Below are 106,137 nucleotides of genomic sequence, written 5' to 3'. Positions count from 1 at the left end.
AAGTATGTATTTAGTTGATTTGTCATCTCTTGTTTCCATTATAACTTTCACTGTTTTTGACTGTAGGAGACCTGCATTTGTCTTCACTAATCCTTTTCTATTCACATACCTATGGAGGCTGTTATAATCAGTATGATCCCTGCAAGCTTACTCTATGTCTCCTCTCTTCATCCAATCCCTTTGTCCTTCTTTGCTTAAATCTAAGTTGCTCCCAATCTTCAGGTCTGTTGCCTCTTTTGTCTAATTTTATGCCTCTTCCTTGGCTATAACACTGCCCCTAATCTCCCTCATTCGCTACAGCTGCTAACATTTCCTATTTTACTTCTGTGTCAGACCAGGAATAAACAATTCTTGCAGATAGTCCCTGCCCTTTTTAAATATTTGCCATTTCCCCATACACCATCATCCCTTTAAGCAACGTTCCCAATTTATCATAGTCAGTTCATGTCTCATACCATCATAACTTTCTTTATTTAGTTTTTAGACTCCTGGCTCACAATCAACTGTCACTCTTCATCTTAATGAAGAATTCTGAAGATTACTGAACAATCTGAAGTGTGCCAAGAATTAAACTAATATTCAACTTACATTTATCAGTTGGGTTTACAATGTAGCCCACTTAAGCTTGCTAAAAGCCACATTTTTTTAATTTCAAAAATATACTTTATTCATAAAATAATTTGATGGTCTGTACAGTTGGTCATGCCATACATATGTAAACATTCACATACAGAGATCAGAATTTACCATTTTTATATACAGGTCTGTACACTTTTCAATCATATGCCCATATATTTAGCTAAGGCGATAGCAGAGCCCAAACGACTGCATGGGCCCCCTGTTCTTCTTAAGGCAGGCAGATGTTACACAGTGGTCTTTCCCCAACGTGCCTTGGCGGCAGCTGCCCCAAGCTTCAGCGCATCCCTCAACACGTAGTCCTGGACCTTGGAATATGCCAGTCTGCAACACTCAGTCGGGATCAACTCCTTCAGCTGGAAGATCAACAGGTTTTGGTCTGCCCAGAGAGCGTCCTTCACCGAGTTGATGTTCATCTCGGTGTGCGTCCCAGGGAACAGACTGTAGAGCACGGAGTCCTGCATCATAGCGCTGCTCAGGACGGACCTTGACAAACACCACTGCATTTCTCTCCAGACTTCTTCTGCGTAGGCACATTCCAGAAGGAGGTGTGTGACAGTCTCGTCCCCCCCGCAGCCGCTTCGAGGGCAGTGTGCGGTGTGGCTGAGAGTCCAGGCGTGCATAAAGGATCTCACAGGCAGAGCCCTTCTTACCACCAGCCAAGCCATGTCTTGGTGCTTGTTGGAAAGTTCTGGCGCTGAGGCATTCTGCCAAATGGCTTTGAGAGCCTGCTCAGGGAACCGCTCGATGGGATCTGCCCTCTCCTTTTCCCGAAGGGTCTCGAGGACACTATGTGCTGACCACTTCCTGATGGACTTATGGTCAAAGGTGTTTTCTTCATAAACCTTTCCACGAAGGACAGGTGATACGGAATGTTCCAACTACTTGGACTGTTCCGCGGCAGCGAGGCCAGGCCCATCCTTCGCAACACCGGTGACAGGTAGAACCTCAGTATGTAATGGCACTTGATGTTTGCGTACCGGGGATCCATGCACGGTTTGATGCAGCCACACACAAAGGTGGCCATCAGGGTGAGGGTGGCATTGGGTGTATTTTTTTCCCAACTTGCCCAGATCTTTGTAGCGTGTCCCTTCGGACCCAGTCCATCTTTGACCTCCATATAAACTGGAAGATAGCCCGGGTGACTGCAGTGGCGCAGGTTCTGGGAATAGGCCAGACCCGTGCCACGTATAATAGCAATGACAGTGCCTCACACCTGATGACCAGGTTTTTTTCCAGCGATGGAGAGAGACCGTAGCTTCCATCTGCCCAGTTTCTGCCTCACTTTGCTGATACTCTCCTCCCAAGACTTGGCGCATGCCCCAGCCCTGCCGAACCAAATACTCAGCACCTTCAGGTGGTTGGTCCTGATGGTGAAGGGGATCGAGGATTGGTCCCGAAGAGCATGGCCTCGCCCTTGCTTCGGTTTACCTTGGCCCCCGAGGCCCATTTGAACTGGTCACATATGCACGAGTCTGCGCACGGACAGTGGATCCGAGCAGAAAATGGTGTCGTCATCCATGTACAGAGAGGCCTAATCCTGCAGGCCCCCGCTACCAGGAGTAGCCACCCCTCTCAGGCTTGTATCCTTCCTGATGGATTCGGCAAATGGCTCTATGCAGCACACAAACAAGGCAGGAGAGAGAGGGCAGCCCTGCCTGACTCCAGATCTGACTGGGAAGCTATCTGATTCCCACGCATTGATTGAGACTGCATTGACAATGTTGGTGTAGAGCAGTCTGATTCAATTACAGATTCCCTCCCCAAAGCCCATTTTGGAGAGAACATCTCTCATATACCTGTGTGATATCCTGTCAAAGGCTTTCTCCTGGTCCATGCTGATGAGGCAGGTGTCCAACCCTCTGTCCTGCACATAGGCAATCATATCCCTGAGGAGTGTGAGACTGTCAGCGATCTTCCTACCCGGCACATCACAGGTTTGCTCAGGGTGGATCACCGCTCCCAGAGCAGACCTGACCCGGTTGGCTTTTACCTTTGACAGAATTTTGTAATCCGCATTCAGTGAGATTGGTCTCCAGTTTTTGAGTTCCTCCCTCTCCCCCCTTCGCTTGTAGATGAGGGTGATGATGGCTTTCCTCATGGATTCACTCATGGTACCTGCCCGAAGCATACTGACATACACCTCCAGCAGGTCCTGGCCAATCAAGTCCCACAGAGCGGAATAGAGCTCAACCGGTAAGCCGTTGCTTTCAGGAGTTTTATTCTTTTCGAAGGACTCGAGGGCCTTGCACTCTCTGCAATCACTTGTCTTTCTCTCAGTGTGAAATGCAACTGGAAAATGACTGGAACAACAACTAGGGTGGGTGGAGTCACTGTCAGTTTAATGGGTAAAAATACAAGATCCACATCTGCTTGATGATCATTGAGGGGACAAATACATGAAGCAGACATTTACAAACTTCAGCTCGTCCAGAGATAGCGGCTGGTCCAGCTTCTTGCATGTTCTGTTGTCTAAGACCTCCGTGATAGAGGACAGAAATGACTGGGAGGCTGCGCTGTCGGTCGGCTTCGCGTCATACAGATTGGCATAGAAGGATTTACTGATCCTCAAGCCACATATAATCCTACAAAAAGCTGGCAAAGGGTATTATTCAGGTATAACACCTTGAAAGGTGAGGGAATACTGCTCCCCATTACACATCTTAATCAATCACAGTCATTCTGTTTTATATTAATTTAACCAAAAATCTGCGATAACTGTTCCTGATGCCTTTCCAAAACAATGCCTCTACCAATTAAGACTACTTGCCAACCCGTCAACATCCTTTTTATTGAGTCATAGAGTTATACACCATGGTAACAGACCTTTCAGTCCAACCAATCCATGCTGTCAATAATCCTAATCTTTTTTCTTGTGCAATATAAATTGTATTTCCCTTTGAAATTTATAAGGATGTTCTTCTATCTACACATTTGAGAGGGACAGTGAGGACAGTTGGAGGCAAAGTTCAATATAATGGGGACATGGAGGCTTTGGGATGAGGAGGTAGGTTCCTGGAGACCAACCATTGGTGCTGATTGTGTCCACCATAAGTTGCACTCTCTGCAATCACTTGTCTTTCTCTCAGTGTGAAATGCAACTGGAAAATGACTGGAACAACAACCAGGGTGGATGGAGTCACTGTCAGTTTAATGGGTAAAAATACAAGATCCACATCTGCTTGATGATCAGACATTGGGGGGACAAATACATGAAGCAGACATTTACAAACTTCAGCTATGTTTCATTTGAAATTGTTTATCAGCCATTTGCAATGCATGGAAAGTCAATGTGCTTATTTGGATTGAAACACTAGGCAAGGGTGATTTGACATTGGGTCCTGATAAATTGAATGTTGATATCTCAATGATGGTGAAGTTAACAGCAAATACTCAAAAAGAGGTCAGTGGTTGCCAAATGGAAACAATTGTGCCGTGGGAAGCAAAGACCATCACTTCGTCTCAGTTTAATGGGAGTAATAAAAAGTTGAATGAGCATTGTGGGCCAGGGATGGGAAGTGGGTTGGAGCACAGGAGGCTCTCCCAGTTTAATGTAATGTGCTGGTCCCTCAACCGGGGTCAGGGGGAAGCACCTTCATCAAGTTGGTGCATGTGCTGAGGCTGAATCTGAATGAATGACATGTCCCTCATTAACTCGATGCAGCATGTCTCACTGTGTAGAGGAGGGTGCTCAGCTCTCATTTGCAGGCTATGCCACTACTGACTGTTCTGAGATTTGAGAATATCTTTCAATCCTTAAGTTCCCAACGCTGGTCATTTTTCACTAAGCGACCTGCGTCCAGCCACATGAGGCAAGTTGGTCACTATGGTTGCCTAGCTGGAAAATGTGTTGCTGGAGAAGCGCAGCAGGTCAGGCAGCATCCAAGGAGCAGGAGAATCGATGGTTCGGGTATAAGCCTGAAGATATTCCTGAAGAAGGGCTAATGCTTTTCCAGCAACACATTTTTCAGCTCTGATCTCCAGCATCTGCAGTCCTCACTTTCCACTATGGTTGCCTACACGAGGATGTATAGGGAATGATGGAGGACTAAGGTTGCCAGCAGTCTCAGAAGCAGCAGCATGACCCTGCAGAGGATAAGGAGCACTCAGCTCAGGGAGAGGTCACAGCAGCAAGATGTGTAAGGTACAGAGTTTTTCTGCCCAACTCCATTTCCTGGGGATAAGCAAGTCACAGGGCCAAGACAAGACTTTGTATGACACTGTGATGAAACTGGGACAGATGATGGAGCAGGACCTGAGGGCTGCAGGCAAGGTGACCATCCCTCTTGGTGCTTATGAAGGTGGTACCTGCTTTGAACTCCTATACCACTGGCTCCTTCCTGGGAGAAATGGTGAACTGTGCAGGCTTTGGCAGTCATGTACCTTAAAATGTATCAGGACAGTAACCGATGCTATTTGTGCAAGATCATGGCAGCTCATTTTGTTTCCCCATGAGGAGATTAGGGCTGCAGCCTGGACAGTAGGATTCAGGAACATTGCTGGGATTCCCCAGGTACAGGGTGCATCGATTGCACACATGTAGCACTAAGAGGTCTGTATCACAACACTGCAGAATTCATCAATTGAAAGGAACTCCATTCCATTAATGTTTGGGTGATCTGTGATTACTTCCTGGAGGTGTGTTCCCACTATCCTGGCAGCTGCCATGACTCCTACAACCTGGAGCACTATCATGAACCTGCTGCAAGGTCGAAAGTCTTACAAGGCTGGTTGCTGGGGTGCAAGGGCTACCCACTGCAACCATGACTCCTGAAACTGTTGTGTATCTCCCTAACTGACAAGGTGAACAAATACAATACTGCTCATGCTTTGACCAGGACTGTGGTGGAGCAGGCAAAAGAACTGCTTTGACCATATAAGGAAGGGGAGGGCCATCAGTAATAGCCTGAACAGTATGTGCATCCTCAAGTGATATGCTGTGCTTTGCATAATTGAAGCAGGCAAATGGGAGATGTGCTGGATGAGAAGAAACATGGGGAGCGGGAGGCAGTGTATTAACAGGAAGATGAGGACAGTGGGGAGATTAAGCTCTCCTTGTCCATGACCGCTCAGCTTTTTGTTTACATTCATCATGGCATACTGGCGTTGCTGGCTAGGGTAATATTTGTTGTCAATCCCTAGTTCCCCTTGAGGGGATAGTTGTGAGCGGCCTTCTGAAACTGTGTTGGGTGCTATAAACTTGAGAGAAACTGACTGACACCATGTTCCAGTAGATAGGAGCTGGGTGCAGCAGAGAATAGTGATTGGTCATGGTGCCAGAATTTGGGTTGTGTTATAGAGTAAACTGAAGCTTGTATTAGCTTTATTTGCATTTGTTTTTGGTGCCTGTAAATAAAATCCCACATTTGTAACAATTATTTGCCCGTATGTGATGTTTACCCACTGAACAATGACGAGAAGTGGGTTTCCACGGGATACTGGAAACAAAGAGGCAGTGGCCCAGAGGGTGTTTAGATAGGATGTAGCTAAGGATCATCAAACTGTGCGGTCTAATGGTTAAATAGCATAAAGGCAAGGGAATGTAGACCACGGGTGAGAGAGTGTCAGACACACCAGCAATGTATCTGGAACAGTGTGGCTTTATGGTTGCTGTGCCAATACACTGCTGGTGAGGGGCAATACCCGAATTGTCTGTCAGGGTGTACAGTGGCCTTAGGTATGAGAGTACAAGCACAAGTAAATGCCAGATATCCAGTGAATGGTAATTTCTTCTGGGAATGGCACATAGTAAGGTAGGGATAGGATTGGATGTTAGGGTAGCATACTGCAAGTTTGGTGTTAATGAGCCACATTTGGTAAGATACATCACGAAAACTTTCTAGGTTTTGTGGTGAGAATTGCTCCAAAAAACTCGACACAACTCACATTTCACCAAAAATCGTAAGACTCAGCCTTACGTCTCTTTTCCAACAATACTCACGTTTTTGCTATTAACAATCTCTAACAGCTTACCAAAGTGAAACAAAGAACCACGGTTGCTGGAAATCTGAAACTAAAGCAGAAATTGCTAGAGAAACTCAGCTGGTCTAGCAGCATCTGTAGAGAGAAGACAGAGTTAATGTTTCAAGTCCACTGACCTTTGTTCAGAATGGAACTCTGGACTCAAAGCATTATCTCCATGTTCCACAAATGTAGCCAAACCTGCTGAGCTTCTTCAGTAATTTGTTTTTCTTTCTGAAATCTTACACCTAGTTATGAAGGTAGCATTAAATGGTTATTAGGTCATAACTACTGTTGAATAAAATTATTTTATATTAATGGAATGTCTGATCTCTAAATTATGATAAAAGCTATAAGATTTTCATTTAATAAAAGTTTTTTTTAAATGTTACTTTTATTTCTGCTGCTGATATAGATGTCTCAATTTTCATAAAATTTATCATAAGTGAATGTTAATCAGCACAATTACTTCCTGGTTTGTTGTCTTTAAAATTTCTTCAATGCAGGTGCAGACTTACCTTACTTGATGTCTTCACTGTTCCTGGATGTCTAGAGATTTTATTGGTTTAGCATTAGGGAATCTATGCTATCGTGATTGCTACATCCTGGAGGCAGCTTTCCTTGAGGTGAATAGCAAGAGCTTGTTGTTTATCTGCTGGCTTCAAAATATGTGAATTTGACATTCTGTGTTGGACAATAATCCTAGCACTCACTTCACCACACTACACTGCTCTCTGGCCATTATCTCTGTATCAGGCTTGCTGCAGTGCTCCAACAAGCTCAGCATAAACTGGAAGATCAACCCTCATTTTCTACTTGGGGACCCTGCAGCCTTCTGGACTCTATATCGAGTTCAATAACCTTACAGCTTAAACTGTCCTATGTCCGAGCCCTCACACCCACACACTAAGCCTTGTTATCAAACAATCTGCTTTTACACACAATCCATTGTTAGCCACTAACAGTCACCATTTACAGTAATTCAGCCTCCTAGCCAGAGTGTGATCCACTCCTTTGTCTGTCTAACTGGGCTCTCTCTGGGCTCTATCCGCACCTATCGTTTACTCTTTACCCACTTCCCCCACCCTATTGCCTGCATAAAAAGTGACATTTTCCTAGCTACCATCAGTTCTGAGGAAAGGTCACCAGACCCGAAACTTTAACTCTGATTTCTCTTCACAAATGCTGTCAGACAGACCTTTTCCAGTAATGTTTGGTTTTTTTTTCTGATTTACAGCATCCGCAGTTCTTTCAGTTTTTAGTAATCTTAGCCCTGTTTTGGAACAATCTTGGGTTAGGTTTTATGTAGATTCTTCAGGTTGACAACAACAGATCCAAAAGATGCTAAATGGATCTGAAATACTGATGTATCTCTGCCCAAGGAAAAGTATCCTGTCTCTGGTAGAGACAGGTGTTAACTCCACAGAAGTGTCAAATTTTGGGCAGACATTGATGGTATGGGCCCCCTCTCTGAGGCAGTCCATATCTGAATATATAAGTGCTCAGATCTGCTTCTAACAATCATGGTATCATTCAAACTTGTAAACAAAATAGTGATTGAGGCAGGCCTGATCTGGGTCCATTCTGCCTGGGGTTTGCCAGAATCTTCTGAAGAAATTAAGTAGAATTGAGATTTGGTTCTTCCTTTAAGGCTGAGATTTGAACAACTTACATTTTGGAATGTGAGGAGAGAGAGGGAAAACTGATATCAGTTCTTCTTTCAATGCTACCTGAGGATTGGGATGTTATAGCAATACAATCTGAGACCTTTGAATGATGGGTCAGATGTAACCGGTTAGCAGTCTCTCTCTCTCTCTCTCTTTTCTCCTGTACTTATTCCAAAAGGTTGAGCCATGGACTTCCAATGGATTGGTCCATGTTTATGGACAAAGTACTGCAATGGTTTGCCACTGCCATCTACAGGATGCCTGACCAGGAATTTCTCCCAATTTTACTGCCTGCCACAGGGTGTGATAAAAGGATTAATGCGCTGATAAGCAACATGTTCTGGACACATTATGAATGCACCTTCTCTCGCCAACCACTCATGATATGGAACTCAAACTTGGAGCTTCTGCCCAGAAGTACAGTTGCTACCACTGAAGCACAAAATCTCTCTTCTCACTGTAAAGTAATGCACTATGCATTTCCTAAGAAATGCTTCTACTTTTATAAAACGTTATATCTAACTATCAATCAATAAGAGAAACCTGTATGCTAAAAAAAACTGCAAAGTCAGATAATAAACATGAGCTATAAATTATTTGATTTGGAGATCAACCAGAAAGACAGAGTGCCAAAAGTTGTGAGTAGATTTATTGTACAGTGAAACAATTGTCACAGTGCAGGCAGTTTTAGATTCTGATTTTTCTAAAATCTAAACTGAAAACATATCCACCAACATTTATGAATTCCTAATTGATACAAACCCAGAAATATGCTGGAGGTGAACAGAATGGAAAAAGTTGGTTGTTAATTTAACAAGTCTAAAACAAAAGTTAAACAAATATTGATAAGTTGTCAACAATTCATATTTCAGTTTGTTGCAGTCTTGCCTTTGAGTTGAAGACAAATTGCAGAACTGAGCCACAGTAGTATTGAGGAATTCTTGTGTTGTCAGAATTGTTGTCAGACATTGACATTACCTCAGGTCAGTCATAGCAAATTTGGCCACTCAAAACTAGGTCTTAGACCTCACCTTCGGGGTGAACTGACAGCATCAGTGACAGCAGAACTGGTAGCTTACACCATTAACACAGGAAACATTGAAACATAAAATATGAACAAGGATAAGCCACTCAGCCCTTTAAGCCTGCTCCACCATTCAATATAATCATGGCTGATCATCCAATTCAGTACCGTTTCCTGCTTTTTCATCATATCCCTTGATCCCTATAGCTCTCAGAATGACATTTACCTCTTGAAAACATTCAATGTTTTGGCCTCAATCAGTTTCTGTGGCAGAGAATTCCACAGATTCACTACTGTCTGGTAAAGAAATGTCTTCTCATCTCAGACTTAAATGGCCTACCCCATATCCTTAAACGGTGATCCCTGGTTCTAGTCTTCAAGAACTTCCTTCTTATGTTTATGCTGTATAGTCCTGTTAGAATTATATATTAGACATTCACATTTTGATTGCCTGCAGTTGTAGAATATGGCATTTATTCCACTCATTGGGAACATGTGTTATAGAGTGATCATGCAATATTCATCAGGCCTTCACTAATATATTTCAGAGGTCTAACATCTGTTTCAGGCATCTACCCAAGTTGATCCTCACACATTCAACAGAAAGATCAAGCCTATATAAACTGGGGACATACAGTACCACTGCTAAACAGTTATGTCCTATACGTATTTTGTACTTGGAAACAAATATATCTTCATTGTCTTTCAAAACATGATATTGCAATAAGGTTCTGTCTACTTGCTCAAGCAGATATGGCACTATTGGAAGACTTGGGAGTCCTCCTGTTAAACATTCCTGGATCAAATTATGCCATAAGAAATAGGTTACCTGTTCATTAATTCAGTTGTTATTATATACAGATCGGATGTGGTATTTGCCTACATAATACCACTGATTGAATTTCAAAAATAATGAATTGATTCAATGTTGAACAGGATAAAATCTATATGATGCACATGAAATGCAAAAGTCGTGTATAGTTCAACATTTGAAACAATTGCTCACTTAACCATTTTCCTGGTTTACAAAGGGTTTATTTTGACCTTTGTATTCCATGCCAGGATAATTGTACAGGAATTTTTAGTTTTTGCACTTGTAGGTCAAAATGTCTGCAAGATTGCTATATATGGAAGGTAGTCTGTCAAGGCTGCTTCATGAGGATGTGAAGATAACTGAATATTGTGCATTTTTTATTTTTCGATATTTGAATACTGAGAGTAATGACATTAAAACCTTCTTCAGGACTCTAATAGGCAAATTACAGCTCATGAGAGGTGACTGGTACAGCATGTGGCCAGGTGTGACTTCCACACTTTACAATATATCCAGGGAACTTCTGGAAATGGTAGAGACTCAGTGTCAACTTTCTAGAAGTCCTGCATATCTTCCATTAGAGTTCTGGTGGAGGAACCTCTACAGCAGCAGGACCCTTGCTTTTTACTGAATTTTAGTTTTGGAGCTCCAAATTATCTCCACACGGTATAAGACTGTCGTTAAATGGCTACTACACGATAACAATTATTTCTTTATGCATCTGGTGTAAGTCAATCAACAAACTCTTCATGGTCCATTTTGCATTCCTCTCAAGAGTTTCAGGCTGATATATCTAAACACATTGCACATGTTCCTGCCATGTATAGCTGAATGTAAGACACCTGCTATCACTAAAATAAACCAAATGCATGAGATATAAACAGGACACTTCCAGTTACTACCTAAAATGGTAAAATTATATTTAGAACATTCCAAATCTATTCTGAAGTAACAAGAAGAGAAATGGGAGATTGAGCATCAAAAGCACTTTGTGTATTCTCATCTATTAATGATGAGAAACCATATACCTATTCAAAGACTTGAGATGGGGAATTGAGAATCTGCCTGGTTCTTGCAACAATTGAATTCCCAGGTTTGAAAGAAGAAAACAGGTTGAATACAACTCTATGTTACATCTCTATGTTACAACTATGTTTGGAAGTTAATTTCAGCATTGTTTTGAAGCAATTGTTTATAAAAGCTGATACTTTGAAGGAAACAAATAAAAAATGGCACAAATAAATCATAAAAGTTCTGCTCTTGAACTGATGTTCACAGATAATATGATCATTTGATTTATATGATGGATAATTATCGAATCAGATCTTGTCAAATATCCCACCTATATGTCCTGAGGCATATGCATGAGCAGTGGCCTCCATGGTCCTTGAAGATTCCTGGTATTCATCGCGCTACAGCACAGCTTGAATCACTGACTTCAGGAGAGAAGACCAGATGGAGAACAAGCACACTGCAATTGAATTACTTCCCCAAAATAAAGGTCTCCAATGAGGATTCATGCTGCTCCTACATTGAGCCTAGATACAAATAGATAATGTGGGAATATTGTGTCTATTCTCCCTATCAGAATGGAAAGTTGTGCTGGGAATTGCATTATCAGTAAGATATCTATGAGCAAAGACTGGTAGATCAGGTAGGATCCAATCTGGGATGTTGATCAAAGTCAGGAAAATTTGGCGATTAATGTACTAAAACACTGAATATCTCCTGACAGGAAATCTGTGTTTCCTTTCCAAAGAAATGTTGGCCTCTAACTTTAGCAATAATTAATGTGTCTGACCAAAATTATTTTATTGTTTTGAAATTTATTGCAAATTTATTCTTTCATACTGCTGGAGGTTTGTTATGCTGTCCACCAATCTGGATTGATACTATTCACTTAATGATCAGCATATGATGGGAGATTTCTCCAACCTTGTACACAGTAGTAAGATATTGCCCAGAGTCTCGTTGTTGTTTTGAGTGTTTCAGTGGTGGGACTGTATAAGTGCAGGACTTCTGCTTGAGGCAGAGCATCTGGCTACATGCAATTATGGGGTGACGATTCAATTTGATATTTGCAGACGAGGTGTGCAGCCAATTAACTGGCAGAGGAAGGCAGAAAGTTGAAGACCTTTGTTGTTCCTCTGTGGGGCTGAATGGCTAGGTGCCATCTTAAAGAGCAACTGAACAGGTATTCATGTCCTTGAGGTAAAAACAATGACTGCAGATGCTGGAAACCAGATTCTGGATTAGTGGTGCTGGAAGAGCACAGCAGTTCAGGCAGCATCCAAAGTGTAGCGAAATCGACGTTTTGGGCAAAAGCCCTTCATTGTCTTTGAGCCCACAGCTACTGATAGAAACTTCTGATCACTCTACCACTCCCCTGCCTTCTGAATAACATCAACTGTTCTCAACAAGCATTCTAGACTGATATCTTAGAGAAACCAATAAGTGGCCCCATGGTTTAGTGAATTAGTGATACAGGTGGCTTCCCCAATAGAAAATGGACATCTTGTTTCCATGTAATAGCAGTGAAGGGGTCACCTCTGACCTGAGAATATTTGTCCAATGGAGAACTCTATTCTTTGCACTGGCTACACCCATGTCTGTACCAACTCCACTGTGGAAATCTCCACCTTCAACCTGTGCCCTTAAGACTTCTTTGATTCATCACTGGTATTTCCCTGACTCCGTGCATTTGGAACTTTGGTGTAAGCATGTTGATTCTGGGATAGTTCACCTTTGAAAGACTCCAAAATGTTTTAGAAAATTCAATCACACAGATGACAAAGAAAAGATAGGCTCACTATTAGCATCAGATACAGGAGAGAAACAGCCTGTGATAGAAGAAGCAGCAAATAATGCAAAGGAAAGTACAGGCAGCAAAACAGGCTGCCAGGCTGGAAGGAATGAGGCTGGTGAAGCTGGTGTGGTTGGGTGGAATGAAGCTGCTGGGACAAGGAAAGGGAAAATGATAATAGTTAATTGGAACAAATAATTGACATCTGAACGGCTGATGCTTAATAAATAAAAATGAAAGTGCCAATAGCCATTTATGAGTAAATATTTTACTGTGCATTCTTGGATACAAGACAGAAAATTATTTTTGACATACCTTATTGAAGTTTATAATTCAGCGCTTTTAGTTACCAAAAGTTCAAGACAACTAATAGCTGGATGTAAAATTCAGGAGACAATTGTAAACATTAAACAATTTATTAAAATATTTTATAATGCAAGAATGTGGCATGCTAAACACTGCAGAGTTGAAAGCGCTCAGCAAACATATTCACTCTCTATTTTCAAAGCAGTGGAAATAGCCCACCTGGATTACCTGCAGAAACACACAAATGAATATCCAAAAATCAATAAATATTCTCAGGTCTGAATGAAAGTAAAATTACATTTTTGATGTTGAATCCAAAACATCTAATGTATCTCAAACCTGGCAATATTCACTGGGTAGTGGCAGCATCAAACATCTTCTTTCTGCCCTCCATGCCAGACTTGGCTTCCACATTCTTACGCCAGTCACTCACCTCAACATTACGCTCCTGTTGTGAGTTTGAAAATGGAACAGATTCAGAATAAAGACAGATATTTACAATTAGGCTAACAAGAAATGTTTAATCTGAATAAAAAACCTTATAGGCAGAAATTCATCCCATATGATATTGTGTCCTGCCTTACAGTTAGAATGACAGTATTGCCTTAAGAGACATGGCCATACACGACAGGTTTATTCATCTTACAACTGGTGGACATGTCAGCAGTTAGTGTGGAAATACAACTCCTCAAGCTGCCTTTTTATCGTAACTGTCCACATTTCTTCTGGCCATTGTAATTATCCTGCTACCTCTTAAAAGTAATGAAGAAGGACTTCACATTGTTCTCTTCAAATTTAGGAATGTATTTAGCATAGTTAAGGGCTTTAAAGCTTGGTTCTGGAGTATCAAAATTTGGATTTTCCTTGGTGCACAGGCATCTTCCTGAGAAGCTTTCACCTGTCTAAGTTCATTTTCATCCTGTAACACTCTATTCCTGATTCTTGGAGGAGCAAAGCCCTTTCCTTTCCCTCTTTCTCTTTCATAACTGAGTGTAGATATTGTGATGTAGAAGAATCCAAGAGCCATTGCAATGGACTATTGTATACAAACATTATACAGCCTGGACACGTAAATATCAGGGCTAATATTAAGCCATTATACTGCAATATGTTTCCAAAAGAATTTCGTACTTTGAGCGATCTGAGGTAAGATGGAGGATGAGATCTTTATAGTCTCAGGTCATGTGATTTGATACATTGATGATATTAAGATCATGTCTCTTAAAAGGTGTACTGATGAACACACCATGAAAGATAACAGTATGATGGTGTTAGTCAGCATGATGTTGACCACCCGGTATGTTTGTCACTTGATACAAGACTGAATTCTAATACCAAAGCAGCTAAGATAAAATAGGGCATCTAAAACTTTTGACTAAAGTACTGCAAGAATGAAGTTATTTTTTCCAAAAAACAAATCAATAATTAACTGAATCCAGTCTGTTGGTTTTATGCTTTGGAAATCTAGCAAAGAAAACTTGTTAAAACTTGTTTAAGGCTTTCCCTATTCAGAGATGACAAAACTGCAATAGGAGTTAATCCTATAACTAATCATTCTTCTGTTTATATGTCTATCTCCTTCAGAAAGACCATACAGTACCTTGCCAATATACGTATGACATTATTTAACAACGCATAAAATTTAACAATTTTTTTGTCTAATGATTATCTAAGAATAAGGAATTTAAACATCTCTATTTACATCACAAACGTGAACAATACAGTTGAAGCAGATCTCAAATATAACTAAATCCTAAGAAATAGCTGAGTTGGAATGACAGAAAAGAATATGTTAATATTACCTTTTCTGTATCATCCTTTTTGACTGACTTCAAGTTGGCTCTCAAATCCATAGAGACTTTATGTTTAGATCCCAATAAGGCACGCAACATAGCATCAGCAGAAACACGGACCCTACGCAAAGTGGGTCGCTTAAACTTCCCTCTCAGGTCAAGAATTTTCAAGGAAAGATCATGAATCTGTGGGCACAAAAATGTGTTAACTATTAAAGCTGATGATTCTGTATTATAATTGCTGAAGAATGCAGAGATTGAATTCTGCCAACTTTGTCAATTACCTCATAGTTGTTCTTCCCAGCTTTAAACTCAAAGTCATACCTTTCTTCATCAACAATCTCAATTTTTTGGTGAAGCTCTTTGCACAAATTCTGCAACAAGAACAGTTTAGTCCCGGTCAGTATTTGTACATGTGTCAGCTAGTCTAATCCCACTTTTGTTGATACATCCTGTACCCTTGTTAACAAATTGTCCAATTCCCTTTTAAAATATTCACTAATAATGCATAACTCAGAATGGACTTGCCTCAGGCAAAAATAGCTTGGGGGGAATGTGTTCTCTGCTACAAACCAATGTTAAAGTAAATAATTCTACTTTCTAACCATTTCTGCTGTAAAGGACCATTTGTCCCTTTCATGGACTCACCTCTGTCAAAAAATACCATGGAATAAATTTTAATTTTCTCCACGTAGAGGAATTGAAATTAAAATTATCTGCCCATTTCCCATTGCCTACAGCCATTTTAACATAGCCATCTTGAATGGTTAAGGAGTTCAATCAATTTGGGCAAGAATCTCATCAACATTCATAAATTAAGGCCACTTGACATCTTTAGGAAGCTGATATAATTTTGTTTGTTCAAGCAAAGTGTCCAACATGTATTCTCTATTCACTAAAACATGGTAATATTCAATTAGCAAAGTTTACAACCTCTCTAAGTTCAGTATGGAGGTACAGAATCCCACAAAGAAAGCTTTGGCTGTTTCTGCCCAGGCACTCCCTCCCCTCAATGATCTATGAACCCTCCAAAATCTACCCTCTGCTGATTTAGGAACTGTTGCATCAATGAATTATTAAAGACCCAAAGACACCAAGATGTCTTTGGGCTCCCAATTTGATTGGACAGCTTATCAGTAGCATGTTAATAAGTCCTAGTTGTTAAAAAACTGGGGCGTCCAACTGCTACTCCCAAGGAGACAATCTGAATGTCCCACTGCTTTCTGACTGGGAATCAAAACTCCTCCTATAGCATCCAAGCTGAGATGATTGCACTGTTGATGGTCCAGGCTAAACGCACAGGGTCTACCAATATTAAGAAAAATTAAATAATGCTGCAAATAAGTTTCTGCTATAAATGAAAACACAAAACAAATTAGTCTTACTTGCAAGTCAGTAAGTGAAAGGCCACTGAAGTTGAGTGGAGGTACACGCTCTGCAAGGAATTTTTCCTTCTCTATATTTCGTTCAGCTATTTCTCGTTCTAGGTCTTCTTTGGCTTTGCCCAGCATTAGAATCTGCACAAATATTATTATTATTCATTCAAAATGTTATAATAGCATAACAACAAAATTTTTTTAAAATATTGTCTGAATAGTAGACTGGGAAACACAAATTTATCGCACCTTGAGATGGAGCTTGCGTGATGCTGAGATCTTACAACTTCTCTGTTATTGACAACAAAAGCAAGTAAGACCTCGTTATTTATCAGTAAGTGGTGCTATGTCTTTACAATATTAAGGACATGTGACAATACATTTTCAACAATGAGCTATACTCGAAGAAATTACAATTAAAAATAAAAACTACAAAACTTTAGAACCAATCTTTCAAACATACACTCCTTGCATATCCCACCACCATATCCTCCAAACCCCCACCTCCTCTAAATCCTTCACAGTTTAGGGTTCAGACCTATCTGGTCCTCTAGATTTTTCTTCTACTTCATGGGATGTGGGCATCTCTTGCAAACCCAGCATTCCTTTTCCATTCCTAATTGTGTTTGAGAAAACAGTGGTGAATGATCAACATTTCTCTCCTGTCTGGAAACTAAGCCTGTCATTGGGCTTACGTATGGCTGGAGAACCTGTGAGTAAATCACACACCTGCAATGGAGTGAAGACCCAACACCATGTCAGGGAACACTCTTGCATTTTAATATGTTCCCCAAATTTTGTTGCCTGGAAGTCAGCTTGCTTTAGAGAAAGGCACTCAGACATTCTGTAAACCAAAGCCATTATAAATAAAGAAAAATATTTTTAAAAAATATAGGTCTTTTCTAACTCAAAATCTAGTCTGGTCTGACAATTCCACATGGGTTGAATCCTGGATAATAAACTTCAATCACTGTATTGTGGTCCTGTACCATTGGATAGCAGAAAACTACAGCACATTTGCAACAAGACTGACTAGAGCAGGGTGATTTCTTAAATGTCTTTAACATAATAAGTGGGAAAATGTTCAGTTTATGCCATCTTAATGTTCTAAGTAGAACTTTTCTGAATAAATATGAAACATAGGCTCCTACATAACAGGTGCACGTACTCATTGATTCCTTTCAACACTGCATAATAAAAGTTGGGTTAAAATAGATTGTGCTTGGAAATAATATAGTTAACTTAGCAAGGGAAAGCATATGGAAGCTGACAGCATACTTTAGCATTCTGAGTCGTTTGGATTCTTGAAGAAGGAGTAACTCGAGGAGGAGGTGCAGGTTTTGGTGGTTCTGGTTCTGGTTCAGGCTCAGGCTCAGGCTCAGGCTCAATTACTTCTTCAGTCTCTTCAGTTTCCTCAATAACTTCTTCTTCATACTGTTAAAGTATTAAGAATGAATTATAGTGTCATAGATTCATACAGCATGGAAACAGACCCCTTGGTTCAATTCATCAATCCTGACCATGTTCCAAGCTAAACTAGTCCCATCTCTCTGCATTTGGCCCATATCCTTCTAAGCCTTTCCTACTCACATACTTATCCAAATTAAACTTTGTAAGTGTATCTGCATCCACCACTTCCCCTGCAGTTCATTCCACACATGAACCCACTCTATGTAAAAATGTTCTTTTCAAATTTTTCTCCTCTCACCTTAAAAGTATTCCCTTTAGTTTTTAACTCTCCCACCCCAGGAAAAGGTCATTTGCTATTCACATTATCTATGCCCCTCATGATTTTATAAATCTCTATAAGATCACTCCTGAACCTCCTGCTCTCCAGTGAAGAGTCCCATCCTATCCAGCTGATTTTTATAACCCAAATCCTCCATTCCTAGTAACATCTTGGTAAATCTTTTCTGAACTCTCTCCAGTTTAATAACATCCCTCCTATAACATGGTGACCAGAAATGCACACAGTACTGCAGAATAGGCCTCACCAATTTCTTAAACAATCTCAACATGATGTCCTAACTCTTATACTCAAAGTTCTGAGCTATGAAGGCAAGCATGCTAAATGTGTTCTCAATCACCCTCTGACACTAATTTCAAAGAATTATGTACCCGAACGCCTAGGTCTCTCTGTTCTACAATACTACCCACAGCCCTACCATCAACTATAAATACTGTCCTTGTTTGTTTTATCAAAATGCAATACCTCACATATATCCAAATTAAATTCCATCTGCAACTCCTCAGCCCATTGACACAATTGATCAAGATCTCTTTGTAATCTTCTTCACTGTCCGTTATACAACCAATTTTGGTGTCAACTGCAAATGTATTAACCATGCATCCTATATTCTTATGTAAATGACAAACAAAAGTGGACCCAGTTTTGATTACTGTCCAATACTGCTGGTCACAGTCCTCCAGTCCGAAAAACAACCCTCCACCACCACACTCTGTTTCCTACCATGAAGCTAATTTTGTATCCAATTGGCAAGCTCACTATGAATCCCATGTAATACTTTATGTATTACCCTATCATGTAGAACCTTATCAAAGATTTTATTAAAGTCCAAGTAAACATCTACTGCTCTGCCCGCATCAAACATTTTGATTGTTAGTGAACTTGTTCAGACACAAATTTTAAATCAATAGCAACAAAATATGAACAATCAGAAATACAACTGTTTTAGAGACATAACATCAGGTCTATTAAAATGCTTACCTCTTCCCTAAAAGAGAAAGAGACAAATAGTATCAGATAAATAATCATAACAATTAGAAAATAGTGGCATTCCATAAATATTTTAAATTTAAAAGCAATCATATTCTCCTATATTTCTGTCGATAACTATTTATTGCTTGTCAGCATTGTAATTTGGACATTGATGGAGTAATCAATTGCTACACAGTTTTAAATGTAACTTTTTAAGGTAAGAGAAATCAATGCATTTATAGTAGGTTGGAATAACCTAGTAATATTCACTTATTGTCTCTTTTTAAAAAAAGTTGTGAATTTCTTATCTTTGTTCAAATACAGACCCACGTTGGCTACTTGAGTTCATTTTTTCTTATATTAAGTCAAAGGCTTAAAAAGGCACCACTCTCAAGAAACAGTAGATCGTGGTGCTTCAGACAAAGTCACCAGTATGTCTCATATATTCTGTACATGACCCATATGCTTAGGGGGCATATAATGCATCATAAGAACAAGGGAATTGAGGCCCAGTTTCAATGGACAGTACAATAGGAAAAGAATACTCATTTAGAATGACCTCCAGTAATGGCTGAGTTAAAAGAAGAGATTTTTCTTTGTGTCAACTGTTTCTTATAATAGTTGATGCACCTCTTTCTTTTGGCCTTTAAAGAACAACTTGTGAACATTGTTCTGCCCAAAGACATTTACTTTTTAAAAAGAAAGTGCTAGTAAACAAAGTGCAATGTGCAACTCTTAAGCAGTTGCTGTTTTCTGACAACTTGACCTTGACTCTCAACACATCAACAGGGGTGGTGGTGGGTGAGGTTGGGGGTGGGGGGATGAGTGTGAACCACAGAAATATTTTAATATTCTTTCCATGAATTATCTGATGTAATCAGTTCAGTGAAATGCATGAACACTAGGTTCTGGGGCTATATTGACAGCCAAGTTATTTTTAAACTTTAAGATAAAGAAGCAGCAGAGGAACCATAAGATATTTAGACATAAAAACAATGTACACGTAATGTAATTTTTCATATTACCATTTTTGTATTTAGGGATAAAATGAGCAAATATCAGCAAACATTTCATCCACAGATGCAGTGTCCCATTCATGAAAGGCATAGCACAGAAACTAGTTTTGAATTTATAGCTTTTAAATGTATAAGTTCTAGGTAACAATCTTAGAAATAAATAGAACTTCAATGTAAGAAAAAGACAAAACTTACTGATCAGACATTTTGGAATGATATGGCTTTGGATCTGTAACTTGAATGAGAGGTGCTGTTGATTAATTTTTTTTTAGCAATTTGATAGAAAGGTAAAAGTAAATCATACAGTAATTCTTAAAATATATGTTTTACTTTTCAATGTCATGAATTGGGTTAAAAAAAAATACTAAACATATTTGAGTAACGGCCAATCTCGTGTATAAGTAGATCCTTGCTTTTTGGCAAAATATCCAAAATCTTTCCATTTAGCAGTCACCAAAATCAAACTTGCCCTGGTACACACCTACTCATTCATAGAATCATAAATTACATACCATTGAAGTTTACATGTCAGCTCTTTCTGTTTGCACATACCAAGGTTACTGATGCATCAATCCCACCCTCCAATATGACAATATAGCAACAAGAAAAAATTGTAGAGACACAGCCCAGTTCAAACTTAAATTCAATGAGATTGCAGAGCAGACAAATAATCATGCAATAGCTGTAGAATTGAAGATATCAAAGAAGAATGTTGGAGATGGGGGGAAACTCTAGGAAACTAAAGGAGATTCCTAAGAATAAATGTGTAAACAGAAGAAAGCTGAGTTTGTGACCATAGCTAGAATTTGCAAAATGCGTCAATGAAATTTGCCAGAATGGGCTCCCCATTTCTCACAAATCTATTTGAATCTTTGTCCAGGAAAAGCAAGAATGTTAGACATTGTATATTTCAAAGCCAGCCCGAGATGGTGTACCAGGTTTACGAAAAAAAAAATAATTTTGTATTGTGGCAGTTGATCAAGATTTCATGTTAAAGGCAAATTCAATCATAATGGAACAATAATAATAATGGAAATAATCTCTGAATAAACAACTCTGCGACTGACAGGAGTGAGTGGATTTCAACCCCTGAAAATTTTTATTTGCAGAGAATTTGCTTCTCTACTTTTTAGCCAAAGATTTACTTTTAGAAACTTCTTATGAATAAATGTCCATGAGTGTATGCAGTAGCAAAAAGATTAAATAACTTCAAAGATAACAACAAAGTTTCCAGTTTAGAATTACTTCAGTGATTTTTGTGCTCATTGCTTTTCTACATCTCTCTGGTTACTATGCTGATGCAGTTCTTCTCCCCACTCGTGTATTTGTGAAAACTACAGTCAGCGTCTTTTTCCCATTCTTCTCATCTCAGAATTTTTCTGGTTATTATCTTTGTCACATTTTCCTATACTTAACTATCATGATAGATTTTGTAACAGTACGTCACTCTAAGATTGATTCACCTTTCTGACAGTCGAATATTGCTATTTTCTCTTACTTAAATGCACATTTTGTTCAGTTCTCATTCCTGCTCGTACCACTTTTGATTTTTCCGCCTCTCCTTAGTTTTGTTTGCATTCAACTCTGGCAGTTTAAAGGTGCTTTAATGTTACATTAATTGTTCCAGCCACCAAATCCCAACAGCTTTAAACTGAGCTGCATAACTCCTGAACTTCATAAACTTAGTAGCATTAGAGTAAATTTAATGCTGTCTAAAAGCACCTTAGATTATGACTTGTGTCTTTATGACCTTTGAGAAAGCGAGGACTGCAGATGCTGGAGATCAGAGCTGAAAAATGTGTTGCTGGAAAAGCGCAGCAGGTCAGGCAGCATCCAAGGAGCAGGAGAATCAACGTTTCAGGCATAAGCCCTTCTTCAGGAATGAGGAGGGTGTGCCAAGCAGGCTAAGATAAAAGGTAGGGAGGAGAGACTTGGGGGTGGGGTGTTGGGAATGCAATAGGTGGAAGGAGGTTAAGGTGAGAGTGATAAGCCGGAGAGGGGGTGGGGCGGAGAGGTCGGGAAGAAGATTGCAGGTCAAGAAGACGGTGTTGAGTCCAAGGGTCGGGACTGAGATAAGGTGGGGGAAGGGGAAATGAGGAAACTGGAGAAATCTACATTCATCCCTTGAAGTTGGAGGGTTCCTGGCGGAAGATGAGGTGCTCTTTCTCCAGTCAACACGACGCCTGATGTCTGAGTGATAATGGCATAAATAGTATAATCTGTGAGGGAATTCATCCTCATATGCTATTATCTTGTTAATGTTCATTAGTGGGAATTGTCTCAGTACTTGCTGTATCTATGTAATGCTTTTTTTAAAATCAAAACTTGAAATTCTAAGACAATAGTCACATTTTTATTTTTGGACTACAACAGCCCATATTCCTGGAACTAAATTCCCAATATCCATAGTATTTTTTTACAAACAACACTTCCAGAAACCATTCTGCACAATTTGGAACTGCTTCAAGCAATGGCATGAATGAAAAACTAAGGTTGTACCATTATTGAGTTGGAGAGTATTTTTCAGGAATACTTTGGCATATTCATATTATTCATCGGCTTTGACAGTGGAAAACTGATGATTGTTTTGTTTTTCCTTTTATGGAGATGTAAAGGTTGTACTGTAGATTTTTGTCTTTGATCTCTGTTTTATTTCTTTTATGTATTCTCTCTACTGAAGACTATCATCCAATGAACCAATGATCGATCCTGTCAGTGAAGTTCAGTGATATTTTTATGAAAACTTGTAAATCATCCTACAATGACTTCAAATGGACTCTTCGAGTAAAAAGTGAGGTCTGCAGATGCTGGAGATCAGAGCTTTAGCCCGAAACGTCGAATTTCCTGTTCCTTGGATGCTGCCTGACCTGCTGTGCTTTAAGCAGCAACACATTTTCAGCTCAAATGGACTCTTCCCCATTCAAAACTAATCTCCATGGCAGCATGAATCACAAGGGCCTTGCATCCAATTAAAATATTTATTGTTTATCCTTTCCTCCCTCTGCCATCACTCTACATTCCATTTTAGCTTCGAAAACAAATAGAGAGTTTTAAGCAAAGTTGTAAACACCAACACCTTCTTAGTACATAGAGACTAACAATAGCTACCATGAGCACAGCCTCTCTCCAAACATCTCTCCCAGTAAGATAACATGCATACCCCTTTAATCTTTAACAATAAAATCACATAGACTTGTTGTCAAGAGAATTTGCAACCAGTCACATTGGCTCTTTCATTCCTACATCTTTCCTCAAAGACACGTACCCGAAACATAACGACATTATAAAACCTTGCATTTGTCAAACTTTAGATTGAAAATAGCTGAGGCCCAAGCATTAAACCTGTAGTTTCCCAGCAGTTAAATCCTGCACAATCTAAGAAGCTTTTTATTTTAATATTTAAGCTTGTATCAATTTTACTCATTGATTTCATTCCTTTCCCCAATGTCCAGAACGTGCTGACTTTTTATGCCCAGCTATAATTACCATTCTTTACTTATGAGTCTCGATAAGAATGGCCTGTCAGGCTATTGATGACATGGACATTACAGACAAGCCTAATCTTATCATTACTTGACATTAACATGCATTCCACTAAAGGTAACTGAATGGCAACTGGAAGGGAAACATTGCTATTTTTTCCCTCCTGAACCAAGAGACACCAAAGTTAACTGTTAAGGCTATTTGATGTCCTCAAAAGTGATTTATTTAGTCAGTACTAATCTCTGAGTGAACCTGGCTGTTTGATTCAACTGAATACTAGACAGTTAAGTTGAAAGTTAAGAGCATAAGAAATGGGAGCAGGACTAATATTTCAAAATGTTGGATCAGCATTGATGGCAAAGACACTATGGCTGTCACTGAGGGGGACAATTTTAACCTAAATCTGCCTATTTTGAAACAAACAGGATTGGGTGCAAAAAAAAATCCCCAAAGAACTGTGGGTGTAGAAAATCAGAAACAATGACAGAAATTGGTGAAAAAAACCCAGCAGGTCTGGCACCTTCTGTGGAGAGAAAGCAGAGTTAACATTTTGGGTCCAGTGACCCTTCTTCAGTACTGGATTGGGTGCAAGGTTGTTTTAATACCCTTCTCCTTTTTATCCTCTCTTGAAGTCAATGAAGAATAGTAATGACCGATGTGTAAAATAAACATTCATGATGACTCCGAGGGCTTTCTGTCCAGTAGTTAAGTTAAAATTACACTTGTCATGTCAAAAATCCAAGATTATCTTCTACCACCATCCATTAGCATTGTAATGTGATTGCTGTTATTGCAATGTGAGAGACTGTGAAATGTCAATGTCACATATGGATCAAAACAGCGACATACATTAGATTCAACAACTGTTTCCAAAGCTGTGATCTTAGTTGAATGTGCCACCAAGTGTCTTAAGCATATTATACTCAACAGAACCTCAGTCCTATCAAGCAGAAACCCCTTTCTTTGATTAAAAAAGTAGAGTGAAGCAAATTCAATTCATGAGGGAGAAAATACTTGGAGAAAAGTATGTTGATTAAATAATAGTAAACATTTTAACTCAAAAATGTAGTTATGCCTCTTCTCTAATTTATATGTCTCCAGTCTTTGTGTTCTATGCAGTCTTCATGCCAGAAACAAAGTTGAAAGTTATGTTCCCATTGTTGCTGTTAACATATTGTTCAGATTTAGGATTTATGCACAATTGTTGTAGTAGTACTAAAAACTACTCTTCATTAAAAAAAGCTTTTCCTAAGAAACCATAAAATGAGCAATGTAAGTGTAAATGGAATTGAGCTGCTTGGGTTAACAGACAGATTACAAAGATGCAGGAAGTACAGTGAATATGCTATCTTAACTGATAGCTCAGAGACAATTTGCTCACTGCCTCCAACTTTGCAGCCACTTCAAAGAATTTTTAAACCTTATAAAACAAGCTACAGTTAAAAAATGATTATATTGTTATTTCGTAGTGAAACAATTTTAATACATATTAGTCACTATTAAATTGACATTAATTTTTGCTCTCTCTGAACTTTTTTTTCTTTTTGCTAAAATTCAATTCTCATTAAAAATGTGTAATTTATATTAATGTTTGAGGGATAGGTGGGTAATGTTGTACAACATTGGCTATTCTAACATGAAAAGCTTTCATTCCTAATAGCCATTAAGAACATATTATTTTTATTGTCTAATTTGAATTTGAGTGAAAATTTGAGTGAAGTAATAAGCCAGTTATACTTCAACAGTGCAAAACTGTAGGATGTAGAACTTTAATTTACCAAAACTTTATCTTTTTTAGTCCATAAATTGGTATGTTATTAACATTCATATGCATTTGTAATAAATGTTTGAACTATTCTTACCTTCCTTATGACAATCAGACTTCTTTCTTAGTTGAGAAACAAAGCTAGGAATGAAAGGGGCAGATGCAGGTATTTATTATAGAACACTACATGGAACTATTCTCTGACTGGACAATAAATTTAGCTGTGACACTTGAAAACATGTCATAGTTTATTTTTAGTGACTATTCAACATCTGACACAGGCCTCAGTTAAAATCAGGAAACACTTGGTCAATTTTGTGCCCACATTCTAAACATTTTGTACTGGCAAAAAGTAAGCTTTTTTTCATTAAGAAGAATACTTGAGCTGGAAGGTTTAAACAAAGAGAAAACCATATATATTACTATTTAAGGACTGAATGCTGCCTGTTTTTGTTATAATAATTATGAAACAATATTATTAATTCCTTAGAACTAGACAGGCCAAGCCATGTATTTCTGTTGTTCACTTTAGTTTTCTAATCTTTGTTCATTACTTCACTGTTTTCTGCATCAATATATTGAAGTATCTTTCAATTGACACAAGAAAAATGATTGACAACATACAATTTAGAAAACCACTTTCAGTATTTTGACAGAATATAATTTTGCCACATGAAGTGCTACATGAAGAGAGATAATAAATCCCTAAATTAAATAAATAAGTTCATTCAGTGTTTGTAACTCACAGCAGAATAATTGTTTATCCTACTTAGCCTGTATTTTGCTGGAATCAGGTTACAATCTGTGAAACTTTAGGTTTTTTCATATGATTCAACAAGCAACACAGGTGATGAAAATATTTTTAAAAACTAGAATAATCAGTTAGCATAGGAATAAGGTAAAGCATTCCACTTTAGAGTAAGATAAAGCTGCCATGCTATCTCAAAATCAATGAAAAGATATCATCATGGTAAATCCATTTGGGTCTATTTCCATTTATGTTATTACTGTTGAGATAAAATAACAAAAAATGATTAGTATTGTTAACATAGTGGCTGATACTGTGATTATGAACTATTTTAAACTTTGAAATGACCATGATCTAGTCAATCAGTACAACATTTTCAATGACTTCAGATTCAAATTTAGTGGGCGGCACGGTGGCACAGTGGTTAGCACTGCTGCCTCACAGCGCCTGTAGACCCGGGTTCAATTCCCGACTCAGGCGACTGACTGTGTGGAGTTTGCATGTTCTCCCTGTGTCTGCGTGGGTTTCCTCCGGGTGCTCCGGTTTCCTCCCACAGTCACAAAGATGTGCGGGTCAGGTGAATTGGCCATGCTAAATTGCCCATAGTGTTAGGTAAGGGGTAAATGTAGGGGTATGGGTGGGTTGCGCTTCGGCGGGTCGGTGTGGACTTGTTGGGCCGAAGGGCCTGTTTCCACACTGTAAGTCTAATCTAATCTAATCTAATCTGAAGAAATTGTAGTTTTTACAGAAAGTTTATGTGAGGTTTTCAAAATTTATTATTCAGACTTTATGATGCTACTTTAAAAATATCTCCAACTTCACTGGTTATTTTGCTTCATCTCAAATTTGATTTTCAAAAGGTTTCAAATTAATCTAAACAAACAATTGTTTCATATGCCGAGACAATTGTTAATAAAATTCAGAATGTTTTAAGAAGGATAGGATATCTTGTTTAACCATCTGATAGCCCAAGAATGCAAGGCACGCTGTAATCAGACTAGGGAATGTGAGCTTTGAATTCCTGTTCATGTGACTTTTCATATTGCAACTGTCCATCCAGTAAAACCGTTTTCAACTTAACTTCTTACAATGTAGAGAGATAATTTTGTGCACTGAATGTATAATATGAATTTTATATTTATTACCACGACTACTTATGTGTACAGAAAATAACCTAGATTTTGCTGTGTAAAATAATTGTATGACCAACAGTACTGCTGGCCTCTTTATTATTCATATACAAATCAGTGAGTGGGTTAAATGTAAAAGTGCAAACTGAAATGTACTGCATTTCCACAAACTACACAATAATGGCATCTTGTCATTTGGTTCCTCATTTAAGCGTATAGAACAGAAAATTAGAACTGTACATGATAAAAGTTAATTTCACGGCATGGTCACACTTAGACACTCCTAAACGACCTTTCTGACACTTAGTAAATTCACTTTTATAATTGAGGAGTCTCACTTCTTCAACTTTTAATTAACATTCAAGATTTTAAAAGTAATTTATTTCATCATTTTTGTTTCCACCTCTTTTTATCTCTTCTTTAATCCAATCTTTCTATTCCTTTTTATTTTGCCTTCAACACTCGATTTGTATTAACTTCATCCCTCTAACTCATGATTCATATTCTGCATTGCTTATAAAAGATTTCATCAATCTTATTGATGACACTGATATAAAGTGCTTTTTTGTTCACACGAGTTCTAAACATCCTCATCAATTTCTGGCAAACAACTGGCAGCACAAAACTCCATAAAAAGTCAATGAACAAGTTCAAGTCTACCAAACAGGTAAACTGCTGATCACTTACTGCTCATAATATGTGCCCATATAAAACGAGTAACTAACTAAAGAATAAAGGTAAAAATTTGAGCTAAAGAATAAAGATAAAAGTTAATTTTTTTCTGAGGATTATTAGAAAGTGAAATGTTTCACAACAAACGACTATTGAAGGAAAATAAACGACAGCCTTATTTAGGTAATTGGAAAATTATAGGCCAATTACCTAATCTCGGTTGTTGATAAAATTCTAAAATCCATCATTAAGGATGAGGTTTCTAAATTCTTGGAAGAGCAGAGTCTGATTAGAACAAGTCAACATGGATTTAGTAAGGGGAGGTCATGCCTGACAAACCTGTTGGAATTCTTTGAAGAGGTGACAAGTAGACCAGGGAAACCCAGTGGATGTGGTCTATCTAAACTTCCAAAAGGCCTTTGCTAAGGTGCCACACGGGAGGCTGCTGAGCAAGGTGAGGGCCCATGGTGTTCGAGGTGAGCTACTGGGATGGATTGAGGATTGGCTGTCTGACAGAAGGCAGAGAGCTGGGATAAAAGGTTCTTTTTCGGAATGGCAGCCGGTGACAAGCGGTGTCCCGCAGGGTTCAGTGTTGGGGCCACAGCTGTTCGCATTATACATTAATGATCTGGATGAAGGGACTGGGGGCATTCTAGTGAAGTTTGCAGATGATACGAAGTTAGGTGGACAGGCAGGTAGTACTGAGGAAGTGGGGAGTCTACAGAAGGATCTAGACAGTTTGGGAGAGTGGTCCAGGAAATGGCTGATGGAATTCAACCTGAGCAAATGCGAGGTCTTGCACTTGGAAAAAAGAATAAAAGCATAGACTACTTTCTAAACGGCAGAAAATTCGTAAAGCCAAAGTACAAAGGGATCTGGGAGTGCTAGTCGAGGATTTTCTAAAGGTAAACATGCAGGTTGAGTCTGTGATTAAGAAAGCGAATACAATGTTGTCACTTATCTCAAGAGAATTGGAATATAAAAGCAACGTTGTGCTACTGAGACTTTATAAAGCTCTGGTTAGGCCCCATTTGGAGTACTGTGTCCAGTTTTGGTCCCCACACCTCAGTAAGGACTGGCACTGGAGCGTGTCCAGCAGAGATTCACACGGATGATCCCTGGAATGGTAGGTCTAACATATGAGGAACGGCTGAGGATCCTGGGATTGTATTCATTGGAGTTTAGAAGATTAAGGGGAGATTTAATAGAAACGTATAAGATAATACAGGGCTTGGAAAGGGTGGACGCTAAGAAATTGTTTCTGTTAGACAAGGAGACTAGGACCTGTGGACACAGCCTTAGAATTAGAGGGGGTCAATTCAGAACAGAAATGCGGAGACGTTTCTTCAGCCAGAGAGTGGTGGGCCTGTGGAATTCATTGTCGCAGAGTGCAGTGGAGGCCGGGACGCTAAATGTCTTCAAGGCAGAGATTGATAGATTCTTGAAGTCACGAGGAATTAAGGGCTACAGGGAGAATGCGGGTAAGTGGAGTTGAAATGCCCATCAGCCATGATTGAATGGCGGAGTGGACTCGATGGGCTGAATGGCCTTACTTCCACTCCTATGTCTTATGGTCTTATAGGTAAAAATCACAATACCAGGTTATAGTCCAACAGGTTTAATTGGAAGCACTAGCTTTCAGACCGCTGCTCCTTCATCAGGTAGTTGTGGAGTACATAACTGTAAGACAGAATTTATAGCCTATAGGCTATAAAATTTTATATGTTATATTGTAGCCCAACACCGGCATTTCCAAATCATGGCACTTATTTAGTATTTTTTACACCCACAGAATGTTGTAATGTTCTTCACAGCCAGTCAATCACTTATGAGTTATAGAACCTGTTGCAGTTAGGAGCCAAGCTAAGATCACCATAACATCAAATTAGACAAATGATCAGATAATTCATTTTGATAGTTGACTTTATTCATGATACTAGATCTACTTGGGCGGTGATTCTGGCTTAGAAATTCCTCAGCTCCTCCTGCTCTACTTCTGTGAATTCATGTTACAATGAAATATAATGATAAAATACATTACTAGTCATAATTACATTCGTTTTTTGCTAATCAATAGTCATTGTCCACAAAAGACCATATGCATCTGTCTCCAAAAGAAAGATAATTGTTTTCTTTTAGCTTGAAGGACACCACTCTGCACTTCTGGGGCAAGGTGAGAAAATAGGTCTTCATGAATTACTACAGCCGGTTTGAGGACTTAACCTGCATTGCTGATTATAAATCACACAATACCAGGTTATAGTCCAACAGGTTTAATTGGAAGCACACTAGCTTTCGAAGCGACGCTCCTTCATCAGGTGATAGTGGAGGGCTCGATCACAACACAGAATTTATAGCAAAAATTTACAGTGTGATGTAACTGAAATTAGACATTGAAAAATTGATTGTCTGATAAGCCTTTCATCTGTTAGAATGCAGTGATAGTTTCACTTCTTTCAGACCTCTGAGCTCAAAAACTGCATGAATTTATGTAAAACTCTGTTATCTCACATTTTAGATTAGAATCAATCTAAACATCAGGTCATAGACAGAGAACACAGGGGGCTAACACCTTCAACATATTGTCTAGCTATCACCATTGTTAACAGCTAACCCGAGAATGCAACTTTTTTAAAAAAGGTTTTGTGATTTACACATGAAAGAAGTGAAACTACCATTGCATTTTAACAGATGAAAGGCTTAACAGACAATCAATTTTTCAATGTCTAATTTCAGTTACATCACACTGTAAATTTTTGCTATAAATTCTGTGTTATGATCGAGCCCTCCATTATCACCTGATGAAGGAGCGTCGCTCCGAAAGCTAGTGCGCTTCCAATTAAACCTGTTGGACTATAACCTGGTGTTGTGTGATTTTTAATTTTGTAAACCCCAGTCCAACACCACCATCTCCAAATCATGCATTGTTGGTGACATTCCGTATCACATTGTAGCCAACTGAACTTGCAGCGTGGGTTGGTACCTGGGAGTTCGATGTTGTGGCTATTACGGAGACATGGGTAGAACAGGGACAGGATTGGTTGTTGCAGGTTCCAGGGTTTAAATGTTTTAGTAGGGTCAGAGGTGGGGGTAAAAGAGGGGGAGGTGTGGCATTGCTTGTCAAAGATAGTATTACAGCTGTGGAAAGGACGATGGATGAAGACTCGCCATCTGAGGTAGTTTGGGCTGAGCTTAGAAGTAGGAAAGGTGGTCACCCTGTTAGGAGTTTTCTATAGGCCTCCTAATAGTCCTAGAGACGTAGAAGAAAGGATTGCGAGGATGATTCAGGAGAAGAGTGAAAGTAATAGGGTGGTTGTTATGGGGGACTTTAACTTTCCAGATATTGACTGGGAAAGTTATAGTTCGAGTACGTTAGATGGGTCGGTGTTTGTCCAATGTGTGCAGGAGGGTGTCCTGACACAATATGTAGACAGGCCAACAAGAGGTGAGGCCATACTGGATTAGGTTCTGGGTAACGAACCAGGCCAGGTGTTAGAATTGGAGGTAGGTAAGCACTTTGGGTACAGTGACCACAATTCGGTGACTTTTACTCTAGTGATGGAGAGGGATAATTGTGCACAACAGGGCAAGAGTTATAGCTGGGGGCAGGGAAATTATGAGGCGGTGAGGCATGACTTAGGATGCGTGGCTTGGAAAAGTAGGCTTCAAGGGAAGGGTGCAATCGATATGTGGAGCTTGTTCAAGGAGCAACTATTGAGTGTCCTTGATAAGTATGTACCTATCAGGCAGGGAGGAAAGGGTCGTGTGAGGGAGCCGTGGTTTAAGAAGGAATTGGAATCCCTTGTTAAAGGGAAGAGGGCGGCCTATGTAAAGATGAGGCGTGAAGGTTCAATTAGGGCGATTGAGAGTTATAAAGTAGCCAGGAGAGATCTAAAGAGAGAGCTAAGAGCAGCAAGGAGGGGACATGAAAAGTCCTTGGTTGGTAGGATTAGGGAAAACCCAAAGGCTTTCTATAGGTATGTCAGGAATAAAAGAATGACTAGGGTAGGAATAGGTCCAGTCAAGGATAGTAGTGGGAAGTTGCGTGTGGAGGCTGAAGAAATTGGGGAGACACTGAATGAATACTTTTTGTCAGTGTTCACTCAGGAACAGGACATTGCTGCCGATGTGAATATTGAGTCACAATATTGAGTTCCCTTGTTCCAGAAGGGGAGTAGGGATAACCCTAGTAACTATAGGCCGGTAAGTCTTACCTCTGTTGTGGGCAAAGTCTTAGAATTGTAAGGGATAGGATTTATGAACATCTGGATAGGAATAATGTGATCAAGGATAATCAGCATGGTTTTGTGAAGGGCAGGTCATGCCTCACAAACCTTATTGAATTCTTTGAGAAGGTGACTAAGGAGGTAGACGAGGGTAAAGCGGTAGATGTGGTGTATATGGATTTTAGTAAGGCGTTTGATAAGGTTCCCCATGGTAGGCTACTGCAAAAAATACGGAGGTATGGCATTGAGGGTGAGTTGGAGGTTTGGATTAGGAATTGGCTGGCTGGAAGAAGACAGAGGATAGTAGTTGATGGTAAAGGTTCATCTTGGAGTGCAGTTACCAGCAGTGTTCCGCAAGGATCTGTTTTGGCACCATTGCTGTTTGTCATTTTTATAAATGACCTGGAGGAGGGGCTATTAGGTTGGGTGAGCAAGTTTGCGGATGATATGAAAGTCGGTGGAGTTGTTGACAGTGAGGAAGGATGTGGCAGGTTACAGTAGGATATAGATAAGCTGCAGAGCTGGGCAGAAAGGTGGCAAATGGAGTGCAATGTAGCTAAGTGTGAAGTGATTCACTTTGGTAAGAGTAACAAGAAGATGGAGTACTTGGCTAATGGTTGGATACTTGGTAGTGTGGATGAGCAGAGGGATCTTGGTGTCCATGTACACAGATCTCTGAAAGTTGCCACCCAGGTAAATAGTGCTGTGAAGAAGGCATATGGCGTACTGGCTTTTATTGGTAGAGGAATTGAGTTCCGGAGTCCTGAGGTCATGTTGCAGTTGTATAAGACTCTGGTGCGGCTGCATCTGGAGTATTGTGTGCAGTTTTGGTCGCCATACTATAGGAAGGATGTGGAGGCACTGGAACGGGTGCAAAGGAGGTTTACCAGGATGTTGCCTGGTATGGTAGGAAGATCGTATGAGAAAAGGCTGAGGCACTTGGGGCTGTTTTCATTGGAGAAAAGAAGGTTTAGGAGTGACTTGATAGAGGTGTACAAGATGATTAGGGGTTTAGATAGGGTTGACCATGAGAACCTTTTTCCACGTATGGAGTCAGATATTACAAGGGGACATAGCTTTAAATTAAAGGGTGGTAGGTATAGGACAGATGTTAGGGGTAGATTCTTTACTCAGCGAGTCGTGAGTTCATGGAATGCCCTGCCAGTAACAGTGGTGGACTCTTCCTCTTTATGGACATTTAAACGGGCATTGGATAGGCATATGGAGGAAAGTGGGCTAGTGTAGGTTAGGTGGGCTTGGATCGGTGCAACATCGAGGGCCGAAGGGCCTGTACTGCGCTGTATTTTTCTATGTTCTATGAACTAACTTACAACACCTCCTGTCATATATCACACCTCCAACCCCAAAAAGAAAACAGCCAAAAGGTTTTTAATGAAGTGCTGAAAAGAGAATTGACTGGGATTCAGACAGTGATGGAATTCAATCTGCAGAGACTGGAAGTTAAATTTTAGATTGTGAGAGACTTGTTTAAATCTGCTAATTCTTCACACATCTGCATGAGTGTTGTGAGCTGGCTGTTTAAGATTTTTAAAATTGTTAGCATATTGCCAGCTATCATTTCTCTTTATATTGGGCTGAAGGCCCAGAACTAGAACAGAAGGCTCAATTTAGATTTAGCATGGCAGAATTTCAAAGTTAGCAACAATGTTGACACATTGCAATGTGTCCTACCCTCACCAGAACATAGTTACCACGAGACGTTTCTAGAAGGTAGGTAAAGGTCATATTTGGAACAGCTGGTGTAGTTCAGGCATTTTAGATAATACCGAATGCTGTTTCACTGATGACCTTCAGTTTTTTTTTGTTTTATAAATCTGTGAGGTGTATTAGGACATGTGATGAGTTCTTATATGCCTTTCATATATCTATTCAATTTTATAGGGGATGGGTAGATGTTGCATTAAAACAAATTTATTTCACAACATATAAACATGTTGTGACCATGGAGTGAAATCATGTAAATTGTATTCACAGAAACATAGTACTGAGAGGACAGAGGAAGCTCAGTTGCTGCATTCCATCTGTACTAGCTCGTCAACTGAACTACCTACATCAATCTCATTTTTCTGTCTGTTCCCTACATTGAATTGATTTCAATGATTTATACAATTACATTTTTTAAAAAATCGATAATACAACCGGGAAAATTCCAGAACTGCTTCCTTTATAAAAGCATTACTTTAACCAGAAGTTTAGGACAAGCCTTCTTTTAATTCACTTGAGGTTTGTGGGATGTGGGAGTCACTGGCTGACCCACATTTATTGCCAGTCCTTAGTTGTCCTTGGGAAGGTGGTGATGTTTACAGGAATAATGTAACTGGGGATGTGGGTGGGATGTTGTTTGTTAGCTCAGTTGGCTACAATATGATACAGAAAGTCAATAACAATGCATGTTCAATCCTTATAACAGCTGTGGTAGTTCATAGAGAAATGTCTCTTCGCCTTGTAGTATATTTGCAGAGTGGTGTCCTTCAAGGTATTAAAGAAAATTGTCTCTTTGTATTGGAGATAGCTGTCTATGGTCCATTGTAGACTCTAGCTAATTATAAGATAAACAATAAATGTAATTAAAACTAAATTGAGATGTTTTTGTCATTATATATAATCAAAAAAGGAGATACCAATATTAAATGTAAATATTTCTGTGTACTCTTTTGCAGTTTTTTCATTTTTGTTTCTAACTGTATGAATGTGCAAAAATTAAATATATTTATAAATTCTTATTTCCTTACCAAATAGTTATTTTATCGAAAATATAAATGGAAAATTATTTAAATATTCAACACGTTTGACGAAATCCATGGAGAAAGAAACAAGTTAATGTTTTACAACAAGGATATTTTCTGTCAAAGACAATAAGCTGATTATCTCACCACTGTCTACTGCTGATCTGATGCCTATCCTGCCACGTTAGGCATTGCAAATCTTGTTAACACCTCTTTTAAATACTCTCGGATGAACAGTGATCATTTGAGGGAATCCTATTACTGTACACAATTTAACAGGATTGACACACGGTATTCTGGTGAGGTGCTTCTTCTTCTGCTGAACTATTAGCTAAACGAATGTGAACTGTGTTGTTGAGGAGTAATCAAAAGTTGTTGGATTTAGATGGAATGATGTTGGATTTTCCAAGAGATAGATGGGAATTTGTTGGTTTGCAAGAAAGTCTGCTGTCACTCATGATTGTTGGAGTTGCAGTTACCTGATCACGCAGGTCACAGTCACAGAAACTTGTATACACAAAGATAAAAGTCTTTGTTCTCTCTAAACAGAGAGAAGCAGTAGAAACAAGCACTTGGTTTTGATAGTAGGATTTACAACGATGCACAGAGTCATTGAATACAGACATTTGGCTTTTTGGGTGCAATTTCTCTACAGGGAGATATACTGCAAAGCTCCTCTCCTTTAGCATGCAATTCGTATGCAACCAATCTAACATGATTCCAGTGTATACACACTGATCTAGGAGTAGAAATAATACATTCACCCCAATCAATTTGGTTGTTTCTGTCACATACGAAGCATCACGATTGAAAAGATCTCGGTTGCTTAGTGATGAGGGAAACCTGTTCAGTATAACTGCTCTCTGCCCCCAAAAACATCGTGCCTCTACAATGACAGCCATTGTGCCATTGGGAAACTACACATGTTCTAAAATGTAGCAATGCCGACCCGATCACTCAGGGGGTTACCAGATGATATTTAATGAAGCGTGTCTTTAAATTCCCGAAGTGATTTGTTTTGTACTGTGAAACCTGGTTCTCATGAGAGCTAACAGGCCTTTCATGTGTATTTCTGGAGTATGGAGAGTAAGGTAAAGAAAGCAGGAGGCTTTGTGGATACCATCCTCTGGACAGACCTTCTAAAAGTGGCTAATCACATAACATTCCTCTTGTAACACCACTACATCACAATTGCTCCACAATTCCTCACCTTTTTATCCCTTTGCTATGGATCATACACCATTTTCTTGGATGAAATTGTGAAATAGAACAAAGCATAAAATTCATTCCATTATATTCATCCGGCAACACAGTGCATATGCAACATGTAAGTAATGTAAAATTAAACTGTTCAGTTATTTTTCCCTCTTGAGTCTTTGCCTGACATGGGAAGCCCACACAATGCTACCCCAACGGTTGCAGTTTAGCTGATGGCAGGATTCTGCCTTTCATTAAGAAGGACTATGGATTGCCTTGAAGGATAAGCTTAAGCAGCTCTGAGCCTTCTGCCAGATCTTTGGACTCCACCACCTCAACCTAGGCAAAAGCAGTCTGAGCAGACTGGAAAGTGAAAGGTACTCCAGTGAAATGACAGTGATGGAACATAAATGTTGTCCTTCTACAGGTTTGTGCACTAGAGAGACACTGTCACTTTTCTGGAGAAGCACTTCTTTTACAGTGGGTCGTAAAGTAGGAATTTGAAAGGCAGAGATATTTAGAGAGGAGATTACCGAGCTTAGTTCTGAGGCAGCTAAAACTATGGCCACCCATTGTTGAGCTATTGAAATTAAAAACGTGCAAAATTTGAGGATTACAAAATCTCAGATGGTTGCAACAATAAAGATGTGACAGAAATAGGAAGAAGGTTGAATGGGGGAAAAAAGATCATCAAACAATTTGAAAACAAGGGAAAGAATTTCTAATTGTAGCACTGACATACTGAGTTTGTGAGCCAATATAGGAGCGATGGGTGAACTGGACATCATCCAAGTCAACATATAGGCACCAGGGTTTAGGATCCTTATGAAGGTTGCATGTGGGGCAACTACCCTGAATGTAATTGAAACAGTTAAAAACAAAGGTAACCAACATATTCAGAAAAGGCATCAAGCTGAAGCAATAACTCTGTATTTTTTCACATATGCTGCCTGACCTTCTGAGTATTTCCTTATGCCTGATGTAAGACCATGTTCAAGTACACTGTTAGTATTAGGTGTTTTTACATATGAGTGTTCTTTATTGTTTTCACAGGCATATCTCTGAATGAATACAAGATTTTCTCTGACTTGGTTAGACCACTGTTGCAATATTGTGTGCAATTCTGGTCTCCTTCCTATCAGAAAGATATTGTGAAACTTGAAAGCGTTCAGAAAAGATGTACAAAGATGTTGCCAGGGTTGGAGGATTTGAGCTATAGGAAGAGGTTGAATAGGCTGTTTTTCCTGGAGCGTCAGAGGCTGAGGGGTGACATTATAGAGGTTTATAAAATCATGAGGGGCATGGATAGGATAAATAGACAAAGTCTTTTCCCTGGGGTGAGGGAATCCAGAACTAAAGGGCAGAGATTTAGGGTGAGAGGTAAAAGACAGAAAGAAGACCTAAGGGGCAACTTTTTCATGCAGAGGGTGGTACATGTATGGAATGGGCTGCCAGAGGAAGTGGTGGAGGCTGGTACAACTCCAACATTTGAAAGACATCTGGATGGGTTTATGAATAGGAAGGGTTTGGAGGGGTATGGGCCGGGTGCTGGCAGGTGGGACTAGATTGGGTTGGGATATCTGATTGTCAAGGACGAGTTGGACTGAAGGGTCTGTTTCAATGCTGTACATCTCTATGACTATATGACTCTAAAGCATGCAATTTAGGCACTTTATGACTGCATACACAGTCCATATAAAAAATATAATCAGATTTATCTATTTCTGTGCATTCCAAGCAGAAATGCATCGAATACCATACTCAATGACAATCACATGACTATGTAACAAATTATCACTGATCTTTCTTTGCAGTGAAGATGAAGCTGCATCAGTCACATGACAAAAAAAATTCAGTCACATGACAAAATAATTCTGAAGAAATATACCGCAGAAATGAATGGAGATGATTTGTGGTGCAGTGATTTGTATCTCTGTCTCTGAGCCCAGAGTTCTGGATTCAAGTTTTACTGCAGGGCTCATTGGCCAGACTAGGTGTGTTCATAACATAGGTGAAACTGAGTACTGCAGGTGCTGGAGATTAGAGCCAAGAGTGTGGTGCTGAATTCAGCACAAAGGTATACAGAAAAGCCACACACACAGACCAAGTCCTGAACTATGAAAGCAACCACCCCAACATACACAAACGAAGTTGCATCAGGACACTATTCAAAAGGGCCACAACACACTGCAGTACACCAGAACTGCAAAAAAAGGAAGAAGAACACCTATACAATGTATTCACCAAAAACGGATACCCCCGCAATTTCATCAACAAATGCCTAAGGGAAAGATAACGGAACGAGGTCATGCCACAACCCAAAGGACTAGCCACACTACCATACATCAGGAGCATTTCTGAACTGACAACCTAGTGCTGCGACCACTAGGACTCATAACAGCACACAAATCAACAGCCACTCTCAGACAACAACTCACCAGGACAAAGGACCCGATACCCAGCATGAGCAAAACCAATGTAGTGTACAAAATCCCATGCAAGGACTGCACAAAACACTACATAGGACAAACAGGAAGACAGCTAACAACCCGCATCCACGAACACCAACTAGCGACGAAACGACACGACCAGCTATCCCTGGTAGCCACACATACAGACGACAAACAACATGAATTTGACTGGGACAACACTACTATTATAGTGCAAGCCAAACAGAGAACAGCCAGGGAATTCCTAGAGGCATGGCACTCATTCACTGATTCTATCAACAAACACATCGACCTGGACCCAATATACCGGCCACTGCAGCGGACAGCAACTGACAACTGGAAGTGGCAGAGACAAGCCACTATAAATGCCAAAGGAAACATGACAGAAGCGCTTCACAGGAGGCTCCCAAGCACTGAGGATGTCACCTAGAAAGGGGACGAAACGTTTGCAACAAAAATTCCCAGCTCGGCGAACAGAACCATTTCAAAATCAGCAATTGCTAGAAAAGTTCAGCAAATCTGGCAGCATCTGTGAGAGAAATTAGAGTTAATGTTTCCTCAGTGACGCTTCCTCAGAACTGGGATGTCAGAACTCCTCAGAAAAGTCTTTCCATTGGTGAGTGGAATCCTTCCAGTCTCCGAAAGACGTAAGCCTTAGAAAGTTGGGAATACAGGGTGAGGTTGGTAGTAGGAGATTCCCAACATGGATATCAAAAAGTCCCATTAATGAGACTAGTGTCACGAGTGAGCAGTGGGAGCTTTATTTGCACCCATTAGCAAGTATTAACATGTCATTATTTGTTAATGTTGGATCATTTATATGCATTTTCCAATTTTTCCATTTGCTGGATAGAACCTAGAGGACAACAATGCCCAACAAAAGTGAATGGTTATCTCTTGACTCCTAGGAGAAAGTGAGGACTACAGATGCTGGCTATCAGAGTTGAGAGTGTGGTGCTGGAAAAGCAGAGGCTTCATCCAAGGAGCAGGAGAATTGGATTTGGTGCGAAGTAATTCACAAACCTGACTTTCCCAGTCGACCCATTGTCTCAACCTCCTCCTGTCCCAACAAACTCATCTCTGCATACCTTGACACCGTCCTGTCCCCCTTAATCCAGGAACTCCCTACCTACGTTCGGATACCACCCATGCCCTTCACCTCTTCCAAGATTTTTGATTCCTTGGCCCCCAACGTCTCATTTTCACAATGGACATCCAGTCCCTGTACACATCGATCCGCCATGACAAAGGTCTCCAAGCCCTCCATTCCTTTCTCTCATGCCGTCCCAACCAGTTTCCTTCTACCGAGATCCTCATCCACTTGCCTGAACTGCTCCTCACCATTAAAAACTTCTCCTTCCAATCCTCCCACTTCCTCCAAACCAGAGAGGTAGCCATGGGCACCTGCATGGGACCCAGCTATGCCTGTCTCTTTGTCGGGTGCGTGGAACAGTCCATCTTCCGCAGTTACATCGGCACTGCCTCATGCTCCCGTGAGAAGGTTGAACAGTTCATCAACTTCACCAACACCTTTCACCCAACCTCAAATTCACCTGGACCATCTCTGACACTTCCCTCCCCTCTTGGACATCTTCAAATCGGACGACCGACTGACCATGGACATCTACTACAAGCCCACCGACTCCCACAGCTATCGAGACTACACCTGCTTCTACCCTACCTCCTGTAAAAATGCCATCCCCTGTTCCCAATTTCTCTGCCTCCGCCGCATCTGTTCCCAGGATGACCAATTTCAGCTTAGAAAATCCCAAATGGCCTCCTTCTTCCAAGATCACAATTTCCCTTTCCACATGGTCGATGATGCCCTCCAGCGCATCTCCTCCACTTCCTGCACCACCGCCCTTGAACTCCAACCCTCCCAATGCAACAAGGACAGAACTCTCCTCGTCCTCACCTTCCACCCCCCAACCGCGGCATACAATGCATCATCCTCCATCACTTCCACCACCTCCAAATGGATCCCACCACCAGATATATTCTTCCCTCTTCACTGCAATCAGCATTCCAGAGAGACCATTCTCTCTGCGACTCCCTTGTCAGGTCCATGCCCCCCCACCAGCCCACACCCCACTCCCGGCACCTTCCCCTGCCACTGCAGGAAATGCAAAACCTGTGCCCACACTACTCCCCTCACCTCCATCAAAAGCACCAAAGGATCCTTCCACATTCGACAAAAATGTACCTCTACCTCCACCAATGTCATCCATTGCACCCGATGTGGTCTCCTCTACATTAGGGAGACAGGACACCTACTTGCAGATTGTTTCAGAGAACATTGCTGGGACACCCACACCAACTCTACCACCTCCTAGCTGTACACTTCACTAACCCTTACCAACCGACACCTGGAGGAAGAACGCCTCATATTCCACCTTAGAACCTTGCAACCACACGGGATCAATGTGGATTTCAACAGTTTCCTCATTTCCCCTCCCCCCACATTATTCCAGTCCCAAGCCCCCAAACCAGCACCACTCTCCTGACCTGTCCATCAGCTTGTGAAGGGTAGAAATTCAATATTTAAAGCGGAGGTATGGCGAGATGATAATGCATTGGAAGACATCGGTTACTTCAGGAGGGTGGAGTGTCATCAATGGCCACAACCACCCTGATCTAGACAGTTGACAGTGCAGCATAATGGTTTCCATGCCTAGAATGAGGTGTGGCACTCAGGGTGTAAAGCTGTGAGACGAAGTTGTAAATTAGACTGATGTGTGATAGCTCATTTAGAAACTCAGTACTGCTGGGCTCACGAATGAGTGCCAGAAAGAAAGAAATATTTAGGTTTGAGGGTTGATGACCAAGCAGAATCTGTGACTCATCATGCCAAGTGTGTTGCTTTTCATAACTCGTGTGACTTGTAAATGTGCACTGGAAATGATTATGACTATACCTTGATTGGGGGAAGTAAGTGTATTTCTGCCTGACTAAATGGATTCTAGTGAGTAGCATATGGTTCTAAGGAAGTGAGGGGGAGGGAATTAGTACACACTTAAGTCATCTGTGTGTAAAATGGACACTGAACAAGTTTGTAGAGGTGCAAACCCTGGACACAAGGAATCTCAATAATGTCACTGGTCATTGCAGGTAGTGAGCTCCTTGAAGCAGAAGTAATCACATGCAACTTTAAATGTGGCACCTGCAGCCCACAAAGTGCACAGACGACCCGAGAACTCCCAAGTCTGCACTAATGCAGGCAACAGCTTCTGTTGGATAACAAGGAATCCGTAATCCTACCACACTTAGTATCTCCTACTGGGTATTTGCAATGACATGGTTTGCGCGGAATGATTTTTTTTATCTCCTTGATCCTCACGGTGGCCAGCCTTGGCTCTCCTTGCTGGAATAAGGCCATTCTTGTGTGATGTGAATGCCCATCGCTCACACGGCGAGGGAAAGAAAACACTGTTACGCCGACACAGGTGTAGGAGCAGGTTTGTGAGAGAGAGATGCGGAGCTAACATTGCCGCCGTGAGAGGAGTCTTCGCTGTGAATTTTAAATCTCTGTTTCCGTTGGTTGCCCTCGCGCTGTCTCTCCCCACCCCCACCCCCAGAATGCCGCGCGCCCGCTGACGGTTGTTTGAATCTCGGCGGCGCCATGACCGCCAGGCCGCTGAGGATGTGAGTGCGGCCCAGAGCCGGGGCTCGGGCCTGGGGAGGGAGAGACCGCGTGGCCGGGCCTGGGGGGCACCGAGGCCCGGGGGAGCGTGCGGCTGGGCATGGGACGGTGTCAGAACGAGGGGGTGGGGGTGCGCGAACCTGGGGACGAGGCCTGCGTTGGTGTCGGGGAAGCGGGAGAGCTGATTCCACGCCACCCGACATTGTTTATGGTGAAGGTTGTGCCTCTTCCTCATCTCTCATCGTCTTTGGAGCGGCTCCACCTCCCCTTCCCTTTCCATTCCCAGCCCTCCCGGACTGACGGTCGTCATCTCGCCCTCTGTCCCGGCTGGAGTTCCTCCCCACAATAAGGCCCGAATGGGCACCTTCTCCCCGGGCAATTGGATATCGGGCAACCCGGCGAAAGCCCGGTTAAATGCCCTCTCCGGACTTGACCCGGGCAGCAGTGATGGTTGTGTCCAAACAGCTGATGGTAATTGCCATCTCTCCACCATTGCCCTGGAGTCTGAGATTCTACATTAATTTTTGCTACCTTTTTGAGAGACCAAAAAAAAGCACGTGTTTAAAAGTTATTGTCTTGTAATATAGAATCCATTCGACATCGTATGAAAAATTGCATGGGATAAAAATATTTTTAAACAGATCGATGGTGGTCTGGTGATAAGATCCAGGAGTGCTACTTAATAATAAGGCTTTTACAGATGAGGTGAACACAGTTCAGTATGTTCGTTGACAGAAGGGACTGAGCAGGAAATTATCGAAGCAATGAGTACACGTATGTAATTGATGCCCATCTCATTCATCCAATGTCTGGAAGTTGTCATGGCAATGGATATATTGATGTTGCTTTTGGAAACTATCAATAATAGAAGCAAGGTTAATGTTGGAGATGAAAATTAAGTGAAGTAACTTGGTCAGATATGAGAAAGAAACATCGCCAATGTACAATGAAATTAACCTTTGTTGCAGTCTACAAGAGAAATATTGTGCAGCCTGATGAGTACAGAGCATATGTTCTATGTTGCCATTATGTGAACTAGTGAAAATAAGTAGTATTTTCTTTCCCTCTTTTGTAGAAAGTGGGAAGAAAGTAAAACAGGTATTTTATAATCAACCTATTCAGAGATGATATTACACATCTTTTGGAGCAGGTGGGACTTGACACCAAGCTTTGTGGCCCAGATGTAGGAGACTCTAAGCACTAACCACAATAGCCCAAGAAAATAAAATAGATTTTTTAAAAACAGTCTGTTCACTTATGTGATAGCAGAGATCTGGAGCAGGTCGGACTTGATTAGATTAGATTACTTACAGTGTGGAAACAGGCCCTTCGGCCCAACAAGTCCACACCAACCCGCCGAAGCGCAACCCACCCATACCCCTACATTTATCCCATACCTAACACTACGGTCAATTTAGCATGGCCATTTCACCTGACCCGCACATCTTTGTGACTGTGGGAGGAAACCGGAGCACCCGGAAGAAACCCACGCAGACACGGGGAGAACGTGCAAACTCCACACAGTCAGTCGCCTGAGTTGGGAATTGAACCCGGGTCTCAGGCGCTGTGAGACAGCAGTGCTAACCACTGTGTCACCGTGACGCCCACATGAACCTGGACCTTCCAGATTAGAGGTTGGAATACTAAATGACTCCATTGAATTTATGTGTTGCTATTTTACTTTGAGCTGGAAAAAATCAGTTCTGAGTTTGACTCGAGCTTTTGTTGTTGGTTTTCTTATCAGCTGTAGTTTCAGATTATTAGGTAAGTAATCAATGAATGTAAATTTTTCCTATATAAATGAATTGCACAGATGTTCTTTGTTAGTTGAGTAGTGGAGTTATAGCTAATACAACCCATTGATTCAGAAAGAGACCAACAGTATAATTAGTTTGGTAACTCTTTTTTGAATAAACTTCCTCGCATTGAGCATTGGTATAATGCTAATTCGGGTCAGATTCAGACATATGCTTTCGTTTGTATATCTTTTGACATTGGCACATTTGTAAGAAAGTGTAAAAATGGTGAAGCTGAATTTTGCAACTTAAGGAGATGTACAATGAGACTCAAGAGAAAGGAAAAGAATAATTGCAAACTGACATGCTTATAACAGTTGCTACCACAATTTGGCAGCTAATATTTGATTTTGCAGTAGTTGGAATATTCTAGAGATGGAAGCAGTGACTTAGTGAGAAAATTGATCTGTTTGAAGTCGTTATTCAGGATTTGGCACCTGCAACTTCTAAGGTTCATTGAATTTATGGGATCGGTTTAATAATCGTTTAACAGTGATAACCTCAAGCATAGTGTATACGGTTACTGATCCTTCATTGTCTTATCATGTGTGTGGGTTAGTCAACAAAGATATTTGTTGAAAAGAGTTGTGGAAAAACTAAGATGCAGTTCAAAACTCTTAAAAAAATTTCAACTTTTTGAGGCAAATGCTCTTGTTTGGCTTTTTATTCATACTAACACTTTCTATACTGCTTTCTTTTCATGTTTTCAACACAACTTTAATATCTTAAGTGCATTTAACAGAAACATTGCCCATTTTAATCTCCTGTACTATTTGACTGCACTGGCTCTATTCATCAAAAATAATTTTAAATTATTTTACTTTTTAGATTGGCTTGTGGAGACGTTGAAGGAAAACTGGATGCATTATACAACAGAGTGCGATCAATTCAGAAGAAAAGTGGAGATTTTGATGTGAGTTTTTTTGTTTATAAATGGACCTTATAAAGTGCCTTATAAATACTACTTTTTTAAAAAAACAAATGTCTGATTTCATTGTAGGTTGAATATAAGACAACAGTGTTGAGAGCAGTTGATGGGAATTGAGAACTTTATTTTTTTGAATCAAGAGATGTATTACAATTTTTAAACTAATATATGGTTGCTTTATGCAAATGAATTTGTAATTTTATTTTGGGGAATGTACATTGACATTTTGGAATCTAACAGTTAGTACCTTTTGTCCAATTTGCATCAGAATATAATTATGATAAAATTCGCTTCATTTTTTTTTTGAAGGGATGACAAAATTGTGACTAGGAGATTACAATTACTGCAGACAAAATTGAATTAAAAACAATATTCTTGACTTTAGTCAAGTGTTTTGATTAAGAACTTGACAAAAATGGTTCACTAATTCACTAGGCTGTTAAAATTATTAACTATTAGCCAACATTTATGGGGGCAGAGGACCAGCTATATTGATTTGATATATAATTTATTTGTTTATAGTTGCTGTTGTGTGTGGGGAATTTCTTTGGAACTACAGCAGAGGCAGAGTCAGAATGGGCAGAATACAAATCTGGAGCCAAGAAGGGTAAATCATTGAGCAAAATTTCTCTTAAAACCTTGAAAATGCTTGAATGTTGCAAAGAATTTTCACTATCTGTGATGAACGTCAGCATCACTATAGAATTACTAATATGCCATTTTAGTGTTTGGAAACGTCTGATAAAGCTCAGTTGTTTGAGCTGTAACTATTTTATCAATCAATTACTAGTTGCTGAAGTTGATTAATAACTATTACAAAAGATAAATTTTGAAGTGTGTGGTATGATGGTAAGATACCTACCTCTGGACCAGGAGGCAGAGATTCAACTCTCATCTGCTCCATACGTGTGTAATAACATCTCACCAACAAGGTTGATTAGAATATATTTCCCTACCTCTGGGCAGGAAAGTCCAGTTTCAAGTCCATCAGTTCTGGAGGTCTGTCATTATCTCTTCAAGCTGATCTGAAAAATTAAAAGATCCATTAGGGGTTCCTGTGACACCGTGTTTGAGTCCTTATCTATATTTAAAAATATTTAAAAGCTTAATTGATTTCAGCAGACTGAGTTGCCCAGTATCTGCTCAGTAATTTCCTTGCTGGATGCTGTGTGCAAATTTGAGTTTTGTGTTGATCAATGTGATTGTTTGTAATTACTTGTAGTGGTTAATTCCTAGTTACCTCATTCAATGTACTCCTCTCCTAGTTAATGCATTCCATTACTTTCTTTTACATTAAGTATAATGAATTTGAGCAAATTCTATGAATATTAGAGTATTTTAAATTCTTGCCCATTACTGTGTCTTCACTATGGAGCTGAAACAAAAATGTAGTACTGACATCTAAATAAAGTGGAAAGAATAGATCTGAAATGGTGTGCATTGTAATGATTGAGTGTTGGAAAAGTTTTCAGGCATCCTAACTAAAATGCATAAGCAATACCATTAGAAATTTCTGAAAATATTGCCTTCAAGTAAGCATGCACAGTCATGCATTCTGGTCTTTTCAGTTGATCATTGCATGATATAATTTGTTTGTTTTGCTTTTTGAAAGTTTTTTTGTGATAGTTCATCAAAATCATAAACTTGTTCTGTGATGAACAAAATGTGGGAACAACAAAATGCCGACGCTCAGTAGATGTGAATTGTTTCTTGTGGGATTAATCAAAAATATGTTATTTGGGTCATGGTTTTTTACTTTTATTTTCAGCTCCCATACAGACATATACATTGGGAGCTAACAATCAGGAAACGACAAAATATTTCCCAGATAAAGATGGATGTGAATTGGCAGAAAACATTACTTATTTAGGTATGTGCCATACTTTGTAAATTGAATTTGTCTAAGTTAAGAGTGTGCATTCTTTATGTTGTATTGTTTTAATTAACTTGTTTAAGTTTTTATGGCCCTTGTAGGCTTTTTCTGAAATTTTCATCTATTATATTCCTTTAGGTCGTAAAGGTGTTTTTACAGGTGCCTCAGGTTTGCAGATTGCTTACTTGAGTGGTACGGAGGCTCATCATGAACCTGCTCCTGCTTATTGCTATACGTCAAAAGACATGATTGCGCTCAAGAGCTTACTAACCGCCCATTCCAAATTCAAGGGTGTGGACATTCTGCTGACATCACAGTGGCCAAAAGGAGTGTGGCAATATGGGAATAATCTGGTCAGTTTTTGTTTAATTTTTTTAATTTTAATTTTAATGTATTTTAATGCAGCTGAATAGTTTTTAAAATAACATTTGAATCGTGTTTATGGTGTTAAATTCTATATATTGTGTTTTTACTTCGGTTTGTGCACATTGATTATAATTGTAGAATTTGGATCTAAATATATTGCAAATTCATGCATCTAAACTGAAGAATTATTTTGACTACAGAACAAAATTAAATTTAATATTGATAGTTTATGTAATTGTTTAAAAAGTTTGAATAAGACATTATATGCTAATTGCTTAGCTGGAAACATTTTTGATTTTTGTTTAAATATCTTTTTTTCCAAAATAGTTAGAACATTTGTACAGTAAAGTCACTAAATTGAATGCATTAATATGGATATTGCTGTTTGTTCTTTGTAGCCTATTAGTGAAAATAGATTTGAAAAGTATTTCACTTTATTTGACAGGAAGGTATTGATACAAAATCATGTGGTTCCAACTCTGTCTCTCACCTTGCTTTTGCCCTCAAGCCACGATATCATTTTGCTGCATTAGAAGGTGCCAATTACGAAAGATTACCTTACAGGTATCAGTACGATCATTTAAACATAAGCAACCGTTATATCTATGTGTGTTGGGGATGTGATAAAATTATGCAGTGGGTGACTTGCTCGTAGTGGTCCAATTTAGAGGAACAATAAATCGCGCCACACAAACCTTAGGTTATTGACTTTGTTTGTTTGTGAGCTTACAGGGAGAGACCAGTCGACCGAATGGTCATGTGCCACTCTGATGAGATGCAGAGAGTTGCATGATTATATATAGGTTATGATCATTTAACAATTAGAAAACTGTTAATTGCAGTATAATGAGCAAGTAGGCACTTTGCCTAGTCACTACCCCCGGTCACACAGCATATGGACAGTGCTAGTTAGTAGCTAATAAGCAAGCATTAGAATACAATTACTGCTTGTAAAAGAAGAATATTCACACACTCAGAAAGAGTTTACTGTCAGGTATTAGTCCAACTGCAAGGTCAACCACCTCACTGAGCGTGGGAAAATACAAGCTTAGCAAGCAGACACTAATATGAAGTTAAAAATGGTTTCCAGGCTTTTAATATGTAACAAGATGGCTGCTTCGGATCTTAACAAATTTCCCACAATGTTTGAAGTATTTTGTTCTGTTGGAAGAAAAGATGCTATTGCAGGATAGTTTATAGAACCTCTAACTGCTTTATACAAGAAAAGAAAAGTGGGGTCTGCAGGATAGGTGCTAGAGCTATCATAGTTTATGTTAATCTTCATGTAGATCGAACAAATTAGATTGGGCAAAGGTAGCCTAGAAAATAAGGTGTACTGTGGATTCAGAACATTTTCTTAGAACAGTATGTTCTAGCATCAAACATGCAGCAGGCTACTTGTATGCAATGAGACAGAATTGTTCTGTAACCTTGTAGGTGACTGTGATCATAAGTTAATAAAATTTCACCTTCAGTTTCAAGTTAAGAAATGTAAATCTGTGACCACTATTTTAAAACTCAATATTATAAGAATTATAAGAAGCATAAAGTCAAAACCTTTTATCTTGGTAGTCATCAGGAATGGGGCACAAACCAAATTTTGAAAGGGACATCAATTTAGACGGCATGCGGTGACAGTGCTGATTGGTATGAAGATGCAGCAAGATCTGTCGGCTGTCCGTTTTAGGTGGCTAATTAACAACAGATGAGGTCAATAGACTGATTTGTCAGGGTGTTGCAACGGGGAATGCAGCAGGGATGGGGAATTGCTATGAGCATAGAACTATACAGGCCCTTTGATCCTTGATGTTGTGCTGGTCTTTTATCCTACTCTTAAGATCAGACTAACCTAAATACCCTTCATTGTACAAACTTCTATGTGCTTATCAAAGTGCCGCTAAATATCCCTAATCAATCTGACTCTACTACCACTGCTGGCAGTGCATTCCATGCACCCACCACTGTCTGTGTAAGGAATCGACTATGACGTCTCCCCTAAACCTCCTTCAACCTACCTCTGACATCTCCCCTGAACCTTCCTCCAGTTACCTTTAAAACTATGCCCCTTTTGATAGGCATTTCTGCCATGGGAAAAGGTCTCTGGCTATCCACTTTATCTAGGCTTCTCAACAACCTGTACACCTTTATCAAGTCACCTCACTCCAATGAGAAAAGCCCTATCTCCCTCAACTTTTCTTTACAAGACTTGCCCTCCAGTGCAGGCAGCATCCTGACAACCCTTCTCTGCAAAGCTTCCACATCTTTCCTATAATGAGGTGATCAGAACTGAACACAGTATTCCAAGTGTGGTCTAAGTAGGACCCTGCAGAGCTGCAGCATAACCTCTTAAACTCAATCCTCTCAGTAATGATAAACATTTCTCAGTGAAAAGGGCACAATGTGTGCATGTAGTTCTTTTGCCTACACAAAATAAAATGCACAACAAGTGCCACTAACAATATTGCTTTGGTTTCTGATGCAATTCTTAGCACAGTCAAGGTTACTTTGTAATAGTTAAATTACATGTAGTACTGAAGAATGTGTTCTGAGTTTTGCAAGGATGGACTGACTAAGTATAGTTGGGTTGCTGCCTTTTGCAGACGGGTAAAGGGAAGTGTTGTTTGATGTAATTGGCCATGCTAAATTGCCAGTAGTGTTAGGTGTAGGGGAATGGGTCTGGGTGGGTTGTGCTTCGGCGGGTCGGTGTAGACTTGTTGGGCCGAAGGGCCTGTTTCCACACTAAGTAATCTAATCTAATCTAATCATTGTAATAAAAAGAAGAACTACTGATGTTCGAAACCTTAAACAGCAGAAATTGCTGGAGAAACTCAGCATGTTTAGCAGCATCTATGATAGGAAGTGAATGTTTCAGACCTACATACCTGGTACAAGCTGGCACTGAAACTTGTATACCACATTACTCATTTGCATGATTGGCAGCTTGGCTTGTCTGCAGCATCCTGTTTATGGAACATGTCACTTGCTGCTACTTTGCAGTAAATAAGCATGTGACAGTCAAGTATTTACCTGTTGTTCAAATCTTTGAGACACTTTCCTGTTCCTGAATAATCTGCAATAGACTGAGCATCTTTCAGGGCCACACATCGAGATCATAGACTTGTCATGAGTTTGTATGATATACAGCTTCAATAGACAAACACGCTGTACTTGCTTGAAACATGCCGAGCCTGTAAACTTGCTCAAAAGAACATGGTTTGGCAGCAGACTTAATCATGTCATCAAATGTGATAAATCTTTCTAATGTGTATTCTATGAAAACAACTTGCTCATAGTTTCAATTTAGGTGTGCAATCACCCTTCTTCATTAAGTGTAAAGAGATATTTCTGAATTTGAACTCCTTTATTATCTGTGATTGTAGAACAAACCAGCATTCAGCAAAGATACTGAAGTCCTGAAAGCGCACCAGGCAAGTCTGATGTGTACATATTGTGGAACATTGAATGACGTGCAGACTTTCTGATGCTTCACACCTGTCTGGTGATGATGTTCAAGGCAAATCCTTGTTCTTTTGTTAGGCTTAGATGTGAGTAGTCATACTTGACAAAATGCTCATGTGCTCATTTGATAGTTCCAGGTTCATTTCTATGGTATCTGCTACTAGCCACACTATGGCAAGATAAGATAACAAGATGTTTGTCAGACATGTTTAGTGATATGCTACCTAATGAATATGCGGTAGGGTCTGCCATTATGGCTCATTGCACTGCTGCCTAAATGTACAGTTATGCCCTACTTTTATTTATGACTGTTCTGAACATTTTAAGTAAGTAATAGTTGTGCAAACTGCTGCAGGAACCTAGCAACTCGTGCAGTAATTTTAACAGCACGATGTGTACCCAGATGGATGATATTGGCATGGAATTCCCTCTAGCCCCAGCTCTTGTTCACACCTTCTTTGGTTACCATGCAAATTGTCTCTGATAGAATGACCAGTAACTACCTATTCCTTGAATACATCTGAAATGTAGATGGCAAGTTTGCAATATTTGAATTTTCAGCTGCATAAAATAAATTGTTTGCATTACATAAACTCCAGCCTGCATACACATTTACCATTGAAATGGAACAATTGTTTAAGACTTTCCTCTATGTTGGGTGTGAAATCTACAAGGAGTGTTCTATGAATCCTCCTCCTGCGCCATCCTGGTTCATTCCTCCTCTAGTACCAAGACCAACACACACAAATTGTTCTAACACACTGCTTCATGATCTGTAATACGCGTAGATGTTTAACACAGATTCACTTTTGGAAACAATGTTAAGTCATAGAGATGTACAGCATGGAAACAGACCCTTCGGTCCAACCCATCCATACCGACTAGATATCCCAACCCAATCTAGTCCCACCTGCCAGCACCCGGCCCATATCCCTCCAAACCCTTCCTATTCATAAACCCATCCAAATGCTTTTTAAATATGCAATTGTACCAGCCTCCACCACATTCTCTGGCAGCTCATTCTGTTCACGTACCACCCTCTGCGTGAAAGCGTTGCTCCTTAGGTCTCTTTTATATCTTTCCCCTCTCAGCCTAAACCTATGCCCTATAGTTCTGGACTCCCCAAAGGGAAAAGACTTTGCCTATTTATCCTATCCATGCGCCTCATAATTTTGTAAACCTCTATACGGTCACCCCTCAGCCTCCGACGCTCCAGGGAAAACAGCCCCAGTCTGTGCAGCCTTTCGCTATAGCACAAATCCTCCAACCCTGGCAACATCCTTGTAAATCTTTTCTGAACCCTTTCAAATTTCACAACATCTTTCCGATAGGAAGGAGACCAGAATTGCACGCAGTATTCCAACAGTGCCCTAATCAATGTCCTGTACAGCTGCAACATGACCTCCCAACTCCTGTACTCAATACTCTGACCAATAAAGGAAAGCACACCAAACGCCGCCTTCACTATCCTATTTACCTGCGACTCCACTTTCAAGGAGCTATGAACCTGCACTCCAAGGTCTCTTTGTCAAACTTATTGCCGTATTATTGATTATACCCAAAATGGAAGGAAATTGGCCTAATGTTTTAAAAATGAAGTAATGTAAAAATGTGCTAATAATTCTCTGAAAGGTGAAAATTCCCATTGTGGCACAGTTCCACATGCAGCATATTGTCATCTATAATTATCTATTTTTAATTCCAGTCGGCAAGAAATTGATGAGGCAGTATAATCATTAACTGTTTTCTTTTTATCCTTTCATACTTTTTGAAACAGAATTTGAATGTTCAGAATACTTTAACTAACATCTTCTAACGACAAGTTTAAAAAATCAAGAGGGGCATGGATAGGATAAATAGACAGTCTTTTCCCTGGGGTCGGGGAGTCCAGAACTAGAGGGCATAGGTTTAGGCTGAGAGGGGAAAGATATAAAAGAGACCTAAGGGGCAACTTTTTCACGCAGAGTGTGGTATGTGTATGCAATGAGCTGCCAGAGGAAGTGGTGGAGGCTGGTACAATTGCAATATTTAAAAGGCATTTGGGTAGGTATATGAATAGGAAGGGTTTGCAGGCAAATGGGCCGGGTGCTGGCAGATGGGATTAGATTGGGTTGGGATATCTGGTCGGCATAGATGGGTTGGACCGAATGGTCTGTTTCCATGCTGTACATTTCTATGACTGGCTGCACAGAAAGTCTAGGACAGTTTTGGGTTCAATGTACTTTGATAAAGGACCATCCTTTGCATTTAGCTCTGGAGATATAAACTTATGTAATTAAGTTAATGTCTGTTTTATAATAAAAGGATTTTTGTTTGGTTTATATAGAAACCATGTGATACTACAGGAAAGTGCACAGCATGTCAGCAGGTTCATAGCACTGGCAAACCTCAGCAATTCTAGTAAGAAAAAGGTAAGTAAGCAAAGTTCAAAATTACCAGCATGTCTGTACATTGGGACAACCATTTCAAATTTTAAATGCTAATGTAGATTTCCCTTTTGAGTTCATTTATCAAACTGTTTAACCAAATTTATTTTATTTAAATCCTAATATTTCAAACATTTCAGTAATTTGTTTCAAAGTAATTGAGAAGAGCATTAAACATGCACAATAAATATTTGTGTGCTACAACATCAGTTTGGGTATTCAGCCTACAATTAGGGTCACTTGAGAGATGAATGTAAAATTACTTATGATTGGTGCACTTTTTTTTTCAAAATTGAAAAATATCCAAATTCTTTTATGGAATAAATGGCCACCGCTTTACACTTTTCATCGATTAGCCTTGGTTCATAGCTCTAAGGTCAGAGGTTCAAGTGTTTTCAGAAACACAAAGACATGATTTAGATTGAGCTAGAGTCAAGGAAAATCAAAAAGTAAGCCATTAGCAGTTGGAGTCATACCTTTCCTAAAAGAAGATGGTTATGGCGGTTGGAGGTCAGTCATCTTAGCTCGAGCACGTTGTATGGAAGGTCCTCAGTGCTGGGTCTTCGGCCCAACCATCTTCAGTTGCTCTGTTTCCTCCATTGTAAAGTGCAAACTGTAAAATGTTCTCTGGTTGCTCAATATTCAGCAGTATTTGTGACTCTTCAGATTCTGAAGTAGTCCATTTCCAAATGTCGCAAAGGCTCGGATTGATATTTGTACCATACAAGTGCAGAGCAATGACCATCTCGAACAAGAAGGAACGTAGCCACGGTCCCTTGACATTCCATGGTATTGTCCTTGCTCACTCTCTCACTGTTAACATGCTCAGGTTGCCATTGACTAGCCAAATGCATATTATGGCTTCAGCAGGCCAGAAACTAGGAATTGTGGGTGTACCAAATGCCTGCAGGCAGTAATTCACCATCGCCATCTTCTTCACGGTAATTAGGGATGGATAATAAATGCTGACTCAGCAGCAATGCTCACATCTCTTGAATGAATTAAAATCTTTGAGGTGCTGTTGTTCAAACAGCATGTTGAACAAAGGTCTGTTTTTACCCTTTAATGCAAAAAGCTATTCCATGACACATCCAGAGCAGTAATTATAGCATCCTACGTAACAGCTAGCCATCAAAAGTAAATTTCATGGTTATTGCGGTTTTTTTGAGTTCTGGCGATGCAAAAGTTGAATACTATATTTGCCTAGGTACAGCAATTACCACACTTAAAAGTACTTCATTGGCTGTCATGTGCTTTTGCGCATTCTGAGGGCATGATATGTGTTATAAAAATCTAAGTTCAGCCTTTTATTTTAAATAACTTTCTTTTGTTTAATGTTTTTAACTTTAATGTTTTTTGTGAACCATGTACAAGCTTTTGGTTTGCAGATTTTCAATGTATAAATTAAATTAATTTTGATGTACTTCATAATTTAACATTCCTCTTTTCAGAAACGTAAAGTATAATTTTACTGAAATTTCTTCTAAATGTGAGATCATAAATTTCATATATATATATATATATATATATATATATCTCACTTATTTCAAAAGCTGGTACTTATTCTAACCAATTTGTGATCAAAAAAGTGAATAGTTCTTTATTGCTTTATCTGTCCCCATGATATTTATGAGCTGTTTCTCCAACATTTCTTACTCCATTTTGATTTAACTGGATAGATGGGAGGTGTGTGAACATAGAGACAGGAGCAGAAGTAAGCCATTCGACCCTCTGTCCTACTCCATTATTCTGTATAATCATAGCTAATTTGCTTGTGTTTTGAATTCCAAATTCCTACTTAACTTTTTAATATTCGGTTCCCTTGCCTAACAAGAATCTAACTACCTCTGTTTTTAAAATCTGTCGTAACCTAGCTTCCATCGCCTTCTGAAGCAGTGTTCAAAATTTGCACAGTTCTCAGAGAAACACATTCTCCTTATTTCACCCTTAAAATAGTGTCTCCAATTCTGGACTCCAGCAAGAAGAAGAACCATCCCTTACATACCTTGTTAAGATCTTTCGGGATCACTTTGTATATTTCAGTGGAGTCATCATAGCTATTCTAAACTCTAGTAGAAACGAGCCCAGCCTCGTACAATAACCAGCTCATTCCAGCTGTCAATCCAGTAAACAACTTCTAAGCTGCCTATTACACATTTAGACTTTCAATAAGGAGACCAGTACTCCACATAGTATTTGAGATGTGTCTCACCAGTGCTCTGTATGTCTGATCTTTCGTGGTCAATTCTACTTGTAATGAAGGATAGCTTCTCATTAATTAGCCTTTTTGACTGTGTTGTACCTACATATTGATCTTTTGTGACTTGTGTTCTAGAATACTTAGGTCCCTATGCAATGTAGAATTCTGCAATCATTCTCCATTAAAATAATACTCTCCATTTTTGTTCTTTCTCTCAAAATGAACAATTTCACATTTTCTCTCATTCTACTCTCTCCTGCCAGATTTTTGCTCATTCAAAGTCGATCTCTAAGAATTAGGAGCACGAGTAGGTCACATCTTTCATTGGATCTATTGTATAAATTTTGTTAGTTTCCTAGCTTTATAATTTGCTTTTAACTGCCTCCCTTAAAAATAGGGCAATTATATTTTAGAAAAAATGATTCTAATTTAAATGACTTAGGGTTTCACTTGATCTGTCTGATCTTTTAGTTTATGCCAAAATTAACTGAACATTAATTCTCTAATTTTGTTTTTATAGTACTTGTATGCATTTAACATAATGCCCCTATGTGCAATGGATCCAACTGAACTTGTAAAACAGCCATTGGATGTAACTGAAAGTCCATATAGGAAAATGATGAAGGAAATTCAAAAGACAAAAACAGAAGAAACTGCAACAGTAAGTGTATGTAGGAAACCTTTTCTTGTAGTATTCGGTGCAAATCAAAATAATTTGTCCTTCATAAAATTTCATGCATGCTACTATCCTCTGAGTCCAAAATACATTTTGTATACCGTTGTCTAAGGTCCAGAAATGTGGTGTTGGCAGTATAATATAGATAAATAGACAATAGGTGCAGGAGTAGGCCATTCTGCCCTTCGAGCCTGTGCCACTATTCAATATGATCATGGCTGATCAGTATCCTGTTCCTGCCTTATCTCCATAACCTTTGATTCCACAATCCTTGAGAGCTCTATCCAACTCTTTCTTAAATGAATTCAGAGACTGGGCCTCCACTGCCCTCTGGGGCAGAGCATTCCACACAGCCACCACTCTCTGGGTGAAGAAGTTTCTCCTCATCTCTGTCCTAAATGGTCAACCCGTATTTTTAAGCTGTGTCCTCTGGTTCGGCACTCACCCATCAGTGGAAACATGTTTCCTGCCTTCAGAGTGTCCAATCCTTTAATAATCTTATGTCTCAATCATAACTCCTCTCAGTCTTCTAAACTCAAGGGTATTCAAGCCTAGTCGCTCCAGTCTTTCAGTGTAAGGTAATCCCGCCATTCCAGGAATTGACCTCGTGAACCTACACTGCACTCCCTCAATAGCCAGAATGTCTTTCCTCAAATTTGGAGACCAGAACTGCACACAGTACTCCAGGTGTGGTCTCACCAGGGCCCTGTACAGCTGCAGAAGCACCTCTTTGCTTCTATACTCAATCCCCCTTGTTATGAAGGCCAGCATGCCATTAGCCTTCTTCACTACCTGCTGTCCTTGCATGCTTACCTTCATTGACTGGTGTACAAGAACACCCAGATCTCTCTGTACTGCCCCTTTACCTAAATTGATTCCATTTAGGTCGTAATCTGCCTTCCTGTTCTTGCCACCATACATTTATCCACATTAAACTGCATCTGCCATGCATCTGTCCACTCACCTAACTTGTCCAGGTCATCCTGTAATCTCCTAACATTTCACATTTCACCCTGCCACCCAGCTTAGTATCATCAGCAAATTTGCTAATGTTATTACTAATACTATCTTCTATATCATTAGCATTGAAGTTTTCATATTTTTATTTCTTTTGATTTTATTTTTATGTAAACAACACTAAACCCTATTACTAATATTTCATTATATGTCCAGATTGTAAAGGTATACTGACATCTGTGAAATTTGAAATATTATATTTCCAGCTCTCTGTAGTGGACTAAACTGCATACAGATATGAGACAGGTGTGGGTGGTGAGTCCCTCGAGTTTGCACTGCCATTTAAAAAGATCATGCGTGATCTGATTATAGCCTCAAAGCTACATTACTATCTACCTTGATAATCTTTCCTGACTTTCCAATAATCTCTGCCTTAAAAATATTCAAAGACTCTACTTCCACACACTCTCCAGGAAGAGGGTTCCAAAGATACTCGACCCTTGTGAGGAAGAACATGAGCCTCAATTTTGTTTTAAATGTGACTCCTAGTTCTAGATTCTCCCCTAAGATGAAACATTGTATCTCTATCTACGTTATCAAAATCTCTCAGGAACTTGTATGTCTCAATTAAGTTACTTATTACTCTAAACTCCAGCAGGTGCAAACGTGAGAACTTTATTAACAGTCTATAATTAAAATTCATATCAGAAGTAATTATGAATCAGTTTATTGGATTTAATGAAGTATGCAGGATGGAGGGCATTGTGCAAATCATGCTTTCTAATCACTTTTGAAATCTAGCCAAATGTGTAATGAGAGCAGGACATTTATAATGCTGACTTCTTCTGTAATTGTGCAAAAATATTTGAGCTAAGTTTTCATAAACTTAATCCATCTTTTGGCATAATGAAATGGTTTTGCAGAAAGGTAGGAGTTGGCCATTTGGCCCTTTGACTCCAACTCCACCATTCAATAATGTCATTGCTGACCTGATTGTGGTCTCAAGTCCACATTCACAAGAATTTAATAGCCTCTGACTTTTTTGTTAGTTGAGCATCTGTTTACCTCTCCTTAAGAATATTCAATGACTGCTCCACCAGAAGGAGGTTACAAAGACTTAAGAGAAAAAATAACTCTCCTCAACTCTGACTTAAATGGAAGTTCCCTATTTTATCTATGCCTCCTAGGCCTGACCTCTCCCACAAGAGGAAACATTCTTTAAGCTGTTATACATTTCAATATATTCACCTTTTTATTTGTAAATGTCAGGGGATACAGGCCTAGTCTGTCCAACTTTTCCTCCTAAAATAACTCCATTTATCCCAAGCATCAGTCAAGTGAACTTTTCCTGAACAATTTCTGATGCATTGATATTCTTCGATAAGTAGACCAGAACTATACAATGTATTCCTCGAGTGATCTTAGCAATGCCTTGCGCAACTCTGGCAAAACATCACTACCTTTATATTCTGTTTTGCTTGCATTAACTAATGACACTCCACTTGACTTCCTAATTATTTGCTGTGCCTGTGTTTCAATTTTTTTGAATCACTTAACAGAACACCCAGATCCCTCCGTAATTCAGATTGTGCAATCACTATTTAAACAAAATGTGTTTTTATTGCTGAAGTGGACAAGCTCATGAATTCCATTATTATGCTTAATCTGCTAAATCTTTGCCCACTCACTTGATCTGTGGTCTTTGGGTGTTGTTCTAGATGACTAATTAGTACCTTTTAGACTGACTAATAATTGTATGATGGGGTAGAGCAGAAGAAACAAATTCCATTTGGATGTAATTAATATCCATTTTAATTTTTACACCATGTGCTTACGCAAGAGTCACTTCTGCTCAGTCTGCATAGTAACTTCCTCAGTTCCTGCTCTGTAGAGCCTTCCCTTCACTAGTGTTTTCTTTCAGTGTAGGAGTTTTATGAATTTATAATTTACTATTAGTTGCTCCAATAGCTAATTTACTTTACAGGGAGAGAATCAGTTCTTCTTTGACTTAAGTAAAAAAGAAGGAAAGAAAAGATCGTCTGAAGGAGGAAGACCTTCACCTCATCAATCAAAACAGCCGCGAACGATACGTAAGTCCCTTAAAACCTTTTTGTTTTGTTTGTAAGATTTCAGGTTTTTTCCTGATGCAATTGGGATGTGACGGCATATTAATAAATTTTAAAGTCTTCAGAAAACAGATTTGCAATTTTCTTTTTAGTCTTATTTTAATGCACTAACCTGAAGTTTCTCTGACGTGAAGGTAACTTGTCTTTTTCTTAAAGTTTGTTGAAAAATTGAGTCTTAAAGGAGCTTTAAGGAAATTATTTTAGGATTGTGATCATTGCTATTCTCAGCAGTCTACTACCTCATTGTGAGCCTGTAAATTTTTGTTCTTTTTTTTGTGCCTTGCTCCACCAGTTGTATTTAGGTCTTTACCTCTTTATTTTTTTAGCCTGCTTATATATATCTAAAAGCAGAGGTATTTACTATACTAGTAAATTGCATTACCCATAATTAAATCATCGAAGCAACAAAATTTTGTTTTAAATCGCTAATTGCTATGCTACAGTCCAGGTTGCTCACCTAAGGATGTCATTGTCAGTGAAGTACAGAAAAAAATAAAAATAAAGTCCAACTGCAGAACATGATGTCCGAAATGTCAAGCAGTTAGAAGCTTTCTCCTCCCAGTGGTGTCAATACTTTCAGACTTTAGGACAATTTTGAGTATATCCTTATACGCTTGTCTTTGGCAGGCCTTTATACATTGTCTGGCTACGAGCTGGTAGAAGCAAAGTTGCTGTTGGAGACCGTTTTCAGGCATCTGGACTCGATGGCTGATCCATTGGCGTTGATATTTCAGTAGCTGGGCTTGATGCTAGTAGATGCAGTTTGACAGCAGATGCATGTGTTATTCCAGTGACCCTCTTAATTGATTCCCATGGTCCAATGTAGGCACCATTGGTGGAAGCACTAAGGATCTTGATGTCACACTGGTGAAGAGTCCAGATTCCACTGCAATGGAGAATGGTGGTCATCTCAACCTCCACCTATAAGCATGCCCTTTGTTGATTTCCAGCGATCTTGTTGTCAGAAACACATGGGAAAGTAAGGTGTTAATTGAAAACTAAGGAGATATGGTTTGGTTCGTTTGAATGGGCTGATTTTCAGCAGATGAAATAATATTTAGGAAAACGTGATAGTATCCAGTACAAATAAGAGTAGAAAAGTAATGAAGCAATTTAAAGGAAGACAGCCTACAAAATGCTACAATACAAAGAGATCCTGATGTTCTCATATATAAAACAAAGAAGCTGCTGCAGGGAAGGCAAATACAATTTCTAGAGTCACACAACACAGAAACAGGCCCTTTGGTCCAACTCATCCAGATATCCTAAACTGAACTATTCTTCGCTGTCCACTACACCTCCAATTTTGGTATCGTTGCAAACTTAGTAACCATAACTCCTATAAATGACGAACAACAGTGTACCCAGAACTAATCCTGTGGCACACTGTTGGTCATAGGCCTCCAGCCCGAATAATAACCTTCTACCGTCCCATCTTCTACCATTTAAGCCAACTTTGTATCCAATTGGCTGTTTCTACCTGAATCCCATTTGATCTAGCCTTACTAACCAGTCTGTTTTATTGCAATAGGAAATAGAATGGTGGATTTAAGCATCATATAACCCTGCCTTTGTATTAAACTCATCAAAGTGTAAAATTTTAATGGGTGCAATATAATCTCTGAAATTAGATGTCTTATACACATCCTTGTTTCTTCAAGAAAACCTTCATTATTATTACATATGATTTGTAAAGCTGATTAGTGGACTTTTTTTCACTCCGTAACTCTGTACTCACATGCACACACTCACTTGTGCGCTCGTTCTCCCGTAACATGGAGAAGTTTGAACCGGAAGGAATACATGCTATGCAGGAAGTAAATAAGAGGTGTCTTGAGACATTGCAATTAAATTGCTTTCTCAAAAGTTGAGGATTATTCAAATATACTCTTAATTGTGTCTGACCATTCAGTCATTTCTGTGGATCTCTTCAGTTCTCTCATTCACCAACTTTGAACATGTTTGATTCATTGAGGTGAAATTCCATTAGCAAAGCTGTTTTGTCTCATTAAGTCGCCAATTTTGTTTGTAGAATTGAGTGCTAATAAGCTGTTGCATTAACAGAATGAGAGGAGGAGGATCTCAAACCCGTCCTATATTTGTCCCATTTCCAGAGGAAGCAATGGATAGTAGTCAGGTACAGCAATTGTAACTGCCTTTCTATGATCACTGCCTATCCAATGTAAAAGTAGCAATACTATTATATGGGGAAGCAGTACAGGGAAGCTTAACATGTGTATACAGTTGCATACATAAATAAAGCTTTCAAATGGGCGGCATGGAGGCTCAGTGGTTAACAGTGCTATCTCACAGTTTCACTTTCACCTTTGGGTGATCCTTCAGTCCAACTTGTCCATGCCAACCAGATATCCTAACCTAATCTAGTCTTATTTGCTTGCACTTGGCTCATATCCCTCTAAACCCTTCCTATTCATATACCCATCCAGATGCCTTTTAAATGTTGGAGTTGTACGAGCCTCCACCACTTCCTCTGGCAGCGCATTCCATACAAGTACCACTCTCTGTGTGGAAAACGTTGCCCCTTAGGTCCTAAGCTTTCCCTTCAACCTAAACCAATGCCCTCTAGCTCTGGACTCCCCCATCCCAAGGAAAATACCTTGTCTATTGATTTTATAAACCTCTCTAAGGTCACCCGTCAGCCTCCGACCCTCCAGGGAAAACAGCCCCAGCCTATTCAACCTCTCCTTATAGCTCAAATCCTCCAACCCTGGCAACATCCATGTAAATCTTTTCTGTATCCTTCCAAGTTTCACAACATCCTTCCGATAGAAAGTAGACCCAGAATTGCACGCAATATTCCAAATTATTGTTGAACCAGTGTCCTGTACAACTGCAACATTGCCTCTCAACTCCTATACTCAATGCTCTGACCATCTAAGGAAGACGTATCAAATGCCTCATTCACTATCCTATCTTTCTGTGATTCTACTTTCAAGGAACTATGAACCTGCACTCCAGGGTCTCTTTGTTTAGCAACACTCCCCAGGGTCTTACCATTAAGTGTATTGGCTTTTCCAAAATGCAGCACCTTGCAATTAACTAAATTGAATTCCATCTGCCACTCCTCAGCCCCATTGGCCCATCTGATCAAGATCCCATTGTAATCTGAGGTAACCTTCTTCGTTGTCCACTACTCCTCCAATTTTGGTGTTATCTGCAAAATTACTAAAGAGGAACCTCGATTCTCCTAGCGTGATGGGTGGGCACTATTTTGTTTGGATAATTGATTATTCAGTTAATTGATTTAAGGCCTTCCCACTGGGGCTCGGAGTTTTTTTTAAGTCTGCTCTCCAATCGTGATATGAGGCAGCAGCACACCACGCACGGGTCCTGCACCCTGCCAATATTATCCACAGCCAACCCCTCCACCCCTTTCCAACATGAGGTTCCTCTGTATACCTCCTATATTCATGCCCTAATTGTTAATATAAATGACTAAAAACAGTGGACCCATCACCGATCCTTGTGGCACATAATTGATCACGGGCCTCCAGTCTGAAAAAAAACCACCCACCACCACCACCTTCTATCTTCTCCCTTTAAGCCAGTTTTGTATCCAGATAGCTAGTTCTCCCTGTATTCAATGGGTCTCTTTCTGTGCTGTACATCTCTGACTCTATGTGTGGTGTTTACACATTCTCCCTGTGTCTCTGTGGGTTTACTCTGGGTGCTCCAGTTTCCCCCTCAGTCCAGAAGATGTGCAGATGAGGTGAATTGGCCATGCTTTTGAATAGAAAGTTGCCTGTAGTGTTCAGGGATGCATAGGCTAGGTGGATTAGCCATGGGAAATGCAGGGTTCCAGGGATAGGGTAGGGGTTGGCTCTGGATAGGATGCTTTTTGGAGGGAGTCGATGTGAACTCAGACCAAATGGCCTGCTTTCACATTGTATGGATTCCAAGAAATTTCTAAAACTCACTGAATTTACTTTATGAATTTTTTTCATTTTCCAAATTAAAGATGCTCATTGTTCTCTGTTTATATAAAAAAAAGTACTTGGTTTAACGTGGAGTACACATCTGAAACTTCATATTTTTGTTCTTGTAGCTCAGCCCACAGGTCCTTGCTGGTTCTGCCTTGCTAGTCCCGAAGTAGAAAAGCACTTGGTTATCAGTATTGGTACACATGTAAGTACTATATGTCCATTTGAGTATTTCCTTTTGGTTAGAAAACATAAATTTTGAGCATTGGTTGCTACTAGAATACATAATTGTTCAAAACACTGGTTTCAATTACATAAGCAACCTTGTCTATGATGTATTTAGCTGTAGCATATCTGGCAAGATCAGATAAAATTAATTACTAGTGCTGCATCTTGATTTCTTAACAGAATTCTTGTGTATTACACCACTGGCAGTCACATTCACAAATTAAAACCTAATGAATCTATAAGGTTCAGTACTATCCACAGCTCTTAAGACACTGAAATAGTTTGTACTAATATGCTGCAAGACCTAGACATAATTCCAGCTTGGCTTGATCAGTAACAAACCAATCTCCCCTTGACATTCAATGGTACTACGAGGTCTCCAGGGAGCAGCGGAGACCATCGGGATAAGTGAGTATATAATTTAGTTCCAGTTTTTTTCAGTTCCTGGACGCAGTCGGAAAAGTCACAAGGTCACATATTTGGGCAGTTGCTTTACATGAAACACTACACGGGTAATGTCTCCCACCCATCCTCCTCCTCTAACCAAACAAACGTTCTGTGCATCCGTTGGTAAGGTGACAAGTGTCTTTTTTTTTTGTTTCATTTGTTTTTGTTTCTGGCAGTCTATTTGGGAATTTAGAATGGCGGGAACAGAGGTTAGGGCAGTTGAATGTTCTTCCTGCAGTATGTGGAGATAAGGGTCACCTCTAGTATCCCTGCTGACTTCATTTGTGGGAAATGCACCAAATCCAGCTCCTCAAGTACTGTGTTAGAGAACTGAAGCTGGATGTACTTTGGATCATTCAAGAGTCTGAGGGGGTTATTGAGTGCATTTACAAGGAGGTAGTTACTCCACAGCCACATGATGAAGATAGATGGGTTACCGTCAGGGGTAGGAAAGGGAACTGGCAGGTATGCAAGGATCTCCTGTGGTGGTTCCCCTCGATAACAAGTATACTGTTTTTTGATACTGTTTGGGGTGGTCGGGTGCAATTTACCAGGGGTAAGCAATGGGGTGCTGGTTTCTGGCACAGAGTCTGTCCCTTTGCTCAGAGTGGAAGGGAAAGAGGAGCAGAGCTTTAGTCATTGGGGACTCCATAGTTATGGGGGACAGATGGGAGGTTTTGTGGGAACGAGACTCATGATCTTTGTGTTATAATTGTTGACAGGAATAGTGCCAGAAGACTGGAGGATGGCAAATGTTCTCCTTGTTTAAGAAGGGGAATCAGGGCAACCCTGGTAAATTACAGGCCAATAGGCGTTGGAAAAGGTTATAGGAGGTAGGATTTATAATCGTTTGGAACAGAATAATTTGATTAGGGATGATCAACACGGTTTTGTGAAGGGTTGGTTGTACCTCGCTAACCTTATTGAGTTCTTCGAGAAGGTGCCAAAACAGGTGGATGAAGATAGGGCAGTTAATGTGGTGTATATGGACTTCAGTAAGGCATTTGATACGGTAGGCTATTGCACAAAGTAAGGAGTTTCGGGATTGAAGGTGATTTAGCAGTTTGAATCAGAAATTGCCTGGCTGAAAGAAGACAGAGGGTGGTGGTTGATGGGAAATGTTTATCATGGAACTCAGTTACCACTGGTGTGCCGCAGGGATCTGTTTTGGGGCCACTGCTGTTTGTCATTTTTAAAAATGATCTGGAAGTGGGTGTGGAAGGATGGGTTAGTAACTTTGCAGATGACACTAAGGTAGGCAGAGTTGTGGTTAGTGTTGTGGGTTACAGACGGACATAGATAAGGTGCAGAGCTGGGCTGAGAAGTGGCAAATGGAGTTTAATGCAGAAAAGTATAAAGTAGTTCACTTCAGAAGAAGTAACGGGAATGCAGAGTACTAGGCCAATGGTAATTCACATTGGCAGTGTGAACGAACAGAGAGATGTGTGCCCAGGTGCATAAATCCCTGAAGGTTGCCAGCCAGGTTGATAGGGTTGTTAAGGCATATGGTGTGTTGGCGTTTATTGATAGCGGGATTGAGATTTGAAGCCATGAGGTCACGCTTCAGCTGTACAAGACACTGGTAAGGCTGCACTTGGAGTACTCTGTGCAGTTCTGGTCACCCCATTATAGGAAGGATGTGGAAGCTTTGGAAAGGGTTCAGAGGTGATTTACTAGGATGTTGCCTGATATGGAAGGTAGGTCTTACAAGGAAAGACTGAGGAAACTGCGGCTGATTTCATTGGAGAGAAGAAGGTTAAGAGGTGAGTTAATCGAGACTTATAAAATAATCAGAGGATTAGATAAGAGCCACTTACCTCAAATGGTGAAGGCGAGGGGACATAGCTTTAAATTGAGCGGTCATAGATTTTAGGATAGATATATTTGGGTAGATTTTTACTTGGAGAGTAGTAGCACCGTGGAACAACCTGCCTGCAACAGTAGTTGTCTCGCTGACGTTAAGGGCATTTAAATGGGCATTGGACATACATATGGATAATAATGGAATGCTGTAGGTTAGATGGGCATCAGATTAATTTTGCAGGTCAGTGCAACATTGAAAGCGGAAGGGCGTATACTGCGCTGTAATATTCTATGTTCTATGTCACTGAATCCCTTAGAATCGATGTCCTGGCTTGGTTATCATTGAAACGGAACAGGGCCAGTCATTAAAAGATCAGGGAATTCGTGAGATTGGTTATCTCCTGACTCCTTGAAGCCTGTCCACACATCTACAAGGCGCAAGTCAGGAAAATGATGGAACACCGTCCACCAGCCTAGATGAGCACCCTCCACCTGCAGCTCCAACAACACACAAATTTGACATTTATGCAGGGCAGAGCAGACCAATTGATTGGTACCAAGGTGATGATGGCCCAGTGGTGTTATTACTGGACTGCTAATTCAGACACCCCAAGTATCGTTTTGGTTGCTAGGGTTCATACTACACCATGGTAGATGATTAAATATTAATTCAGTAAAAAATATGGAATTAAGAGTCTAATGATTTATTGTCCACTGTTTTACAGTGAATAATATGGTAAAATACGTGAAAAACTTTGACTGTTGCCACAGTCCAGTGGCATTTTGAATAGTTTAAGAATGAAAAGCTATAACTGAAAGTCTGTCTTTGTTCTGCTGCTTCTACCATGAGCCCTGAACCAACTCGCCCACAACACCTGTGCCACCACCCCGCCTAAGCTACCTCACCGCTGCCTGAGTCAGACCAACCAACATAGGAGTCACCACTTTTTAGGTGCCATCTTTTTGCTAGTGGGCCCACATGGTAGAGGTCACTGCCAGAACCGGTTCCTGTGCAAAACCTACACTCTCCCTGCAACCAGGAGTCCTGGGCTCTGCTGCCAGGCCAGTCAGTAACCCTTTGGCAATTAGAAATGGCCTCATCCCTTGAATTAATTAAAAAATAAAAAGAGACATCCTCCATTATCCAAATATTTACTCCCTCGTGCCAATGCATGGTAGCAGCAAGATGTACTATATTAGAGCTGTATTGACAAGTAACTTGTCAAAACAACTTCAGCACTTTCCAAAACCATGATTTCTAACTACCAAGAAAAGCAAGAACAGCAGAAACATAGGAACACTCCATGTTCCAAGGTACACACCTTCCTGATTTAAAGTTATGTCACTGTGGGACCATAGATACAGACGCAGAGTTAGGCCATTTACCCCATTGAGTCTGCCCTGCCATTCAATCATGGCTGATGTGTTTCTCAATCCCATTCTCCTGCCTTCTCCACATAACCTTTAATCCCCTTACTGATCAAGATCCTATATGTGTGGCTTAAATCCCTGTGGCTGAAGAATGTGATTTCCACGAAACCCCTCATGCCTTCCCCATCAGCTCTGTAGAATCCCTATGCTAAATAAATTTATGGCTGTTCAAGGAGACAACTGACTGCCACCTTTTCTAAAGGAGTAGTGGATGGGAAACATCTGCAGGTTTTGTCAGTGGCACCTGCATCATATGAAAACAAAAGATAATGCCTCTAAAAATAGCCAACAATCTTTCACACGAGGGAGCTGAGCACTGAAAAATGACATGCATGTTTACTGTGATTTCCTGAAGGCTTACTTCAATATACATATAATATTTGCATTGCATAAAAGTATTTGTAGAAGATAATTCATCAGCTTAAATGATTAAGTTTTTTGTTTTACAGTGTTATATTGCCCTTGCAAAAGGTAGCTTAACCCCAGATCACGTACTCATTTTACCTATTGGGCACCACCAGTCAGTGGTAGAGCTTCCTTCAGAAGTCATAGAAGAAGTACAGAAGTATAAACTGGCTTTGAAAAAGTTTTACAAGAGCATTGGGAAAAGGTTTGTAATGTTTGAAAGAAACTACAGGAGTCAGCACCTACAGTTGCAGGTAATTTCTAGTCACATCAAATATTTGAGTGAAACCTTGAATTTTCAATAGACAAAGTTCCACTTTCAAAATAGCAGCATATGTTGATTTGAAACATGAATCATTTGTTCTCATCCAAGGAGCATTTAAGATTTGATGTTTACATGTGGTTGATCTTAAATCGGTTGGTTTTGGAAGTACCAGACCAGTCCTACAGTCTCCACAAACAATAATATTGAGTTGGAAACTTTGTTGTGAAAAACTATCAAGTCCTTCTGTTATTTAACTCTTTCAGCTCACACAGCAAATGCTCTTTTTTTCATTAGTTTAAGTCTGAAATAATCAAAGATGTTGTCTCATCTGGTATGATGATGAGTTTTCCTGAGGGAACCAATATCCCAATGATGTACTTTTTTTCTAATTACTTTAGATTAATCTATAGAAAATCTATAGACTTTTGTGTAAACTGTTTTGATAGTAACTGCAATGAGTTCTAAGTGACACTTTCCATTTTCATTCAGGTGGTTCCTATACCTATCCAAAGTTGTACAACTGAGGACATTAAAGAAGCTTTTATTGTACAAGCAGAGGAACAGAGGATGGAGCTATTGGAGATCCCTGAACATTCGGATCTCAAACAAGTGAGTTTATTTAATGTACTTCAGTAACTCAAAAGACACAAGCAATCTTATTTTTGCCATGGAGCCATAAACCATTGATGAACAAAAAATTTCTAAGTGGTCTATCAAGGCTGCCTCTGAAAATTTTATACAAAATTGTCAATGCTAAAGGATAAGCTGCCTGACTTCACAATAGATAAGTGCACTTATCATGTGGTATTGTACTTTTTCAATTTCTTTGTCTGCACATTTAAGTTAACTAAAAATTCAGTCTCCAAACTATACTTGTATTGTTTTCAAAATGCATTGTCTGCACTCTTTCCATTCCCTTGGCTTCTTCTGTTTTACCTGAAGGTTATCACAGTGCTGATTGCCTATTTTCATCACTAGTCACCCATTTGCCTTCAAATCCAGCTCTCTTTAAAATTTTCACCAGTGTACCTTTTCATCATGTTTTAGGCCTTTTCCCATCTCTAATAGTCAACAGGAAATTGAGAAACAAATTTGTAAGGAGATTTCAGTCATCTATAAGAAGGTTGGTTATTGTAGAGGATTTTAACTTTCCAAACATAGACTGGGACTGCCAATGTTTTAAGAGTTTAGATGGAGGAGAATTTAAGTGTGGACAAGAGATATTTCTGATTCAAAATGTGGATGTACCTACTAGAGAAGGTGCAAAACTTGACCTACTCTTGGGAAATAAGGCGGGCAGGAGACTGAGATGTCAGTGGGGCTGCCGGCAACCATAATGATGGAGAAGGATAGACCGGACCTAAAAGTTGAAGTTCTAAGTTGGAGGAAGACTAATTTTGACAGTATCAGACAAGAACTTTCAAAAGCTGATTGGGGGCAGTTGTTCGCAGATAAAAAGATGGCTGGAAAATGGGAGGCTTTCAGAAATGAGACAACGAGAGTCCAGAGACAATATATTCCTGTTACGGTGAAAGGAAAGGCTGGTAGGAGTAGGGAATGTTGGATGGCTAAAGAAATTGAGGTTTGGTTCAGAAAAAGAAGGAAGCATACTTCAGGTATAGACAAGATAGGTCGAATGAACCCTTAGAGTATAAAGGCAGTAGGAGTATACTTAAGAGGGAAATCAGGAGGGCAAAAAGGGGACATGGGATAGCTTGGGCAAATAGGGTTAAAGAAAATCCAAAGGGTTTTTACAAACGCATTAAGGACAAAAGGGTAACTGGGGAGAGAATAGGGGCTCCTCAGATATCAGCAACACAGCCTTTGTGTGGAGCCGCAGGAGATGGAGGAGATACTAAACGCGCATGGATGTTGGTTTGCTCACTGAGCTGGAAGGTTCATTTTCAGACGTTTCATCACCATACTAGTTAACATAGAACATAGAAAAATGCAGCACAGAACCGGCCCTTTGGCACACGATGTTGTGCTGAGGGTTGATCCTAATGTAAAATAAAATATCCTACACACCCCTCAACTTACTCTATCCATGTGCATGTCCAGCAGTCGCTTAAATGTCCCTAATGACTCTGTTTCCACGACTACTGCTAGCAACACATTCCATGAATTCACAACTCTCTGCATAAAAAACCTTCCTCTGACGTCCCTTCTATACCTTTTTCCTAATATCTTAAAACTATGACCCCACGTGCCAGTCAGTCCTGCCCTGGGGAAAAGTCTCTGGTTATTGACTCTATCCATTCCTCTCATTACTTTGTATACCTCAATCAGGTCTCCTCTCTTCCTCCTCCTCTCCGGAGAGAAAAGTCTGAGCTTAGTAAGACAAGCTCTCCAGTCCAGGCAGCATCCTGGTAAACCTTCTTTGCACCCCCTCCAAAGTCTCTGCATCTTTCCGAAAGTAGGGTGACCAGAACTGACAGTGTTCCAAGTGTGGTCTCACCAGGGACTTTTAGAGCTGTAGCAAAGCCTTGTGGCTCTTAAACTCGATTCCCCTGTTAATGGAAGCCAAAACACCATAAGCTTTCTTAACAACCCTATTCACAACTTTGAGGGATCTATGTAGTTGCATACCAAGGATCCTCTGTTCCTCCACACTGCCAAGAATCCTGTCTCTAATCCTGTATTCAGCTTTCAAGTTCGACCTTCCAAAATGCATCACTTCACATTTATCCAGGTTGAACTCCAGCTGCCATTTCTCAGCCCAGCTCTGCATCCTGTTTGTCGTGCTGAAGTCTGCAATAGCCCTCGATACTATGGATGGTACCTCCAACCTTTGTGTCATTTGAAAATTTACTAAGCCACCCCTCAACCTCCTCATCCAAGTCATTTATAACAACTATAAAGAGTAGAGGCAAGAACAGAGTCCTGCAGGATCCCACTCAACACTGACCTCCAGGTAAAATACTTTTCATCTATAACCACTCTTTGCCTTCTGTCAGCCAACCAATTCTGAATCCAGATAACCAAATCTCCCTGTATCCCATATTTCCTGACTTCATGAATGAGCCTACCATGGGGAATCTTATCAAATGACTTACTGAAGTCCATATACACCACAGCCATTGCTCCACCTTCGTCGACCTGTCTTGACACCACTTCACAGAACTCAGTGAGATTTGTGATGCATGACTTGCCCCTCAAAGCCATGCTGACTGCCTTTAAACACACTGCTTTTCCAAATAGTCATAAATCCTATCCCTCAGAATTCTTTCCAGAACTTTGCTGAACACAGACGTAAGACTGACTGACTGATCTGTAATTGTCAGGGGTTTCCCTATTACCCTTCTTGAAAAGAGGAACAATGTTCACCTCATTCCAATCCTCTGGTATGACTCTAATGGAGAGTGAGGAGGTAAAATTCTTCACCAGTAACATCTTCAGTGTGCCTTCGGAACACTGCTGATGATTCCTGCATTCTATTTATCAACAAACACATTGACTTGCACCCCATTTACCACCCCCGAGAAAAGGAACAGGAAATGACATCACCAACCCAAAGAAACCCAAACGTACAAATAGAAAGCAGGAATCATTAGCAGTGCTTCATTCGGAGGCTCACCGAAGATGTTACCCAGTATGGTGACAAAACGTCTGAACATGAACCTTCCAGCTTAGCGAGCAAACCTACATTCAGAATCTCAACCTGAACTACAAATCTTTTCAAAACTACTTGATACTAAACGAATATTCTGTATCAATATTTACTGTGGAAATAGATATGGAAGATATAGAATGTGGGGAAATAGATGGTGACATTTTGAAAAAATGTCCATATTACAGAGGAGGAAAAGCTGGATGTCTTGAAACACATAAAACTGGATAAATCCCCAGGATCTGATCAGGTGTACCCTAGAACTCTGTGGGAAGCTAGGGAAGTGATTGCTGGGCCATTTGCTGAGATATTTGTCTCATCGCTAGCCACAGGTGAGGTGCTGGAAGACTGGAGGTTGGCTAACTTGGTACCACAGTTTAAGAAAGGTGGTAAGAACAAGCCAGGGAACGATAGACCATTGAACCTGATGTTGGTGTGGGCAAGTTGTTGGAGGGTGTCCTGATGGATGTGACTGATTGTGGATAGTTAATATGACTTTGTGCTAGGGAAATCCTGTCACACAAACGTGACTGAGTTTTTTTTAAAAAGACAACCAAGAGGATTGATGAGGGTAGAGTGCTGAACGTGATCCATATGGACTTCAGTAAGGCGTTCGACAAGGTTCCCCCTGTGCAACTGATTAGCAAGATTAGATCTCATGGAATACAGGGAGAACTCGCCATTTGGATACAGAACTGGCTCAAAAGTAGAAGACATGGTGGTTGTGGAGGGTTGTTTTTCAGATTGGAGGCCTGTGACCAGTGGAGTGCCACAAGGATAGATGCTGGGTCCACTACTTTTCATCATTTTCTATAAATGATTTGGATGTGAGCATAAGAGGTATAGTCAATATGTTTGCAGATGATACTGAAATTGGTGTTGTTGTGAACAGCGAAGAAGGTTACCTCAGATTATTTGGGATCTTGATCAGATGGGCCAATGGGCTGAGAAGTGGCATTTGGAGTTTAATTTATATAAATGCGAAGTGCTACATTTTGGGAAAGCAAATCTTAGCAGGACTTCTATATTTAATAGTAAAGTTCTCGGGAGTGTTGCTGAATAAAGAGACCCTGGAGTGCAGGTTCATAGCTCCTTGAAAGTGAAGTCATAGGTAGATAGGATAGTGAAGAAAGCATTTGGTATGCTTTCCTTTATCAGTCAGAGTATTGAGTACAGGAGTTAGGAGGTCATGTTGCGGCAGGACATCGGTTCGGCCTTTTTTGCATTAATGGAATATGGCACCCTATCGGAAGGTGTTGTGAAACTTGAAAAGGTTTATTAAATGTTTATAAGGATGTTGCCAGGGTTGGAGGATTTGAGGTGTATGGAGAGGCTGAATAGGCTGGGGCTGTTTTCCTTGGAGAGTTGGAGGTTATGGGGCAACCTTATAGAAATTTTAAAAAATCATGATGGGCACTGATAGGATAAATAGACAAAGTCTTTTCCCTGGGATGGGGGCGTCCAGAACTGGAAGGCATAGGTTTTGGGTGAGAGGGGAAAGATATAAAAGAGACTTAAGGGGCAACCTTTTCACGCAGAGGGTGGTACGTATATGGAATGAGCTGAGCTGCGAGGGGAAGTGGTGGAGGCTGGTTACGATTGCAACATTTGAAAGGCATCTGGTTGGGTATATGAATAGGGAGGGTTTGGTGGGATATGTGCCGGGTGCTGGCAGGTGGAATGAGATTGGCTTGGGTTATCTGGTTGGCATGGGCGAGTTGGACCTCTGACTCTTGCCCTAACTATGTCATCATTGATCTCACCAGATTTCTTCTCTGTTTAAATCTACGATAAATGAACATATAGTGGTGGAAAAAGATAGACCGGATCTAAAAGTTAACGTTCTAAATTGGAGGAAGGTCAATTTTGGGGTATTAGGCAAGAGCTTTCAAAAATTGATTGGGGTCAGGTGTTCACTTGTAAGGAGACGGCTGGAAAATGGGAAGCCTTCAACACTGCGAACATGAGAGTCTGAGACAGTATGTTCCTGTTAGAGTGAAGGTCAAGGCTGGTAGGTGTAGGGAATGCAGGATGACTGGAGAAATGGAGGTTTTGGTTAAGAATAATAAGGAAGCATATGTCAGGTATAGACAGCAGAGATCGAATGAATCCCGAGAAGAGTATAAAAGCAGTAAGTATACTTAAGAGGGAAATCATGAGGGCAAAAAGGGAACATTAGACAGCTTTGTCAAATAGCATTAAGGAGAATCTGAAGGGATTCTACAAACCCATTGACAAAAGGAGAACAAGGGAGAGAATAGGGCTGTTCAAAGATCAGGAAGGCCACCTATATGTGGAACCACAGGAGATTGGGGGTAGGGTGGTGGGGAGATACTAAATGAGTATTTTGCATCAGTTTTTACTGTGGAGAAACATGTGGAAGAAAGAGAACATGGGGAAATAATGACATCTTGAAACATGTCCATATTACAGAGGAGGTGGTGGTAGAGGTCTTCAAATGGGTAAAGGTGGATGAATCCCTTGGACCTGATCAGCAATACCCTGAAACTCTGTAGGAAAATGGGGAAGAAATTGCTGGGCCACTTGCTGAGATATTTGTATCAACAATAGCCACAGGTGAGATGCTGGAAGACTGGAAATTGGCTAATGTAATGCCACCATTTAAGAAAGGTGGTAAGGAACAGCCAGGGAACTATATATCATTGACCCTGACATTGATAGTGGGCAAGTTGTTGGAGGGAATCCTGAGGGACAGGATGTTCATGTATTTGAAAAGGCAAGGACTAATTAGGGGTAGTCAACATTGCTTTGTGTACAGGAAATGATTGAGTTTTTTGAAGAAGTAACAAAGAGCATTGAGGGCAAAGTGGTGTATATGATATCTATGGATTTCAGTAAGGCATTTGACAAGGTTCTTCATGATAGACTTATTAGCAAGGTTAGAGCGCATAGAATAAGGTAGAACTAGCCATTTGGGTACACAAATGGCTCAATTGTAGAAGACAAAGGTTGGTGGTGGAGGGTTGCTTTTCTCACTGGAGGCAATGTGTCATAAGGATCGGTGCTGGGTCCAATGCTTTTCGTCATTGATATGAATATCGGAGGTATGGTTAGTAGATTTGCAAATTACACCAAAGTTGAAGTGTAGTGGACAATGGAGAAGCTTACCTCAGTACAATGGGATTTTGATCAGATGGGCTATTGGACTGAAGAGTGGCAGATGGAGTTTCATTTAGGTAAATTTGAAGTGATACATTTTGGGGAGGCAAATGAGGGCAGTACTTATAGACTTAATGGTAAGGTCCTGGGGAGTTTTGCTGAAGAGAGCGAGCTTGGATCACAGGTTAATTGTTTCTTAAAGTGGAGTCACAGGTAGGTAGGATAGTGGCAATGTATGATGTGCTTGCCTTAATTGGTCATTGCATTAAGTATAGACGTTAGGAGGTCGTATTGCGGCTGTACAGGATATTGGTTAGACCACAATTGGAATGCTGCTCATAATTCTGGTCGCCCTGCTACAGGAAGGATGTTGTGAAATTTGAAAAAGTTCAGACCAGATTTACAAGGATGTTGCCAGAGTTTGAGCTGTAGGGAGCTGCTGAATAGACTGGGTCTATTTACCCTGCAGCATCAGAGGCTGAAGGGTGACCTTAGAAGTTTGAATATTCATGATGGCATGAATAGGGTAAATAGATATGGTATTTTCCCTGGGGTGGGAAGTCAAAAACTAGAGGGCATAGGTTTAATGTGAGAAGAGAGAATTAAAAGGGATGTAAGGGTCGATTTTTAAAGGCAGAGGGTGGTGTGTGTATGGAGTGAGCTGCCAGAGGAAGTGGTGGAGGCTGGTACAGTTATAATATTTAAAAGGCCTCTGGTTGTGAATATAAATAGGAAGGGGTTAGAGGGAAATGGGCCAAATGCTGGCAAATGGGACTGGATTTATTTAGGTTATCTTGTTGGCGTGGACAAGTTGGACTGAAGGGTCTGTTTCTGTGTTGTATACTTCTATGACTTTATACCAATTCCAAGTCATTGAAGCTACTTTTTTTTGACTCTCCAGCAATCCTCACTGATGAGAACGCTTCCTTCTCTGCCATGTGCTTGTTTCTGATCTTGTCCTTCCTTGTTATTCCACACATCCATATCAGTAACTAGGAGAAAGCCAGAACTGCAGATGCTGGAGAGTCAGTCGAAAAGGGTGGTGCTGGAAAAGCATAAGCTTATGCCCAAAATGTCAACTCTCCTGTTCCTCAGATGCTGCCTAACCTGCTGTGCTTTTCCAGTGCCACCCTTTTCCATCTCCATATCAGTGTCTGTATCTCATTGGCATCTACTCATGATTCTCACTTCTTGATGTTGCCCAAGATTTTTATATTATGTAATAAGACTGGTTTCCGAGTAGTCTTGTGGATTCTTGTTTTCAAGTTCAGCAATGTTTTTTCTATCATCTTACTCTGTTCAGTTACTCCAAACAGAGCTAATCTGTTGTTTAATTTATATTTGCATTCTTCTGGTTATTTAGGTTACCTTGACCCCAGGTACTTGAAACTTTCATTTTCTCCAAGATTTCTGACACTTCTTCATTTTCCATTGGGGCGGTACGATGGCTCAGTAGTTAGCACTGCTGTCTCAGCGCCGTGCACCAGGGTTTGACTCCAGCCTCGGATGACTGTCTGTGTGGAGTTTGCACATTCTCCCTGTTGCCTGCGTGGGTTTCCTCTGGGTGCTCTGCTTTCCTTCCACAGTCCAAGGATGAGCAAGTTAGGTGAATTAGTCAGGGGGAAATGTAACAGAACGGGTCTGGGTGGATTACTCTTCAGAGGGTTATTGTGGACTTGCTAGGCCAAAGGGTCTGTTTCCATATTGTAGGGATTCTAATTCTAATTTTACAAACAAAATTTCTGCTTGACTAGGTACAAGAAACGTGACTGCAATTTGACCAAACTGATCAGTGGTAATTATCTGGTTTGGTGCTGTTAGGTTACAACTGTTTTCAAAGACAAATTTGGGAGTCTTCAAAATGATTTCACAGCTTGTTTGTAAAAAAAAAAGTGGCACATTGCTATTTCATTCAAGACTTAACCCTTTGTTTAAATCTCTTTGTATTGAAAGCTCTGAGTTTAATTTTGTTCATCAATCTGTTTAAGTGGTGCATTCAATTTATTTAAAATATTTTACTGGCACAAAGTAGCATCAGGTCCATTTATGCAATGTTCTGGATGAACAGCTTATGCTCAAAACATCGACGCTCCTGCTCGGATGCTGCCTGACTGGCTGTGCTTTTCCAGCTCCACACCTCTTGATGTAATTCCATTTATGCAATGTAGTAAAATATCTCGAGGATGTCTCTTCACATGAGCATCTTTCAAACGAGTTTTGAATACCCCACATAAGTTGGTAGGGCAGATGCACAAATATTTCGATTTTTGTTTCCCTCCCTGGAGATGAGGAAAGTGACAAGAAGGACAAATGATTGGTTAAGATACTCCCTTGTACCCTCAACAATTAAGTACTGGGTGAGGACTATTGGCGATCTTTCTCAACTTGGCACAAGTCAAGGCCCTTCAAGTGGTCAGTTAATGGCTTGACCTCATCCCTGGTCCCATTATCTGCCTTTTCACTAAATGTGTAAAGTGGTTTGTTCACCATTCCTAGGGGTGTGGAACTTCCATTTACCCAGTCCAGAGAGGGCATTGGATGGGAAAGCAAAAAGGTAGCATTTGACAGCCAACCTCTGTCCTTGGCTTTGAAAACACTCTTCCTGCATCCCACACTCTGCAATACTTCCCAAAATTGCCTCTCTTATTAGTTCACCCCATCATGGTTTCACAGCATGGCCCTCGAGCAACAGTCTCTTGGATCCAGAAGCTAGTGGCTTCTGATTGGCTGGCAGCCTCGGGTGAGATGGAATTTCTGTGGGGGGACTCAATGATTGGACAAAAGAACCTGAACGCCTCAAGTCAGTACTTCATCTAATTGGTGCTTAATCCAGTGAACTCCTCGCTGGCAGGGAGCAAAAATTAGTCTCCTTGAAATCATATCCCCATGCTTTTTATAACTTTTGAACTGAGGTGTTGTTTTGTTCAATAGGGTTTCATATGCTGCAGTTAATATCTTGCAGCAAGTCTGCTTCCCCATCCTCGCCAAACTACAAAGGTTCTAATTTATTCAATGCTTCACTTAAAGTTATAACCTCCATGTTTGAATTCCTATTATGGTTTTGCACCCATCTTGCTTTCTGCAAAATCACGTCTACACTTCATCCAGCTTTTAGGACTTAGCCTTCATCTGTTTCTTTCCACTGATGCTGGTTACTTATGCATTCTTTCACCCAAGCATTAGTGAATATGCCTTTGCCTTTCTATTAACTCGTGGTTTTGAATTCTCTATTGAAAACTTTCTACCTCCCACTTTAAAAGTAATAGTTTTGGTAAGCCCTCCAAACATTTTTGGTTCAGCCACACTTCTGATACATCTTCCTTTGGTTCAGTCCCTGTTTTCTGTCTCTTGGAAGTGCTGAGGGATTTTTTCTATATTAAAGGAGTCCTTTAAATGAAAATTATCTCATTTGTCTCTTTTTTTAAATATATTGCACTTAGGACATTTGTACAGGATTCTTTGTTTGTACATCTATTATTTGTGTTAATACAACTGACCAAATGCCAACACACAATATACTACAATTGTTCTAAATGTTGCAATACAATTTGTGATGTTCCACAGTAAAATATATTTTAAATGACAAGAGGAAGGAATTTTACATTTCATTAGTCAAAGTAAGTAGTGTTTCACTTGGATTTTTGTTGAATTATCTTTAATATTTTTTTTGCCAGTTTAGGATTTGTCTCTCAGTAACTGAAAGTTCAGGTAATAAAAAGTTTTTAAAAATAGTACTCATGATAGATAACAGCTTTTGTAGAATGTTGTAAATTAGGTTTGTACATTTGTATATGTAGTAATGGAAAAAGTTTTAGGTTTCGATTACTGGAAGATTTCCAAGATGCTTTTCTTAGAAAGTTGCAACAACCATTGCACCTGTTTCTGAATGACGCCTGTAGGCCATGTTGGTAACTATCTTGGAAAGGTGAAAACAGATTGGTGTATTTAGCAGCTAATGGACCTATGCCCATGGAAAAATAATTGTCACCCTCTATTGTGTAATATTAAAGTTGTATTTGTCACTGTAACAGATATTTCTCGAAGTTTCATGAAAATTTGATGTAGAAAGCCGTAAATAGTGTTTTTTTGGCAAACCTGCATAGTGAGTGGATGTTTTTTTTTCAATTTACTCATGAGATGAGAGCAGGCTGGCCACCCTTCCTAGTTGCCTTTGAGAAGGTGGTGGTACGCTGCCTTCTTGAATTGCTGCAGCCCATGTACCGTAGGTCCAGTTAATGTGATTTATATAAATGTGAAGGCTAGGTTACAATATTCTTTGTCTCAGGTAGTTTGGAAGCAGTGTTACTCTCTGCCAAGATTGTCAGTTATGAGTTATAAAGTTGTAGAATTATACAGTGTAGAAACAGACTCTTCAGTCTAACTAGTCCACGCCAACCATGTTGTCAAACTAAACTAGTGTCACCGGCCTATGTTTGGTCCATATCCCTCCCAACCTTTTCCATTCATTACTTATCCAAATGTCTCAAACCTTTTAATTGTACTCGCATCCGTCACTTTCTGTGGTAATTTGTACCACATACTAATCACACTGTTTGGAAAAAAATATGTCCCTCGTGTTATTTTTCAATATTTCTGTCTTGCCTTAGAATATAACTCCAAGTTTTGAATTCCCCTCACCTTAGGGAACAAAAACATTTCTTATTCATCTCATCCATGCCCCTGGTGATTTTATAAACCTCTGAACTCACCTGTCAACCTCCTGTGCTCCAGTGAAATAAATCCCAGCCTATGCATCCTGTTTTTATAACTCAAACCCCTCAGTTCCCATCAACATTCTGGTAAACATTTTCTGAACCCGTTCCAATTTAATAATATCCGCATATCCGGGCAACCAGAAATGCACAGAGTACTTCAGAAGAGTCCTCACCAACAACCTGTACAACTTCAACATGATGCCCCACCTCGTATACTCAAAGGTCTAAGCAATGAAGACAAGCGTGCTAAAAGCTGCTGGAAAACAACCCTGTCAACTTGTTTCACAAATGTCAAAGGATTATGCGCCTGAACCCCTAGGTTTGTCTGCTCTACAAAACTGCCCAGATCCCATCCATTAATTTTGTAAATCCTGCCTTTGTTTGTTTTACCAAAATGCAATATCTCACACTTATTCTAATTAAACCTCATCTACCACTCCTTAGCCCATTGATCAAGATCTCTTCGTAATCTTAGATTACCACCTTCGTTGTATATTATAGTGCCAATTTTGGTATCATCAGCAAATTTACTAATCCAAAGCATTTATATAATTAACAAACAAAAGTGGGCCCAACACCATTTCCAGTGCTCACAGGCCTCCAAAAACAAACCCCTCCTATAGTAAAGCCAATTTCATTTGTGCTAATGTACATAGTCAAGCATTTTGCACAAAACAGGTTGTGAAATCCCTGCAATTCCTGCTGTCTCTTTGTCACAGTGGTGGCTTGAAAAAGATGAGAATGTATGGGCTCTTTCAGAGCTATAAATTAGTTTCAACCTCCATTTTACTCGGGGCCACTGCGACAAAAATCTGGGTTAGATGACTGTAGACTTCAAGGTGAAAGGTCTAGCTCACTCCCAGTTATTAAAATGCTATTTGACATTGCCTTCAACTTAAAAAAAGTTAGTTCCACAAATTGTTTGAAAGATGAAAAATACCGAAAAAATTATGATCCAGCTGTATGTAACTTTTAAGTAAATCCATTTTTTTGTGTTTTGCAGATAATTCAACCTGGATCAGCATATTTCTATGTTGAGCTAGACAATGGAGAAAAATTGTTGCACCGAATCAAGAAACACTTTCCTTTACAATTTGGCAGGTAAGAGCAGGCAATCAAGTGGTCTTAAGGGTGTGTCTTTGTAATGACCTTTGTGTTTCGTATTGTAGCTACCTGAATTGGATTTGAACAGTCTTCATCACAATGAATTTTACCAATCAGATAGTTCTGTGTTCAATTAAATGAAACAAACATTTAACAACTTAATGTAATAGTTTCATAATTGAAAATAACATTCACTGCTGCCTCGCGGCTCCAAGGTCACAGGTTCGATTGCAGTCTCTGGCAACTATCTATGGAGTTTGCATAGTCTCCCTGTTTCTGTTTGGGTTTCTGCTAGGTGCTCAGGTTTCTTCCCACACTCCAAAGAGATTTTTTTTATGCATAGGGTGGTTCGTGTGCAGAATGAACTTCCTGAGAAAGTGGTGGATGCGGGTACAATTACAGTGTTTAAAAAGCATTTGGATAGATACACGAATGGGAAAGGTTTGGATGTATATGAATATGTCTCATCAGCAGGGGCTTATCCCAAGTAGATTTCGAGCAGAATTAAATAACATTGGTTTTCTTTCATTTAGAGAATGCCCTTTACAAACTGTGTCAAAGAACATTCCACATCCTCTCTAAAATGAGGTTTCCTCATTGAATTTAAAATGGAGAAGTAGCAGTTGGATGCTTGGTTGATAGCAGATTGCAAAAGCGAGGAAATGATGTTGGAGATAATATTAAGTAGAATTTGGCCACAAACTCAAGTTTAGCTCTGAAGACTAATTATTTTGTGGAGAATAGCACCACCTATCTTATAAATGTGAAGTTGTGAGCTCTTGAGAAAATAAACAACTATACCTACCTTTCTTAGGCAACATGCTTTAGGATTTGGGGTGGAGAGATCGTAATCAGAAATGAATAAATATGTAATTTTGGCAACTAGAGTAAAAAGGTAGGTCTTCATATGTACACATTATGTAGACTTCTAATGAATTCTACAGTTGCGTGTTTGTTTGTTCTGTTTGCCCAGCTAGCTTTGTCAAGTAAATAAAGTGAGAATTATTATTTGTTGCAGCAATGTTTACTCTATGGTTTGTTAACTATGTTCTTTTATCAATTTCTTAGAGAGGTTTTGGCAAGTGAAGCTGTCCTAAATATGCCAGATAAAGCCAACTGGAGGGAATGTAAATATAGCCGAGAAGAAGAAGAAGAATTTACTAAGGTTTTCAGGAATGGTTTTCAACCATATGATTTTTCATTGCTTGACTAATTTAAGATTATATTGCATTTAAATTATTTTGAATGCTTTCAATAGCACAGGTTGATGTAATCTCAGAATTGTTTACTTTGATACAGATATATATTTTCATCTACAGAACTGCAGTTGTGAACATTCGGTGGACATTAGAAAATAATGTATATAATTGTTTTCTGATTAAATTCACACAACAAAATGAATCTGATATTTTACAAACATTTTTAAAATTTAATCCCTCTCCTTCCACTGATGTAAATATATTGACTCAATAAGAAAGTTTTTTTTGAAAAGTTGCTATTGGAATGTGGTGGCTCAGTGATTCTAGAAATTGCAATTTTTACTTATTGGGTGATAGATGTATTTTTACAACAATTTAAATTAAATTGTATGGATTTGTTTTTTAGGAAAACCATGTACAGTCTGTGCAGTAGACTTGCTGATATATTTTCCCAATTCATGTGATTTTGATGAAACAATCCATTTTAGGTATTTTGTTACATGGTCCAGTGCAAAGCCTTTGTTTGTAAGATATTTTAGTACACTTCATGGGATACATGTAACTGTAATGGTCAAAAGCATCCACTTAAGAGTCATTTACTTTTCTGTTCTTAATAGTGAATTAAAGCTTTATTGAATGTGACATTATTCAACACAGTTTATAGACTCTGTCCTGCTCACTTTCCTAACTAGTTTTCACATTCTTTTGTAAACTTTTTCTATTTTGGATATATCATAAAAATGAAAATGTTTTAAATTGCAGACTTTCAATATTATAGCCAAATAGTTGAATATGTAAAATGTTGACATTAAATCATAACTATTCCAACACATAAATCATAACTATATTTCTTTGCACCACCTTTCTTGTTAACCCACTAAATAAGAAAGGTGCCATCTTTGTTCTCTGCAGTCTAGTGTGTTTTTCCTTTTGTATAATATATTCTAACTAGATTAGTTCTGATGTAGAAATAAACTCTACTTTGTGACCAGACATCCTCAAACTGTAACTAGTGAAAGGAGAAAATGTTCTGTTCAAACTCCTGTTTCATTTGGGATATGCAATAAAGCAGACAGATGGAGCCACCTATTCTCTTGGGATGTTAATTAACTAGTTGAATTATCCAATACTGGATTGAATTTAATCCCTGCTCCAAGGTTAGTTGGAAGTAGGGCAATATTTAAACAGGTAGGAAGGTGCCAGAAGGTGACTCTGCTTCAGCTCAGGGATTGGAGGTCTTGTATATATTGATTCTGCCCTGGTGCTAGTTGAGGCTTTTAAGTGGGCAGTTAAGGCCTTATCCTGTTGCTACTAGTTTTCAGCCATAAGCAGATGAAGTAGATGGTCACTGTATGGGGAGCTCTTTCATTGCCTGATCAAAACGCTTGACATCAAGAAGGGCCACACACTGCCACTGCTATATCTTATTGCAGACCCCATCCTATCCTTTCTCACCTGTTTTTTTGGGTCCTTTCGTAAACCTAGAATCTTCCTTTGCTGTATTGCTGACGTCTGAATCTGAGGCCAGCAGCCTCCCCCAAGATTTAATTACTTAATGGCCACCCATATGTCTATATTTGGTACTTAATTCTAGCTGTCCTCACCCAAAGGAATTGTTTCGATTCCTACTGGTTCTCCAGGCTGAGGGAGAGACCTTGTCACCTCAATTAAATATTGTCCCGTATGTTGAGTGGAAGTATATAATCCTGAACTATTTTTCATTTAGCTCATTGGTGTACTACTATTAGCAGTTGAGCTTGCAGTGACTTCAAGGATGCTGGCTGAAGCTTATTTTCAGTGTTGAATGTGCCTTGAAGAAAATCTATATCTGTGGCACTGAATCCTGTCAGTTGTCCACAGCAACCTTCATCTAATCAATAGCTTCTTGATGATCACTTGAAAATTCCTGTTTTTGATTTTGGTTCTGAGACTTATTCTACTTATTCTCTTCCTCAATCCCCCTCAACCCCAAAATGTGAGTTTAGCCTGCAATCTGAAAGTAACTAAAGCTGAAAGTTGTACTCTTAAATGCATTAATTAAGAACAACTATTTTTGGCAATGAGGTAACCATCAACTTCCATAAAAATGCAGCAAATACCTTTCCCTCATACATTACAAAAGCTCTTATAGAGCTTTGATTATTGGTACAGGTTGGAACTTTAGGGTCTGAGCAACATGGGCTATGTTGAGATGCTTAACAGAATTAGGTATCGCAATCAGCAGTCCCTTGCAGACGAGGATGACCCTCTTCCGTTCTCGGAGTGAGTCCATACGTAGCTGTACAGACCAATGTGGCTACCACAAGCTGTTACACTTGGAGCAGGTGGCGGTTATAGGAAAGGGTGGATGGGGCATTGGCAGCGTACTCCTTTCAATGCTTTTGCCTGGCTTCCATTTTTTCCCTGACAGCATGTCTCGAGATGCTTGACACCTGTCTGGATGCTCCTGCACTTTGGATGGTCTTGGGCCAGTAATTCCCAGGTGTCTGTAGGAATTCCACATTTCACCAGTGAGGCCTTGAAAGGATCACTGAAGCGCTTCCTCTGTCCTTCTGGGTCTTGCCTGCTGTTTCGAAGCTCCGATCACAAGTGAGGCAAGGATCATCTTGAAGTTTGCATCATCTCTCTCTGTCTTTTATGCTTTTCATAAGTGGCATGGTAAGGTTCACATGAGGCAGTGCATGATGCCAATTGACACACAGTTTGAACATTTTGTTAATGCCACAATTCACCTCATTAATATTAAGACATTCACCGTGCCAAACAAAGATGTCAGGAAAACTCAACTGGGAAACCAGTGTGTGTATTTAGTGGAGTTAACTCTTTGCTTGCTCAGATTGACCTCTATGTCAGGCACTGGCCATTGTCTATCTCAGGACACATCCACAGCCACCCTTTGTGAATGGACATTGGTTTCTGGAATTTGCCAATATATTGCAACTATTCTGGCACCTCCTCTACCTTGGCAGGCTGCTCAAGGCACAGTCGCCATCGTAGGATGCAGCAGGAACTATTATTGAGAGGTCTGCTGAAAGGATGGATAATGTTTACAAATAGGTCCGAGCTTCTGGGTTGGACCAGGCTACATCTCAGGGCTGCTCACTAGCCCTCTAAGCACTTGCTCATGCAGCACCTATTCGCATGCATGTACCATCCATGCCTTGCTGTGTGCCAAGCTACAATTGTTACCTCAGCCAGTGGCAAAGGCTGTCATTACTGCCATTTCCAGGGACTCTGGCTGAGGCACACATAGGCTGTTGTAAGTACTGAACTGTCCTTGGATCAGTAGGAATGGGGGTGTCATGATGAACAGCGCACTAAGACAGAAACCTGCATATTAAACACACTTGATGCAACCAAAAGGCCATATCGGAAACGGATAGAGGATTGTTCTCAGTACATTCAGGGTGGGGTGGGAAAGCTTGTCTGTCAGAGGGTTCTGTAGTTATAGCAGTCTGCACATAGTCTAGGGTTTTGTCATTGTTTATCATCTACTTGGATAGCTGACTGTCAGGGGATCTATTCAGAGCATTTCAGGCAGCACCACATTTGGTGCTGTAGAGCCATTATATGCAGTAAGGGGATTAGTTTATCATTAATCAAGAGCTATGAATACAGCAGTAAGAGATTTGGTCAATCATGTATAGGCTTTGTTAGTTGAAGTATGTTAGAGATCTGCTATGAATATAGTCCTGAGTGTCCTCCACTGGTCTTTCAGGAGGGTTAAATTGGAAGTGGTGGGGCAAGGAGCTTTCCAGGTGGTGTGGAGGATCAAGAATAGAAAGTGCATAATAGTCCAGGCTAGGGGGGGGAAGAAGCAGGGGCAATTTAGAATAGTGGGGATAAGAATGGTAACAGTGAAACTTAAGTTCAATTCTTTCAGAATTGTCTTTTATTTCCTCCTGTATTGGCGAAGTACACATGAGACAATCTGTTTTCTATATTGCCTTTTGCCAAGGATATGTTTATGGGATGTTGTGATATTCAAGTTTACACAAAATACAATATACATCAACAAATACTGTATCCCAGAGAAGTAGGGATACAAACATAAGGCACCCAAATCTCATTGGAATCAACAACAATACATAAAACCATACATAATTCTTACGCAGGTCACTGTTTCCCTGAAAAAGGGACTATAATGATCTAAGTACATAGAAGGAATTGTAACAACTCCTAAGGGTGGAATTAAACAGTGGGCGAAAGCAGCTACAAACATCTTACGCATCACCTGCAACCAGGCATAATGTTAAAGCAGTCTACAAAACACAGCACAACCGAGAAAAGACGTATAGCTGAAATCTACCCAACATGACCCAGCACGTGGTCACCCTTCAGACTTTCCAGCCACCCCGCATGCCCAATGGCCTGTGCCTGCCTACCATTGTGCAGACCGGCTGAGGGCCATCCAAACCCCGACATTGTCCGGACCGTGGAATGAGATGTTACTATATTGGGGAGAAAGTGAGGACTGCAGATGCTGGAGATCAGAGCTGAAAATGTGTTGCTGGAAAAGCACAGCAGGTCAGGCAGCATCCAAAGAGCAGGAGAATCGACATTTCGGGCACGAGCCCTTCTTCAGGATTCCTGTTTTGAGAGGGTCTGGTCTGGTTCATTACAGACAGTGTCAATTTGATGGCTAAAATTGCAGGATCCATGTTTGCTGGGCAACAGTGTGTTGTCTCAACCGGAACATGGCTCATCCATTTGCAAAGTGCAGCTATATTGGATCTGCAGTTGTTACATTGGCCATTTCATATACATTTGGAATGAGGGCTGTTGTGGCACAGTGATCGTGTCCCTCAATAAAAAGCCCACTTGCTGTAGGTCATAAACTCATCTAAACAGCTTAATTAAGAAGTACCTGTGCATTCAGATTGAGCAAGCTTAGAGGTCACAAGCTGAGTAAAGGTGTTTTGCTGCATGCAGTTGATGCTTGCAAATTGAACTGGGCGTGTTAATAATGTTAAAGTTCAGAGCGATGACTCTACGAAAGGCCAGGGCTGGCTGAAAGGAGATCACTATTAGTAGCACCTCCAAGGGTCCTGTATGAACCATACCAGTTTGAGTCCTTATCTATTTGGTCAGAGTAACAATTGTGTTGAGTGTGGTGTGAGGTTCAGTGTTTGATGTGGCTGTGCGGTTGAAAGTGTGGTGTTGTAGTACAGGCAGTCCATTCTCACTGATATGGTGGTCACTCAGCCAGAGTGGCAGAGCTGGAATGTCAGTGACCAATGGAGGCATGTCCCCCATTATCTGCATCTAACATGTCTCACTACGGTGGTGTGCAGAGCCTTCATTTACAAGGTACACCACTAATTACTGTTCTGAGGTCTAAAAACCTGGCGCTATAAGCCAGGCAGAGCCTCAATAACACCTGCTTCCAATCGAAGAGAGCAGAGTGCAGCATACAATCATTGACTGATATTTTGATACCCAAAACTCGTATTGTTGGGGCAAAGTTCAGACTCTATTCGCTTCATTTCTGTTTCGTTTTGCTTTCCATAAGTAAAAACTAATGTTTGTGATTGTATTTGTCTGATTGCCTGCGTGTTTGTGATGTCTGACCATGAGAAGCTGCAGTCGACATTGGAGGCACAGTAATATTAACTGAGAGGGACGTAGTTGGAGATAGGTACAGTGTGTAGTGTGATGGTTAAATGATGATTAGGGTAAGAGTATGGGTTGTATATGTGATGAAGTGTCAACCAGATGTGCTGTGAATAGCATGACTTTATCGTTGCTGTGCTATAACATTCCTGGTAAGGGGCAATGCCAGACAGCAGTGTTGATCCAGGTGCACAATAGGCATTTAAGGATGGCTCGAGACACAAGGGATGCCGATATTTTGGTGGATATCTGACGAGTGGCAAGCTGTTCTGGGAATGATGTGAGGTAAGGTAGGCTGCAGTCATACATGAGAGAGTTCTTAGGTACAGGGTGGGCAATTTAATGAGGTGAGTTTGTTAAGAAAGGGTGAGAAGACTTGTTAGCTCTGTCAGCAGGAAATACTCTAAAAAATTCGATGCAACTCGGATTTTGCCAAAATGAAAACATAGGATTTAACTCATGGTTCCCAGATTAAAAAGAAAGGTGATCCACAAGTGGCTGGATTCAGGAGTTGAGTAATTGGGAGTTAAAAAACTGTAGGAAATTCCAGACACAAGAAGCAGCTGGGTAAGTCTTTATTGGAATTATAATGAGAGGTGAGAGTCCTCATTTTTAGACCTGAAGACAGAAATCAAACATTTCAAAGATGTCCAACTTCACAGAAAGCAATGAAGAATTGATCACTTAAGTTTGTCTGCATGTTTACTAATGGGTTTGGACAAAAGGTAACAACTTATTGTTCCTTATGCCAAGTATGAAGCTAAATGCCCAATGACATTACTGCTGAGAAAAGAGCACAAGAAGTTCATGTGAACATTGTCACCACCAAGACGCATATAATTTTAAATGCATATATTCAACCAAAACAATTAGATTGGGTAGGTAAATTATCATTAAGTTTAGAGAAAAATGGTTTCTAACTGTTGCAATTAAGACATCAGATCAAGAGCATCAGATGAATTTGAAGTACCAGATAGACACCGGTCTTCCAGTAACATTATGAGCTACGCAGACTGAGATGTTACACCAGATGGTGATCCAAAATGAAATCCTTGGTGGTGAAGTTGGAAGAGTGTTGGAATGATCATGTCCCTGGGAGGGCAAATTAATCTGAGAGTCCAGTGCTATGACAAAATATAACATTTGGAATTTCAGATAATGGTAACAATGCTAAAGGCGAAGCAAGACAAAAGCTCAGACTAAGAAATACCAGAAAAGATTGTGATTAGCAGGCCACATCAACTGTTCAACCGATAATTAAATAGAATAGGAGGGTTTAATTGCAAGACCACAATGACAACTTAATGCCAAAGTAAAAAGAAATGTAAAAGATTGCCTTTCATTGTCAGAAACGACTAATGCAAGTAAGTTGAAGGGATGTCTAAGGCAACAGCATACATCAGCGGAGAAGCTTTCAAACCTGAACCAGAGGCACACCATTCTAACCAGCAAGTGTTGGAGAAAAAATACCGACAGCCGACATCTGTACTGACACCAACAACGCACTGGCTAAAGTCAACATGAAGGATTCTCCTTCTCAACCTTGCCCTTCACCTGAGGTGTGATATTCTGGTTAAATCAGCTCTAGTCATCTCTGTCTAATGAGATAGCAACCCTATGCTCCTCTGGGACTATGACAACTTTTATCACAAGTACACAAACACTTTAAAAATCATGTGTGCCATGGGTATAAAGAAATGAACAAGCCTGGAACCACCTAAAATAACAAAATGTTGTTAATACATGAGAACCTTTGATATTGTAATGTTTAACCTGATAACTCAGTTATATAATGTGTTTGGAAAGTTGTTTTTCTTGTGAAAAGAAGTGTGTTTGGGCTGAAATACAAACATGTACAAATCGGTTCCTAAGTCTATTTGCAAGTGGATTTGTACGAAGTTGGAACAGTATACAGAACAATACAAAACAGCCATTCCTAAGTTAAGAAATGATCGTATGTTGGATATTTAAAATTACAGTCCTGTATAGAATCACATTTGTAAGTATGAGTGATCGTAAGTTGAACATAAACCGCTGTAGTCAAGACTATGGTCCTAGGTCACTACACAAGCATTCACAGGGCTGTTCCTTCATCAGGATTTTAAATAAACCTGTTGAACTATAACCTGGTGTCGTGTGATTTATGACTTTTTCCACACAAGTCCAACATCTGCATCTCCACATCATGATAATCCATGGAGTCCTAGGTATGTATTTCAGTTATAGATTCCAATATATTTTGGAAAGTAAATCATGCAGAACTGGAGACATGTGACTTGTGAAAGAGGTCAAATTTTTAGACAAAGTTTGGATTCATTATTTGTAATGTGTAAGATCAAAATTAGAACATAAATGATCAGCTGAATATTTTTCCACCAGTCATGCATTTTTTCAGAAGATTCATTAAGTTTAATGCTTACGTGCAATTAAAGAAAATTGTTAATTTATAACCTTTATGCTGATATCAGTGAACTGAAGGCCTTCATTACTTCAAATTTCCCTGAGCTCTACAGAGAACTGAATGCCATTTCATGTTTCTAATTTATCTCACTATGACTGTACAAAAGTTTATTTTAAGGAATTAGCCACTTCAGTTAATTAATAGGATAATCAAATCCCCAAGCAACCATTCTTACAGAGTTTTTTTAGTGGCTATGTTTAATTTACGTTTGTCTTTGAATACGTTAGATCCATTTATGGAGGATGATTAATATTTTGCTTTGTTTGCATTCTTTGAAAAAGGGAATTAAACTTTGAAAACAAGCATGAGAAAGTATATTCTAAATTTAGAAAGTAACATCTATTCATATGTGCGTTGGGATAATTATTTGGATGATAAAAATTCTAGAACTAATTAAACCTTGGAGAATTATGTTCCATCAATGGAGATGTGTACTGATGGAGCTCAGGAGAGTTTGTGCTTTCTTTTACTGATATTGTACCTACTTAATTTGTCTTAATATTAGCTCTCAAAATATTAATCACTACATTTACTGCCTGTGTGGTAAAATATGTTTGTTGGTTATTTTAAAATAGGGCTGAAGGAAAGGCAAAGCACTGCAGATGCTGGAAATCTGTAACAAACACAGAGAATATTGGAGAAACTCAGTGCGTCAGTGGGAAAAAAAGAGTGAATGTTTCGAGTCCAGTATGACTTCAGCATTCCCTGAGTTTGTTTACTGTGATATAGCTGTTAAATCTGCATTAAGCAAAGTATTAAGGTTTAAGTCCTTTGCTTTCAGTAGAAATCATTCAATTGGAATTGTGAATGTTCTAAACCATGACAGCATTAGGAGACAGCAAAAGAAACTAGTATCTTGCTCAATTGTGTAATGGATTCTATCACTTGACATTAGACCATTTTGGATTTTCTTTTCCAATGACATGGACCAATTTCACCCTCAGTAACATCCATCCCTCATCCTTTTTCGCAGCAGAGAGCGGCGGGAGCTGGGCGGATGTTCAGGCGGAGCGCAAAGCCGGTCGGGAAGGTAAGTGATTGCTATTAGAGTGGGTGTGTTCTACAAGAGAGACGGTTTGCACCTTAATAGGTTAGGGACCGGACCAGCATTCTTGCAGGCAGGTTTTCGACTGCAACACCACTACATTTAAACTAAGTAGCGGGGGGAGGGGACAAATTGGATGTTTAAAAAGGAAATTGAAGGGAAAGTTAGAACAAGAGAAGTCAAGAAAGACAACTGTATCAATGAGGCAGAAAACTCGGAAAGGGATCATGCTGTAAGGTTGAGTGAAATAGGGGTTGATGGGAAGGGTGAGAGCAGTAACAAATTAAAAGCATTAGACATAAGATCAATGAGCTTATGGAAATTGGCAGATACGATATTGTGGGGATAACTGAGACGTGGCTTCAAGTGACAGGGCCTGGGAAATGAATATTCAAGGCTACACGTGCTATCGTAAGGACAGACTAACGGGCAGAGGGGGTGGGTGGCCTTGTTGGTAAGGGAGGATATTCAGTCCCTTGTGCGGCGGGACCTAGAGTCAGGGGATGTAGAGTCAGTGTGGATAGAGCTGCGAAATACTAAGGGTAAAAAGACCCTCTTGGGAGTCATCTATAGGCCCCCAAACAGTAGTCTGGATGTCGGATGTAAGATGAATCAGGAGCTGAAATTGGCCTGTCGCAAAGATGTTACTACAGTTGTTATGGGGGATTTTAACATGCAGGTAGACTGGGAGAATCAGGATGGTTTTGGACCTCAAGAAAGAGACTTTGTGGAGTGCCTCAGAGATGGATTCTTAGAGCAGCTGGTGCTGGAGCCTACCAGGGAGAAGGCAATTCTGAATCTGGTATTGTGTAACGAACTAGAATTGGTCAGAGACCTCGAAGTGAATCAACCATTGGGAAGTAGTGACCATAATACATTTAGCTTCAATCTGCAATTTGAAAGGGAGAGGGTACAGTCTGAAGTGACAGTACTTCTGTTGAATAAAGGGAACTATGGAGCTATGAGGGAGGAGCTGGCCAAAGTTCAATGGTGCAATACCTTAGCAGGGATGACCGTGGAGGAACAATGGCAGATATTTCTGTGTATAATGCAGAAGTTGCAGAATCAGTTCATTCCAAAAAGGAAGAAAGATCCCAGGAGGAGGCATGGGCGGTGTGGCTGACAGGGGAAGTTAAGAAACATATAAAGTTAAAAGAGAAAAAGTATAACATAGCAAAGATAAGTGGGAAAACTGAGGACTGGGAAGCTTTTAAAAAGCAATAGAGGGATTACTGAGAAGGAAATACGCAGAGGAAAAATGAGGTACAAAGGTAAACTGGCCAATAATATAAAGGAGGATAGTAAAAGCTTTTTTAAGTATGTGCAAGGCAAAAAAAAAATGGTTAGGACTAAAATTGGGCCCTTGAAGACAGAAACAGGGGAATATATTATGGGGAACAAAGAAATGGCAAAAGAATTAAATGGGTACTTCAGATCTGTGTTCACTGGGGAAGACACAAGCAATCTCCCTGAGGTAACAGTGGCTGTAGGACCTGAACTTAAGGGAATCTATATTTGCCAGGATTTGGTGTTGGAGAGACTGTTAGGTCTGAAGGTTGAGAAGTCTCCGGGGCCTGATGGTCTACATCCCAGGGTACTGAGGGAGGTGGCTCGGGAAATCGTGGATGCATTGGTGATTATTTTCCAGAGTTCGATAGATTCGGGGTCGGTTCCTGAGGATTGGAGGGTGGCTAATGTTATACCACTTTTTAAGAAAGGTGGGAGAGAGAAAGCAGGAAATTATAGGCCAGTTAGTCTGACCTCAGTGATGGGAAAGATGCTGGAGTCTATTATAAAGGATGAAATTACGGCACATCTGGACAGTAGTAACAGGATAGGACAGAGTCAGCATGGATTTATGAAGGGGAAATCATGCTTGACTAATCTTCTTGAATTTTTTGAGGATGTAACTCTGAAGATGGACGAGGGAGATCCAGTAGATGTAGTGTACCTGGACTTTCAGAAAGCTTTTGATAAAGTCCCACACAGGAAGTTAGTGAGTAAAATTAGGGCGCATGGTATTGGGGACAAAGTACTAGATTGGATTGAAAATTGGTTGGCTGATAGGAAACAAAGGGTAGTGATAAACGTCTCCATTTCAGAATGGCAGGCAGTGACCAGTGGGGTACCGCAGGGATCCATGCTGGGACTGCAGCTTTTTGCAATATATGTTAATGATATAGAAGATGGTATCAGCAATAACATTAGCAAATTTACTGATAATACAAAGCTGGGTGGCAGGGTGAAATGTGATGAGGATGTTAGGAGATTACAGGGTGACCTGGACAAGTTAGGTGAGTGGGCAGATGCATGGCAGATGCAGTTTAATGTGGATAAATGTGTGGTTATCCACTTTGGTGGCAAGAACAGGAAGGCAGATTACTACCTCAGTGGAATCAATTTAAGTAAAGGGGCAGTACAGAGAGATCTGGGTGTTCTTGTACACCAGTCAATGAAGGCAAGCATGCAGGTACAGTGAAGAAGGCTAATAGCATGCTGGCCTTCATAACAAGAGGAATTGAATATAGAAGCAAAGAGGTGCTTCTGCAGCTGTACAGGGCCCTGGTGAGACCACACCTGGAGTACTGTGTGCAGTTCTGGTCTCCAAATTTGAGGAAAGACATTCTGGCTATTGAGGGAGTGCAGCGTAGGTTCACGAGGTCAATTCCTGGAATGGCGGGATTACCTTACACTGAAAGACTGAAGCGACTAGGCTTGTATACTCTTGAGTTTAGAAGACTGAGAGGGGATTCTGATTGAGACATATAAGATTATTAAAGGATTGGACACTCTGTAGGCAGGAAACATGTTTCCGCTGATGGGTGAGTGCCAAACCAGAGGAGACAGCTTTAAAATATGGGGTAGACCATTTAGGACAGAGATGAAGAGAAACTTCTTCACCCAGAGAGTGGTGGCTGTGTGGAATGCTCTGCCCCAGAGGGCAGTGGAGGCCCAGTCTCTGGATTCATTTAAGAAAGAGTTGGATAGAGCTCTCAAAGATAGTGGAATCAAGGGTTATGGAGATAAGGCAGGAAGCGGATACTGATTAGGAATGATCAGCCATGATCATATTGAATGGCGGTGCAGGCTCGAAGGGCTGAATGGCCTACTCCTGCACCCATTGTCTATTGTCTATTATTCCCTATTTCTAGCTCCCTCTGATCCATGATTCACCACTAACAATAATCTTACAGATTTCCAACACACACAAGTGTAATTTCCAGTTCTTTCACACGTTAGCTCCTCAAGTAGAGCTACGGAGCTGAATCCTATATTTTATTGCTTCATTGCCAGTTTCATGACGTTTCATAGAGGACTCTGTCAGCATGACATAGTGAGATCTCTCATTGTACCTTAACTAAACTCATCTCACTATCTATCTACCTACTGCTGTGGCACACCCTCATCCAATTCTAGACCCATCCTACCACTCTTAGCTTCCACAAAAACACACTGGATCTCTGCTGAAAGAGGGACATCCTGGTACCTTGTACTATATTTAAAAGGCTGGTGTATACCAAGACAAACACTGGCATTTTGAGGGTGGCTTACTCACTCTGAAGGTGTCGGAGAATGGGTAACTGGTGCCACGATTCTCCCAACAGGTACCTGGAGGTTGTACTGAATGGAGTGGTGGAAGAGATTGGAGTCCCATTCCCGAAGCATTATCAGAAGTCTCCATGCAAGTTAGTGTGGTCACAATGGTGTGGAGAAGCACCTAAGAGTGCTGCAAGAAATTTAATGACCTCTTGGCTCTGTCAGAGTAAGTGCCACACTGTTCTTTTTGCTATCTTTCACTCTATTCCTATGAACTGCGCCCACATGCCACAAAGGCTCATTTTCTACCATTCTCACCATTGCCTGCAATATCTTCTCACTCATTTTCACTCCCTCACATTATGAACACTGTATGTCCTATGCAGTGCCTCCTCACTCAACCAGGCCACCTCACCGCCTGCACCAGCCCTAACACCCATGTCACCCACTTTCCTCCCACTCAATCCATCCCTTCTACTCATTTCAAGAGAAAACAGCCAATAATGGGATCTGTAAGGGAGGAGGGGTGCTCGACATCAGACTGCTCACCCCCCACTGAAGAGATAATCCTCATATTAGAAGACCAGGAGTACTCCTGAAGGGATACTGAGACACCCACATCCCAGCAACCAAGCAAATACCATTCTACATTCCACCACCACTCCCACAATAACACCACTGTCAGGGTTATGTATCATATACCACTTATCTAATCATTGACTGCAATGCCTTCTGTCCTTGTATCTTGCAGGTACCAGTGGAATACCATATCTGTAGAGAAACAGGCTGTCTCATCTTTGACTTATGAGGAAGGGAGCATGGATGAGTCTTAGGAAGTGTCAACAGCCCCAACAGCTCAATGGGAAGATGGAATTTCAATACCTTGGAGGCATAAGCTGGTGAGCACCTCGCTGCAACAGCAGCCTAGGAGGAAATGCAATATCTCACAGATACTCGGAGGACTGCCTCAGATCAGGCTCCTGCTCTTGGAAGAATGAGTGGGGAATCTGATTGAAACATATGAAATGTTAAAGCTGAACAGGCTAAATACGGGAAGGATATTTCCCCTGGTTGGGAAGACTAAAACCAGAAGACACAGTCTGAGGATGCTGAGTAAACTGTCACAAGACTGAGATGAGGAAACATTTCTTCACTCAAAGAACAGTGGATTTCTTGACCTCAGAATGCTATGGAGGCCAAATAAATAGGTATGTTCAAGAAAGTGTTAAATATGTCTTTAGAGTTAAAGGCATCATATGAAATGGGGAGTAAACAAGAATACAGCAATGAGATAAAGGGTGAGACATGATCATATTGAATGGCAGAACACGCTCAAAGAGTTGAAAGGCCTACTCCTACACCTAGTTCCTATGATAACTCCAGGCTGAAGGGGACCCTGAAGTGTTGGTATTCAGGAACTTTGTCAGAATGCTCGAGCAGGAGCAGCAGACAGCTTTGCAGGAGATAATGGATCTCATTACCTAAAGGTTGCAGGAATATGGCTCCGATGTGGTGACCCAGCTGCTACAAGCATCCACAGGTATCCATGGACAGGTTGGTGCCTTGGAGAGCCAGGGCTTGCACCCTCTGCTAGATATGTATATGTCCCTGTTTGAGTTCTTGTAATCAAAGCCTCTAATTATCAAAATAAACTACCAAATTTCAGCCATTTCAGATTAGCTAAAAGTTTTACAAAAAAAGTTTAGTGATTGTATTCAAATATGAAAAAAAAATTTAATGCATACAATAAGTTAGGTATATGAAACATACCTCCTCATTTTTGTTTCAAGCATTTGAACATTTTTGTTTCAAGCATTTCAGTTACTGCGAAATAGGGAGACAATGATTTTTAGCAGAATAATTTGTGGAAAGAAATTGTGCCACACAATAGTGACAGGACAAAAGTGAGGACTGCAGATGCTGGAAACCAGAGTCTCGATTAGAGTGGAGCTGGAAAAGCACAGCAGGTCAGGTAGCATCCGAGGAGCAGGAAAATCAACATTTCAGGCAAAAGCCCTTCATCAGGAATGGAGGCAGGGAGCCTCACACAGTAGTGACACCCCAGCACTGGCTCTTAACATCAGAATTCTTATAACAGCTAGTGGTATGAGGTACCTGTATTGAGAAAGTCATTGCATTTTAGTGGTTCACCTCTGAATGTAGGGAAATTTTCAAACAAGTTTCAATAAAGTAAGCATGTAACAAAAGGATAAAGGTCCCAGTATATTTTGAAGAGATGCTTAGCAAATGTTGAATACACTGCTTGGTCACAATTAACTTTAAAACATGATCTTATGCTGCTTTTGAATTAAATGCTAAAATATATGGAAAATAAATGCAACTAAGATGCTAATACACAGTTGTGATTTCTTAATCTTGTAAAATAGGAGAATCATTGCATTTTTGTTGATAAACCCACACCAGCAGGTGGCACCAGAAGTTCATGTAACTAGAACAGTACAACTATATGGAGGTCTAACATTTGGTTAGTGTATTTATCTTAGTTGCTTCATTTCAATTATATACTTTTTCCCACATTGTTTAATTCAAACTATTGGGCAATTCAGTTCTTACACAAAAATGACTTCAGATTAGCCAATAAAATCGCACAAGAAAATATGTAAACTTTGTTGTCACACAATACGAAAGGTTGATAATTTTCCCCTCATTGTTTAGTGTCACCACATTTACTACAACATTAATAAGAGCAGTAGCTGTACGGCACTAAATCAGAGGCATGAAGTCATTCCAGAATGAGTCAGGAATGTCACTTTGGCGATGAAATAGGAACAAAGTTGCATTGTTCTGTATGCATTACACTGGGCCATGTTCCACATGAGCCTTCTTCTACCTTCACATTACCTTATAAATTCTGCAACATTTCGTACCACTTGCCATCAAAATCAGCTAATTTACCTCAATACAATCTTTTCAATACTGCCAATTTAATGTGTAACCCATACTCCCTAGATTGAGGCCTGTCTTGTTTTTCATTGTGTTTGTCAATCAAGAGTTGCGTCACAGGGGAGTCTCAGTACTGCCTACCTGTATAGTAATACCTTACTGTGATGAAATGTTTGAACCAGATTAATTTATTGGAGTAAGGATGAGAAGTCTTGGTCTAACAAGATGTTGATGGCTTTGCCATTAGTGTGCAACCTGAAGTACCAATGAGTCAGTGATTGCAGCCCAAATCCATAGTTCTTTCCATGGGAAAATGTTGAACAGAGTAAAGCATCATCTTATTGGGGAAAAAATAAACTGGAAAAGACCCACTTCAGTCTATCTCCCAAGATCAGAGAGTAAACAAGTGCTATTTTTCACATATAACTCTGCAATTGAAACAATTTGCACATCTTCCAGGAACATTGCAAAGTTATTCACATACTGTATCCTCCAAATGCACACTGGCTTTAAGCATGTTGGTGAATAGCCATTTAAGAAGTTACATTTACAACTACAGTATGCAAACATAAACATTTCCACTGGTAGGTCACCTTCTGTAACAAGCTCTTCCACCTGTTCCAATTCATTCTGCCAGACGATAGGCAGAGAATGCAGAGTGAAACATTAAGGCTATTGCCTCTTTCAAGGAACTCTTTTAAAGTAACTTCGCTTTTCAGAGCATTTATCGACATTTGTCTTCCTCAATGTTACTGATCAGTGCTCACATCATGTTTATACTTTTAAACAACTTAGATTAGTAATTTATACTCATACAGTTAAAAAAAATTCTCTCTCTTTTTGCAGTGTTGATTCAGGCCAGTAACCTGTATCAAGTCGCCTAATGCAATTTTTAACAACCTTCACTAAAGTGTATACAAAGTCCTGAAGTACTAAAAGGCAGTATTTAACTGCAAGTTTTATTTCTCCTGCACAACTAAATATATTTCAGTTCACGTATCAATCAAAATTCAGACCCTTTTAGAATATAACCTTTCTTCAGTATTATATTGGAGCATCACCATTGACCCATAAACCCAAAGCTTTCAAATTCTAGGTAAAAGTGTTACCACTCATTAGAACTTTGATATCTGTATGTATATATATTTTCCAATGAGTGTAACAATTTGTAATTACATGTCATGTTCAAAGTTAAATGTATATTATCATAACAGTGGATTACAATTCTGGATTACTTACAGACAGTTTGAGCATAATTGCAATGTGTGTCTATAAGAGAGGGCAAACAGCCAAAAAATGACTAGACATAAATAAACTGACTGTCTGACAAAGCCTGTCAGGAACCATGGTGTGTCACACCTGTAAAGATGCCAAGGGAATATCAACCAGCAACCCTTCAAAGGAGAGATGCAATTCAAAACAAACAGAAGTGTGCCCTCTCATGGCTACAGACAAATGAGGGAATGACTATGCCTCTCAGGAGAAAGTCTGTGCATTATGTACCAAACTGTTGACATGTGTTTTACCCTCCCAAGAATGCATAACAAGTAGCTTTAAATCCAATAGTATCCCCTGGTTTGTGTGTGACAGTGGGCTGATGTTCTAGTGTGGACTAGCTTGAAATGGGCTGTGTGGTGGCTCAGTGGTTAGCACTGCCTCACAGTGCTAGGGATCCAGGTTCAATTCCACCGTTGGGTGACTGTTTATGTGGAGTCTGTGTGGGTCTCCTCTCACAGTCCAAAGATGTGCAGGCTAGGTGGATTTGCCATGGAAGTTACAGGGGATAGGATGGGTCTGGGTGGAAAAATCTTCAAAGGGTTTGTGTGGGTTTGATAGGCCAAGTGGCCTGCCTTCACGCTATTGCAATTCTAGGAAGTTAACATCTTAAGGGAACCTGATAGATACCCTCTGCTGCAAGAAAAGAGACTTTTCTCTTGAGTACTGGAAACCACGTAAACCGATGAAGTTACTGTTGAAGAGGAAACACTTAATTTGCAGTCAAGAATCTCAAAATCACTGGCTTCACTATCAGCATCAGAGTTGCCAATATCCAACTTAATGCACTCTTCATGGAACCCATTTGTATATCTTTGTTCTTTTTGCTCACTTCACATTTCTAACCTGTGTGTATGTGTTGCATATGATTTTCCTTTCCCAAGTTTAATAGCTAATTAACTCCCCCTTTCATCAATTGAAGTCAACCTGATTAATTTAAACTAAATGTATTTGGAGAGGTAAAATGTACAAAAATGATAAGGAAAGGGGTCCTTTGTAAATTAACCTTGTTGTGGTCAACTGAAAGAGGGATTTACTTCATCAGCTACAAATGCTTTGACCGCAATCTTTTCTTTTTCCTTTCTTCTTGTGTTCCATTAAGGAAGTGAGATCAGGAGCAGAAATCAGGGAAACGGGAGACTTGTGATGTTCCACACCAATTGCATTTTCCGGTTTCCCTGGTTGAGTTGAGGTAGTACCTCAGAGGAGGAATTGTGGGACTGCATGGCTGAATATTAATGTTGTCCTGAGAATACGACATGAAGCCTTGGCTATCTGCTTTTGCTGCCTTTTCTTCTTTCTGCTTCCTGTTTGATTTGGAGTTGGAAACCAGTGAAATATCCAGGGTATGCATCATTAAGCATTTTAATGTTTCTTAATGTTTGATGGTTTACTGTGCCTGCCACAGCATCAATGTGTATGAGCAATTAGCCTGGCAAACATTTGACTGTTGCTTGAGGAGCTTATCATATTCAGGAAACATGATAAAATTCTCCTTGTAAGTGTACTATAAACAGGAGAAGACATAAAAAGTTAACACCCATTATAAAGGTTGAGACATTTTCCCACATACAAAACTCTGTGAACATTCTTTGACCTTTCATTGATGGGAATCCTGAAATGAATCATAACCTCTTAAGTTCATCAGTTACGGACACCTAGTTCCTGTTTGTGTAGAGCTTCTCTCGAAACCATTCTTTATTGTTGACTTATCATCACAATCAGGACACAGTGAATAACAACAAAGGAAAATATTCCCCAGATACTCGAGACATAAATGTGAAATTCAAATTAAGATTTTGCAAACATGTGCCTGGGGAACAGCTTTGGCAAACGAGGTTTATAAAAACAATAACCTGGGAAAAGAGAGGGACGATTGTCGGCAGATTAGAAAGGTAGTACTAGTGGATGACTCAGTAATTCTAGGGATAGACAGTCTAGTTTGCAGATAAGGTTGCAAATTGTATATGGTCAGTTGCCTTCAGGATGCAAGGGTTCGGGACATAATGGAACCACTGGATAAACTTCTGAAAATGGTGAACAACTAGCTGTTGTGGTTCATGTGGGAAGCAATGACATAGGGAGGGACAGCTTGGAGGTCTTGCAGGATCAGCTTCAGGGGTTCGAGAGGAAGTTGAAATGCAGGACCTCCATAGTACTGATTTCAGAAGTATTGAGGGGAAAACAAGGAGGAGGTGTAGCAAACTTGGTCAATGATCATATCCTAGCACTTGAATTGAGATTCAGTACCTGAATTAGAATCTGTACGGTTGGAGCTGAGGATTAGGAAGGGAACAGTGAGTTGTTGTATATTTATTAGAGTGAGGTAGAAGAAAGCTTTTGTAGGCAGATTATGGAAACCTTGAGGACAAGTAGGATTGTGATAATTGATGATTTCAATTACCATAGGGTAGACTGTTAAAAGATAGAGTGTGGGGCACGGAAAGGGAAAAATTCCTGCAATGTGTGCAGAAAAACACTCTGGATCTGTACATTTGCAGTCATACCAGGGAGGGAGCTGTGATGGATCTGATCCTAGGAAAAGAGACAAGTCACATGGAGAATGTCAGAGGATGGGAGCACTTGGGAAATAGTGATCACAACATAGTGAGGTTCAATATTAAGTTGGAAAAGGATAAAAATCAGTCCACGATTAAGATCCAAGACAGGAAAAGTGCAGATTTTAGGGCTATAAAAGTTGAACTGGAGCATGTCAATTGGAAATGCATTCTGGTGGATAAAACAGTGGATGAAAATGGGAAACTTTCAAAAGAGAGATGAATAGGGTGCAAGCTGGATACACACCCATGCAAATTAAATATGGAGTATTCAAAGCTAGAGTATCCTGGATACTAATGAGAAAATAAGGAAGAAAAATGAGGCGTCTATTGCATAATGGAACAGCAAAAGGAATAGGAATCAGAAAGTGTATCTCAAATACAGAAGAGAGGCTAATACTAGAATAAGGAAGGGTAAGAGAAAGGATAACAGGCTGTGCTAAAACAAAATGCTCTTTGAACATATTAGTACTTAAAGATTAGCAAAGGGTAGAGAGTGGGGCCCATAAGGAACAAGCAGAATAAGACAGATCCTTCTAACTCGTTCAGGAGGAGGTTCACTCGACCCGAAACATTAACTTTAAGTTCTTTCCACAGATGCTGCCACCCCTGCTGAGCTTTTCCAGTAATTTCTGGTTTTGTTTCTGATTTATAGCATCCACAGTTCTTTCAGATTTTACTTAAGCAGGGTAAGTTGCTCACTGAAGGAAAAGCTATGGCAAAGGTGCTAACTGAGTACTTGCTTCTGTCTTTACCAAATTAGAAGATGGTGACAATGACCTAGTTGAAAATGTGGGTGCTGGGCAAATGAACAGTATAGTGATAGATAAAGAAAAGCTTTATCCAGGTGGAGAAGCTACCAGGCCTAAATGGGATGTAGCTGAAAATGTGTTGCTGGAAAAGCGCAGCAGGTCAGGCAGCATCCAAGGAGTAGGAGAGTCGACGTTTCGGGCATGAGCCCTTCTTCAGGAATCTGCAGTCCTCACTTTCTCCTAAATGAGATGCATCCTAGATTGCTGAGAGAGGCGGGAGTGGAACTGTTAACAGAAATTTTCCAGGTCCCTCTGAACATAGAATTAGTCCTGAGGACTGGACAACTGCAAAAGTGCACCTGCTGTTGTTTAAGAAAGGGGCAAACTGCAGACCCTGTCAACCTGATGGCAATAGTGAGAAAACCGACGGAGGGCATAACACATTGAGGGAAATATACATTGAGGGAAATAAGTTAATACTAGATATTCAACATGGCTTTGGCAAGGGCAGGAAATCTGACAAATTTAATTGATTTTATTGATGAAGTGACACAGGCAGTAGATATGGATAGTGCTATGGATATTGTATATTTTGGACTTCCAGAAAGCCTTTGATATGGTGCCACATGACAGGTTCATTAACAAATAAAAAAATAGGTAACCGATGATAGATATGGATGAGTATTTTTCAGATTGGGGATGTGTTTTAAGTGGTGTTCCCCAGGGATCAGTGTTGAGACCCTTGTTTTTTCTGATTTATGTAAATGATTTGGAGATTATGTTGAGGAAAAATCTCTAAATTTGCAGATAATACAAACTTGGAAGAAAAGAGAATTGTGAGGATGACACTGAGTGACTTTAGAGGGATATCAAAAAGTTGATCAAATGGGCAGGTGCCTTGCAGATGAATTTCAATGCAGAGAAATATGAGGTAAAGCATATTGTTAGAACAAATACAGAGAGGCAATACCGGCTCAATGGTACAATCTGAGGGGAGTACAGGAGCAGAGAAATCTTGGGATTTGAGTACATAATTTCTTGAAAGCTGTCAGGCAAGTTGAAACAGTTATTAAGAAGACTTATAGGAGTGTTGATTCATAAATAGAGACATAAAATATAAAAACAAGGAAACAATGTTACACCTCTAAAAATCATTAGCCAGACCACATTTGGAATATTATGCTCAGTTCAGGGCATCTTATTTAAGGAAGGACATTAAAGCCCTGGAGAGAGAGCAAAGGAGATTCACTCTTTGAGTGATACCAGGAATGAGGGATTTTAGACACAGTCGGTTCTGCTATAACATGTGTTTCTTCAATGTGAATTGACTTTAACACATTTGAAGAATTTAGACCATTATTTATAGAATGTGAATTTTCCTTACCTGTATTGGCTATAACATGATTCTGGCCCCATTAATTTAATTGCACGATTTTCTTATAGTGTGAGATCAGAATTATCATGTTATATCAGAACTGACTGTATTAGAAAACAATTAGAGAAATTGAAGCAGAGAAGATTAAAACATGACTTTAATGAAGTGTTCAAAACTATGAATAGTTTTGACAGTGTAAACAAGGATATTCTGTTTCCAACAGTTGGTAAGTCAGTAACTAGAGCTCATCATTTCAAGATCATCAGTGAGAGAGCTAGGAATGAGAAGAGGAGAAGCTTATTTACTCAGAGTTGTTAGGGTTTGGAATGTGCTGCCTGGGAGAGTGTTTTAGGTGGATTCCATAGAAAGTTTCAAAAGAGAGCTGGATATATATTTGAAAGTGATAAAATTAAAGGGTTACAGAGATAAGGCTGGAGAATGGAACTAACTAGGTAGCTCTTTCGGGAAATGATACTGGCATGATACGTTGGGTAGCCTCCTTCTGTACTGTAAAATTCTATGATTCCGGCACAGTGGCTCAGTGGTTAGCATTGCTGCCTCACAGCACCAGGGTCCCAGTTTCAATTCCAGCCTTGGGTGACTGTGTGGAGTTTACACATTCTCCCTGTGTCTGCGTGGGTTTCCTCCCACAATCCAAAGATGTGCAGGTCAGGTGAATTGGCCATGTTAAATTGCCCATAGTGTTAGGTGCAGTAGTCAGAGGGAAATGGGTCTGGGTGGGTTACTCTTTGGAGGGTTGGTGTGGACTTGTTGGGTCGAAGGGCCTGTTTGCATAATGTAGGGAATCTAGTAAAACTTAAACATTGAACCAAACTCTGGATGACACAGCACGAGGTATCCAAGCTACAAATGAGGTTTCTATATTATTGTGGATAGAATTTGGTGAACAACAAGGCAACAGAGAGTTGGATTATTTTTAGGTTAGCAAACTGCAGCAAGTTAGTGTCACAGGGCCTTAACTAACATGATTTATATTCATGAAATGGATGACTGGAACAAATGTGTGGCTGCCAAATTTGCTGGTGATGCAGAGATAAATAGGAAGGCAAGTTGTGAGGTAGATTCAAAGATTTCCAAAGGGATATAGGCAGGTAAGTGAGTGGGCAAGATTTTGTTGAATGGAGTATAATGTGGGAACATGTGAGTGAGTCCATTTTGGCAGGAAGAACGGAAAAGCTGAATATTATTTAAATAGAGAGAGAGAGAGAGTGCCAGCAAATTGCAGTATGGAAGTGTTTGGGTGTTCTTGCACATGAATCAAAAAACAATAGCACATTGCTTTCCTAATTCCTTGCTATGCCAATGAAATGTTAGCTGTTACTGCAAAGGGGTAAAAGCAGGAAAGTCTGCTGCAACTCTACAGGGCATTGGTGAGACTGCACCTGGAGTCCTGGCCTCCTTACTCGAGAAGAGATTTATTTATAATATGAAACTTCATAAATAAATAAATAAATAAACTTAATCAGGCCTATTCTTGGAATGAAGGCATTTCCATATGAGGAAATGCTGAGCAGGTTGGATCTTTAACTCACTGAAGTTTACAAGAATAAGAAGCATATAGGATAATGACCATGCATGACAGAGGATATCCCCTGATATGATAGGATCTCGAACCAGAGGGCCTAGTTTACAAATAAAATTAAAGACAGATGAGGAGGATTTTTTTTTCTCTCAATGGGTCAATCGTCTTTCGAATTATTTTCTAAAGGGAGGTGTGGAAGCTGAGTTATTGAATCTAGGCTGGGTTAGACAGATGTTTGATCACTAAAAGAATCAAGTGTTATGAGGAACAGTCTGAAAAGTGGATCAAAGGCGCCAAACAAAATGCCATGATTAGATTAGACTTACAGTGTGGAAACAGGCCCTTCGGCCCAACAAGTCCACACCGACCCGCCGAAGCGAAACCCACCCATACCCCTACATTACCCCTTACCTAACACTACGGGCAATTTAGCATGGCCAATTCACCTGACCCGCACATCTTTGGACTGTGGGAGGAAACCAGAGCACCCGGAGGAAACCCACGCAGACACGGGGAGAACGTGCAAACTCCACACAGTCAGTCGCCTGAGTCGGGAATTGAACCCGGGTCTTCAGGCGCTGTGAGGCAGCAGTGCTAACCACTGTGCCACCGTGCCGCCCACAATCTTGATAAAGGAGCAGGCTCCAGTGGTGTAATGACCTACTCCTGCTGCGTTTCTTATTGTCTTAAAACCAGGCAAAGGAATGTGGTCATCCAGTGGGTCAAAGTTTGCAATTGTGTATTCAAGGTATTTTGTTTGAAACTATGAATGGGAAATTTGAGCTTTTGCTTTCACAGACTGCAGGCATGGAAGTTTTTTTAGACGCCTTCTTTCTCTCCTAGAAACTAGGGCATGATCATACCATAAAAACAAACAAAGAACTGTGGATGCTGGAAATCCAAAACTAAAACAGAAAATACTGGGGAACCTCAGCAGGTCTGGCAGTATCTGTGGAGAGAAAGAAGAGCTAATATTTCAGATCCAGTGACCTTTCGTCAGAACTGATTGTAGCTAGAGAAATGTTGGTTGTTGTGTTACCATAGTCACTGAGAGAGAAGTGACTGGTGGTGATTTAACCTGAGGGCCACCAGACCTCGGGCCAGGGAAGAGGTTGGAAAGAATCGTTCTTCATGGTAACCTCAAACCAGTGATGGGAATTGAACCTATGCTGCTCTGCAAACTGACAATCCGGCCAACTGAGCTAATTATTGGCATATATGCTAAAGCTGGGGTGAGGAAAGGGGATCAAAGTAAACAGCAGGTGAAGATGGAGCTCAGAGAATGAGAGAGAGAGACATCAGCATTTGGATAGACAAAGGGTTGGGTAATAGTCAGCCTGGGAGAATCAATAGCTGCTAACGGGGATCATTATGAGCTGACATTGGGATGTATGTGGTAGCAGTGCATGTTCTGTTGGGGCTGGGATAATGACATGGGAGAAAGTGCTCTGGCCCCAAAATTATTGAACTCAATATTAAGTCCAGAAGGCGTAGCGTTCAAAAGCAGAAAACGAGGTGCTGTTCTTCCAGCTTGCACTAAGCTTTGCTGGAGCACTTCAACAAGCCTGAAGTAGAGATGTTGGCCAGGGAACAAGATAGTGTGTTGGCGTGGAAGGCAAGTAGAAGCTCAGGGTGTTTTTAGTGGACAGAACTTGAGTATTCTGCAAAGCGGTCACCCAGTCTGTGCTGTGCCTCCTCAATGTAGAGTGGACTACATATTGACCAGCAGATACAGGAGACTACACCAAGTGAAGTGCTAGTAAATTGCTGCTTCCCTGGAAGGTGATGGGGAGACACCAAGGAGGTTACAGGAAGGATGTGGAAGC

The 106,137-nt window shown here is 40.1% G+C and overlaps 2 protein-coding genes across 3 annotated transcripts; one reads left to right on the top strand and one right to left on the bottom strand.

The window, feature by feature from the left end:
* Nucleotides 1-13,157: 13,157 nt before the first annotated feature.
* LOC132826619 (troponin I, slow skeletal muscle-like) lies at nt 13,158-18,278 on the bottom strand. The gene is made up of 8 exons (XM_060842575.1): nt 18,204-18,278; nt 17,659-17,814; nt 16,630-16,671; nt 16,390-16,521; nt 15,289-15,378; nt 15,014-15,190; nt 13,551-13,659; nt 13,158-13,439 (listed from the first exon to the last, which is right to left on the bottom strand). Exons 1-7 carry the CDS (start codon nt 18,276-18,278, stop codon nt 13,561-13,563), a joined length of 771 nt encoding a protein of 256 aa, XP_060698558.1. The 3' UTR covers nt 13,158-13,439; nt 13,551-13,560.
* Nucleotides 18,279-42,111: 23,833 nt separating this feature from the next.
* On the top strand, nt 42,112-82,329 carry cwf19l1 (CWF19 like cell cycle control factor 1). Of its 2 annotated transcripts, none has more exons than XM_060843196.1 (14): nt 42,112-42,175; nt 44,798-44,882; nt 45,420-45,504; nt 46,666-46,767; nt 46,909-47,123; nt 47,582-47,700; nt 52,922-53,006; nt 55,742-55,882; nt 58,839-58,944; nt 63,047-63,126; nt 67,280-67,489; nt 67,990-68,109; nt 79,949-80,046; nt 81,118-82,329. In XM_060843196.1, the coding sequence occupies exons 1-14, from the start codon at nt 42,153-42,155 to the stop codon at nt 81,260-81,262; spliced, it is 1,614 nt and encodes a 537-aa protein (XP_060699179.1). In that variant the 5' UTR covers nt 42,112-42,152; the 3' UTR covers nt 81,263-82,329. The 2 variants fall into 2 exon arrangements, with proteins under 2 accessions (XP_060699179.1, XP_060699177.1); XM_060843194.1 differs by having other exon boundaries at nt 55,742-55,888.
* The last annotated feature ends 23,808 nt before the right edge of the window (nt 82,330-106,137 follow it).

The sequence above is a fragment of the Hemiscyllium ocellatum genome, chromosome 23, assembly GCF_020745735.1.
Source record: "Hemiscyllium ocellatum isolate sHemOce1 chromosome 23, sHemOce1.pat.X.cur, whole genome shotgun sequence".
Lineage (NCBI taxonomy): Eukaryota > Metazoa > Chordata > Chondrichthyes > Orectolobiformes > Hemiscylliidae > Hemiscyllium > Hemiscyllium ocellatum.
The sequence above is the reverse complement of the archived record's forward strand: the minus strand, read 5'-3'. Positions and strand labels throughout refer to the sequence as shown.

What these genes read in the sequence shown, in the direction of transcription:
- LOC132826619 (XM_060842575.1), bottom strand. Translation starts at nt 18,278, where the DNA reads ATGTTACTAGGAATGGAGGATTTGGGTTATAAAAATCAGCTGGATAGG. An exon ending in CACGCAAGCTCCATCTCAAG is followed by an intron (nt 16,522 to 16,629) that starts GTGCGATAAATT and finishes ATATTTGTGCAG; the next exon opens with ATTCTAATGCTGGGCAAAGC. An exon ending in TTTCACTTACTGACTTGCAA is followed by an intron (nt 15,379 to 16,389) that starts GTAAGACTAATT and finishes TTCTTGTTGCAG; the next exon opens with AATTTGTGCAAAGAGCTTCA.
- cwf19l1 (XM_060843194.1), top strand. Translation starts at nt 42,153, where the DNA reads ATGACCGCCAGGCCGCTGAGGAT. An exon ending in AGAAAACATTACTTATTTAG is followed by an intron (nt 46,768 to 46,908) that starts GTATGTGCCATA and finishes ATATTCCTTTAG; the next exon opens with GTCGTAAAGGTGTTTTTACA. An exon ending in TTTCCTTTACAATTTGGCAG is followed by an intron (nt 80,047 to 81,117) that starts GTAAGAGCAGGC and finishes TCAATTTCTTAG; the next exon opens with AGAGGTTTTGGCAAGTGAAG.